This window comes from Ambystoma mexicanum, chromosome 9 (genome assembly GCF_040938575.1).
Source record: "Ambystoma mexicanum isolate Mex_15411 chromosome 9, UKY_AmexF1_1, whole genome shotgun sequence".
In the NCBI taxonomy this organism is placed as follows: domain Eukaryota; kingdom Metazoa; phylum Chordata; class Amphibia; order Caudata; family Ambystomatidae; genus Ambystoma; species Ambystoma mexicanum.
This window is the reverse complement of record NC_090931.1, coordinates 1,531,148,615-1,531,292,793: the sequence shown is the minus strand read 5'-3', so window position 1 is coordinate 1,531,292,793 and position 144,179 is coordinate 1,531,148,615. Positions and strand designations below refer to the sequence as shown.

At 52.7% G+C, this 144,179-nt stretch overlaps 1 protein-coding gene across 1 annotated transcript; it reads left to right on the top strand.

Moving 5' to 3' along the window:
- The first annotated feature begins 34,706 nt into the window (after positions 1–34,706).
- LOC138489448 (zinc finger protein 79-like) lies at positions 34,707–136,469 on the top strand. The gene is made up of 2 exons (XM_069617171.1): positions 34,707–34,853; positions 121,859–136,469. Exon 2 carries the CDS (start codon positions 121,862–121,864, stop codon positions 122,687–122,689), a length of 828 nt encoding a protein of 275 aa, XP_069473272.1. The 5' UTR covers positions 34,707–34,853; positions 121,859–121,861; the 3' UTR covers positions 122,690–136,469.
- Positions 136,470–144,179: the final 7,710 nt, after the last annotated feature.

Here is a 144,179-nt window from a genome sequence, read left to right as displayed (position 1 = left end):
GCATTTGAGTGTGAATTGGGACATGTAGGGCTGGGACATGTAGGGATGGGGTATCTGCTTGTGAGTGGGGGCATGAAGGAACATGAACAGCGGAGCAGCCGGAGAGAGAGCCACGGCCCGACCTCGGTTTCATCCCAGACGTGCACTCACACAGCCCGGGGCATCTCTCGCAGAGAGGTCTGGTGTGCGTGGGCAACCAGGCGCCGGCGAGCGGGGATTCCCTTCCGCCATTGGGGGGAACGCAACCAGCCGATGGATGGGGACACCTGGCAGGGTTGGGTTAACCTGCTGGGGATGTCCCCAACCATGCACCGGAAAGGAAGCCCTGTGCGGCCCCCTCTCGTCACCAAGCAGGCCGCTGCGCTGGCCGGGGCCATGCACTCCACTTTCTGACCCACCAGTGGGTGGGCATTGGTGGGCGCACCCCGGTCAGCAGGGAAGCCCAGAATGGGGGCAGCCGGGTGCCGAGGGAAATCTGACTTCCCTCGAAGGGCGCTTCCCCAGGCAGACAGGGGCCCAGCAAGCCGGGCGCGAGCCCTGAGCCATGGCGCAGCAGGCTTACACAACAGGCATCGAGGTTAAACCACAATGGTCTCGGGTGAGCTGGACAGGGCGTTGGGCTGTCTTGCCACAGACTGCCTCTCCTGCACCTGGCCATGCTGTGTGTGGCTGTCTTTGGTGTCCAGCAACTACCGGCGCAGGATGGCCATGGAACACGGGCCTTGCGACCATGTGGGCTTCGGCCGCAGGTCGGGATAGCGCACACTCTGCTGCGCCAGTGGCACAGGGCTGGGGAATACCCCCCCCATACAGGCCTGAGGCCAGCTGCCCTGAGCTTTGTGCTCCCCCAGACTACGGCCTCAGATCAGATGTGGTGACCCGCTGAATTTATTACTAAGCAGAGGAAAAGAAACTAACCAGGATTCCCTCAGTAACGGCCAGTGAAAAGGGAAGAGCCCAGCACCGAATCCCCATTCAACGGCAGGTGTAGGAAATGTGGCGTACAGAAGATCAACTCCCCGGCATCGCTCAGGGGACTCAAGTCCTTCTGATCGAGTCTCACCCCACGGACGGTGTTAGGCTGACTTTGGCACGCCGGGATCAGGTCTTTTTGGAGTCAGGTTGCTTGGGAATGCATCCCAAAGCCTGTGGTAAACTCTATCTAAGGCTAAAGACATGCGCGAGACAGATGGTTAACAAGACCGCAAGGGAAAGTTGATAAGAACTTTGAAGAGAGAATTCAAGAGGGCGTGAACCGTAGAGGGGTAAACTGGTGCGGTCTGTGCAGTCCACCCACAGTATTCAACATGGCAGGCAGGTCGGTTGCTTGAAATGGTGGATGCCATTGCAGGACTGTGGCCCGGACAGACCTGGCCCCTGCAGAGCGCATTTCCTATGTGGCGGAGCACCGCGGCGGGCTGGAAAGGCCCCAGGGGGAAGGTGGCTGTCTGCTCCGGCAGAGAGTGTTACAGCCCACTGACAGCAGTTTTGCTCTGTCTGTTGGGCCGAGGGAGATTGACCGCTGCCGTGCCCTTCTCCGGCAACCGTCCTGGCCCCTCTTGGGGGTCGCTGGTGCGGCGAGGAGAGACAGGGCTCCCGATGCGACTGTGGTGGACTGTCCTCAGTGCGCCCCGACCACGTTGTGCCGCTGGGTGGGGAGCCCCAGAAAGGGTGCCAGGAGTCTGAGGAGTCTTAACATGTGCACAAGTTGGAGGGGCAAATGAAACCCTGTAGTGCAAAGAAGGTGATGGCCAGCACGTGCCGATTGCAGTGGGCTCCTGTCGCGGTTGGCGCACCACTGACCCGTCTCGCCCGCTCTCAGGGAAATGGAGCATGAGCGTCAGTGATAGGACCCGAAAGATGGTGAACTAGACCTGGCGGAGGTCTGTAGTGGTCCTGATGTGTAAATCGGTCGTCTGACCTGGGTATAGGGGCAAAAGACTAATCAAACCATCTAGTAGCTGGTTCCCTCAGGAGTTTCCCCTCAGGATAGCTGGCACACGGAAACCACAGTTTTATCTGGTTAAGGGAATGATTAGAGCTCCTGGGGCAAAAATGATTTCAACCTAATGTGTACGAAGCCCGTCTCGCTGGCGTGGAGCCAGGCATTGAATGCAAGTGCCCAGTGGGCAACTTTGTTAAGCAGAACTTGTGCTGCAGGATGAACCGAATGCCGAGTTAAGGCGCCCGGTGCCCATACTCATCAGTACCCGGGAAATGTTGTTGTTTGATATATGGAAGTCGGAATCCGGTAAGGGGGGTTCTCTTTTCTTTGTGAAGGGCAGGGCACCCTGGAATGGGTTCGCCCTGAGAGGGGGCCCCGAGCCTTGGAAAGCATCGCGGTTCCGGCGGCGTGCGGTGGGCTCCTGCTGGTCCTTGAAAATCCGGGGGAAATGGTGTAAATCTCGTGCTGGGCGTACCCATATCTGCAGCAGGTCTCCATGGTGAACAGCCTCTGGCATGTTGGAACAATGGAGGTAAGGGAATTCGGCAAGTCAGATCTGTAACTTCGGGATAAGGATTGGCTCTGAGGGCTGGGTCAGTTGGGCTGGGTAGCGGGGCAGACCGTATGCCGCGGCTGGAGGAGGCGTCTCATTCCCCTCCCCCCGGGAGCGGCGCTGACTCTGGTTGTGAGCCAGGCCCTGCCTGTGGATCGCCACAGCTGCAGTGGTTGCCTCTCACCGTTCCCCTCCCAGGGTTCGGGCCTGACGTTCTGCCTAGACTGATGCCTAGCAGCTAACTTAGAACTGGTGTGGACCAGGAGAATCCAACTGTTTATGGAAAATGAAGCATTGCGAAGACCTGAGGTGGGTGTTGACGCAATGTGATGTCTGCCCAGTGCTCTGAATGTCAACGTGAAGAAATTCAATGAAGCGCAGGTAAAGGCGAGAGTAACTATGACTCTCTTAAGGTAGCCAAATGCCTTGTCATCTAATAAGTGACGCGCATGAATGGATGAACTAGATTCCCACTGTCCCTACCTAGAAACCACAGCCAAGGGTCAAGTCCAAGACGGGGTGCCTTTAGCAGGTCCCTTTCCTCCATGTTGGGGTAAATGCACTCACAATTGCTGGCCTTGAGTTTGAAAGTGTTTGTGGGTTAGTCCCGGAGGGAAAGGCTCTAATGGGGTGGGAGAAGCTCAAAGGGGGGGCCTGGCCAGAGCTCCAGGAGAGTGCTGGCCCCTCTGGCCTTGGGCGCCTGTCTCACGGGAGGGTCAACTGTCCATCACCGGAGGGATAAGCTCCAAGGCGGGCAAGAAACCTCTTATGTGGAGGGGGGGCTCTAAGGTGTCCTGACCAGGCCTTGAGGATGACCATTGGTGCTGGCCCATGCCCTTGGGGACCTGCCGATCCTTTGTCAGGCGGGGAGGCCAAAGGCCCTTCCCATCCAGGCCCATTGGAATGCATTGCCCTACCAGATGGCCGCTCTCCTAGCCCGCCCATCTGGTCGTTGGCAATAGAAATGACTGCAAGGGCTGCTCTGGAAGTCCTGATGGAGGTCAATTTAAAAATGTTCTCCAGTTGGGTCTATAAGGAGCCCTGGCGCTTTTGCCGAGAGGTCCCACTCTGTGACTCTGGGTACACAGATTACAAGAAAGCTTAGTCACCTTACTCCGGATTACGAATAGACTGGATCAGGGGGACCTGTCTGTGCTCCTCTTCGTTCTCGCTGCCCGACCCGGGGTCTGTGGCGAAACTACCGCATCTCCAGCAGAAACTGTCCTGCTGGGGGCACTCTTCTGAGCACTCCATTGGATCGATTTTGCGCTCTTGGTCCATCTAGGGTTGGACTGCTTGGCCAGCCTGGGCTGTTTCAAGCAATTCGCTTCCACCTGCCTTGGAACCGTGGCAATGGTATGCCCCCCTCGGAGAGGACCCCCTCGTGTGGGCGGCTCTCACCACTGAGCAGAGTAAAGGCCGAGCAGCCTGGCAGCTCCCCAGTGGCCAGAGCAGCCTGGCATCTCCCAAGTGGTCAGATCAGAGTGGATGGAGTCCCCCTGCAAACCACGACGCGGCCCCTCCTCCACCAAGCATGTTTCTCCAGCAGTTTGGAACACACCTTCCGTGGGGTGCTGACCCCCTCTGTCGCCCAACCCCCTACCGCTTCAAGTTGTGCCTGAGCCTGGCCTCATCCCACCCACCCACCACGTGGCAGAGCAGGCTCCGCCGGCACCCGTGTGACTGACCTGTCCACCCAACCCACACGCGTTGGGGGACGCTCTTTGACGCTCTGTTCCTGCATATAGACCCAGATGGTGCGAAGGTCGGCTCTGAGGCGGGCATGCGCCCCCCCCATTGCCACTCTCCAGCAGGTGCGGCTACCTGGTTGATCCTGCTAGTAGCAAATGCTTGTCTCAAAGATTAAGCCATGCACGTGTAAGTACACATGGCCACTACAGTGAAACTGCGAATGGCTCATTAAATCAGTTATGGTGCCTTTGATCGCCCCATCTGTTACTTGGATAACTGTGGTAATTCTAAAGCTAATACATGCTTACGAGCGCAGACCTTCCATGATGCGTGCATTTATCAGACCGGCTCCCCAACCCCTTTGGTGACGCTAGATAACCTTGGGCTGATCGCACATCCCCATGACGACGATGATGCATTCGGATGTGTGGCCTGTCAACTTTCGATGGTAATTCTGTGCCTACCATGGTGACCACGGGTAATGGGGAATCAGTGTTCGATTCTGGAGAGGGAGCCTGAGAAATGGAAGGCAGCAGGCACGCAAATTACCCACTCTCGACTCCGGGAGGTAGTGACTAAAAATAACAATACAGGACTCTTTCAAGGCACTGTAATTGGAATGAGTACACTTTAAATCCTTTAACGAATACCCATTGGAGGGCAAGTCTGATGCCAGCAGCCATGGTAATTCCAGCTCCAATAGCGTATATTAAAGTTGCTGCAGTTAAAAAACTCCTAGTTGAATCTTGGGATCCAGCTGGCCGTCCGCCGCGAGGTGAGCTACCGCCTGTCCCAGCCCCTGCCCCTTGGCGCCCCCATGAAGCTCTTGCCTGAGTGTCCTGGGGATTCCAAAGCATTAACTTTGAAATAATGTGAGTGTTCAAAGCAGGCTGGTCGCCTGAATACTTCAGCTTGGAATAATGGAATACGACTCTGGTTCTATTTTGTTGGTTTTCAGAACTGGGGCCGTGAGACGGACAGGGGCACTCGTATTGTGCCACTACAGGTGAGATTCTTGCACCGGCGCAAGACGAACCAAAGCGAAAGCATTAACCAAGAATGTTTTCATTAATCAAGAACGAAAGTCTGAGGTTCGAAGATCCATTGTAGCTCCGACCATAAACTATGCAGACTAGCGATCTGGCTGCATTTTTCCCATGACCTGCTGAGCAGCTTCTTTGGGTTCCGGGAGGGTATGGTTGCAAAGCTGAAACTTAAAGGAATTGATGAAAGGTCACCACCAGGAAACCTCACCCGGCCCGGACACGGAAAGGATTGACAGATTGATAGTTCTTTCTCGATTCTGTGGGTGGTGGTGCATGGCCATTCTTAGCTGGTGGAGCGATTTGTCTGGTTAATTCCGATAACGAACGAGACTCCTCCATGCTAACTAGTTATGGGACCCCCCCTACCTCTCCCCCAGCGGTCAGCGTTCAACTTCTTAGAGGGACTGGTGGCGTTTCACACTAGATTGATCAATAACAGGTCTGTGAGGCCCTTAGATGTGCTTAGGCCCTTAGGCTGCACGTGCGCTACACTGAACCGATCATCGTTTGTCTACCCTTCGCAGACAGGTGCAGCTAACCCGCTGAACCCCGTTTGTGATAGGGATTGGGGATTGAAATTATTTCCCATGAACCAGGAATTTCCAGTAAGTGCGGGTCATAAACTTGCGTTAAGTCCCTGCCCTTTGTACACACTGCCCGTCGCTACTACCGATTGGATCGTTTAGTGAGGTCCTTGGATCGTCCCGCCGCGGTCGGCAACGGCCCTGGTGCAGCGGCGAGAAGACTATCAAATTTGACTATCTAGAGGAAATAAAAGTTGTATGGGTTGGGTTAGCCTGCCGAAGACGTCTCCCCACCGGAGAGAGGCAGTCCTTAGCGGCTCCTCACCGAGCTGGCCCCTGAGCCGCAGTGCCAGGCAGGGGCACGCTCCTCCATCCTGAAACACCAGCAGGCGGGCGTTGGTGAGCGCATCCCGGTCGGCAGCAAAGTCAAAAGTGGGAGCAGCCGGGAGCAGAGGGAAGCCAGGCCGTCCTCAAGGGACGCCAACCCAGCTGGACAGGGGCCCGGCACGCCGGGCGAGCCCTGAGCCATGGTGCATGTGGGCGTTGAGGTTCCGGTCCCCCATGTCCGTGGGCAAGCAATGGCCAGGCCCGCCGGCACAGCGGGTGACCTTTCCTGTTGCCCAGGTACCTGGAGATCAGCCACATGCGGCCGGACTGGAGTTTGAAGACTATAGCGATTCCCTACCCCCCACTCCCCTGCATGTGCTGTCTCTGGCCCGCCTCTCCGTCCGGCCCCTGAAAGGGGAGCAGCGGAGGGGGTCGGGGAAGGATGAGCAGGATCGGGCCGGGTGGGCCGGCGGCGGTGCGGCCTGCCTCTGTCCCCATGGGAAGCCGTGTTGCTGCAGGCGGCGGGCAGGCTTCCCGGACTGAGATCTTGGATTTTTTTTTTCTTTTGTTTTCAAAACCCTGATGGTCTCGGCCGACTCTCAAGTGGGAAAGCTAGATGGGGCGCTGAGCTGTCTCGGCGCGGGCAGGACAGCCGGCACTGCCTCCTCCCTGGCCTCTTGTCCTAGCAAATTTTCATCCCATTTTGCTTCTTCAATTTCGTATGAAGTTTTTTTTACATTATTTGTATTGCCATTTTAAAGTTTTTAACATTAACAAACCCCTTCCTGACGAACTCCCTGTCCCCATCCCCCCCTTTCCCTCTAGATCACTGTGCTGCATATCTTCTGAGGCAAATGTACAGGGTATAACGGGCCGTAGTCTATAGTATATCTAATAGTCTTACTCTCTGAGGACACCATTGTTCACGGTAGTCTTTGTGCAGGAAGTTCAGGACAGTGTCCCACTCGTTCTTGAATTTAGCATAATCCCCCTTTCTAGTGTATGTTACCCATTCCAGTGAAGTGTAATGTCACATTTTTGCTATCCATTCCTGTTCGCTGGGGATCGTGGTTTGTTTCCACTTTTGCACAATTAGGGAGAGGGCCACCAGCTAGGACCATATGCTTTCCACTGTGGTTTAGTCAGGAGTGTGTTCAGCACGTCATACGCGCTCAGCATAGCTTCTCCATGTTCTCTCCATATTTGGGGACCAAAGATGGCTTTCATTTCTTTGTTGACCACTTCCCAGAACAGTTTAATGATGGGGCAGGACCACCAGACATGGAGCCACGTGACTACTTCTTTGCAGCCACGACAACACATCTGTGATACTGAGGGGTATATTTTATGTAGCTTCTCTGGTATTAGGTGCCACTGCACCAGTATCCTGGTCTACATTTCACTGATCTGCATCCCTCTCATCAATTTGGGGATTCGCTGCCACACTTCCCACCACTGTCCTTCAGAGATCGGGAGGGGCAGCGTGTCTGCCCATTGTTTCATATAGGGCCACTGGACCTGTGCCTCTGGCATTGTGAATAATTTGTACATTTTACTAACCATTTGTCTATCACCAAAATGTGTTAGCAAGTACCTTTCTAGAGGAGTGAATTCTCTGGTAGTGGATTCTTTCATATCTCGAGAAGAGAGCTAGTGCCGCAGTTGAGCATAGCAGTCCCTATTGTCCCGCAAACACATGGTTTGTTTGCAGAGCTCGAATGACTTAACCTCCTGTCCCTCCATCATGTCCCTTGCGCGAATGCTGCCTGCTTTTTCCCACCTGGCATATGCTCCTTTCTCTAGCCCTGAGGTAAACTGTGGGTTGCGGAATAGGAGAGTGAACGGAGATGGGTAGGACATGATCTTTGCTTTTTTAACCATTGCATCCTATGTATCCCCACCAGGGCTGTAATTCGGCTTTGTACATGTTGGGGGGGGGGGCCTGTCCGCTCTTGGGCACCACAGGACCTCATCTAGCGGCCTTTCCCACCACTGCCCTATCCATCCTTCGCCAGATGCTGTCAGGATTCCCATTGAACCAGTTTCGGATGACCCTCAATTGAGCTGCTCGTTGGTAGTCCATTTGAAAGTTTGGAACTCCCATTTCCCATGTCCCCGTGGGAGTGACCATGACCCTCAAGGCCACCCTCTGTCTTTTGCCAGATGTAGTTGCGTACTAATTTATTTATTCAGGGTTTTGAAGATTTTTTTTGGGGGGACCACCAGGGGGGAGAGCCTGAAAGTAATATAGCGCTCTAGGGAAAATTATAATTTTAATGACATGCGGCCCATACATGATATGTTAAGGAGCCTCCTCTCTCCCAGCCAGGTCTTGATAGTTTGCTTGGTACATATCCTCTAGGGTACTGGTTATTGTCACCCCCAGGTATCGAAGGGATCGCTCTGCTCGTGCAAATTGCCCTGTATCTGATGTTTCTGATGGCGTGCCTTCTTGTAGCACTATTAGTTCAGATATTTGGTTGTTGGTCTTCAGGTCTGCCACTCTGCCAAATTCCCATAGGAGTGCCGTTAACCTCCGGAGGGAAGTGTCCATATCTGTTAGCACGACCAGGAGGTTGTCGGCAAAGGCCATTGCCTTATGTTCTTCCCACCGAACGTAATCCTTTTTATTCCCTCTCCTGTCTAATTCTAGCTAGGAAGGGTTTGAGAACGTTTGCGTACAGGAATGGTAACATGGGCAGCCCTGCTTAGTACCCCTAAGCTTCTTGAATTTCTTCCTGGGGTGCCCCCGGGCTCCCACCGCTCCTGAGCCTCTAAGTACGCTCTAGTCAAATGCTTGGGGTCGGGAGCATGTGCCGCCCACCCCTCCCCCGGTTCCTTCCCTGCCCGTTAGCGGGGGGGGGTGCTGCAGGAGACTTAGTGCTGTCACCCTTCTATTACTGCAGTTTGCCTCTGATGTTGCTGAATGGTATGGGTTTGGGCCTTTGCCTGGGTCCCGGTATGCTTCGGGTTTCCTGCCGTAGGGGGTCCCCTTCCAAATGTAGGTTATGGTGCGCTGGGGCAGATGCTTTCATAAACCTCCATGTCCGTTGTTTGGAGGGGAGCGTCTTGCATGTGCCTGCTTCATGGCTGCCAACTCCCTTAATTATGCCTGCTTACCCTCCGCCAGCTGGGGTGCATCACAGCTCATGGGGACCCTGTGCCGCGTGGCTTGTGGAGGCCCTGTGCCGTGTGGAGCTGGGCTTGCTGTATGGGGCAGAGGCAGGCATAGGATTTCAGGAGAATACTAACCGCTCCCTCGCATTTGTAGCTGGGTGTCCGTGCCACGCCGGCTCTACTGGATTTCCGCACTGCGGTGCTTGCACCATTGCGTCCCGGCGGGCGTGGTGGTCCGGCAGCTTTGTCTCCCCCAGGTCGGCCGCTGGGGATCCGCGGTGGTCCGCTCACACTCCTAGTCTCACCTATGTTGCTGTGACTGAATGGGCACAGTCCCACTCCCTTCCCTAAGGCAGTGGGACTCTTCCTGGAACCGCTGCTCCTTTTTCAGGTGGCCGGGGAGGAGCGCGTTCCTCATGGTGGAGTGGTCACGGGGGCCATCTTGGAATCCTCTTATGAAGCTTTTTGATGCCTTCGTCTGCCCTTTCTTGAGTAATCTTTCTTCTTCCTCACTTCTCAATCAATTTTTTATCCAGGACATGGCACAGAGGGGGTGCTGGTCTCCAACGTTGACGATGTGGCTTGGTTATGATATGATATGATTGTTTATTTATATAGCGCCTATACACAATGTGTTTCAAAGCACTTCAAAGAAAGGGAGGGAACAAGGGAAAATACAACACATTCTTACAGGCCATGAACAGTAAGGATGTGAAATTAACTATCGTACTCGGCCTGACAACATTTCAGATAGTGCAAGACCTAAGACATAGATAAGGAAGGGAGGGGGAGAGTGGGAAGGAAATGGAAACAGACAGACGACTACTGTACTAGGCCTGACAACATTTCTGGTAGAGCCGGAGAAAAACAAAAGGTGAGGGAGAGGGGTGCAGAAAGGGAGGGGAGGAACAAAACAAGCGACTATCATACTAGGCCTGACGACATTTCAGATAGTGCTGGAGGGGTGGTGGGGAGGAAAAAAACAGTAATGGGAGGGTGGAGGAAACAGACGAGGTTGCCATCATATTAGGTCCAGGGACAATTCTGATAGAGTAAGTGCATAGAAGAAAGTAAGGGGAGGAGATAGGAAAAGGGAGAAGGGAAAGGAGGAAAGAAATGAGAGTAAGCAGTCAAAAAGAGTGGAGAAGTAAGAGTGGAGAGTGAATACAATTGCAGAAGTCTGTAGTAACACATAATGTTGCAAGCCAGGATAGAAGATGAAGATGAAGATGGGAACAGCATGATTCAGGGCCACTAGGGCAGCGTCGGAGCTTATTACTTGACTTATCTGCCGCCTTAGATACTGTTGACCATGGTCATCTGGGCCAGCCTTTCTGGTGCTGTTCCATCCCCCCTTTTCACTCTGTGCCGTCTGCCTTGAGATGTGGAGTCCCTCAGGTTTCCTCCATCTTCCAGGTTTTGTTTAACATGTACATGAAACCTCTTACCAAGCTTATCTGCTCGCACGGCTTCCAATGTTATTCTTAACAGATGACACAGATCCTGGTCCATTTAGATCTCTCTTGTCGAGACAGCAACCAGGTTTAGGGCCTGTCTCGAAGCTGTGGGTGCATGGATGTGTAATAGCTGGTTCAGGGGAAACAATTGAGGTGTTGGTGTTGGGCCCTCCTTCCTATGCCTTTTGGACTTCCTCTTTTTGGCCATCTTTAGGAGTAAATATATTGTCTTTTCTGTCTGCGGAATCTCTGATAAGTCCAGTATGTCAAAGAGGCTATCTTCAACTGAAAACCCCATAGAAAGGTTCTTTGTTTACTCCTTTCTCAGTTACGTGCCCCTGTGGTGTCCTTACTTGTTATGTCCTCCATGGACCAATGCAATGCCCTATTTCTGGCACAAACTGTCTACTTCTTATGGCACCTTCAGGTCCTGCAGAACTCTGCAGCCAGAGTAGCCACTTATTTTTGTAACATAAGGGATAGCCTGTGGCCAGGCAGGCTGTGAAGGCTAGAATATTTGTACTACAGTAAATTATTGTAGTGACAATTCTCTTTCATTTCCATCTTAGGTTAACACATCTACACAAGTATGCATTGTTGGAGAAAAGTACACATCCAAGTACTGGAAAAACAATTGAAAATTGAAAGTTGGAGCGACCTTTATTAGTTAGGTCGCATGTTCAGGCATTAGCAATTCAATGTAAATACAGAAAGGAAAATAAATTCAATGTAAATACAAAAGACATTTTTTAAACATAGAAAAATAAAAACATTGAAAAATAGAAAATAAACCTTGTCATCCACTCTCAAAGGAGGACACATGTGTTGCAAATATTTAGTACATATTTCAATAGCATTACATGTCCAGTGGTGACAGGTGATCCCTGAATTTAGCCTGTTTTAGTCCATACAGTGCAGAATTCGAAGGGTGACTTTTTAGAAATGTACCAACAGTTCAATAAAACAGTACATTAGCAAGGTTCGTATAGTGTGTTGCCTTCACACTCCTATACTCATATTGTGTTGTATTGCAGTGTTGCCAAGTATTACATCATATTTGCCAACCTAGTGATGTATTATCACAGTCATAACTGGCATTTACACAGTATTATGCTTTGAAAGAACCTAAAAATAGGGTCTGCTACAAGGCGACGTCAACAAGAAGGTGGTAAAGAAGGTTCGAGTCATCGATCATAAACGTGTAGGGTCAGGGCACGATGACAAAGGAGGTTTCGGCTGTGAAAAAATGGCAGCCTTCTTCTGGGGCCTGGTGAAGCAGGTCTTTCTATGAATAAAAGCAATATGAAAATATATTGAGTATTCCAGGAATGGTAAAAAGCCTGTGAGAGGCTATGTTGAGGGTTGCCCCTCCTCTCCCAGACACTAACCTTGCACTTAGGAGAAAGGGTTCAAGAGCTGACTGTTGGAACCCTCTGGAATAGGTGGTTGGTGTCCTGGTTTCTGATAAATGTAGAATGTTCACTGTGCAGTGATCTGAAATGACAGGACACGCGTGCCAGTTTAGGTCATATGTACTTGGAACGTTTGGTTGTTAATCTGTAATGTCTGAGACAAACTAAGGGTACCTTGTTGATGCAGTAAGGCTGGACGTCGTACTGCAGTGCTCCCGTAGTGAGCGTAGTGTCTCTGTGGCAGGGGATGAGTTGCTGCCTGGAGAAATGGGGGCTCGGAATGTGAATCTGGAGAGCAGGGAGACAAAAAGAGCCAGGACTAGCTGTTAGTCATAAATAGTGGCTTGGAAGGGGTTGTAGAACTGTGTGCAATGGAATTCTTGTCCGGTTCTGAGAACTCACCTTGAGCCACCATGCGTGCTGTTCGTGCTGTAACCGAACTGTGATGGCGTTCGTGTTCATTTGAAAGTGAGCTGTTTAGAATATATGAAGTGCGCGTATGCGTGGGATTAGTATCTCAGCCTCGCGCATGCGCTGGGGCATGGATGCCGGGTCGTCAAGGAGACGAGGACGCGGATGAAAGCGCAATATGGTGAAAGTAGTTCTGGCAGTTATGGCTGTAGTGGAGCCGGTGCCGAGTGTGAAATTGACTCGTGAATTGGTAAAAGAGTGCACCTTTGCAGCCTGGGTGTCTAAGTGGCCACTACCGGTATGGAATGCTGTTAGGAGGGGAAAAATCTGTTAAGGTGTTATCGGCTGGGATTGTTATTAGGTGTTTACTGTTAGGGAGTTGTACAGTAGGTGGGGCTTCAGCAGCCTTGCTGTCTGTGTAACAGGCAGGATGATGTCGATGGCCTCCAAAAAGGGGTTGCTCTAAGTGCTGCAAGAGTGAATGAAAGCCTATGGAACGGAAGCCCTGGGTGGAAGTGGAAGCCGCCCTAAGGGCGTTACCAGTGATGCCAGGGGCATATATTGCCCGGACCAACTGTAACAAGAATTATTTCTTGTAGGGGGTATAATGGTAACCGCTGTTCATTACATTTACAGGTATTCAAATGGAGTGAGCTCGTTAAGCCCCTTCGACGTGGTCTGTAATTTGAATGTCCACCATGCTTCTTTGAAATTCAGGGCACTGGTGGTATTGGAACAGTCTGTTACTTTGTCTACTACCCACCATTTGAAGGAGTCACAGTTGTGTTGGTACTTGAGAAAGTGAGAAACAAGGGGTGCATTATGTGTTTTGCATCTTATTCTAGACTTATGTTCCCCTATCCTTTTGTTAACTGGCCTGGATGTTTGCCCTATGTATCTCAGATGGCAGGGGCATTCAATAAGGTAGATGACATTGGATGTTTTACAATCGGAAAAATGGCGAATTTCCCATTCTTTATCATCTATCAGAAAGGATCGTAGTTTTCTGGTTTGGCTGCAAGCTGAGCAGCTTCCACAAGGATGGTGTCCGTGGATATCTCGCATGTTCCACAGGGTGGATCTTGAGTTCTTGCGTTTGTTTCTAGCATGAGTAAGGAGATCTTTCAGATTTTTAGATCTCTTCAGGGCCATTTTGGGTAAAGGTTCTTCTGGCAAGCTCAGTTGGACGATGGGCGAGAGTTTTTTGATGATCCCTCTTAGTTGTGATGTGTTGGTGTTAAAGGTAGTGACACATGCCAAGGAGTCTTCTGTATTCAGGTTGCGAGTTTTAGGAACCAGTAATACTTCTCTCGGAGTATAAAGTGCTCTTTTCTTGGTATCCTTGAGTAGTTATTTGGGGTATCCTCTGCCTTCAAGTTTGTGCTGTAGTTCTGTAGCATGGGTTTTGAAATCTTTGGTGTCAGTGCAGTTGCGCCTAATTCTTAAGAATTGCCCATATGGCAGATTATCTCAGAGACTTTTTGGGTGGTTACTCCTATAATGTAGTGTGGTGTTGCGGTCTGTCTCCTTTTTGAAGATGGAACATGTCAATTTGGCATCAGAAGCCAATATATTGAGATCTAGGAAATTGATTTTTTCATTGCTGTGGCTCATCGTGAATTGGATTTCTTGAGTTTGGTTGTTAGTCCAGTTTAAGTAGTTGTTCCGTTCTTGTTTGTTTCCATGCCAGATGAAGATAACATCATCGATATAACGGTACCAGAGGCGGATGTTATTGTGGAATGGGTTGGCCTCACTGAGTATGAAGGTTTTTTCATATTCTGCCATGAAGATTATGGCTAGGCTGGGTGTGTACGCCGCACCCATTGCGGTGCCGCAGGTCTGTTGATAAAAAATGTCATTGAATGTAAAGTAGTTATTGGTCAGAGCGAAATCCAGTAGTTCAGATATGAAATTGGCCGGAACTCTTCTCTGAGTCATGTGTAGGGCTAGATGTTGTCTGATGCATTCCACTGCTTGTTCCTGGGGGATGCTGGTGTATAGGCTCTTGATATCCATAGTAACAATTTCTTCATTGGTGGGATCAAAAGGCTGGTTTTCAAAAATGTTGATTGTTGTCATGGTGTCCTTTAGATATGTCGGTGTGTTCTGACATAGTGGTTTCAGAAAGGAGTCAATACATTTGCATAAGGGTTCTAGTATTGAGCCGTAACCTGAAACGATGGGTCTTCCTGGAGGTAAGGTCCTATTCTTGTGAATTTTAGGTAGTGCATAAAACGCCGGGATCCTGCCCTCGGTGGTATTTAGGAATGCTTCTTCTTTATCTGTAATCCAGTTTCTTTCTGCTGCAAATTTCGTCATTTCTTGTATTTTGGATTTCAACATATTGGTAAGATCTTTTTTAAGTTTTTTGTAAATTGTTGTCTTCATTTAATACGGTCATGACCATCAATGTGTATTGTTCTTTGCTTTGTATCACAATACCTCCTCCTTTATTTGCCATTTTGATAACGATGTCCGGGTTGTTGGCCAAGATTTTGGGGCTTTGTGTTCTCCAGTAGTTAAGTTGTAGCCACTTACACACCTAGTTGTGCTCACATTACTCTTTTTGTGCACCATCTTCATTGGCTACCCATGGCCAAGCCCATTTTGGTCAAAGCCTAATGTCTAGTTCATCATGCCTTTTATGGAACGGGGGCAGAGTATCTACAGGCCAAATTCTGTCTGTACATTCCTGCTCGGCCACTCCGCTTGGTAAATGCCTGATGTTAAATACTGACAAAACTGCCTTGTACATATAAATCCATTATACATCCATATAAAAGTGCTGCGTGCAAAATGCATCATAAAGGCAAAGCAGAACCATATTACTTCAAGGCAAACCGTAACTATTAGAAATGCCAGACTAAAGTGCAAAGAGTATAACGGATTCAAAAAGTGCCAGGTGTGCTTGAGAAAAGTGCCAAGTGTTTCTGAGTTCATTCCAGTCTAATCGCATTTTTAATTTGAGGCAGTGCGAGTTGCTTTTCATGTTATTTTAACTCACTGTCCTATAAATCCATATTTTTAGTGCCATTGTTAGCTTGGAAATGTTCTTTCTGAGATCTTTAGTTATCTATAGTTTGCATGTACTTGTTCACACTACAGCACCATTATGAAAAGCAAATAATGTATAGATCGATAATTGCGTCACAAACCTCTGGCACTGTGTATCAGCGTGCCCCTGCTGAAGGTGTGAAGTCGTGATATCTGGTGAGCCCTTACAGGAAATATTGTGACAAAAGATTGTGAACATTTGCAATAATAAAGTTTACTTTTTCTGTTATCCAATTCTTGCATGTGCAGTTATGAGAATTGTTTTTCCATAAATGTTTCACTGTTCGGCTTCGTTTTCTTCCAATCCCCCCAGGTAAAGCAGGTTCACTCCATATGGCTCCACCAATTTGATCTTTGGTTTACACATGTATATGTATTATTTGTTGCTTTATAGTATAAGCACTTGACATAACAAAAACACTTCAATTACCCAATTGTCTATTTATTTCTTTAAGCTAATGTGTTTTGTTTTTAACCCCTTAACTGCCAATGCCCCCCATGCCAAGCCCTTTTTTGGTGGTTTCAGTATGCGCCATTCAATTCCTTGTAACTTTTTATTTTACATGTGATAGATATCTCACCCACATTTGGCCCCCTTTCTTCCCACATGTAGGTGGTTGTAACGCCACCTAGGAATCCTAGTTTGCTGTATGGGGGTGAGAGAAAATAACCAAAAAGGGAGCACATTTTGTGTTTTTTCAGAAAATTCCAATAAAATGATGTACAAAGAAGCCTGTGGTTGTTTCCTTGTAAGAGCTAGGAAGAAATGGTCTGCTGTGCTGAATTTGCCATTTTCCAGGCTTTCAAGAACAGGTTGAGTAGAAACCAAAAAAAAAAACATTTTTATAAAGTTACCATCTGAGAGCTATGCGAGTTTACCCCATTTCCCCACCCACCCCCCAATAGTCCATGTGTGGACGGAATGGAAGAGGAGGTAGGAAAGCTGAAAGGGAAGACCAAGGCATACATTTCTGAAAAGAAGACCACATTCCAAGTTTAGGAAAGGGTGATTTGTGCAGGTCAGGCTACATCTATGTAGGGAAAATGCCCATAGTTTGGGGAAAGATTTAAAAACTAACAGTTAAAAAAAGGTATGTGCTGGACATGGTTGGACCTGTAAGGTAATGGCTTCTGTGAATATTGAGGAAAGCAATGCCCTGCTACATTCCCCTGACTTTTCCAGTTAGGAAATCGCATATTTTTTGTATTGTTTCACAAAACAAGCAATACTACAAGCCACACACTGAGCCATGGTACACAGGAATTTATGCTGATGTCCTAAACAGACATACTTAGCATGTGTAAATAAGGAAAATAAGTGTGAGGAAAGGCAAGCATACCATGTTTGATAGCGCACAGGCAGACCTTATGAAGGGTAGGTGACTTGAGCAGGTTACAGAAGCATACAGTGCCTAAATCAGCAACTACATGTAGTTAACATTTGGGAAATGAAAGGGTTGTGTAACAAAGTGCAGAAGCAAATGTATGAAAATGTTATGAAAACCAAGAGAACACAACAAATGTCCTACATTCCCACATGTGTCCCGATGAAAACTGTACCTCATGTGTGGGTGCACCTACCTGGGTGCAAATGGAAAAGGCTAAACCACTGGTAACCCAAGTGTTCCAGGAGAGCAGACCCCGTAGGAACCCACAGACGTCTGACTTGCGCAAATTGCCCTAGAGTTTATTACCCAAAAGCCTGGCAAAGGCTGACATTTAGGGGGGAAAAACACAATTTTCAGACATTTCCAACCTGGAAACTAATGAAACATACCATCAACAACACATGTCCTACCTTCCCACAGGTGTCTGGATGAAAACAGTACCTCATGTGTGGGTGTACTTATCTGGGTGAAAAAGAAAGTGTTGACCGTCCCCAAGTCCAACGGCAGTATCAAGGAGCACCAGCAGGGTCTTCATCTGTTCCCTGCGGGGGAATTATGTAATGCTGCCTAGCCAGAGCTCCAGGATGGTCGGGGGTGATTGGCCTTGGACGACTCTACCATGTGGGTCCACCATCCCCAAGCGCAGCTGCACTCCCAGGGAGCCCCGGCAGGGTCCCCGACCTTTCCAAAAGACCTTTCCCAAAGGGAGAAGCTGTAACAGGCCAGCCAGAGCTCCAGGGTAGTTGGGGGTAATGTTCCTGGCCTTGGGCAGCTGTCTCCCATATGGAGTGACCATCTCCAAAGTGCAGAGGCTGTCCCAGGGAGCCCTGACAGGGTCCCCTTCCCTAAGTGAGTGGGACTCTTCCTGGAACTGCTGCTGAACTGCCGGACGGTCAGCCCACATGGGAGACAGCCGCCCAAGGCCGGGGACATCACCTCCAACCATCTTGGAGCTCTGGATGGCCTCTGTTACAGCTTTCCCCCACCAGAGAGCCCTGGCAGTGTGCCAATACCTCCATCAAAGGAAAAGCTGTAATGCAGCCCAGCCAAAACTCCAGGACGGCTGCAGGTGATGTCCCCGGCCTTCGGCATATGTCTCCCATGTGAGTCCACCATCCCCAAGTGCAGTGGCAGCCGAAGGGGGCCCGGCAGTGTCCCCTTCATGGAGAGAAATTGTATAATGCAGGTCAAACCATAGCTCAAGGATGGTCAGGGGTGCTGTCCAGGGCTTTGGGTGGCTGTCCCTCGTGTGGTTTGACTGTCCACAAACCCAGCAAGGGTTCCAGGGAGCCTTGGCAGGGTCCACGTCCTTCCCAGAGGGTGCAGCTGTAACAAAACCCAGCCAGAGCTCTAGCACGGTTGGGGGTGCTGTCCCTGGCCTTAGGCATTTGTTTCCCATGTGGGTCTCCGTACTCGAGCACAGTGGCTGTCCCAGGGAGCCCTGGCAGGGTCCCTTTCCTTTCACAGAGGGAGAAGCTGTAATGCAGGCCAGCCAGAGCTCCAGGAAGGTGGGGGTGATGCCCCTGGCCTTGGGTGGCTGTCTCCCATGTGGGTTGACTGTCCCTAAATCCAGCTGTAGTTCTGGGGAGCCCGGCAGGGTCTCCATTCCTCCCCAGAGGTGAAATCTGTAACGCAGCATAGCCAGAGGTGCAGCCTGGGCTTGCAGATAGTCAACCCACATGGGAGACAGCTGCTCCCAGGGAAACACCAATGTTTTGCTGGCATGGGGGGAATTTGTGGCCTGACCCTGCATTTGTGTCCCAGCCCACCAAAATACCTCCCAGACTGCCCAATCCCGTAGAATAAAAAAACTACTCGCATAACGTTGGAGCTCCTTGCGTAAAGAAACCTGCAAACAAAACAAAAAACATTCATTACCTATGTTCAGTCCAGCAAAAACAAATCATAACTATCACGCTCTGATCACCGCCGCCTTTCAAGCCATCCCTGGTGGTCTAGTGACCCTCACACCCCAGTAAAAACACATTTGCCCCTTCCTAGGGGCCGGTTTTTATTAAGACTATTAGTGACCATAACACAATTTAACCGTATAATTATACGTTTATGGATTTTGGTCGACTGTTCCCCACGCCGCCTCCCAACTGGTTGAAAATCCCCTGCCCCTTCCCCTCATTTTCTTTACATTTTTTAAACCACCAAAGGTAGATGGTGGGTTTGGGTCAGGCCATATTGGATTGTGTAAGATGGTGGCAGGGCGACCTACCCCAAAATCTGACATTAAAAAAACTTCGGTACAAAACATTTGGAAAAAATTCAACTAGTTCAGGTTCAATTTGAACACATAGATCCATAATTATGCCAACGGCTATGATCACTTTGGTCCAAGTGGGCTATAATAAATCTTAAACCATGAACTGATAACTCTAGTAATATAATAAATGGAAAATAAGGCCTACTTTAACAATATAAATACTTTCATGGACTATACATGTCTGAAAATATGAAACTGTCAAAAGAATTACATATTGAGTACAACAATGAGCTGAGTGACGGCATTAAAAAAAGGAGAGAACTTTGACCCTGTTTCTAGGTGGACACATGAATGGAGCTACGAGACTGGGGGGGCTGTACCTTCAGAAAGATAATAGCATATAAGGTATTCCCACGGCGTCTACCCTATCCACTTTATCCTTTGCCAGGTACCAGTCTGTAAGTCAAGGCCTGGTAGAGTTTTGAAGAATGAACAACTCTGCATTAGAAGGCCAAAAGATCTGAGGGTATTGTCTTTGATCCCACTAAAAGTACATTTGAATACACAGTCTGCAGGATGGACTGTGGAAAAGACCTACTTGAGCTTGGGTATGCAATGAAGTTGGCAAATGAGGTTCAAGGTTGGCACAGTTATTGTGCAGCTGCCTGCAGGAGGCACCATGGTGGGGGTCAGGCAGCTACCATGACAGCGCTGCTTGACTTCAAGTTGGCAGCTGACAATTTATAACTGATACAAACCGCTAGATCTGAAGATGGTGAGTTACTCAGAAGAGCCAATCACTTTGTCGCGTACACACAAGGACATGGGCACATTCATTAACACGCTTCCTTTTCCAGTATCAAAAGGGGCAGGACTATACAGGGAGGCTTTGGTAGAAGGCCTAGTATGGGAGTGTGCAAACAAGTGTTGCAGTAAAGAGTGGAGTAAAAGAGGAAGAAGGAAGGCGAAGGGGGTGGAAGGAGAGTAAGACTTGAGGTGGATGGGAGAGGAAGGTGAAGATGCGTCAAAAGAAGGGAAAGGGGAAAGCAGTGTGAAGAGGGAAAACTAGCAAGGGGAAAAGGGGAGACGGAAGGTCAGACACAAGAGAAAGGAGGAAATTACTTGGAGAACAGTTTAAAAGGTACAGACAAAATCGGTGTAGGAAGATGAGGGCCACCGATGGAGGAACATTTTGGGAAGGAAAGGAAGGTGGAGGAAGGAAGAAGTGCAGAAGGTGGACCCTGAAAATAAGGTAAATGCTGTGGAAGAAGGCCTGTGTCCATTAAGAAGTATGCTGGCTGGCGCCCGGGTGTACATCTTAACCTAATAACAAGCCCAGCAAAAGTAGAGAGGAGTAGTGGAAAGACTAGGACGAGTGCAGTACCTTGGGTAAACCAACTTGACCATGGTTTAACTCTCAACACCAAGCTGAGTGGGCCTCTTCGGTTTCTGGCCCTGCCAATGCATCACATCATCAGTTTCTGGCCCCTGGAAGGGCCTATCTTTGTCTTCAAGCCCAGGACAGACAAATGGTCTTTCTGGCAATGAGAGCAAACAAATCCTCATGCCTAATAGGGCCAATGCGTCATCAATCCTAGGAGGGTCAACCCATGCTCATGTAGAGCACTAGAGGGGGACTAACTGAACTATTCACACTTGGCAATACAACTCTAGTTGAGTAATATTAGAATACGGAAAGTGGCCATGGGAATAAAGTCCTCTAGAAGAAAGGGGGACTCCTTACGGTGTTAGGAATGTCAGCAGAGGGAATGTTATGGGTGTGGAATGTGAACAGAGAACACTAGTAGAGAATGCAAGGCAAGTAGTACGGTGGTTGGTGTAAGGGTGAGGACAGAGAGAGTTGTTACAGCATAGAGATGAACTTAAAAGAAATTAAGTCACACATACTGGCTGTGTTCTGGTTCACTTCCTTAACTGGTGATGAGTTGCAGCAATGACAAAGAGCCTGCACTTGCCATAGATTGTGGTTGCCCTGGCTGAGCACAGTCGAATAGTGGCCCACTCTTCAGGCATGTATTGGGGAGTATCTGGGCTGTGCGTGAACCTATGAGGACACATGAAGCACCCTAGCAGCATAGCCGTGCATGCACACGACAGAACACGTGATCCAAGGACGCATTGTCCGGTGTTGCAAGTTGTTACCTGGTAATTTTAGATGATAAGGAGTTGACATGTCTGTTGCTTAGCTATGTAACAAGCTGAAGGCCTTCACTGCGGGCCCTGTGCTCCGTGCTGTGCCCGTCCCACATGCAGTGCAGTGACTGAAAGAATTACTTGCACACATAAAGAAGGGAGCATGCCGTAGCACAATTGGCTGTTACTCTGAAAGGTTTTTTTTTTCATTGCACCTTAAAAGGGAGATTACAGACATTTGTCCCTGTGTACAAGGTGACAAATACCAAGAGCACGAAAATAGGGAAGCAACAGAAGCTAATTTAAAGATTATGGCAAATATACCAGGCACTGGGTTATTCCTAGGTTATTAAATGGCAAGAAAGATTCCAGAAGTATATGATGGCAGTATACGGTCCTAATTATTTGAGTAAAAAGAAAGAGGCATTGTTTCATTGTCGAGGTCGGGCTGGACAACAATTTCTTAAAACTAGCTAAATGCATCAAGATGGGCAACCAGTTTTATATATGCATAGCCAAGATGGACAAGCATTACGAGGTGAATGGGAATAACATTTTTGCTTGTTATCAATTTGCCATCAGACAACAGAAATATTGTGAGACCACTGAGGAGTTTATTACAGCACTGTGAGGGTTGGCTATAAAGTGTTGTTTTGAACATTATCAGAAAGAGTACATTCTGCACACGTTGATGATCAACAGGAGATCAAGAGGTCCCCTCGTTTTATGGGAGATAGCCCATTCACACTTAAGCAGCTATTTCCCATTAGAGAAACGGCCCTCCGACCTGGAGAGGCAGAAAAGTCGGAGGGACGTTTCTCTTATAGGAAATAGTTGCTTCAGTGTGAGTGGGCTAGTCCCATTAGACGAGATCACCTTTCTGCCTCTCCAGGTCAGAGAGGACCTTTCTGCCTCTGCAGGTCGGAGGGCCGTTTCTCTAATGGGAAATAGCTGCTTCAGTGTGAATGGGCTAGTTCCCATTAGACGAGAGGACCTTTGTGCCTCTGCAGGTCGGAGGGCCGTTTTTCTAATGGGAAATAGCTGCTTCAGTATGAATGGGCTAGTTCCCATTAGACGAGAGGACCTTTTTGCCTTTCCTGGTCGGAGGGCCGTTTCTTTAATGGGAAATAGCTGCTTCAGTGTGAATGGGCTAGTTCCCATTAGACGAGAGGACCTTTTTGCCTTTCCTGGTCGGAGGGCCGTTTCTCTAATGGGAAATAGCTGCTTCATTGTGAATGGGCTAGTTCCCATTAGACGAGAGGACCTTTCTGCCTCTGCAGGTCGGGGGGCCACTTCTCTAATGGGAAATAGCTGCTTCAGTGTGAATGGGCTAGTTCCCATTAGACGAGAGGACCTTTTTGCTTTTCCAGGTCAGAGGGCCGTTTCTCTAATGGGAAATAGCTGCTTCAGTGTGAATGGGCTAGTTCCCATTAGACGAGAGGACCTTTCTGCCTTTCCAGGTCAGAGGGCCGTTTCCCTAATGGGAAATAGCTGCTTCAGTGTGAATGGGCTAGTTCCCATTAGACGAGAGGACCTTCTGCCTCTGCAGGTCGGGGTGCCGTTTCTCTAATGGGAAAGAGCTGCTTCAGTGTGAATGGGCTAGTTGCCATTAGACGAGAGGACCTTTCTGCCTTTCCAGGTCAGAGGGCTGTTTCTCTAATGGGAAATAGCTGCTTCAGTGTGAATGGGCTAGTTCCCATTAGACAAGAGGACCTTTTTGCCTTTCCTGGTCGGAGGGCCGTTTCTCTAATGGGAAATAGCTGCTTCAGTGTGAATGGGCTAGTTCCCATTAGACGAGAGGACCTTCCTGCCTTTCCAGGTCAGAGGGCCATTTCTCTAATGGGAAATAGCTGCTTAAGTGTGAATGGGCTAGTTCCCATTAGACAAGAGGACCTTTCTGCCTCTGCATGTCGGAGGGTCGCTTCTCTAATGGGAAATAGCTGCTTCAGTGTGAATGGGCTAGTTCCCATTAGACGAGAGGACCTTTTTGCCTTTCCAGGTCGGAGGGCCGTTTCTCTAATGGGAAATAGCTGCTTCAGTGTGAGTGGGCTAGTTCCCATTAGAGAAGAGGACCTTTCTGCCTTTCCAGGTCAGAGGGCCGTTTCTCTAATGGGAAATAGCTGCTTCAGTGTGAATGGGCTAGTTCCCATTAGACGAGAGGACCTTTCTGCCTTTCCAGGTCGGAGGGCCGTTTCTCTAATGGGAAATAGCTGCTTCATTCTGAGTGGGCTAGTTCCCATTAGACGAGAGGACCTTTTTGCCTTTCCAGGTGGGAGGGCCGTTTCTCTAATGGGAAATAGCTGCTTCAGTGTGAATGGGCTAGTTCCCATTAGACGAGAGGACCTTTTTGCCTTTCCAGGTGGGAGGGCTATTTCTCTAATGGGAAATAGCCTTCTCAGTGTGCGTGGGCTAGTTCTCATTATTATGCAGGACTTGGCCACTAGGGGCAAAAAGGGCCATTTCTCTAATGGGAACTAGCCTTCTCTGTTTGAGTGGGCTAGTTCCCATTATTATGCAGGACTTGGCCACTAGGGGAGCAAAAAGGGCCATTTGTCTAATGGGAACTAGCTTTCTCTGTGTGAGTGGGCTAGTTCCCATTATTATGCAGGACTTGGCCACTAGGGGCAAAAAGGTCCATTTGTCTAATGGGAACTAGCCTTCTCATTGTGAGTGGGCTAGTTCCCATTATTATGCAGGACATGGCTACTAGGGGAGCAAAAAGGGCCATTTCTCTAATGGGAACTAGCCTTGTCAGTTTGAGTAGGCTAGTTCCCATTATTATGCAGGACTTGGACACTAGGGTCAACGGGGCCATTTCTCTAATGGGAACTAGCCTTCTCTGTGTGAATGGGCTAGTTCCCATTATTATGCAGGACTTGGCCACTAGGGGGCAAACAAGGGCCATTTCTCTAATGGGAAATAGCTGCTTCAGTGTGAATGAGCTAGTTCCCATTAGACGAGAGGACCTTTTTGCCTTTCCAGGTCGGAGGGCCGTTTCTCTAATGGGAAATAGCTGCTTCAGTGTGAGTGGGCTAGTTCCCATTAGACGAGAGGACCTTTCTGCCTCTGCATGTCGGAGGGACGCTTCTCTAATGGGAAATAGCTGCTTCAATGTGAATGGGCTAGTTCCCATTAGACGAGAGGACCTTTTTGCCTTTCCAGGTCGGAGGGCCGTTTCTCTAATGGGAAATAGCTGCTTCAGTGTGAATGGGCTAGTTCCCATTAGACGAGAGGACCTTTCTGCCTCTGCATGTCGGAGGGCCGCTTCTCTAATGGGAAATAGCTGCTTCAGTGTGAATGGGCTAGTCTCAGATTTAGGGGGTTCTTTGTTAAGGTTAATACCAGGATCCTCCCTCTCTTCCTTCTCACCTGATTCTTGTTCCTCAGATGAGCTCTCAGTAGGTATCGTCCTTCTGTTTCTCCAAGCTCCCTCTTCTCTCTCTTTGTAGGTTTTGGGACGAACTCGTCTGGAGGCCACCTTGCCAGTTCGCAGATTTGCTCGGCAGTGGGACCCTCAGGGAGTCCGCCCCCAATCCCAGGGAAAAAGGCGTATGCCGGAAAAAACCCTGGCGTGATGGTAAACTGCTGCGGGATGGAATGCAGGAGAGCGTAGAACGTGATTCCCAATAGACTCGTTCAAGAACCAAACAAAGCGAAGCGAAGCAAAATCCAGGCACAACAAGGCGGAAGGTGAGTGAATGCAGCTGAGTGGAAGCAGGATTCGTACACGAAGGAAAGCGAGAAACGAGAGCGGGACCAGAGAAGAGAAGCATAGAGCGGGGACGGAAGGCAAACAAGGTAAGCAAGCAAGGTAAGGCGGAGAAATGCGGGAGACAGAGCCCCAGCGGGGGAAACAGCTGGAGGGCAGAGAAATACTCACACGGAGCGCGAAGGAAGGAACTTCAGCGTGTTAACCCGAAGCGGAGACTGAGGGTTGCAACGCATCGGCGTAGCTGTTCGGTGCGTAGATAATGTTGAACCTCAGGGGGCGTGGCACGGCAGTCCGGACACTAGACCGTAGTGTATAGTTCCGTTAGTGTTTCCTCCATCGATTCCACAGTTTCCAGGACGGACGCGTCGTGACAGCTAGTTCCCATTAGACGAGAGGACCTTTCTGCCTCTGCAGGTCGGAGGGCCGCTTCTCTAATGGGAAATAGCTGCTACAGTGTGAATGAGCTAGTTCCCATTAGACGAGAGGACCTTTCTGCCTCTGCAGGTCGGAGGGCGGTTTCTCTAATGGGAAATATCTGCTTCAGTGTGAATGGGCTAGTTCCCATTAGAAGAGAGGACCTTTCTGCCTCTGCATGTCGGGGGACCGCTTCTCTAATGGGAAATAGCTGCTTCAGTGTGAATGGGCTAGTTCCCATTAGACAAGAGGACCTTTCTGCCTCTGCAGGTCGGAGGGCCGTTTCTCTAATGGGAAATAGCTGCTTCAGTGTGAGTGGGCTAGTTCCCATTAGACAAGAGCACCTTTCTGCCTCTGCAGTTCTGAGGGCCGTTTCTCTAATGGGAAATAGCTGCTTCAGTGTGAGTGGGCTAGTTCCCATTAGAGAAGAGGACCTTTCTACCTCTGCAAGTTGGGGGGCCATTTCTCTATTGGGAACTAGCCTTCTCTGTGTGAGTGGGCTAGTTCCCATTATCATGCAGGTCTTGGCCACTAGGGCCAAAAAGGGCAATTTCTCTAATGGGAAATAGCAAGACTTGGCCACTAGGGGGAAAAAGGGCCATTTTCTAATGGGAACTAGCCTTCTCAGTGTGAGTGGGCTAGTTCCCATTATTATGCAGGACTTGGCCACTAGGGGAGCAAAAAGAGCCATTTGTCTAATGGGAACTAGCCTTGTCAGTGTGAGTGGGCTAGTTTCCATTATTATGCAGGACTTGACCACTAGGGGCAAAAAGGGCCATTTGTCTAATGGGAACTAGCCTTCTCATTGTGAGTGGGCTAGTTCCCATTATTATGCAGGACTTGGCCACTAGGGCCGAAAAGGGCCATTTGTCTAATGGGAACTAGCTTTCTCAGTATGAGTGGGCTAGTTCCCATTATTATGCAGGACCTGGCCACTAGGGGAGCAAAAAGGGTCATTCCTCTAATGGGAACTAGCTTTCTCAGTATGAGTGGGCTAGTTATGTTATGTTATTAGCATTTGTAAAGCGCGCGTTCGCCCAAAGGCATCATGGCGCTGGAAGGGAAGCTACCCAGTCGGAGAAGACCAGTGGAGTGGTCAGGCTTAGAACAGGTTGGTTTTCAACGCTCTTCTGAATCCGAGATGGTTAAGAGTGGCCCTAAGAGGTTCAGGGAGGCTCTTCCAAAGTATGGTCATGGCAACAGAGAAGGCTCTACCACCGAGCCTTGCCCGGTTAAACCTGGGGACAGTGAGCAGGTTAGAAGTAGCAGAGCGGAGGTTCCGGTCCGGACAATATCAGGTGAATTTAAGCTGCAAAAATTCAGCACCCTGACCGTGAATAGCTAGGTGAACAATACACGGAGATTTAAACTGAATTTGTTGGTTCACCGGGAGCCAGTGCAGTTGGCGAAGCACTGGTGTAATGTGGGCACCATAAGGGGAGCCAGTAGCCAGCCTAGCAGCCAGGTTCTGCATACGCTGAAGGCGATGGATGAGGCCGATAGGTTGAGACAGATAGAGCGAATTGCAATAGTCCAGTCGTGTGAGGACTAACACGGCTACCACAGGGGGGCGGAGGGCTACCGGGATCAAGGGCATAACCCTATTAAGGATTCTGATCTGGTGGTGGGTGGACTGGCACACGGCCGCAACCTGCTTGGACATTGACAAAGAAGCGGAGAGGATAACTCCTAAATTCTTGACTTTCCCCCACTGGGTTGGGTAGCGGGCCCAAGGCAGCGGGCCAGAAAGCAGGGGTCCACAGGGAGGGGTTGGGGGGGACGCCTACCAACAGTACCTCCATTTTATCACCATTTAACTTTAGCCAATTCTGGTCCATCCAGATCCCGACTGCCCTAAGGCAGTCGTGGAGGCATACAGAGGTCTCTGATTGATCCTGGTCCAGACGGATCAGGATTTGGGTATCATCTCCATATGAGTTAACCCATAGGAGCGGATGAGACAAATCAGGGCCCAAATGTAGATGTTAAACAGGATTGGCGATAGCAAGGATCCCTGAGGGACACCACAAGTGAGAAAGCAAGAGGGGGAGAGAAACGGTGGCATAGCAAGGGTCTGAGTGCGATCCGAAAGAAACGAAGTAAACCAAGCAAGAACAGCACCGGATATCCCAATCTGTGAGAGACGAGAGAGAAGGATGGAGTGGTCTACCGTGTCGAATGCGGCGGAGAGATCTAGCAGGATCAGGGCCCCAACTCCGCCAGCATCGACAAGTCTGGACATGTCGTCCTGCACCAAGACCAGGACACTTTCCGTACCTCTCCCAGGCCTAAAACCCGCCTGGGCATGATTAAATATTTTGGAAGATTCCAAAAAAGAAGACAGAAGCGGTGTGACCAGTGATTCCAGCAGTTTGGACAGAAACGTAAGTAGAGAAATAGGGCGGAAATTAGCTGGGATAGTGGGGTCAAGAGAAGGCTTTTTAAGGAGGGCAATAACCCTAGCAGATTTCAGTTCTGGGGGAACAAATCCCGACTGACAAGAGTTGTTTATTGCCAGTGTGATCTCAGTCAGAATATCAGGAGCAATAACCTTCATAATAGAGGCTGGGATGGGGTCCTCGGGAGATGATGATTTAATCTTCAAAATGGCTGTCAAGACCTCTGCCTCGGTGAATGGAGGGAAAGAGGACCAACTAGCCAAGGTATCAGTAGAGGGCACAAAGCTGGGGGTTTCAGGAGGCAATATTGCAAGAGATTTAGCAATGTTTGCTCGTATAGCATCAATTTTGGTGGTAAAAAAGGAGGCCAGGTCATTGCACGGTTCCTGAGAGGGCTTAACCATAGAGGTCAGGGTCTCCGAAGAGGATAACGAATGCACAATGGAAAAGAGAGTTTTTGGTTTGCATAGAGCGTGTTCAATTTTCTGGGCAAAGAAGGAGGATTTTGCCAGTTGGACGCTTGTCAGGTATGTGGACAGATTGCGTTTATATATATCTCTGAGCTCTGGATTATAACCAGAACGCCATTTCCGTTCAGCTTGTCTAAGATGGAGGCGAGCCGTTTTAAGCTGGTCAGTAAACCAGGGTTGGGAGGGAAGTCTACGGCCTTGAATCAGTTTCAGTGGGGCGAAGAGGTCGGCCACGGTGGTTAAAGAATGGGACAGTGAGGATAAAGATAGTTGCTTCAAGGGGGCACAGTTAGAGATAATCTGATCAGTAAGAGCCTTTAGGTCGACTGAGCACCAGGAGCGCAAAGGCATTTTAGGAGGGCGAGCTTTACAGGAGGAGCCGGTAGGAAAAAAGGAACATGAGACTAGATAGTGATCTGACCACGTCATTGGCTCGATAGGACCAGGACATAGCAGCGAGTCATTCGCAAACACTAATTCCAAGCTATTACCACGTACGTGAGCAGGAGCATGGACTAGTTGATGCAGTTGCAGATCTAACAGACTGTCAGAGAGAGATGTAATTTCAGCCGAACTAGACATATTAGAGTGCAAGTTGAAATCACCCAGGATTACAAGATTGGAAAAACGCAAGTTCAAATTTGCTATAAGATCAGCCAGCCCTTTGACAAAGGATCCTAATGGGCCCGGGGGGCGATAAAGGAGCAGGAGATGAAAAACTCTGGAAGGAGGGATAGAACAACGGATAAAGAGTGCTTCCATACTGAGTGTGTGGGGGCATGGTAATTTAACCACAGTGTATTTCTCATTAAAAATAACAGCGACCCCTCCGCCCCGGTTAGGTGGCGGGCGGTCATGGTGAATAATGAGATGGGTCGGGGAATAGCTTGCACTAAGGCCGGTGCTGAGCACGGCATAAGCCATGTTTCTGTAAGGCACAGCAGGTCCGGTTTCCTGCTAGTAAGCAGATCCCAGATCTCACCAGTATGAGCTGGGAGGGATCTAGTATTTAGTAGGCATAAGGAGGGGGCAGCTAATGTGGGCTGCCCTTGAGGAGCATCAATAGCAGGGGTATGATCAGAAGTCGCCATCGAGTGGTTCCAGCCAGCTGGCCAGATTGTATCAGCAGGCGCTAAGGAAAGCATAAAACCCCTAGCAAGGCTTTCCTTCCGGCCCTTCCCGGCACAGACGGGCACAGATGGGCTTGCCTTAAGCGCGCCTTTGGCGCACTGGCGGCGCGCCCGCTGCGCCCGCCCGCTGCGTGGGCGAACGATCCTGCACATAAGTGCACGGATCAGAGTGGAAATGAGGCAGGGAGGCAGGGCTCACAGGCGTAGAAAGAGGACTGCTGAGTAGTCCTAGCCCAGTCAGCCCGCCTTCCGAATGTCGGAATAAAACAGAACGAAAACGAAAGTATCACACAGTGAGCAGCATACATTCAAGTCTCTTCATTCACACATGGCACAAGTAAATTCAGATAAAACACGTATCTTCTGAAGCAAGTTAAAAATACAAAGCAGTCAGGTAAAAAGAACAGTAAAATCAACTAATTCGCAGCAGACAAAGCAACGGCTGTCCTTAAAGGGAACAGCTTACCTTAGTTCCCATTATTATGCAGGACCTCGCCACTAGGGGAGCAAAAAGGGCCATTTCTCTAATGGGAACTAGCCTTGTCTGTCATGTACCGGCGTGTAAGCAGTGTCAAGAAACGGATGCATAGCCCTTTAAGAACACTACAACCAGGGGCTTGGAAGTTGGCATGGCAACGCTGGCGTCCTCTCAGCGTTTCCCACGGTCGACGCTGGAAGCCGCGGAACGCTGTCATGTGACCTCACCTTTATAGTCTCCGCCTACACTCCAGATCGGTGCTTCTGATTGAGAATTGGTGGCGCCTCGTATCTTGTACCTTGTATCCAGCTTTCCCTATCATCCCGGTTCTGTCCCTTTCCTTTCCCCTTCCTCCAGCATTTCTGATTACCTTGTTGCCTCGACCCGGACCGTTTACCTGGCTTTGGATTTTGGACTGCCTTGTTCTTGTTTGCTGCCCGCATCATTCTTCGACCTCGGACCGCTCACGGATTTCCTAGCCTTCGCCCATTGGTTTTGGTTGCTCTTCGGTTATCTTCTGGATCATCAATCATCTGGACTGCATCTGGGTATTTTGAGGAACTTTGGAACTTTTCTTGAACTTTGGATTGTTGACCTTGGAACTCTTGAACTTTTGGATTATTGCACTTGGAACTTATGAACTTCCAACCTGGGGTTTCCTTGTGACGCACACTATCTAGTGTGTATTTAGGCGTCCTCGTGCCGGCGGGATAGGTGGTTGAGCTTTGCTGATTTTCTGCATTGTGGACTTCGGAGTTCTTCTCTTCCTGGTTCCATCTGGTTCCCCCCGGAGTAACGGTAAGCCTAGGGGTTGTTATCAGAATTGGGTTCATCGTATTGCATTCTTTCTGTTGTGTTCGGGTTTGGTCAGAAGGGCGGTTGTTATATTATCTGTATTGTGTTAACTCCTCACTTACAGATCCAACGCCTGTCCTCGGCTACTCGTACCACCCTGACTCTACATTACAACTCCTGCGTCATCTGGGTCTCATCAGGTATCCGTTCTTTCCTCTGATTGATCGCTCTGGCTGTCCGTTCCTGGGGCCAGAGGGTTCCATCGGGAGGAAGAACTCTTCGGCTACACGACGTGGGCAACTGGATTCTGACATAATCAGAAGCCATTCAATATGGATACCAGTGAGACGCTGTCCACTATTTTACAATTGGTGGCCGATTTACGTAATGATATGACTGCGGCTCATTCAGCCACGCAGCGACGCATTGATGAGTTGCAAGCAGGGTTCCAACCCCTTGGGGCAGCTGCCCCACCTTTGGCCAGTGTCTCTGGGGCAGGTGCTGGTCCATCCCAACAGGGTGCTGGACCAGTTTGTATGACTACCCAGTTCCCTTTGGCTCCACCGGAACGCTTCAGTGGAGACCCCAAGACCTTTAGGACCTTTTTGAACCAATGTAGACTACACTTTCTGTGTCGTCCTGCCTCTTTTCCAGATTCCACTACTAAGGCGGCGTTTCTGTTATCTCATTTAGGGGGTACCGCGGGTGCCTGGGCTACTCCGTTGTTGGAAGAGGGCAGTCATCTTCTTTACAATTGTGACGCCCTAATTGAGGCAATGAGTCGTGTGTTCGACACACGTTATGCCACACAAGCTACGGATTTAGAACTGCTTGGTCTCCAACAAGGCAGTACACCTCTCCTGTCCTATCTAGCCAAGTTCAATCAGCTGGTGGCGGAAACTAATTGGCCCGAAGAGAAGAAGGCCTCTCTCTTCTATAAAGGGCTATCCGACTCCCTAAAAGACACACTGGCTACCGTTCCGGTGATACCTACTGCTTTTTCGGAACTATTGGATTTGGTTCTCCAGATCGATTCCCGACAAGCAGCACGGAGGGGTGAAAAGAGAACGGTTCCTCCTGTTGCTATCTCCGTTCCTTTACCTGCCGCTGGATCCACGGAACCCATGCAGATTGGGGCACTTAGAACCCCTCTCTCGGCTGAAGTTAGGGAACACCGGAGAAAGAATGGATTATGTTTCTATTGCGGAGGTTCAGACCACTTGCTCCGAGAATGTACCAAAAAACCTGCTAAGAAACAGGGAAATGCCAAAACCCGGTGACTGAAGGGGTCCAGATGCCGGGTGTTTCTTCGATAGACCCTACCATATACAGTCCTTATTGTCTATCTGTTTCCCTGTCGTCTCCCGGTTCTGAGAAATGGGCCGTGATGATGGTCCTGGACTCAGGCGCCACAGGGAATTACGTGGATGCCACTTATGCTCAGGAGTTGGGTCTGCCAGTTATGCACAAATCATGTCCTGAAGTGGTAAATTCGGTGGATGGCTCTTCCTTGGTCTCTGGGTTAGTGACGAAGCGGACTACTGACCTCACCATGATCACTGACTGCGGTCATCAAGAGAGCATCTACTTTGATCTCATTGCGGCACCACAGTTTAAATTCATTCTTGGCTTACCTTGGTTAAAATTGCATAATCCTTCTGTGGATTGGCTTTCTGGGGAGGTATGTTTTCCGTCGGATTACTGTGAAAGGAGATGCCTCACTATCAGGTCGAAGATCCCTGTTGCCTCGGTTCGTGGGTCCCTACAGCATTCTGCAGGTTATTAACCCTGCGGCCCTCCGATTGGCTCTTCCTGCAAAATGGAAGGTACACCCGGTATTCCATGTCTCTCTAGTGAAACCATGCCACCCATCTACCAGACTTCCTGCTCAGCCACCACCGATTAGGGTGCGTGGTTTTGATGAATATGAGGTGGGTGCGATCTTGGATACCAAAGTCCGAAGGGGCAGACGCCTCTATCTGGTCGATTGGAAGGGTTATGGTCCCGAAGACCGTACGTGGGAACCTGTGGGAAACATCCATGCTCTGGCCATATTGTCTCGTTTCTGGTCTGCTCGGGGGGTGACACCCCCTTTGAGGGAGGAAACTGTCATGTACCGGCGTGTAAGCAGTGTCAAGAAACGGATGCATAGCCCTTTAAGAACACTACAACCAGGGGCTTGGAAGTTGGCATGGCAACGCTGGCGTCCTCTCAGCGTTTCCCACGGTCGACGCTGGAAGCCGCGGAACGCTGTCATGTGACCTCACCTTTATAGTCTCCGCCTACACTCCAGATCGGTGCTTCTGATTGAGAATTGGTGGCGCCTCGTATCTTGTACCTTGTATCCAGCTTTCCCTATCATCCCGGTTCTGTCCCTTTCCTTTCCCCTTCCCTCCAGCATTTCTGATTACCTCGTTGCCTCGACCCGGACCGTTTACCTGGCTTTGGATTTTGGACTGCCTTGTTCTTGTTTGCTGCCCGCATCATTCTTCGACCTCGGACCGCTCACGGATTTCCTAGCCTTCGCCCATTGGTTTTGGTTGCTCTTCGGTTATCTTCTGGATCATCAATCATCTGGACTGCATCTGGGTATTTTGAGGAACTTTGGAACTTTTCTTGAACTTTGGATTGTTGACCTTGGAACTCTTGAACTTTTGGATTATTGCACTTGGAACTTATGAACTTCCAACCTGGGGTTTCCTTGTGACGCACACTATCTAGTGTGTATTTAGGCGTCCTCGTGCCGGCGGGATAGGTGGTTGAGCTTTGCTGATTTTCTGCATTGTGGACTTCGGAGTTCTTCTCTTCCTGGTTCCATCTGGTTCCCCCCGGAGTAACGGTAAGCCTAGGGGTTGTTATCAGAATTGGGTTCATCGTATTGCATTATTTCTGTTGTGTTCGGGTTTGGTCAGAAGGGCGGTTGTTATATTATCTGTATTGTGTTAACTCCTCACTTACAGATCCAACGCCTGTCCTCGGCTACTCGTACCACCCTGACTCTACATTACAACTCCTGCGTCCTCTGGGTCTCATCAGGTATCCGTTCTTTCCTCTGATTGATAGCTCTGGCTGTCCGTTCCTGGGGCCAGAGGGTTCCATCGGGAGGAAGAACTCTTCGGCTACACGACGTGGGCAACTGGATTCTGACATTGTCAGTGTGCATGGGCTAGATCCCATTATTATGCAGGACTTGGCCACTAGGGGCAAAAAGGGCCATTTGTCTAATGGGAACTAGCTTTCTCAGTATGAGTGGGCTAGTTCCCATTATTATGCAGGACCTGGCTACTAGGGGAGCAAAAAGGGCAATTTCTCTAATGGGAACTAGCTTTCTCAGTATGAGTGGGCTAGTTCCCATTATTATGCAGGACCTGGCCACTAGGGGAGCAAAAAGGGCCATTTCTCTAACGGGAACTAGCTTTCTCAGTATGAGTGGGCTAGTTCCCATTATTATGCAGGACCTGGCCACTAGGGGAGCAAAAAGGGCAATTTCTCTAACGGGAACTAGCCTTCTCAGTGTGAATGGGCTAGTTCCCATTATTATGCAGGACCTGGCCACTAGGGGAGCAAAAAGGGCAATTTCTCTAATGGGAACTAGCCTTCTCAGTGTGAGTAGGCTAGTTCCCATTATTATGCAGGACTTGGCCACTAGGGGAGCAAAAAGGGCAATTTCTCTAATGGGAACTAGCCTTCTCAGTGTGAATGGGCTAGTTCCCATTATTATGCAGGACCTGGCCACTAGGGGAGCAAAAAGGGCCATTTGTCTAATGGGAACTAGCCTTGTCAGTGTGCATGGGCTATTTCCCATTATTATGCAGGACTTGGCTACTAGTGTGCAAAAAAGGGGCATTTCTCTAATGGGAATTAGCCCCCTCACACTGAAGCAGCTATTTCCCATCTGAGAAATGGCCCTAACAACCGAGGGTCCGTTTCTCGGATGGGAACTAGTATCACTGTGTGCACGTGATGAAGGCCTTCCCTGGTGATCTGTGGCCGGTGATCTGGAGAGTAGTGTCTCCTGCTCTGCGCAGCCTCAGTGCAGCGCTGGGGCTTCACCCGTAGGGGACAGGGGCCTGCTCTTTCTGCAGAGAAATCCACCCGCGATCCCAGGTGGGAAATCCACCCAGGATCACTGGGAGGAGAGGCCGGGCCAGGATTCAGAGGTGAGTTGGTTCCTGACTCTTGTGTTTTCTTGAGAGCTGGAGTGATTGCTGCCTCCTGGACCCCTGTACTGACACTCACCTGCAGCAAACCTTTTACCCAACATCCCTCTGTATTCTGGGAGCTGTGGTTTCACTATGGTCCTGTAAGGGCTGTAATTCCCAGCATGCAGCGTGCCTAGGAGCTGCAGGTGAGCTTCATGACGTGCAGCACTTGTGTTGTGTTGTGTCGTGTTGCATGTGTTCAGGGGACAGCTGAGTGCTTCTCATAGGCCATGAGAGGGGATCGCCAGTCACTACCTTACAGGGGCTTACAGTGTAGGATCGTGACTAGAGAGCAGGCGGTGTGGGAGGGGCCTGTGCCAGGGTCATCACGGATTGATTGACAGGGCACCATGCACATTATACTACATTCCAGTGCAGTGGCGGGCGATGGTGGGGCTGGGATGATGCCACCAGACCAATCAAGTCGCCCCCAACTCGCAGGAGTCTCCAGCTAGAAAAGTCTGTCTCCTGCGCCCCACAACTGACTTTAATCCTGACTCAAAACTGGCTACCGAGATCGCTAGACAAAAAGACATGCGTGTGTGTAATTTCTCAAGCCTACATCTTTTGCATCCCGACCCCGTCACCCCTCAATAGACCACTGATCCCAGGCACTGTCACCCCTCAGTGCTCTGCACTCCCAAAACCACGGATCCCAGGCACTGTCACCCCTCAGTGCTCTGCACTCCCAAAACCACGGATCCCAGACACTGTCACCCCTCAATACTGTGCACTCACAACACCACTGATCCCAGGCACTGTCACCCCTCAATACTGCGCACTCCCAAAACCACTGATCCCAGGCACTGTCACCCCTCAGTACTGCGCACTCCCAAACCCACTGATCCCAGGCACTGTCACCCCTCAGTGCTCTGCACTCCCCAACACCACTGATCCCAGGCACTGTCACCCCTCTGTGCTCTGCACTCCCCAACACCACTGATCCCAGTCACTGTCACCCCTCAGTACTCTGCACTCCCCAACACCACTGATCCCAGGCACTGTCACCCCTCAGTGCTCTGCACTCCCCAACACCACTGACCCCAGGCACTGTCACCCCTCAGTACTCTGCACTCCCCAACACCACGGATCCCAGGCACTGTCACCCCTCATTACTCTGCACTCCCAAAACCACTGATGCCAGGCACTGTCACCCCTCAATACTGTGCACTCCCTAACACCACTGATCCCAGGCACTGTCACTCCTCAGTACTACGCACTCCCAAAACCACTGATCCCAGGCACTGTTACCCCTCAGTACTACGCACTCCCAAAACCACTGATTCGAGGCACTTTCACCCCTCAGTAGTCTGCACTCCCCAACACCACTTATCCCAGGCACTGTCACCCCTCAATTCTACGCACTCCCAAAACCACTGATCCCGGGCACTGTCACCCCTCAGTGCTCTGCACTCCCCAACACCACTGATCCCAGGCACTGTCACCCCTCAGTGCTCTGCACTCCCCAACATCACTGATCCCAGGCACTGTCACCCCTCAGTACTACGCACTCCCAAAACCACTGATCCCAGGCACTGTCACCCCTCAGTACTCTGCACTCCCAAAACCACTGATCCCAGGCACTGTCACCCCTCAATACTGTGTTCTCCCCAACAACGCTGATCCCAGATACTGTCACCCCTCAGTGCTCTGCACTCCCCAACACCAGTGATCCCAGGCACTGTCACCCCTCAGTACTACGCACTCCCAAAACCACTGATCCCAGGCACTGTCACCCCTCAGTACTCTGCACTCCCAAAACCACTGATCCCAGGCACTGCCACCCCTCAATACTGTGCACTCACCAACAACACTGATCCCAGGCACTGTCACCCCTCAGTGCTCTGCACTCCCCAACACCAGTGATCCCAGGCACTGTCACCCCTCAGTGCTCTGCACTCCCCTACACCACTGACCCCATGCCCTGTCACCCCTCTGTGCTCTGCATTCCCCAACACCACTGATCCCAGGCACTGTCACCCCTCAATACTGTGCACTCCCCAACACCACTGATCCCAGGCACTGTCACCCCTCAATACTGTGCACTCCCCAACACCACTGATCCCAGGCACTGTCACCCCTCAATACTCTGCACTCCCAATACCACTGATCCCAGGCACTGTCACCCCTCAGTACTCTGCACTTCCAAAACCACTGATGCCAGGCACTGTCGCCCCTCAGTGCTCTGCACTCCCAAAAACCACTGTTCCCAGGCACTGTCAACCATCAGTACTCCACACTCCCCATCACCAATGATCACAGGCACTGACACCCACAATTATCCACACTCCCAAACACCACTGATCCCAGACACTGTCACCCCTCAGTACTCTGCACTCCCCACACCACTGATCCTAGGGACTGTCACCCCTCAGTACTCTGCACTCCCAAAACCACTGATCCCAGGCACTGTCACTCCTCAATACTGTGCATTCCCAACACCACTCATCCCAGGCACTGTCACTTCTCAATACTGTGCACTCCCCAACATCACTGATCCCAGACACTGTCACCCCTCAGTGCTCTGCACTCCCCAACGCCACTGATCCCAGGCACTGTCACCCCTCAGTACTACGCACTCCCAAAACCATTGATCCTAGGCACTGTCACTCCTCAGTACTCTGCACTCCCAAAACCACTGATCCCAGGCACTGTCACTCCTCAGTGCTCTGCACTCCCAAAATCACTGTTCCCAGACACTGTCACCCCTCAGTGCTCTGCACTCCCAACACCACTGATCCCAGGCACTTTCACCCCTCAGTACTCTGCACTCCCCAACACCACTGATACCAGGCACTGTCACCCCTCAGTACTCTGCACTCCCCAACACCACTGATACCAGGCACTGTCACCCCTCAGTACTCTGCACTCCCAAAACCACTGATCCCAGGCACTGTCACCCCTCAATACTGTGCACTCCCAAAACCACTGATCATAGGCACTGTCACCCCTCAATACTGTGCACTCCCCAACACCACTGATCCCAGGCACTGTCACCCCTCAGTACTATGCACTCCCAAAACCATTGATCCTAGGCACTGTCACCACTCAGTAATATGCACTCCCCACACCACTGATTCCAGGCACTGTCACCCTCAGTACTCTGCACTCCCAAAACCACTGATCCCAGGCACTGTCACTCCTCAGTGCTCTGCACTCCCCAACACCACTGATCCCAGGCACTGTCACCTCTCAATACTGTGCACTCCCAACACCACTGATCCCAGGCACTGTCACCCCTCAGTACTATGCACTCCCAAAACCATTGATCCTAGGCACTGTCACCACTCAGTAATATGCACTCCCCACACCACTGATTCCAGGCACTGTCACCCTCAGTACTCTGCACTCCCAAAACCACTGATCCCAGGCACTGTCACTCCTCAGTGCTCTGCACTCCCCAACACCACTGATCCCAGGCACTGTCACCTCTCAATACTGTGCACTCCCAACACCACTGATCCCAGGCACTGTCACCCCTCAGTACTCCACACTCCCCAGCACCACTGATCCTAGGCACTGTCACCCCTCAGTGCTCTGCACGACCCAACACCACTGATCCCAGGCACTGTCACCCCTCAATACTGTGCAGTCCCCAACACCACTGATCCCAGGCACTGTCACCCCTCAGTACTCCACACTCCCCAACACCACTGATCCTAGGCACTGTCACCCCTTAGCGCTCTGCACTCCCCAACACCACTGATCCCGGGCACTGTCACCCCTCAGTAGTCTGCACTCCCAACACCACTGATCCCAGGCACTGTTACCCCTCAGTACTCTGCACTCCCAAAACCACTGATCCCAGGCACTGTCACCCCTCAGCGCTGTGCACTCCCCAACACCACTGATCCCAGGCACTGTCACCCCTCAGTTTTCTGCACTCCCAACACCACTGATCGCAGGCACTGTCACCCCTCAACACTGTGCACTCCCAACACCACTCATCACAGGCACCGTCACCCCTCAGTGCTCTGCACTCCCCAACACCACTGATCCCAGGCACTGTCACCCCTCAGTTCTACGCACTCCCAAAACCATTGATCCTAGGCACTGTCAGCCCTCAGTACTCTGCACTCCCCACACCACTGATCCCAGGCACTGTCACCCCTCAGTTTTCTGCACTCCCAACACCACTGATCGCAGGCACTGTCACCCCTCAACACTGTGCACTCCCAACACCACTCATCACAGGCACTGTCACCCCTCAGTGCTCTGCACTCCCCAACACCACTGATCCCAGGCACTGTCACCCCTCAGTTCTACGCACTCCCAAAACCATTGATCCTAGGCACTGTCAGCCCTCAGTACTCTGCACTCCCCACACCACTGATCCCAGGCGCTGTCACCCCTCAGTACTCTGCACTCCCAAAACCACTGATCCCAGGCACTGTCACTCCTCAGTGCTCTGCACTCCCCAACACCAGTGATCCCAGGCACTGTCACCCCTCAATACTGTGCACTCCCCAACAACACTGATCCCAGGCACTGTCACCCCTCAGTGCTCTGCACTCCCCAACACCAGTGACCCCAGGCACTGTCACCCCTCAGTACTACGCACTCCCCAACACCACTGATCCCAGGCACTGTCACCCCTCAATACTGTGCACTCCCCAACACCACTGATCCCAGGCACTGTCACCCCTCAGTACTCGGCACTCCCCAACACCACTGACCTCAGGCACTGTCACCCTTCAGTGCTCTGCACTCCCCAACACCACTGATCCCAGGCACTGTCACCCCTCAGTGCTCTGCACTCCCCAACATCACTGATCCCAGGCACTGTCACCCCTCAGTACTACGCACTCCCAAAACCACTGATCCCAGGCACTGTCACCCCTCAGTACTCTGCACTCCCAAAACCACTGATCCCAGGCACTGTCACCCCTCAATACTGTGTTCTCCCCAACAACGCTGATCCCAGATACTGTCACCCCTCAGTGCTCTGCACTCCCCAACACCAGTGATCCCAGGCACTGTCACCCCTCAGTACTACGCACTCCCAAAACCACTGATCCCAGGCACTGTCACCCCTCAGTACTCTGCACTCCCAAAACCACTGATCCCAGGCACTGCCACCCCTCAATACTGTGCACTCACCAACAACACTGATCCCAGGCACTGTCACCCCTCAGTGCTCTGCACTCCCCAACACCAGTGATCCCAGGCACTGTCACCCCTCAGTGCTCTGCACTCCCCTACACCACTGACCCCATGCCCTGTCACCCCTCTGTGCTCTGCATTCCCCAACACCACTGATCCCAGGCACTGTCACCCCTCAGAGCTCTGCACTCCTCAACATCACTGATCCCAGGCACTGTCACCCCTCAATACTGTGCACTCCCCAACACCACTGATCCCAGGCACTGTCACCCCTCAATACTCTGCACTCCCAATACCACTGATCCCAGGCACTGTCACCCCTCAGTACTCTGCACTTCCAAAACCACTGATGCCAGGCACTGTCGCCCCTCAGTGCTCTGCACTCCCAAAAACCACTGTTCCCAGGCACTGTCAACCATCAGTACTCCACACTCCCCATCACCAATGATCACAGGCACTGACACCCACAATTATCCACACTCCCCAACACCACTGATCCCAGACACTGTCACCCCTCAGTACTCTGCACTCCCCACACCACTGATCCTAGGGACTGTCACCCCTCAGTACTCTGCACTCCCAAAACCACTGATCCCAGGCACTGTCACTCCTCAATACTGTGCATTCCCAACACCACTCATCCCAGGCACTGTCACTTCTCAATACTGTGCACTCCCCAACATCACTGATCCCAGACACTGTCACCCCTCAGTGCTCTGCACTCCCCAACGCCACTGATCCCAGGCACTGTCACCCCTCAGTACTACGCACTCCCAAAACCATTGATCCTAGGCACTGTCACTCCTCAGTACTCTGCACTCCCAAAACCACTGATCCCAGGCACTGTCACTCCTCAGTGCTCTGCACTCCCAAAATCACTGTTCCCAGACACTGTCACCCCTCAGTGCTCTGCACTCCCAACACCACTGATCCCAGGCACTTTCACCCCTCAGTACTCTGCACTCCCCAACACCACTGATACCAGGCACTGTCACCCCTCAGTACTCTGCACTCCCCAACACCACTGATACCAGGCACTGTCACCCCTCAGTACTCTGCACTCCCAAAACCACTGATCCCAGGCACTGTCACCCCTCAATACTGTGCACTCCCAAAACCACTGATCATAGGCACTGTCACCCCTCAATACTGTGCACTCCCCAACACCACTGATCCCAGGCACTGTCACCCCTCAGTACTATGCACTCCCAAAACCATTGATCCTAGGCACTGTCACCACTCAGTAATATGCACTCCCCACACCACTGATTCCAGGCACTGTCACCCTCAGTACTCTGCACTCCCAAAACCACTGATCCCAGGCACTGTCACTCCTCAGTGCTCTGCACTCCCCAACACCACTGATCCCAGGCACTGTCACCTCTCAATACTGTGCACTCCCAAAACCACTGATCCCAGGTACTGTCACCCCTCAGTACTCTGCACTCCCAACACCACTGATCCCAGGCACTGTCACCCCTCAGTACTCCACACTCCCCAGCACCACTGATCCTAGGCACTGTCACCCCTCAGTGCTCTGCACGACCCAACACCACTGATCCCAGGCACTGTCACCCCTCAATACTGTGCAGTCCCCAACACCACTGATCCCAGGCACTGTCACCCCTCAGTACTCCACACTCCCCAACACCACTGATCCTAGGCACTGTCACCCCTTAGCGCTCTGCACTCCCCAACACCACTGATCCCGGGCACTGTCACCCCTCAGTAGTCTGCACTCCCAACACCACTGATCCCAGGCACTGTTACCCCTCAGTACTCTGCACTCCCAAAACCACTGATCCCAGGCACTGTCACCCCTCAGCGCTGTGCACTCCCCAACACCACTGATCCCAGGCACTGTCACCCCTCAGTTTTCTGCACTCCCAACACCACTGATCGCAGGCACTGTCACCCCTCAACACTGTGCACTCCCAACACCACTCATCACAGGCACCGTCACCCCTCAGTGCTCTGCACTCCCCAACACCACTGATCCCAGGCACTGTCACCCCTCAGTTCTACGCACTCCCAAAACCATTGATCCTAGGCACTGTCACCCCTCAGTAGTCTACACTCCCAACACCACTGATCCCAGGCACTGTTACCCCTCAGTACTCTGCACTCCCAAAACCACTGATCCCAGGCACTGTCACCCCTCAGCGCTTTGCACTCCCCAACACCACTGATCCCAGGCACTGTCACCCCTCAGTTTTCTGCACTCCCAACACCACTGATCGCAGGCACTGTCACCCCTCAACACTGTGCACTCCCAACACCACTCATCACAGGCACTGTCACCCCTCAGTGCTCTGCACTCCCCAACACCACTGATCCCAGGCACTGTCACCCCTCAGTTCTACGCACTCCCAAAACCATTGATCCTAGGCACTGTCAGCCCTCAGTACTCTGCACTCCCCACACCACTGATCCCAGGCGCTGTCACCCCTCAGTACTCTGCACTCCCAAAACCACTGATCCCAGGCACTGTCACTCCTCAGTGCTCTGCACTCCCCAACACCAGTGATCCCAGGCACTGTCACCCCTCAATACTGTGCACTCCCCAACAACACTGATCCCAGGCACTGTCACCCCTCAGTGCTCTGCACTCCCCAACACCAGTGACCCCAGGCACTGTCACCCCTCAGTACTACGCACTCCCCAACACCACTGATCCCAGGCACTGTCACCCCTCAATACTGTGCACTCCCCAACACCACTGATCCCAGGCACTGTCACCCCTCAGTACTCGGCACTCCCCAACACCACTGACCTCAGGCACTGTCACCCTTCAGTGCTCTGCACTCCCCAACACCACTGATCCCAGGCACTGTCACCCCTCAGTGCTCTGCACTCCCCAACATCACTGATCCCAGGCACTGTCACCCCTCAGTACTACGCACTCCCAAAACCACTGATCCCAGGCACTGTCACCCCTCAGTACTCTGCACTCCCAAAACCACTGATCCCAGGCACTGTCACCCCTCAATACTGTGTTCTCCCCAACAACGCTGATCCCAGATACTGTCACCCCTCAGTGCTCTGCACTCCCCAACACCAGTGATCCCAGGCACTGTCACCCCTCAGTACTACGCACTCCCAAAACCACTGATCCCAGGCACTGTCACCCCTCAGTACTCTGCACTCCCAAAACCACTGATCCCAGGCACTGCCACCCCTCAATACTGTGCACTCACCAACAACACAGATCCCAGGCACTGTCACCCCTCAGTGCTCTGCACTCCCCAACACCAGTGATCCCAGGCACTGTCACCCCTCAGTGCTCTGCACTCCCCTACACCACTGACCCCATGCCCTGTCACCCCTCTGTGCTCTGCATTCCCCAACACCACTGATCCCAGGCACTGTCACCCCTCAGAGCTCTGCACTCCTCAACATCACTGATCCCAGGCACTGTCACCCCTCAATACTGTGCACTCCCCAACACCACTGATCCCAGGCACTGTCACCCCTCAATACTCTGCACTCCCAATACCACTGATCCCAGGCACTGTCACCCCTCAGTACTCAGCACTTCCAAAACCACTGATGCCAGGCACTGTCGCCCCTCAGTGCTCTGCACTCCCAAAAACCACTGTTCCCAGGCACTGTCAACCATCAGTACTCCACACTCCCCATCACCAATGATCACAGGCACTGACACCCACAATTATCCACACTCCCCAACACAACTGATCCCAGACACTGTCACCCCTCAGTACTCTGCACTCCCCACACCACTGATCCTAGGGACTGTCACCCCTCAGTACTCTGCACTCCCAAAACCACTGATCCCAGGCACTGTCACTCCTCAATACTGTGCATTCCCAACACCACTCATCCCAGGCACTGTCACTTCTCAATACTGTGCACTCCCCAACATCACTGATCCCAGACACTGTCACCCCTCAGTGCTCTGCACTCCCCAACGCCACTGATCCCAGGCACTGTCACCCCTCAGTACTACGCACTCCCAAAACCATTGATCCTAGGCACTGTCACTCCTCAGTACTCTGCACTCCCAAAACCACTGATCCCAGGCACTGTCACTCCTCAGTGCTCTGCACTCCCAAAATCACTGTTCCCAGACACTGTCACCCCTCAGTGCTCTGCACTCCCAACACCACTGATCCCAGGCACTTTCACCCCTCAGTACTCTGCACTCCCCAACACCACTGATACCAGGCACTGTCACCCCTCAGTACTCTGCACTCCCCAACACCACTGATACCAGGCACTGTCACCCCTCAGTACTCTGCACTCCCAAAACCACTGATCCCAGGCACTGTCACCCCTCAATACTGTGCACTCCCAAAACCACTGATCATAGGCACTGTCACCCCTCAATACTGTGCACTCCCCAACACCACTGATCCCAGGCACTGTCACCCCTCAGTACTATGCACTCCCAAAACCATTGATCCTAGGCACTGTCACCACTCAGTAATATGCACTCCCCACACCACTGATTCCAGGCACTGTCACCCTCAGTACTCTGCACTCCCAAAACCACTGATCCCAGGCACTGTCACTCCTCAGTGCTCTGGACTCCCCAACACCACTGATCCCAGGCACTGTCACCTCTCAATACTGTGCACTCCCAAAACCACTGATCCCAGGTACTGTCACCCCTCAGTACTCTGCACTCCCAACACCACTGATCCCAGGTACTGTCACCCCTCAGTACTCCACACTCCCCAGCACCACTGATCCTAGGCACTGTCACCCCTCAGTGCTCTGCACGACCCAACACCACTGATCCCAGGCACTGTCACCCCTCAATACTGTGCAGTCCCCAACACCACTGATCCCAGGCACTGTCACCCCTCAGTACTCCACACTCCCCAACACCACTGATCCTAGGCACTGTCACCCCTTAGCGCTCTGCACTCCCCAACACCACTGATCCCGGGCACTGTCACCCCTCAGTAGTCTGCACTCCCAACACCACTGATCCCAGGCACTGTTACCCCTCAGTACTCTGCACTCCCAAAACCACTGATCCCAGGCACTGTCACCCCTCAGCGCTGTGCACTCCCCAACACCACTGATCCCAGGCACTGTCACCCCTCAGTTTTCTGCACTCCCAACACCACTGATCGCAGGCACTGTCACCCCTCAACACTGTGCACTCCCAACACCACTCATCACAGGCACCGTCACCCCTCAGTGCTCTGCGCTCCCCAACACCACTGATCCCAGGCACTGTCACCCCTCAGTTCTACGCACTCCCAAAACCATTGATCCTAGGCACTGTCAGCCCTCAGTACTCTGCACTCCCCACACCACTGATCCCAGGCACTGTCACCCCTCAGTACTCTGCACTCCCAAAACCACTGATCCCAGGCACTGCCACTCCTCAGTGCTCTGCACTCCCCAACAACACTAATCCCAGGCACTGTCACCCCTCAATACTGTGCACTCCCCAACAACACTGATCCCAGGCACTGTCACCCCTCAGTGCTCTGCACTCCCCAACACCAGTGATCCCAGGCACTGTCACCCCTCAGTACTACGCACTCCCCAACACCACTGATCCCAGGCACTTTCACCCCTCAATACTGTGCACTCCCCAACACCACTGATCCCAGGCACTGTCACCCCTCAGTACTCTGCACTCCCCAACACCACTGACCTCAGGCACTGTCACCCCTCAGTGCTCTGCGCTCCCCAACACCACTGATCCCAGGCACTCTCACCCCTCAGTGCTCTGCACTCCCCAACATCACTGATCCCAGGCACTGTCACCCCTCAATACTGTGCACTCCCCAACAACACTGATCCCAGACACTGTCACCCCTCAGTGCTCTGCACTCCCCAACACCAGTGATCCCAGGCACTGTCACCCCTCAGTACTACGCACTCCCAAAACCACTGATCCCAGGCACTGTCACCCCTCAATACTGTGTTCTCTCCAACAACACTGATCCCAGACACTGTCACCCCTCAGTGCTCTGCACTCCCCAACACCAGTGAGCCCAGGCACTGTCACCCCTCAGTACTACGCACTCCCAAAACCACTGATCCCAGGCACTGTCACCCCTCAGTACTCTGCACTCCCAAAACCACTGATCCCAGGCACTGTCACCCCTCAATACTGTGCTCTCACCAACAACACTGATCCCAGGCACTGTCACCCCTCAGTGCTCTGCACTCCCCAACACCAGTGATCCCAGTCACTGTCACCCCTCAGTGCTCTGCACTCCCCTACACCACTGACCCCAGGCACTGTCACCCCTCTGTGCTCTGCACTCCCCAACACCACTGATCCCAGGCACTGTCACCCCTCAGAGCTCTGCACTCCTCAGCATCACTGATCCCAAGCACTGTCACCTCTCAATACTGTGCACTCCCCAACACCAGTGATCCCAGGCACTGTCACCCCTCAATACTCTGCACTCCCAATACCACTGATCCCAGGCACTGTCACCCCTCAGTACTCTGCACTTCCAGACCCACTGATGCCAGGCACTGTCACCCCTCAGTGCTCTGCACTCCCCAACACCACTGATCCCAGGCACTGTCACCCCTCAGTACTACGCACTCCCAAAACCACTGATCCCGGGCACTGTCACCCCTCAGTACTATGCACTCCCAAAACCACTGATCCCAGGCACTGTTGCCCCTCAGTAGTCTGCACTCCCAAAACCACTGATCCCAGGCACTGTCACCCCTCAAAACTCTGCACTCCCAAAACCACTGATCCCAGGCACTGTCACTCCTCAATACTGTACACTCACCAACACCACTGATCCCAGGCACTGTCACCCCTCAGTACTACGTACTCCCCAACACCACTGATCCCAGGCACTGTCACCCCTCAGTACTCTGCACTTCAAAAACCACTGATCCCAGGCACTGTCACCCCTCAGTACTACGCACTCCCAAATCCACTGATCCCAGGCACTGTCGCCCCTCAGTAATATGCACTCCCCAACACCACTGATCCCAGGCACTGTCACCCCTCAGTACTACGCACTCCCAAAACCACTGATCCCGGGCACTGTCACCCCTCAGTACTACGCACTCCCAAATCCACTGATCCCAGGCACTGTCGCCCCTCAGTAATATGCACTCCCCACACCACTGATTCCAGGCACTGTCACCCCTCAGTACTCTGCACTCCCAAAACCACTGATCCCAGGCACTGTCACTCCTCAGTGCTCTGCACTCCCCAACACCACTGATCCCAGGCACTGTCACCCCTCAGTACTCCACACTCCCCAACACCACTGATCCTAGGCACTGTCACCCCTTAGCGCTCTGCACTCCCCAACACAACTGATCCCGGGCACTGTCACCCCTCAGTAGTCTACACTCCCAACACCACTGATCCCAGGCACTGTTACCCCTCAGTACTCTGCACTCCCAAAACCACTGATCCCAGGCACTGTCACCCCTCAGCGCTTTGCACTCCCCAACACCACTGATCCCAGGCACTGTCACCCCTCAGTTTTCTGCACTCCCAACACCACTGATCGCAGGCACTGTCACCCCTCAACACTGTGCACTCCCAACACCACTCATCACAGGCACTGTCACCCCTCAGTGCTCTGCACTCCCCAACACCACTGATCCCAGGCACTGTCACCCCTCAGTTCTACGCACTCCCAAAACCATTGATCCTAGGCACTGTCAGCCCTCAGTACTCTGCACTCCCCACACCACTGATCCCAGGCGCTGTCACCCCTCAGTACTCTGCACTCCCAAAACCACTGATCCCAGGCACTGTCACTCCTCAGTGCTCTGCACTCCCCAACACCACTGATCCCAGGCACTGTCACCCCTCAATACTGTGCACTCCCCAACAACACTGATCCCAGGCACTGTCACCCCTCAGTGCTCTGCACTCCCCAACACCAGTGACCCCAGGCACTGTCACCCCTCAGTACTACGCACTCCCCAACACCACTGATCCCAGGCACTGTCACCCCTCAATACTGTGCACTCCCCAACACCACTGATCCCAGGCACTGTCACCCCTCAGTACTCGGCACTCCCCAACACCACTGACCTCAGGCACTGTCACCCTTCAGTGCTCTGCACTCCCCAACACCACTGATCCCAGGCACTGTCACCCCTCAGTGCTCTGCACTCCCCAACATCACTGATCCCAGGCACTGTCACCCCTCAATACTGTGCACTCCCCAATAACACTGATCCCAGACACTGTCACCCCTCAGTGCTCTGCACTCCCCAACACCAGTGATCCCAAGCACTGTCACCCCTCAGTACTACGCACTCCCAAAACCACTGATCCCAGGCACTGTCACCCCTCAGTACTCTGCACTCCCAAAACCACTGATCCCAGGCACTGTCACCCCTCAATACTGTGTTCTCCCCAACAACGCTGATCCCAGATACTGTCACCCCTCAGTGCTCTGCACTCCCCAACACCAGTGATCCCAGGCACTGTCACCCCTCAGTACTACGCACTCCCAAAACCACTGATCCCAGGCACTGTCACCCCTCAGTACTCTGCACTCCCAAAACCACTGATCCCAGGCACTGCCACCCCTCAATACTGTGCACTCACCAACAACACTGATCCCAGGCACTGTCACCCCTCAGTACTACGCACTCCCAAAACCACTGATCCCAGGCACTGTCACCCCTCAGTACTCTGCACTCCCAAAACCACTGATCCCAGGCACTGCCACCCCTCAATACTGTGCACTCACCAACAACACTGATCCCAGGCACTGTCACCCCTCAGTGCTCTGCACTCCCCAACACCAGTGATCCCAGGCACTGTCACCCCTCAGTGCTCTGCACTCCCCTACACCACTGATCCCAGGCACTGTCACCCCTCAGAGCTCTGCACTCCTCAACATCACTGATCCCAGGCACTGTCACCCCTCAATACTGTGCACTCCCCAACACCACTGATCCCAGGCACTGTCACCCCTCAATACTCTGCACTCCCAATACCACTGATCCCAGGCACTGTCACCCCTCAGTACTCTGCACTTCCAAAACCACTGATGCCAGGCACTGTCGCCCCTCAGTGCTCTGCACTCCCAAAAACCACTGTTCCCAGGCACTGTCAACCATCAGTACTCCACACTCCCCATCACCACTGATCACAGGCACTGACACCCACAATTATCCACACTCCCCAACACCACTGATCCCAGACACTGTCACCCCTCAGTACTCTGCACTCCCCACACCACTGATCCTAGGGACTGTCACCCCTCAGTACTCTGCACTCCCAAAACCACTGATCCCAGGCACTGTCACTCCTCAATACTGTGCATTCCCAACACCACTCATCCCAGGCACTGTCACTTCTCAATACTGTGCACTCCCCAACATCACTGATCCCAGACACTGTCACCCCTCAGTGCTCTGCACTCCCCAACGCCACTGATCCCAGGCACTGTCACCCCTCAGTACTACGCACTCCCAAAACCATTGATCCTAGGCACTGTCACTCCTCAGTACTCTGCACTCCCAAAACCACTGATCCCAGGCACTGTCACTCCTCAGTGCTCTGCACTCCCAAAATCACTGTTCCCAGACACTGTCACCCCTCAGTGCTCTGCACTCCCAACACCACTGATCCCAGGCACTTTCACCCCTCAGTACTCTGCACTCCCCAACACCACTGATACCAGGCACTGTCACCCCTCAGTACTCTGCACTCCCCAACACCACTGATACCAGGCACTGTCACCCCTCAGTACTCTGCACTCCCAAAACCACTGATCCCAGGCACTGTCACCCCTCAATACTGTGCACTCCCAAAACCACTGATCATAGGCACTGTCACCCCTCAATACTGTGCACTCCCCAACACCACTGATCCCAGGCACTGTCACCCCTCAGTACTATGCACTCCCAAAACCATTGATCCTAGGCACTGTCACCACTCAGTAATATGCACTCCCCACACCACTGATTCCAGGCACTGTCACCCTCAGTACTCTGCACTCCCAAAACCACTGATCCCAGGCACTGTCACTCCTCAGTGCTCTGCACTCCCCAACACCACTGATCCCAGGCACTGTCACCTCTCAATACTGTGCACTCCCAAAACCACTGATCCCAGGTACTGTCACCCCTCAGTACTCTGCACTCCCAACACCACTGATCCCAGGCACTGTCACCCCTCAGTACTCCACACTCCCCAGCACCACTGATCCTAGGCACTGTCACCCCTCAGTGCTCTGCACGACCCAACACCACTGATCCCAGGCACTGTCACCCCTCAATACTGTGCAGTCCCCAACACCACTGATCCCAGGCACTGTCACCCCTCAGTACTTCACACTCCCCAACACCACTGATCCTAGGCACTGTCACCCCTTAGCGCTCTGCACTCCCCAACACCACTGATCCCGGGCACTGTCACCCCTCAGTAGTCTGCACTCCCAACACCACTGATCCCAGGCACTGTTACCCCTCAGTACTCTGCACTCCCAAAACCACTGATCCCAGGCACTGTCACCCCTCAGCGCTCTGCACTCCCCAACACCACTGATCCCAGGCACTGTCACCCCTCAGTTTTCTGCACTCCCAACACCACTGATCGCAGGCACTGTCACCCCTCAACACTGTGCACTCCCAACACCACTCATCACAGGCACCGTCACCCCTCAGTGCTCTGCACTCCCCAACACCACTGATCCCAGGCACTGTCACCCCTCAGTTCTACGCACTCCCAAAACCATTGATCCTAGGCACTGTCAGCCCTCAGTACTCTGCACTCCCCACACCACTGATCCCAGGCACTGTCACCCCTCAGTACTCTGCACTCCCAAAACCACTGATCCCAGGCACTGCCACTCGTCAGTGCTCTGCACTCCCCAACAACACTAATCCCAGGCACTGTCACCCCTCAATACTGTGCACTCCCCAACAACACTGATCCCAGGCACTGTCACCCCTCAGTGCTCTGCACTCCCCAACACCAGTGATCCCAGGCACTGTCACCCCTCAGTACTACGCACTCCCCAACACCACTGATCCCAGGCACTTTCACCCCTCAATACTGTGCACTCCCCAACACCACTGATCCCAGGCACTGTCACCCCTCAGTACTCTGCACTCCCCAACACCACTGACCTCGGGCACTGTCACCCCTCAGTGCTCTGCACTCCCCAACACCACTGATCCCAGGCACTGTCACCCCTCAGTGCTCTGCACTCCCCAACATCACTGATCCCAGGCACTGTCACCCCTCAATACTGTGCACTCCCCAACAACACTGATCCCAGACACTGTCACCCCTCAGTGCTCTGCACTCCCCAACACCAGTGATCCCAGGCACTGTCACCCCTCAGTACTACGCACTCCCAAAACCACTGATCCCAGGCACTGTCACCCCTCAATACTGTGTTCTCTCCAACAACACTGATCCCAGACACTGTCACCCCTCAGTGCTCTGCACTCCCCAACACCAGTGATCCCAGGCACTGTCACCCCTCAGTACTACGCACTCCCAAAACCACTGATCCCAGGCACTGTCACCCCTCAGTACTCTGCACTCCCAAAACCACTGATCCCAGGCACTGTCACCCCTCAATACTGTGCTCTCACCAACAACACTGATCCCAGGCACTGTCACCCCTCAGTGCTCTGCACTCCCCAACACCAGTGATCCCAGGCACTGTCACCCCTCAGTGCTCTGCACTCCCCTACACCACTGACCCCAGGCACTGTCACCCCTCTGTGCTCTGCACTCCCCAACACCACTGATCCCAGGCACTGTCACCCCTCAGAGCTCTGCACTCCTCAACATCACTGATCCCAGGCACTGTCACCTCTCAATACTGTGCACTCCCCAACACCACTGATCCCATGCACTGTCACCCCTCAATACTCTGCACTCCCAATACCACTGATCCAAGGCACTGTCACCCCTCAGTACTCTGCACTTCCAAACCCACTGATGCCAGGCACTGTCACCCCTCAGTGCTCTGCACTCCCCCACACCACTGATCCCAGGCACTGTCACCCCTCAGTACTACGCACTCCCAAAACCACTGATCCCGGGCACCTTCACCCCTCAGTACTATGCACTCCCAAAACCACTGATCCCAGGCACTGTTGCCCCTCAGTAGTCTGCACTCCCAAAACCACTGATCCCAGGCACTGTCACCCCTCAAAACTCTGCACTCCCAAAACCACTGATCCCAGGCACTGTCACTCCTCAATACTGTACACTCACCAACACCACTGATCCCAGGCACTGTCACCCCTCAGTACTACGCACTCCCCAACACCACTGATCCCAGGCACTGTCACCCCTCAGTACTCTGCACTTCAAAAATCACTGATCCCAGGCACTGTCACCCCTCAGTACTACGCACTCCCAAATCCACTGATCCCAGGCACTGTCGCCCCTCAGTAATATGCACTCCCCAACACCACTGATCCCAGGCACTGTCACCCCTCAGTACTACGCACTCCCAAAACCACTGATCCCGGGCACTGTCACCCCTCAGTACTACGCACTCCCAAATCCACTGATCCCAGGCACTGTCGCCCCTCAGTAATATGCACTCCCCACACCACTGATTCCAGGCACTGTCACCCCTCAGTACTCTGCACTCCCAAAACCACTGATCCCAGGCACTGTCACTCCTCAATGCTCTGCACTCCCCAACACCACTGATCCCAGGCACTGTCACCCCTCAATACTGTGCACTCCCAAAACCACTGATCCCAGGTACTGTCACCCCTCAGTACTCTGCACTCCCAACACCACTGATCCCAGGCACTGTCACCCCTCAGTACTCCACACTCCCCAGCACCACTGATCCTAGGCACTGTCACCCCTCAGTGCTCTGCACGACCCAACACCACTGATCCCAGGCACTGTCACCCCTCAATACTGTGTAGTCCCCAACACCACTGATCCCAGGCACTGTCACCCCTCAGTACTCCACACTCCCCAGCACCACTGATCCTAGGCACTGTCACCCCTCAGTGCTCTGCACGACCCAACACCACTGATCCCAGGCACTGTCACCCCTCAATACTGTGCAGTCCCCAACACCACTGATCCCAGGCACTGTCACCCCTCAGTACTCCACACTCCCCAACACCACTGATCCTAGGCACTGTCACCCCTTAGCGCTCTGCACTCCCCAACACCACTGATCCCGGGCACTGTCACCCCTCAGTAGTCTGCACTCCCAACACCACTGATCCCAGGCACTGTTACCCCTCAGTACTCTGCACTCCCAAAACCACTGATCCCAGGCACTGTCACCCCTCAGCGCTCTGCACTCCCCAACACCACTGATCCCAGGCACTGTCACCCCTCAGTTTTCTGCACTCCCAACACCACTGATCGCAGGCACTGTCACCCCTCAACACTGTGCACTCCCAACACCACTCATCACAGGCACCGTCACCCCTCAGTGCTCTGCACTCCCCAACACCACTGATCCCAGGCACTGTCACCCCTCAGTTCTACGCACTCCCAAAACCATTGATCCTAGGCACTGTCAGCCCTCAGTACTCTGCACTCCCCACACCACTGATCCCAGGCACTGTCACCCCTCAGTACTCTGCACTCCCAAAACCACTGATCCCAGGCACTGCCACTCCTCAGTGCTCTACACTCCCCAACAACACTAATCCCAGGCACTGTCACCCCTCAATACTGTGCACTCCCCAACAACACTGATCCCAGGCACTGTCACCCCTCAGTGCTCTGCACTCCCCAACACCAGTGATCCCAGGCACTGTCACCCCTCAGTACTACGCACTCCCCAACACCACTGATCCCAGGCACTTTCACCCCTCAATACTGTGCACTCCCCAACACCACTGATCCCAGGCACTGTCACCCCTCAGTACTCTGCACTCCCCAACACCACTGACCTCGGGCACTGTCACCCCTCAGTGCTCTGCACTCCCCAACACCACTGATCCCAGGCACTGTCACCCCTCAGTGCTCTGCACTCCCCAACATCACTGATCCCAGGCACTGTCACCCCTCAATACTGTGCACTCCCCAACAACACTGATCCCAGACACTGTCACCCCTCAGTGCTCTGCACTCCCCAACACCAGTGATCCCAGGCACGGTCACCCCTCAGTACTACACACTCCCAAAACCACTGATCCCAGACACTGTCACCCCTCAGTGCTCTGCACTCTCCAACACCAGTGATCCCAGGCACTGTCACCCCTCAGTACTACGCACTCCCAGAACCACTGATCCCAGGCACTGTCACCCCTCAGTACTCTGCACTCCCAAAACCACTGATCCCAGGCACTGTCACCCCTCAATACTGTGCTCTCACCAACAACACTGATCCCAGGCACTGTCACCCCTCAGTGCTCTGCACTCCCCAACACCAGTGATCCCAGGCACTGTCACCCCTCAGTGCTCTGCACTCCCCTACACCACTGACCCCAGGCACTGTCACCCCTCTGTGCTCTGCACTCCCCAACACCACTGATCCCAGGCACTGTCACCCCTCAGAGCTCTGCACTCCTCAACATCACTGATCCCAGGCATTGTCACCTCTCAATACTGTGCACTCCCCAACACCACTGATCCCAGGCACTGTCACCCCTCAATACTCTGCACTCCCAATACCACTGATCCCAGGCACTGTCACCCCTCAGTACTCTGCACTTCCAAACCCACTGATGCCAGGCACTGTCACCCCTCAGTGCTCTGCACTCCCCAACACCACTGATCCCAGGCACTGTCACCCCTCAGTACTACGCACTCCCAAAACCACTGATCCCGGGCACTGTCACCCCTCAGTACTATGCACTCCCAAAACCACTGATCCCAGGCACTGTTGCCCCTCAGTAGTCTGCACTCCCAAAACCACTGATCCCAGGCACTGTCACCCCTCAAAACTCTGCACTCCCAAAACCACTGATCCTAGGCACTGTCACTCCTCAATACTGTACACTCACCAACACCACTGATCCCAGGCACTGTCACCCCTCAGTACTACGCACTCCCCAACACCACTGATCCCAGGCACTGTCACCCCTCAGTACTCTGCACTTCAAAAACCACTGATCCCAGGCACTGTCACCCCTCAGTACTACGCACTCCCAAATCCACTGATCCCAGGCACTGTCGCCCCTCAGTAATATGCACTCCCCAACACCACTGATCCCAGGCACTGTCACCCCTCAGTACTACGCACTCCCAAAACCACTGATCCCGGGCACTGTCACCCCTCAGTACTACGCACTCCCAAATCCACTGATCCCAGGCACTGTCGCCCCTCAGTAATATGCACTCCCCACACCACTGATTCCAGGCACTGTCACCCCTCAGTACTCTGCACTCCCAAAACCACTGATCCCAGGCACTGTCACTCCTCAGTGCTCTGCACTCCCCAACACCACTGATCCCAGGCACTGTCACCCCTCAATACTGTGCACTCCCAAAACCACTGATCCCAGGTACTGTCACCCCTCAGTACTCTGCACTCCCAACACCACTGATCCCAGGCACTGTCACCCCTCAGTACTCCACACTCCCCAGCACCACTGATCCTAGGCACTGTCACCCCTCAGTGCTCTGCACGACCCAACACCACTGATCCCAGGCACTGTCACCCCTCAATACTGTGTAGTCCCCAACACCACTGATCCCAGGCACTGTCACCCCTCAGTACTCCACACTCCCCAGCACCACTGATCCTAGGCACTGTCACCCCTCAGTGCTCTGCACGACCCAACACCACTGATCCCAGGCACTGTCACCCCTCAATACTGTGTAGTCCCCAACACCACTGATCCCAGGCACTGTCACCCCTCAGTACTCCACACTCCCCAGCACCACTGATCCTAGGCACTGTCACCCCTCAGTGCTCTGCACGACCCAACACCACTGATCCCAGGCACTGTCACCCCTCAATACTGTGCAGTCCCCAACACCACTGATCCCAGGCACTGTCACCCCTCAGTACTCCACACTCCCCAACACCACTGATCCTAGGCACTGTCACCCCTTAGCGCTCTGCACTCCCCAACACCACTGATCCCGGGCACTGTCACCCCTCAGTAGTCTGCACTCCCAACACCACTGATCCCAGGCACTGTTACCCCTCAGTACTCTGCACTCCCAAAACCACTGATCCCAGGCACTGTCACCCCTCAGCGTTCTGCACTCCCCAACACCACTGATCCCAGGCACTGTCACCCCTCAGTTTTCTGCACTCCCAACACCACTGATCGCAGGCACTGTCACCCCTCAACACTGTGCACTCCCAACACCACTCATCACAGGCACCGTCACCCCTCAGTGCTCTGCACTCCCCAACACCACTGATCCCAGGCACTGTCACCCCTCAGTTCTACGCACTCCCAAAACCATTGATCCTAGGCACTGTCAGCCCTCAGTACTCTGCACTCCCCACACCACTGATCCCAGGCACTGTCACCCCTCAGTACTCTGCACTCCCAAAACCACTGATCCCAGGCACTGCCACTCGTCAGTGCTCTGCACTCCCCAACAACACTAATCCCAGGCACTGTCACCCCTCAATACTGTGCACTCCCCAACAACACTGATCCCAGGCACTGTCACCCCTCAGTGCTCTGCACTCCCCAACACCAGTGATCCCAGGCACTGTCACCCCTCAGTACTACGCACTCCCCAACACCACTGATCCCAGGCACTTTCACCCCTCAATACTGTGCACTCCTCAACACCACTGATCCCAGGCACTGTCACCCCTCAGTACTCTGCACTCCCCAACACCACTGACCTCGGGCACTGTCACCCCTCAGTGCTCTGCACTCCCCAACACCACTGATCCCAGGCACTGTCACCCCTCAGTGCTCTGCACTCCCCAACATCACTGATCCCAGGCACTGTCACCCCTCAATACTGTGCACTCCCCAACAACACTGATCCCAGACACTGTCACCCCTCAGTGCTCTGCACTCCCCAACACCAGTGATCCCAGGCACTGTCACCCCTCAGTACTACGCACTCCCAAAACCACTGATCCCAGGCACTGTCACCCCTCAATACTGTGTTCTCTCCAACAACACTGATCCCAGACACTGTCACCCCTCAGTGCTCTGCACTCCCCAACACCAGTGATCCCAGGCACTGTCACCCCTCAGTACTACGCACTCCCAAAACCACTGATCCCAGGCACTGTCACCCCTCAGTACTCTGCACTCCCAAAACCACTGATCCCAGGCACTGTCACCCCTCAATACTGTGCTCTCACCAACAACACTGATCCCAGGCACTGTCACCCCTCAGTGCTCTGCACTCCCCAACACCAGTGATCCCAGGCACTGTCACCCCTCAGTGCTCTGCACTCCCCTACACCACTGACCCCAGGCACTGTCACCCCTCTGTGCTCTGCACTCCCCAACACCACTGATCCCAGGCACTGTCACCCCTCAGAGCTCTGCACTCCTCAACATCACTGATCCCAGGCACTGTCACCTCTCAATACTGTGCACTCCCCAACACCACTGATCCCAGGCACTGTCACCCCTCAATACTCTGCACTCCCAATACCACTGATCCAAGGCACTGTCACCCCTCAGTACTCTGCACTTCCAAACCCACTGATGCCAGGCACTGTCACCCCTCAGTGCTCTGCACTCCCCAACACCACTGATCCCAGGCACTGTCACCCCTCAGTACTACGCACTCCCAAAACCACTGATCCCGGGCACCTTCACCCCTCAGTACTATGCACTCCCAAAACCACTGATCCCAGGCACTGTTGCCCCTCAGTAGTCTGCACTCCCAAAACCACTGATCCCAGGCACTGTCACCCCTCAAAACTCTGCACTCCCAAAACCACTGATCCCAGGCACTGTCACTCCTCAATACTGTACACTCACCAACACCACTGATCCCAGGCACTGTCACCCCTCAGTACTACGCACTCCCCAACACCACTGATCCCAGGCACTGTCACCCCTCAGTACTCTGCACTTCAAAAATCACTGATCCCAGGCACTGTCACCCCTCAGTACTACGCACTCCCAAATCCACTGATCCCAGGCACTGTCGCCCCTCAGTAATATGCACTCCCCAACACCACTGATCCCAGGCACTGTCACCCCTCAGTACTACGCACTCCCAAAACCACTGATCCCGGGCACTGTCACCCCTCAGTACTACGCACTCCCAAATCCACTGATCCCAGGCACTGTTACCCCTCAGTAATATGCACTCCCCACACCACTGATTCCAGGCACTGTCACCCCTCAGTACTCTGCACTCCCAAAACCACTGATCCCAGGCACTGTCACTCCTCAGTGCTCTGCACTCCCCAACACCACTGATCCCAGGCACTGTCACCCCTCAATACTGTGCACTCCCAAAACCACTGATCCCAGGTACTGTCACCCCTCAGTACTCTGCACTCCCAACACCACTGATCCCAGGCACTGTCACCCCTCAGTACTCCACACTCCCCAGCACCACTGATCCTAGGCACTGTCACCCCTCAGTGCTCTGCACGACCCAACACCACTGATCCCAGGCACTGTCACCCCTCAATACTGTGTAGTCCCCAACACCACTGATCCCAGGCACTGTCACCCCTCAGTACTCCACACTCCCCAGCACCACTGATCCTAGGCACTGTCACCCCTCAGTGCTCTGCACGACCCAACACCACTGATCCCAGGCACTGTCACCCCTCAATACTGTGCAGTCCCCAACACCACTGATCCCAGGCACTGTCACCCCTCAGTACTCCACACTCCCCAACACCACTGATCCTAGGCACTGTCACCCCTTAGCGCTCTGCACTCCCCAACACCACTGATCCCGGGCACTGTCACCCCTCAGTAGTCTGCACTCCCAACACCACTGATCCCAGGCACTGTTACCCCTCAGTACTCTGCACTCCCAAAACCACTGATCCCAGGCACTGTCACCCCTCAGCGCTCTGCACTTTCCAACACCACTGATCCCAGGCACTGTCACCCCTCAGTTTTCTGCACTCCCAACACCACTGATCGCAGGCACTGTCACCCCTCAACACTGTGCACTCCCAACACCACTCATCACAGGCACCGCCACCCCTCAGTGCTCTGCACTCCCCAACACCACTGATCCCAGGCACTGTCACCCCTCAGTTCTACGCACTCCCAAAACCATTGATCCTAGGCACTGTCAGCCCTCAGTACTCTGCACTCCCCACACCACTGATCCCAGGCACTGTCACCCCTCAGTACTCTGCACTCCCAAAACCACTGATCCCAGGCACTGCCACTCCTCAGTGCTCTGCACTCCCCAACAACACTAATCCCAGGCACTGTCACCCCTCAATACTGTGCACTCCCCAACAACACTGATCCCAGGCACTGTCACCCCTCAGTGCTCTGCACTCCCCAACACCAGTGATCCCAGGCACTGTCACCCCTCAGTACTACGCACTCCCCAACACCACTGATCCCAGGCACTTTCACCCCTCAATACTGTGCACTCCCCAACACCACTGATCCCAGGCACTGTCACCCCTCAGTACTCTGCACTCCCCAACACCACTGACCTCGGGCACTGTCACCCCTCAGTGCTCTGCACTCCCCAACACCACTGATCCCAGGCACTGTCACCCCTCAGTGCTCTGCACTCCCCAACATCACTGATCCCAGGCACTGTCACCCCTCAATACTGTGCACTCCCCAACAACACTGATCCCAGACACTGTCACCCCTCAGTGCTCTGCACTCCCCAACACCAGTGATCCCAGGCACGGTCACCCCTCAGTACTACACACTCCCAAAACCACTGATCCCAGACACTGTCACCCCTCAGTGCTCTGCACTCTCCAACACCAGTGATCCCAGGCACTGTCACCCCTCAGTACTACGCACTCCCAGAACCACTGATCCCAGGCACTGTCACCCCTCAGTACTCTGCACTCCCAAAACCACTGATCCCAGGCACTGTCACCCCTCAATACTGTGCTCTCACCAACAACACTGATCCCAGGCACTGTCACCCCTCAGTGCTCTGCACTCCCCAACAACAGTGATCCCAGGCACTGTCACCCCTCAGTGCTCTGCACTCCCCTACACCACTGACCCCAGGCACTGTCACCCCTCTGTGCTCTGCACTCCCCAACACCACTGATCCCAGGCACTGTCACCCCTCAGAGCTCTGCACTCCTCAACATCACTGATCCCAGGCATTGTCACCTCTCAATACTGTGCACTCCCCAACACCACTGATCCCAGGCACTGTCACCCCTCAATACTCTGCACTCCCAATACCACTGATCCCAGGCACTGTCACCCCTCAGTACTCTGCACTTCCAAACCCACTGATGCCAGGCACTGTCACCCCTCAGTGCTCTGCACTCCCCAACACCACTGATCCCAGGCACTGTCACCCCTCAGTACTACGCACTCCCAAAACCACTGATCCCGGGCACTGTCACCCCTCAGTACTATGCACTCCCAAAACCACTGATCCCAGGCACTGTTGCCCCTCAGTAGTCTGCACTCCCAAAACCACTGATCCCAGGCACTGTCACCCCTCAAAACTCTGCACTCCCAAAACCACTGATCCTAGGCACTGTCACTCCTCAATACTGTACACTCACCAACACCACTGATCCCAGGCACTGTCACCCCTCAGTACTACGCACTCCCCAACACCACTGATCCCAGGCACTGTCACCCCTCAGTACTCTGCACTTCAAAAACCACTGATCCCAGGCACTGTCACCCCTCAGTACTACGCACTCCCAAATCCACTGATCCCAGGCACTGTCGCCCCTCAGTAATATGCACTCCCCAACACCACTGATCCCAGGCACTGTCACCCCTCAGTACTACGCACTCCCAAAACCACTGATCCCGGGCACTGTCACCCCTCAGTACTACGCACTCCCAAATCCACTGATCCCAGGCACTGTCGCCCCTCAGTAATATGCACTCCCCACACCACTGATTCCAGGCACTGTCACCCCTCAGTACTCTGCACTCCCAAAACCACTGATCCCAGGCACTGTCACTCCTCAGTGCTCTGCACTCCCCAACACCACTGATCCCAGGCACTGTCACCCCTCAATACTGTGCACTCCCAAAACCACTGATCCCAGGTACTGTCACCCCTCAGTACTCTGCACTCCCAACACCACTGATCCCAGGCACTGTCACCCCTCAGTACTCCACACTCCCCAGCACCACTGATCCTAGGCACTGTCACCCCTCAGTGCTCTGCACGACCCAACACCACTGATCCCAGGCACTGTCACCCCTCAATACTGTGTAGTCCCCAACACCACTGATCCCAGGCACTGTCACCCCTCAGTACTCCACACTCCCCAGCACGACTGATCCTAGGCACTGTCACCCCTCAGTGCTCTGCACGACCCAACACCACTGATCCCAGGCACTGTCACCCCTCAATACTGTGTAGTCCCCAACACCACTGATCCCAGGCACTGTCACCCCTCAGTACTCCACACTCCCCAGCACCACTGATCCTAGGCACTGTCACCCCTCAGTGCTCTGCACGACCCAACACCACTGATCCCAGGCACTGTCACCCCTCAATACTGTGCAGTCCCCAACACCACTGATCCCAGGCACTGTCACCCCTCAGTACTCCACACTCCCCAACACCACTGATCCTAGGCACTGTCACCCCTTAGCGCTCTGCACTCCCCAACACCACTGATCCCGGGCACTGTCACCCCTCAGTAGTCTGCACTCCCAACACCACTGATCCCAGGCACTGTTACCCCTCAGTACTCTGCACTCCCAAAACCACTGATCCCAGGCACTGTCACCCCTCAGCGTTCTGCACTCCCCAACACCACTGATCCCAGGCACTGTCACCCCTCAGTTTTCTGCACTCCCAACACCACTGATCGCAGGCACTGTCACCCCTCAACACTGTGCACTCCCAACACCACTCATCACAGGCACCGTCACCCCTCAGTGCTCTGCACTCCCCAACACCACTGATCCCAGGCACTGTCACCCCTCAGTTCTACGCACTCCCAAAACCATTGATCCTAGGCACTGTCAGCCCTCAGTACTCTGCACTCCCCACACCACTGATCCCAGGCACTGTCACCCCTCAGTACTCTGCACTCCCAAAACCACTGATCCCAGGCACTGCCACTCCTCAGTGCTCTGCACTCCCCAACAACACTAATCCCAGGCACTGTCACCCCTCAATACTGTGCACTCCCCAACAACACTGATCCCAGGCACTGTCACCCCTCAGTGCTCTGCACTCCCCAACACCAGTGATCCCAGGCACTGTCACCCCTCAGTACTACGCACTCCCCAACACCACTGATCCCAGGCACTTTCACCCCTCAATACTGTGCACTCCCCAACACCACTGATCCCAGGCACTGTCACCCCTCAGTACTCTGCACTCCCCAACACCACTGACCTCGGGCACTGTCACCCCTCAGTGCTCTGCACTCCCCAACACCACTGATCCCAGGCACTGTCACCCCTCAGTGCTCTGCACTCCCCAACATCACTGATCCCAGGCACTGTCACCCCTCAATACTGTGCACTCCCCAACAACACTGATCCCAGACACTGTCACCCCTCAGTGCTCTGCACTCCCCAACACCAGTGATCCCAGGCACGGTCACCCCTCAGTACTACACACTCCCAAAACCACTGATCCCAGGCACTGTCACCCCTCAATACTGTGTTCTCTCCAACAACACTGATCCCAGACACTGTCACCCCTCAGTGCTCTGCACTCCCCAACACCAGTGATCCCAGGCACTGTCACCCCTCAGTACTACGCACTCCCAGAACCACTGATCCCAGGCACTGTCACCCCTCAGTACTCTGCACTCCCAAAACCACTGATCCCAGGCACTGTCACCCCTCAATACTGTGCTCTCACCAACAACACTGATCCCAGGCACTGTCACCCCTCAGTGCTCTGCACTCCCCAACACCAGTGATCCCAGGCACTGTCACCCCTCAGTGCTCTGCACTCCCCTACACCACTGACCCCAGGCACTGTCACCCCTCAGTGCTCTGCACTCCCCAACACCAGTGATCCCAGGCACTGTCACCCCTCAGTGCTCTGCACTCCCCAACACCACTGATCCCAGGCACTGTCACCCCTCAGAGCTCTGCACTCCTCAACATCACTGATCCCAGGCACTGTCACCTCTCAATACTGTGCACTCCCCAACACCACTGATCCCAGGCACTGTCACCCCTCAATACTCTGCACTCCCAATACCACTGATCCCAGGCACTGTCACCCCTCAGTACTCTGCACTTCCAAACCCACTGATGCCAGGCACTGTCACCCCTCAGTGCTCTGCACTCCCCAACACCACTGATCCCAGGCACTGTCACCCCTCAGTACTACGCACTCCCAAAACCACTGATCCCGGGCACTGTCACCCCTCAGTACTATGCACTCCCAAAACCACTGATCCCAGGCACTGTTGCCCCTCAGTAGTCTGCACTCCCAAAACCACTGATCCCAGGCACTGTCACCCCTCAAAACTCTGCACTCCCAAAACCACTGATCCCAGGCACTGTCACTCCTCAATACTGTACACTCACCAACACCACTGATCCCAGGCACTGTCACCCCTCAGTACTACGCACTCCCCAACACCACTGATCCCAGGCACTGTCACCCCTCAGTACTCTGCACTTCAAAAACCACTGATCCCAGGCACTGTCACCCCTCAGTACTACGCACTCCCAAATCCACTGATCCCAGGCACTGTCGCCCCTCAGTAATATGCACTCCCCAACACCACTGATCCCAGGCACTGTCACCCCTCAGTACTACGCACTCCCAAAACCACTGATCCCGGGCACTGTCACCCCTCAGTACTACGCACTCCCTAATCCACTGATCCCAGGCACTGTCGCCCCTCAGTAATATGCACTCCCCACACCACTGATTCCAGGCACTGTCACCCCTCAGTACTCTGCACTCCCAAAACCACTGATCCCAGGCACTGTCACTCCTCAGTGCTCTGCACTCCCCAACACCACTGATCCCAGGCACTGTCACCCCTCAATACTGTGCACTCCCAAAACCACTGATCCCAGGTACTGTCACCCCTCAGTACTCTGCACTCCCAACACCACTGATCCCGGGCACTGTCACCCCTCAGTACTACGCACTCCCTAATCCACTGATCCCAGGCACTGTCGCCCCTCAGTAATATGCACTCCCCACACCACTGATTCCAGGCACTGTCACCCCTCAGTACTCTGCACTCCCAAAACCACTGATCCCAGGCACTGTCACTCCTCAGTGCTCTGCACTCCCCAACACCACTGATCCCAGGCACTGTCACCCCTCAATACTGTGCACTCCCAAAACCACTGATCCCAGGTACTGTCACCCCTCAGTACTCTGCACTCCCAACACCACTGATCCCAGGCACTGTCACCCCTCAGTACTCCACACTCCCCAGCACCACTGATCCTAGGCACTGTCACCCCTCAGTGCTCTGCACGACCCAACACCACTGATCCCAGGCACTGTAACCCCTCAATACTGTGCAGTCCCCAACACCACTGATCCCAGGCACTGTCACCCCTCAGTACTCCACACTCCCCAACACCACTGATCCTAGGCACTGTCACCCCTTAGCGCTCTGCACTCCCCAACACCACTGATCCCGGGCACTGTCACCCCTCAGTAGTCTGCACTCCCAACACCACTGATCCCAGGCACTGTTACCCCTCAGTACTCTGCACTCCCAAAACCACTGATCCCAGGCACTGTCACCCCTCAGCGCTCTGCACTCCCCAACACCACTGATCCCAGGCACTGTCACCCCTCAGTTTTCTGCACTCCCAACACCACTGATCGCAGGCACTGTCACCCCTCAACACTTTGCACTCCCAACACCACTCATCACAGGCACCGTCACCCCTCAGTGCTCTGCACTCCCCAACACCACTGATCCCAGGCACTGTCACCCCTCAGTTCTACGCACTCCCAAAACCATTGATCCTAGGCACTGTCAGCCCTCAGTACTCTGCACTCCCCACACCACTGATCCCAGGCACTGTCACTCCTCAGTACTCTGCACTCCCAAAACCACTGATCCCAGGCACTGCCACTCCTCAGTGCTCTGCACTCCCCAACAACACTAATCCCAGGCACTGTCACCCCTCAATACTGTGCACTCCCCAACAACACTGATCCCAGGCACTGTCACCCCTCAGTGCTCTGCACTCCCCAACACCAGTGATCCCAGGCACTGTCACCCCTCAGTACTACGCACTCCCCAACACCACTGATCCCAGGCACTTTCACCCCTCAATACTGTGCACTCCCCAACACCACTGATCCCAGGCACTGTCACCCCTCAGTACTCTGCACTCCCCAACACCACTGACCTCAGGCACTGTCACCCCTCAGTGCTCTGCACTCCCCAACACCACTGATCCCAGGCACTGTCACCCCTCAGTGCTCTGCACTCCCCAACATCACTGATCCCAGGCACTGTCACCCCTCAATACTGTGCACTCCCCAACAACACTGATCCCAGACACTGTCACCCCTCAGTGCTCTGCACTCCCCAACACCAGTGATCCCAGGCACTGTCACCCCTCAGTACTACGCACTCCCAAAACCACTGATCCCAGGCACTGTCACCCCTCAATACTGTGTTCTCTCCAACAACACTGATCCCAGACACTGTCACCCCTCAGTGCTCTGCACTCCCCAACACCAGTGATCCCAGGCACTGTCACCCCTCAGTACTACGCACTCCCAAAACCACTGATCCCAGGCACTGTCACCCCTCAGTACTCTGCACTCCCAAAACCACTGATCCCAGGCACTGTCACCCCTCAATACTGTGCTCTCACCAACAACACTGATCCCAGGCACTGTCACCCCTCAGTGCTCTGCACTCCCCAACACCAGTGATCCCAGGCACTGTCACCCCTCAGTGCTCTGCACTCCCCTACACCACTGACCCCAGGCACTGTCACCCCTCTGTGCTCTGCACTCCCAAACACCACTGATCCCAGGCACTGTCACCCCTCAGAGCTCTGCACTCCTCAACATCACTGATCCCAGGCACTGTCACCTCTCAATACTGTGCACTCCCCAACACCACTGATCCCAGGCACTGTCACCCCTCAATACTCTGCACTCCCAATACCACTGATCCCAGGCACTGTCACCCCTCAGTACTCTGCACTTCCAAACCCACTGATGCCAGGCACTGTCACCCCTCAGTGCTCTGCACTCCCCAACACCACTGATCCCAGGCACTGTCACCCCTCAGTACTACGCACTCCCAAAACCACTGATCCCGGGCACTGTCACCCCTCAGTACTATGCACTCCCAAAACCACTGATCCCAGGCACTGTTGCCCCTCAGTAGTCTGCACTCCCAAAACCACTGATCCCAGGCACTGTCACCCCTCAAAACTCTGCACTCCCAAAACCACTGATCCCAGGCACTGTCACTCCTCAATACTGTACACTCACCAACACCACTGATCCCAGGCACTGTCACCCCTCAGTACTACGCACTCCCCAACACCACTGATCCCAGGCACTGTCACCCCTCAGTACTCTGCACTTCAAAAACCACTGATCCCAGGCACTGTCACCCCTCAGTACTACGCACTCCCAAATCCACTGATCCCAGGCACTGTCGCCCCTCAGTAATATGCACTCCCCAACACCACTGATCCCAGGCACTGTCACCCCTCAGTACTACGCACTCCCAAATCCACTGATCCCAGGCACTGTCGCCCCTCAGTAATATGCACTCCCCACACCACTGATTCCAGGCACTGTCACCCCTCAGTACTCTGCACTCCCAAAACCACTGATCCCAGGCACTGTCACTCCTCAGTGCTCTGCACTCCCCAACACCACTGATCCCAGGCACTGTCACCCCTCAATACTGTGCACTCCCAAAACCACTGATCCCAGGTACTGTCACCCCTCAGTACTCTGCACTCCCAACACCACTGATCCCAGGCACTGTCACCCCTCAGTACTCCACACTCCCCAGCACCACTGATCCTAGGCACTGTCACCCCTCAGTGCTCTGCACGACCCAACACCACTGATCCCAGGCACTGTCACCCCTCAATACTGTGTAGTCCCCAACACCACTGATCCCAGGCACTGTCACCCCTCAGTACTCCACACTCCCCAACACCACTGATCCTAGGCACTGTCACCCCTTAGCGCTCTGCACTCCCCAACACCACTGATTCCGGGCACTGTCACCCCTCAGTAGTCTGCACTCCCAACACCACTGATCCCAGGCACTGTTACCGCTCAGTACTCTGCACTCCCAAAACCACTGATCCCAGGCACTGTCACCCCTCAGCGCTCTGCACTCCCCAACACCACTCATCCCAGGCACTGTCACCCCTCAGTTTTCTGCACTCCCAACACCACTGATCGCAGGCACTGTCACCCCTCAACACTGTGCACTCCCAACACCACTCATCACAGGCACTGTCTCCCCTCAGTGCTCTGCACTCCCCAACACCACTGATCCCAGGCACTGTCACCCTCAGTTCTACGCACTCCCAAAACCATTGATCCTAGGCACTGTCAGCCCTCAGTACTCTGCACTCCCCACACCACTGATCCCAGGCACTGTCACCCCTCAGTACTCTGCACTCCAAAAACCACTGATCCCAGGCACTGTCACTCCTCAGTGCTCTGCACTCCCCAACACCACTGATCCAGGCTCTCAATACTGTGCACTCCCCAACAACACTGATCCCAGGCACTGTCACCCCTCAGTGCTCTGCACTCCCCAACACCAGTGATCCCAGGCATTGTCACCCCTCAGTACTACGCACTCCCCAACACCACTGATCCCAGGCACTGTCACCCCTCAGTACTCTGCACTTCAAAAACCACTTATCCCAGGCACTGTCACCCCTCAGTACTACGCACTCCCAAATCCACTGATCCCAGGCACTGTCGCCCCTCAGTAATATGCACTCCCCAACACCACTGATCCCAGGCACTGTCACCCCTCAGTACTACACACTCCCAAAACCACTGATCCCGGGCACTGTCACCCCTCAGTACTTCGCACTCCAAAATCCACTAATCCCAGGCACTGTCGCCCCTCAGTAATATGCACTCCCCACACCACTGATTCCAGGCACTGTCACCCCTCAGTACTCTGCACTCCCAAAACTACTGATCCCATGCACTGTCACTCCTCAGTGCTCTGCACTCCCCAACACCACTGATCCCAGGCACTGTCACCCCTCAATACTGTGCACTCCCAAAACCACTGATCCCAGGTACTGTCACCCCTCAGTACTCTGCACTCCCAACACCACTGATCCCAGGCACTGTCACCCCTCAGTACTCCACACTCCCCAGCACCACTGATCCTAGGCACTGTCACCCCTCAGTGCTCTGCACGACCCAACACCACTGATCCCAGGCACTGTCACCCCTCAATACTGTGTAGTCCCCAACACCACTGATCCCAGGCACTGTCACCCCTCAGTACTCCACACTCCCCAACACCACTGATCCTAGGCACTGTCACCCCTTAGCGCTCTGCACTCCCCAACACCACTGATCCCGGGCACTGTCACCCCTCAGTAGTCTGAACTCCCAACACCACTGATCCCAGGCACTGTTACCCCTCAGTACTCTGCACTCCCAAAACCACTGATCCCAGGCACTGTCACCCCTCAGCGCTCTGCACTCCCCAACAACACTGATCCCAGGCACTGTCACCCCTCAGTTTTCTGCACTCCCAACACCACTGATCGCAGGCACTGTCACCCCTCAACACTGTGCACTCCCAACACCACTCATCACAGGCACTGTCACCCCTCAGTTTTCTGCACTCCCCAACACCACTGATCCCAGGCACTGTCACCCCTCAGTTCTACGCACTCCCAAAATCATTGATCCTAGGCACTGTCAGCCCTCAGTACTCTGCACTCCCCACACCACTGATCCCAGGCACTGTCACCCCTCAGTACTCTGCACTGCCAAAACCACTGATCCCAGGCACTGTCACTCCTCAGTGCTCTGCACTCCCCAACACCACTGATCCCAGGCACTGTCACCCCTCAATACTGTGCACTCCCCAACAACACTGATCCCAGGCACTGTCACCCCTCAGTGCTCTGCACTCCCCAACACCAGTGATCCCAGGCACTGTCACCCCTCAGTACTACGCACTCCCCAACACCACTGATCCCAGGCACTGTCACCCCTCAATACTGTGCACTCCCCAACACCACTGATCCCAGGCACTGTCACCCCTCAGTACTCTGCACTCCCCAACACCACTGACCTCAGGCACTGTCACCCCTCAGTGCTCTGCACTCCCCAACACCACTGATCCCAGGCACTGTCACCCCTCAGTGCTCTGCACTCCCCAACATCACTGATCCCAGGCACTGTCACCCCTCAATACTGTGCACTCCCCAACAACACTGATCCCAGACACTGTTACCCCTCAGTGCTCTGCACTCCCCAACACCAGTGATCCCAGGCACTGTCACCCCTCAGTACTACCCACTCCCAAAACCACTGATCCCAGGCACTGTCACCCCTCAGTACTCTGCACTCCCAAAACCACTGATCCCAGGCACTGTCACCCCTCAATACTGTGTTCTCCCCAACAACACTGATCCCAGACACTGTCACCCCTCAGTGCTCTGCACTCCCCAACACCAGTGATCCCAGGCACTGTCACCCCTCAGTACTACGCACTCCCAAAACCACTGATCCGAGGCACTGTCACCCCTCAGCACTACGCACTCCCCAACACCACTGATCCCAGGCACTGTCACCCCTCAATACTGTGCACTCCCCAACACCACTGATCCCAGGAACTTTCACCCCTCAGTGCTCTGCACTCCCAAAACCACTGATCCCAGGCACTCTCACCCCTCAATACTGTGCACTCCCAACACCACTGATCCCAGGCACTGTCACCCCTCAATACTGTGCACTCCCAAAACCACTGATCCCAGGCACTGTCACCCCTCAATACTGTGCACTCCCAAAACCACTGATCCCAGGCACTGTCACCCCTCAGTGCTCTGCACTCCCAAAAACCACTGTTCCCAGGCACTGTCAACCATCAGTACTCCACACTCCCCATCACCACTGATCACAGGCCCTGACACCCCACAATTATCCACACTCCCCAACACCACTGATCCCAGACACTGTCACCCCTCAGTACTCTGCACTCCCCACACCACTGATCCCAGGCACTGTCACCCCTCAGTACTCTGCACTCCCAAAACCACTGATCCCAGGCACTGTCACTCCTCAATACTGTGCATTCCCAACACCACTGATCCCATGCACTGTCACTCCTCAGTGCTCTGCACTCGCAAAATCACTGATCCCAGACACTGTCACCCCTCAGTGCTCTGCACTCCCCAACACCACTGATCCCAGGCACTGTCACCCCTCAGTACTAAGCACTCCCAAAACCATTGATCCTAGGCACTGTCACTCCTCAGTACTATGCACTCCCAAAACCACTGATCCCAGGCACTGTCACTCCTCAGTGCTCTGCACTCCCAAAATCACTGTTCCCAGACACTGTCACCCCTCAGTGCTCTGCACTCCCAACACCACTGATCCCAGGCACTGTCAACCCTCAGTACTCTGCACTCCCCAACACCACTGATACCAGGCACTGTCACCCCTCAGTACTCTGCACTCCCCAACACCACTGATACCAGGCACTGTCACCCCTCAGTACTCTGCACTCCCCAACACCACGGATCCCAGGCACTGTCACCCCTCAGTACTCTGCACTCCCAACACCACTGATCCCAGGCACTGTCACCCCTCAATACTGTGCACTCCCAAAACCACTGATCATAGGCACTGTCACCCCTTAATACTGTGCACTCCCCAACACCACTGATCCCAGGCACTGTCACCCCTCAGTACTACGCACTCCCAAAACCATTGATCCTAGGCACTGTCAACACTCAGTAATATGCACTCCCCACACCACTGATTCCAGGCACTGTCACCCCTCAGTACTCTGCACTCGCAACACCACTGATCCCAGGCACTGTCACCCCTCAATACTGTGCACTCCCAAAACCACTGATCCCAGGTACTGCCACCCCTCAGTACTCTGCACTCCCAACACAACTGATCCCAGGCACTGTCACCCCTCAGTACTCCACACTCCCCAGCACCACTGATCCTAGGCACTGTCACCCCTGAGTGCTCTGCACTACCCAACACCACTGATCCCAGGCACTGTCACCCCTCAATACTGTGCAGTCCCCAACACCACTGATCCCAGGCACTGTCACCCCTCAGTACTCCACACTCCCCAACACCACTGATCCTAGGCACTGTCACCCCTTAGCGCTCTGCACTCCCCAACACCACTGATCCCGGGCACTGTCACCCCTCAGTAGTCTGCACTCCCAACACCACTGATCCCAGGCACTGTTACCCCTCAGTACTCTGCACTCCCAAAACCACTGATCCCAGGCACTGTCACCCCTCAGCGCTCTGCACTCCCCAACACCACTGATCCCAGGCACTGTCACCCCTCAGTTTTCTGCACTCCCAACACCACTGATCGCAGGCACTGTCACCCCTCAACACTGTGCACTCCCAACACCACTGATCCCAGGCACTGTCACCCCTCAGTTCTACACACTCCCAAAACCATTGATCCTAGGCACTGTCAGCCCTCAGTACTCTGCACTCCCCACACCACTGATCCCAGGCACTGTCACCCCTCAGTACTCTGCACTCCCAAAACCACTGATCCCAGGCACTGTCACTCCTCAATGCTCTGCACTCCCCAACACCACTGATCCCAGGCACTGTCACCCCTCAATACTGTGCACTCCCCAACAACACTGATCCCAGGCACTGTCACCCCTCAGTGCTCTGCACTCCCCAACACCAGTGATCCCAGGCACTGTCAGCCCTCAGTACTACGCACTCCCCAACACCACTGATCCCAGGCACTGTCACCCCTCAGTACTCTGCACTCCCCAACACCACTGACCTCAGGCACTGTCACCCCTCAGTGCTCTGCACTCCCCAACACCACTGATCCCAGGCACTGTCACCCCTCAGTGCTCTGCACTCCCCAACATCACTGATCCCAGGCACTGTCACCCCTCAATACTGTGCACTCCCCAACACCACTGATCTCAGGCACTGTCACCCCTCAATACTGTGTTCTCCCCAACAACACTGATCCCAGACACTGTCACCCCTCAGTGCACTGCACTCCCCAAAACCACTGATCCCAGGCACTGTCACCCCTCAGTACTACGCACTCCCAAAACCACTGATCCCAGGCACTGTCACCCCTCAGTACTCTGCACTCCCAAAACCACTGATCCCAGGCACTGTCACCCCTCAATACTGTGTTCTCCCCAACAACACTGATCCCAGACACTGTCACCCCTCAGTGCTCTGCATTCCCCAACACCAGTGATACCAGGCACTGTCACCCCTCAGTACTACGCACTCCCAAAACCACTGATCCCAGGCACTGTCACCCCTCAGTACTCTGCACTCCCAAAACCACTGATCCCAGGCACTGTCACCCCTCAATACTGTGCACTCACCAACAACACTGATCCCAGGCACTGTCACCCCTCAGTGCTCTGCACTCCCCTACACCACTGACCCCAGGCACTGTCACCCCTCTGTCCTCTGCACTCCCCAACACCACTGATCCCAGGCACTGTCACCCCTCAGAGCTCTGCACTCCTCAACATCACTGATCCCAGGCACTGTCACCCCTCAATACTGTGCACTCCCCAACACCACTGATCCCAGGCACTGTCACCCCTCAGTACTCTGCACTCCCAATACCACTGATCCCAGGCACTGTCACCCCTCAGTACTCTGCACTTCCAAAACAACTGATGCCAGGCACTGTCACCCCTCAGTGCTCTGCACTCCCCAACACCACTGATCCCAGGCACTGTCACCCCTCAGTACTATGCACTCCCAAAACCACTGATTCCGGGCACTGTCACCCCTCAGTACTACGCACTCCCAAAACCACTGATCCCAGGCACTGTCGCCCCTCAATACTCTGCACTCCCAAAACCACTGATCCCAGGCACTGTCACTCCTCAATACTGTGCACTCACCAACACCACTGATCCCAGGCACTGTCACCCCTCAGTACTACGCACTCCCAAAAGCACTGATTTGAGGCACTGTCACCCCTCAGTAGTCTGCACTCCCCAACACCACTTATCCCAGGCACTGTCACCCCTCAATTCTACGCACTCCCCAACACCACTTATCCCAGGCACTGTCACCCCTCAATACTGTGCACTCCCCAACACCACTGATCCTAAGCGCTGTCACCCATCAGTGCTCTGCACTCCCCAACACCACTCATCCCAGTCACTGTCACCCCTCAATACTCTGCACTCCCAACACCACTGATCCCAGGCACTGTCACCCCTCAGTACTCTGCAGTCCCCAACACCACTGATCCCAGGCACTCCCCAACACCACTGATCCCAGGCACGGTCACCCCTCAGTACTACGCACTCCCCAACACCACTGATCCCAGGCACTGTCACCCCTCAATACTGTGCATTCCCCAACACCACTGTTCCCGGGCACTGTCACCCCTCAGTACTCTGCACTCCCCAACACCACTGATCCCAGGCACTGTCACCCCTCAATACTGTGCACTCCCAAAACCACTGATCCCAGGCACTGTCACCCCTAAATACTGTGCACTCCCCAACACCACTGATCCCAGGCACTGTCACTCCTCAGTACTACGCACTTCCAAAACCACTGATCCCAGGCACTGTCACCCCCTCAGTACTACGCACTCCCCAACACCACTGATCCCAGGCACTGTCACCCCTCAATACTCTGCACTCCCAACACCACTGATCCCAGGCACTGTCACCCCTCAGTACTCTGCAGTCCCCAACACCACTGATCCCAGGCACTCCCCAACACCACTGATCCCAGGCACGGTCACCCCTCAGTACTACGCACTCCCCAACACCACTGATCCCAGGCACTGTCACCCCTCAATACTGTGCATTCCCCAACACCACTGTTCCCGGGCACTGTCACCCCTCAGTACTCTGCACTCCCCAACACCACTGATCCCAGGCACTGTCACCCCTAAATACTGTGCACTCCCCAACACCACTGATCCCAGGCACTGTCACTCCTCAGTACTACGCACTTCCAAAACCACTGATCCCAGGCACTGTCACCCCTCAGTACTACGCACTCCCCAACACCACTGATCCCAGGCACTGTCACCCCTCAGTACTCCACACTCCCCAACACCTCTGATCCTAGGCACTGTCACACCTCAGCGCTCTGCACTCCCAAAACCACTGATGCCAGGCACTGTCACCCCTCAATACTGTGCACTCCCTAACACCACTGATCCCAAGTACTGTCGCTCCTCAGTACTACGCACTCCCAAAACCACTGATCCCAGGCACTGTCACCCCTCAGTACTACGCACTCCCCAACACCACTGATCCCAGGCACTGTCACCCCTCAGTACTACGCACTCCCCAACACCACTGATCCCAGGCACTGTCACCCCTCAATACTGTGCACTCCCCAACACCACTGATCCCAGGCACTGTCACCCCTCAGTACTACACTCTCCCAAAACCATTGATCCTAGGCACTGTCACCCCTCAGTACTACACTCTCCCAAAACCACTGATCCCAGGCACTGTCACCCCTTAATACTGTGCACTCCCCAACACCACTGATCCCAGGCACTGTCACCCCTCAGTACTACGCACTCCCCAACACCACTGATCCCAGGCACTGTCACCCCTCAATACTGTGCACTCCCCAACACCACTAATCCCAGGCACTTTCACCCCTCAGTACTACACTCTCCCAAAACCATTGATCCTAGGCACTGTCACCCCTCAGTACTCTGCACTCCTAACACCACAGATCCCAGGCACTGTCACCCCTCAGTACTCCACACTCCCCACCACCACTGATCCTAGGTACTGTCACCCATCAGCGCTCTGTACTCCCAAAACCACTGATCCCAGGCACTGTCACTCCTCAGTACAATGCACTCCCAAAACCACTGATCCCAGGCACTATCACACCTCAGTGCTCTGCGCTCCCCATCACCGCTGATCCCAGGCACTGTCACCCCTCAGTGCTCTGCACTCCCAAAACCACTGATCCCAGGCCCTGTCACCCCTCAATACTGTGCACTCCCAACACCACTGATCCCAGGCACTGTCACCCCTCAATACTGTGCACTCCCAAAACCACTAATCCCAGGCACTGTCGCCCCTCAATACTGTGCACTCCCAAAACCACTGATCCCAGGCACTATCACCCCTCAGTGCTCTGCACTCCCAAAAAACACTGTTCCCAGGCACTGTCAACCATCAGTACTCCACACTCCCCATAACCACTGATCACGGGCTCTGACACCCCACAATTATCCGCACTCCCCAACAACACTGATCCCAGACACTGTCACCCCTCAGTACTCTGCACTCCCAAAACCACTGATCCCAGGCACTGTCACCCCTCAGTGCTCTGCACTCCCAAAACCACTGATCCCAGGCACTCTCACCCCTCAATACTGTGCACTGATCCCAGGCACTATCACCCCTCAGTGCTCTGCACTCCCAATAAACACTGTTCCCAGGCACTGTCAACCATCAGTACTCCACACTCCCCATCACCACTGATCACAGGCTCTGACACCCCACAATTATCCGCACCACTGATCCCAGGCACTATCACACCTCAGTGCTCTGCGCTTCCCATCACCGCTGATCCCAGGCACTGTCACCCCTCAGTGCTCTGCACTCCCCAACACCACTGATCCCAGACACTGTCACCCCTCAGTACTCTGCACTCCCCACACCACTGATCCCAGGCACTCCCCACACCACTGATCCCAGGCACTGTCACCCCTCAGTACTCTGCACTCCCAAAACCACTGATCCCAGGCACTGTCACCCCTCAGTGCTCTGCACTCCCAAAACCACTGATCCCAGGCACTCTCACCCCTCAATACTGTGCACTCCCAACACCACTGATCCCAGGCACTGTCACCCCTCAATACTGTGCACTCCCAAAACCACTGATCCCAGGCACTGTCACCCCTCAATACTGTGCACTCCCAAAAACCACTGATCCCAGGCACTGTCACCCCTCAGTGCTCTGCACTCCCAAAACCCACTGTTCCCAGGCACTGTCAACCATCAGTACTCCACACTCCCCAACACCACTGATCCCAGACATTGTCACCTCTCAGTACTCTGCACTCCCCCCACCACTGACCCCAGGCACTGTCACCTCTCAGTACTCTGCACTCCCAAAACCACTGATCCCAGGCACTGTCACTCCTCAATACTGTGCATTCCCAACACCACTGATCCCAGGCACTGTCACTTATCAATACTGTGCACTCCCCAACATCACTGATCCCAGGGACTGTCACCCCTCAGTACTACACACTCCCAAAACCATTGATCCTAGGCACTGTCACCCCTCAGTGCCCTGCACTCCCCAACATCACTGATCCACAGGCACTGTCACTCCTCAGTACTCTGCACTCCCAAAACCACTGATCCCAGGCACTGTCACTCCTCAATACTGTGCATTCCCAACACCACTGATCCCAGGCACTGTCACTTCTCAATACTGTGCACTCCCCAACATCACTGATCCCAGCCACTGTCACCCTTCAGTGCTCTGCACTCCCCAACACCACTGATCCCAGGCATTGTCACCCCTCAGTACTACGCACTCCCAAAACCATTGATCCTAGGCACTGTCATCCCTCAGTGCTCTGCACTCCCCAACATCACTGATCCACAGGCACTGTCACTCCTCAGTACTCTGCACTCCCAAAACCACTGATCCCAGGCACTGTCACTCCTCAGTGCTCTGCACTCCCAAAATCACTGTTCCCAGACACTGTCACCCCTCAGTGCTCTGCACTCCCAACACCACTGATCCCAGGCACTGTCACCCCTCAGTACTCTGCACTCGCCAACACCACTGATCCCAGGCACTGTCACCCCTCAGTACTCTGCACTCCCAAAACCACTGATCCCAGGCACTGTCACCCCTCAGTGCTCTGCACTCCCAAAACCACTGATCCCAGGCACTCTCACCCCTCAATACTGTGCACTCCCAACACCACTGATCCCAGGCACTGTCACCCCTCAATACTGTGCACTCCCAAAACCACTGATCCCAGGCACTGTCACCCCTCAATACTGTGCACTCCCAAAAACCACTGATCCCAGGCACTGTCACCCCTCAGTGCTCTGCACTCCCAAAACCCACTGTTCCCAGGCACTGTCAACCATCAGTACTCCACACTCCCCATCACCACTGATCACAGGGACTGACACCCAACAATTATCCACACTCCCCAACACCACTGATCCCAGACACTGTCACCCCTCAGTACTCTGCACTCCCCCCACCACTGACCCCAGGCACTGTCACCTCTCAGTACTCTGCACTCCCAAAACCACTGATCCCAGGCACTGTCACTCCTCAATACTGTGCATTCCCAACACCACTGATCCCAGGCACTGTCACTTCTCAATACTGTGCACTCCCCAACATCACTGATCCCAGGGACTGTCACCCCTCAGTACTACACACTCCCAAAACCATTGATCCTAGGCACTGTCACCCCTCAGTGCCCTGCACTCCCCAACATCACTGATCCACAGGCACTGTCACTCCTCAGTACTCTGCACTCCCAAAACCACTGATCCCAGGCACTGTCACTCCACAATACTGTGCATTCCCAACACCACTGATCCCAGGCACTGTCACGTCTCAATACTGTGCACTCCCCAACATCACTGATCCCAGCCACTGTCACCCTTCAGTGCTCTGCACTCCCCAACACCACTGATCCCAGGCATTGTCACCCCTCAGTACTACGCACTCCCAAAACCATTGATCCTAGGCACTGTCATCCCTCAGTGCTCTGCACTCCCCAACATCACTGATCCACAGGCACTGTCACTCCTCAGTACTCTGCACTCCCAAAACCACTGATCCCAGGCACTGTCACTCCTCAGTGCTCTGCACTCCCAAAATCACTGTTCCCAGACACTGTCACCCCTCAGTGCTCTGCACTCCCAACACCACCGATCCCAGGCACTGTCACCCCTCAGTACTCTGCACTCGCCAACACCACTGATAACAGGCACTGTCACCCCTCAGTACTCTGCACTCCCCAACACCACTGTTACCAGGCACTGTCACCCCTCAGTACTACGCACTCCCAAAACCATTGATCCTAGGCACTGTCACCAATCAGTAATATGCACTCCCCACACCACTGATTCCAGGCACTGTCACCCCTCAGTACTCTGCACTCCCAAAACCACTGATCCCAGGCACTGTCACTCCTCAGTACTCTGCACTCCCCAACACCACTGATACCAGGCACTGTCACCCCTCAGTACTCTGCACTGCCCAACACCACGGATCCCAGGCACTGTCACCCCTCAGTACTACGCAGTCCCCAACACCACTGATCCCAGGCACTCCCCAACACCACTGATCCCAGGCACGGTCACCCCTCAGTACTACGCACTCCCCAACACCACTGATCCCAGGCACTGTCACCCCTCAATACAGTGCATTCCCCAACACCACTGTTCCCGGGCACTGTCACCCCTCAGTACTCTGCACTCCCCAACACCACTGATCCCAGGCACTGTCACCCCTCAATACTGTGCACTCCCAAAACCACTGATCCCAGGCACTGTCACCCCTAAATACTGTGCACTCCCCAACACCACTGATCCCAGGCACTGTCACTCCTCAGTACTACGCACTTCCAAAACCACTGATCCCAGGCACTGTCACCCCTCAGTACTACGCACTCCCCAACACCACTGATCCCAGGCACTGTCACCCCTCAGTACTCCACACTCCCCAACACCTCTGATCCTAGGCACTGTCACACCTCAGCGCTCTGCACTCCCAAAACCACTGATGCCAGGCACTGTCACCCCTCAATACTGTGCACTCCCTAACACCACTGATCCCAAGCACTGTCGCTCCTCAGTACTACGCACTCCCAAAACCACTGATCCCAGGCACTGTCACCCCTCAGTACTACGCACTCCCCAACACCACTGATCCCAGGCACTGTCACCCCTCAGTACTATGCACTCCCCAACACCACTGATCCCAGGCACTGTCACCCCTCAATACTGTGCACTCCCCAACACCACTGATCCCAGGCACTGTCACCCCTCAGTACTACACTCTCCCAAAACCATTGATCCTAGGCACTGTCACCCCTCAGTACTACACTCTCCCAAAACCACTGATCCCAGGCACTGTCACCCCTTAATACTGTGCACTCCCCAACACCACTGATCCCAGGCACTGTCACCCCTCAGTACTACGCACTCCCCAACACCACTGATCCCAGGCACTGTCACCCCTCAATACTGTGCACTCCCCAACACCACTAATCCCAGGCACTTTCACCCCTCAGTACTACACTCTCCCAAAACCATTGATCCTAGGCACTGTCACCCCTCAGTACTCTGCACTCCTAACACCACAGATCCCAGGCACTGTCACCCCTCAGTACTCCACACTCCCCACCACCACTGATCCTAGGTACTGTCACCCATCAGCGCTCTGTACTCCCAAAACCACTGATCCCAGGCACTGTCACTCCTCAGTACAATGCACTCCCAAAACCACTGATCCCAGGCACTATCACACCTCAGTGCTCTGCGCTCCCCATCACCGCTGATCCCAGGCACTGTCACCCCTCAGTGCTCTGCACTCCCAAAACCACTGATCCCAGGCCCTGTCACCCCTCAATACTGTGCACTCCCAACACCACTGATCCCAGGCACTGTCACCCCTCAATACTGTGCACTCCCAAAACCACTAATCCCAGGCACTGTCACCCCTCAATACTGTGCACTCCCAAAACCACTGATCCCAGGCACTATCACCCCTCAGTGCTCTGCACTCCCATAAAACACTGTTCCCAGGCACTGTCAACCATCAGTACTCCACACTCCCCATAACCACTGATCACGGGCTCTGACACCCCACAATTATCCGCACTCCCCAACAACACTGATCCCAGACACTGTCACCCCTCAGTACTCTGCACTCCCAAAACCACTGATCCCAGGCACTGTCACCCCTCAGTGCTCTGCACTCCCAAAACCACTGATCCCAGGCACTCTCACCCCTCAATACTGTGCACTCCCAACACCACTGATCCCAGGCACCGTCACCCCTCAGTACTGTGCACTCCCAAAACCACTGATCCCAGGCACTGTCACCCCTCAATACTGTGCACTCCCAAAACCACTGATCCCAGGCACTGTCACCCCTCAGTGCTCTGCACTCCCAAAACCACTGATCCCAGGCACTGTCACCCCTCAATACTGTGCACTCCCAACACCACTGATCCCAGGCACTGTCACCCCTCAATACTGTGCACTCCCAAAACCACTAATCCCAGGCACTGTCACCCCTCAATACTGTGCACTCCTAAAACCACTGATCCCAGGCACAATCACCCCTCAGTGCTCTGCACTCCCAATAAACACTGTTCCCAGGCACTGTCAACCATCAGTACTCCACACTCCCCATCACCACTGATCACAGGCTCTGACACCCCACAATTATCCGCACTCCCCAACACCACTGATCCCAGACACTGTCACCCCTCAGTACTCTGCACTCCCCACACCACTGATCCCAGGCACTGTCACCCCTCAGTACTCTGCACTCCCAAAACCACTGATCCCAGGCACTGTCACCCCTCAGTGCTCTGCACTCCCAAAACCACTGATCCCAGGCACTCTCACCCCTCAATACTGTGCACTCCCAACACCACTGATCCCAGGCACTGTCACCCCTCAATACTGTGCACTCCCAAAACCACTGATCCCAGGCACTGTCACCCCTCAATACTGTGCACTCCCAAAAACCACTGATCCCAGGCACTGTCACCCCTCAGTGCTCTGCACTCCCAAAAACCACTGTTCCCAGGCACTGTCAACCATCAGTACTCCACACTCCCCATCACCACTGATCACAGGCACTGACACCCAACAATTATCCACACTCCCCAACACCACTGATCCCAGACACTGTCACCCCTCAGTACTCTGCACTCCCCCCACCACTGACCCCAGGCACTGTCACCCCTCAGTACTCTGCACTCCCAACACCACTGATCCCAGGCACTGTCACTTCTCAATACTGTGCACTCCCCAACATCACTGATCCCAGGGACTGTCACCCCTCAGTACTACACACTCCCAAAACCATTGATCCTAGGCACTGTCACCCCTCAGTGCCCTGCACTCCCCAACATCACTGATCCACAGGCACTGTCACTCCTCAGTACTCTGCACTCCCAAAACCACTGATCCCAGGCACTGTCACTCCTCAATACTGTGCATTCCCAACACCACTGATCCCAGGCACTGTCACTTCTCAATACTGTGCACTCCCCAACATCACTGATCCCAGCCACTGTCACCCTTCAGTGCTCTGCACTCCCCAACACCACTGATCCCAGGCATTGTCACCCCTCAGTACTACGCACTCCCAAAACCATTGATCCTAGGCACTGTCATCCCTCAGTGCTCTGCACTCCCCAACATCACTGATCCACAGGCACTGTCACTCCTCAGTGCTCTGCACTCCCAAAATCACTGTTCCCAGACACTGTCACCCCTCAGTGCTCTGCACTCCCAACACCACTGATCCCAGGCACTGTCACCCCTCAGTACTCTGCACTCGCCAACACCACTGATAACAGGCACTGTCACCCCTCAGTACTCTGCACTCCCCAACACCACTGATACCAGGCACTGTCACCCCTCAGTACTACGCACTCCCAAAACCATTGATCCTAGGCACTGTCACCCCTCAATACTGTGCACTCCCCAACACCACTGATCCCAGGCACTATCACCCCTCAGTACTACGCACTCCCAAAACCATTGATCCTAGGCACTGTCACCAATCAGTAATATGCACTCCCCACACCACTAATTCCAGGCACTGTCACCCCTCAGTACTCTGCACTCCCAAAACCACTGATCCCAGGCACTGTCACTCCTCAGTACTCTGCACTCCCCAACACCACTGATACCAGACACTGTCACCCCTCAGTACTCTGCACTCCCCAACACCACGGATCCCAGGCACTGTCACCCCTCAGTACTACGCACTCCAAAAACCATTGATCCTAGGCACTGTCACCCCTCAATACTGTGCACTCCCCAACACCACTGATCCCAGGCACTGTCACCCCTCAGTACTACGCACTCCCAAAACCATTGATCCTAGGCACTGTCACCAATCAGTAATATGCAGTCCCCACACCACTGATTCCAGGCACTGTCACCCCACAGTACTCTGCACTCCCAAAACCACTGATCACAGGCACTGTCACCCCTCAGTACTCCACACTCCCCACCACCACTGATCCTAGGTACTGTCACCCATCAGCGCTCTGCACTCCCAAAACCACTGATCCCAGGCACTGTCACTCCTCAGTACAATGCACTCCCAAAACCACTGATCCCAGGCACTATCACCCCTCTGTGCTCTGCGCTCCCCATCACCGCTGATCCCAGGCACTGTCACCCCTTAGTGCTCTGCACTCCCAAAACCACTGATCCCAGGCACTGTCACCCCTCAATACTGTGCACTCCCAACACCACTGATCCCAGGCACTGTCACCCCTCAATACTGTGCACTCCCAAAACCACTAATCCCAGGCACTGTCACCCCTCAATACTGTGCACTCCCAAAACCACTGATCCCAGGCACTATCACCCCTCAGTGCACTGCACTCCCAAAAAACACTGTTCCCAGGCACTGTCAACCATCAGTACTCCACACTCCCCATCACCACTGATCACAGACTCTGACACCCCACAATTATCCGCACTACTGATCCCAGACACTGTCACCCCTCAGTACTCTGCACTCCCCACACCACTGATCCCAGGCACTGTCACCCCTCAGTGCTCTGCACTCCCCATCACCACTGATCCCAGGCACTGTCACCCCTAAGTGCTCTGCACTCCCAAAACCACTGATCCCAGGCACTGTCACCCCTCAATACTGTGCACTCCCAAAACCACTGATCCCAGGCACTGTAACCCTTCAATACTGTGCACCCCCAAAACCACTGATCCCAGGCACTGTCACCCCTCAGTGCTCTGCACTCCCAAAAACCACTGTTCCCAGGCACTGTCAACCATCAGTACTCCACACTCCCCATCACCACTGATCACAGGCACTGACACCCCACAATTATCCGCACTCCCCAACACCACTGATCCCAGACACTGTCACCCCTCAGTACTCTGTACTCCCCACACCACTGATCCCAGGCACTGTCACCCCTCAGTGCTCTGCACTCCCAGAACCACTGATCCCAGGCACTGTCACCCCTCAGTGCTCTGCACTCCCCATCACCACTGATCCCAGGCACTGTCACCCCTAAGTGCTCTGCACTCCCAAAACCACTGATCCCAGGCACTGTCACCCCTCAGTACTGTGCACTCCCAAAACCACTGATCCCAGGCACTGTAACCCTTCAATACTGTGCACCCCCAAAACCACTGATCCCAGGCACTGTCACCCGTCAGTGCTCTGCACTCCCAAAAACCACTGTTCCCAGGCACTGTCAACCATCAGTACTCCACACTCCCCATCACCACTGATCACAGGCACTGACACCCCACAATTATCCGCACTCCCCAACACCACTGATCCCAGACTCTGTCACCCCTCAGTACTCTGTACTCCCCACACCACTGATCCCAGGCACTGTCACCCCTCAGTGCTCTGCACTCCCACAACCACTGATCCCAGGCACTGTCACCCCTCAGTGCTCTTCACTCCCCATCACCACTGATCCCAGGCACTGTCACCCCTAAGTGCTCTGCACTCCCAAAACCACTGATCCCAGGCACTGTCAACCCTCAGTACTACGCACTCCCAAAACCACTGATCCTAGGCACTGTCACCCCTCAGTGCTCTGCACGACCCAACACCACTGATCCCAGGCACTGTCACCCCTCAATACTGTGTAGTCCCCAACACCACTGATCCCAGGCACTGTCACCCCTCAGTACTCCACACTCCCCAACACCACTGATCCTAGGCACTGTCACCCCTTAGCGCTCTGCACTCCCCAACACCACTGATTCCGGGCACTGTCACCCCTCAGTAGTCTGCACTCCCAACACCACTGATCCCAGGCACTGTTACCGCTCAGTACTCTGCACTCCCAAAACCACTGATCCCAGGCACTGTCACCCCTCAGCGCTCTGCACTCCCCAACACCACTCATCCCAGGCACTGTCACCCCTCAGTTTTCTGCACTCCCAACACCACTGATCGCAGGCACTGTCACCCCTCAACACTGTGCACTCCCAACACCACTCATCACAGGCACTGTCTCCCCTCAGTGCTCTGCACTCCCCAACACCACTGATCCCAGGCACTGTCACCCTCAGTTCTACGCACTCCCAAAACCATTGATCCTAGGCACTGTCAGCCCTCAGTACTCTGCACTCCCCACACCACTGATCCCAGGCACTGTCACCCCTCAGTACTCTGCACTCCAAAAACCACTGATCCCAGGCACTGTCACTCCTCAGTGCTCTGCACTCCCCAACACCACTGATCCAGGCTCTCAATACTGTGCACTCCCCAACAACACTGATCCCAGGCACTGTCACCCCTCAGTGCTCTGCACTCCCCAACACCAGTGATCCCAGGCATTGTCACCCCTCAGTACTACGCACTCCCCAACACCACTGATCCCAGGCACTGTCACCCCTCAGTACTCTGCACTTCAAAAACCACTTATCCCAGGCACTGTCACCCCTCAGTACTACGCACTCCCAAAACCACTGATCCCGGGCACTGTCACCCCTCAGTACTACGCACTCCCAAATCCACTGATCCCAGGCACTGTCGCCCCTCAGTAATATGCACTCCCCAACACCACTGATCCCAGGCACTGTCACCCCTCAGTACTACACACTCCCAAAACCACTGATCCCGGGCACTGTCACCCCTCAGTACTTCGCACTCCAAAATCCACTAATCCCAGGCACTGTCGCCCCTCAGTAATATGCACTCCCCACACCACTGATTCCAGGCACTGTCACCCCTCAGTACTCTGCACTCCCAAAACTACTGATCCCAGGCACTGTCACTCCTCAGTGCTCTGCACTCCCCAACACCACTGATCCCAGGCACTGTCACCCCTCAATACTGTGCACTCCCAAAACCACTGATCCCAGGTACTGTCACCCCTCAGTACTCTGCACTCCCAACACCACTGATCCCAGGCACTGTCACCCCTCAGTACTCCACACTCCCCAGCACCACTGATCCTAGGCACTGTCACCCCTCAGTGCTCTGCACGACCCAACACCACTGATCCCAGGCACTGTCACCCCTCAATACTGTGTAGTCCCCAACACCACTGATCCCAGGCACTGTCACCCCTCAGTACTCCACACTCCCCAACACCACTGATCCTAGGCACTGTCACCCCTTAGCGCTCTGCACTCCCCAACACCACTGATTCCGGGCACTGTCACCCCTCAGTAGTCTGCACTCCCAACACCACTGATCCCAGGCACTGTTACCGCTCAGTACTCTGCACTCCCAAAAACACTGATCCCAGGCACTGTCACCCCTCAGCGCTCTGCACTCCCCAACACCACTCATCCCAGGCACTGTCACCCCTCAGTTTTCTGCACTCCCAACACCACTGATCGCAGGCACTGTCACCCCTCAACACTGTGCACTCCCAACACCACTCATCACAGGCACTGTCTCCCCTCAGTGCTCTGCACTCCCCAACACCACTGATCCCAGGCACTGTCACCCTCAGTTCTACGCACTCCCAAAACCATTGATCCTAGGCACTGTCAGCCCTCAGTACTCTGCACTCCCCACACCACTGATCCCAGGCACTGTCACCCCTCAGTACTCTGCACTCCAAAAACCACTGATCCCAGGCACTGTCACTCCTCAGTGCTCTGCACTCCCCAACACCACTGATCCAGGCTCTCAATACTGTGCACTCCCCAACAACACTGATCCCAGGCACTGTCACCCCTCAGTGCTCTGCACTCCCCAACACCAGTGATCCCAGGCATTGTCACCCCTCAGTACTACGCACTCCCCAACACCACTGATCCCAGGCACTGTCACCCCTCAGTACTCTGCACTTCAAAAACCACTTATCCCAGGCACTGTCACCCCTCAGTACTACGCACTCCCAAAACCACTGATCCCGGGCACTGTCACCCCTCAGTACTACGCACTCCCAAATCCACTGATCCCAGGCACTGTCGCCCCTCAGTAATATGCACTCCCCAACACCACTGATCCCAGGCACTGTCACCCCTCAGTACTACACACTCCCAAAACCACTGATCCCGGGCACTGTCACCCCTCAGTACTTCGCACTCCAAAATCCACTAATCCCAGGCACTGTCGCCCCTCAGTAATATGCACTCCCCACACCACTGATTCCAGGCACTGTCACCCCTCAGTACTCTGCACTCCCAAAACTACTGATCCCAGGCACTGTCACTCCTCAGTGCTCTGCACTCCCCAACACCACTGATCCCAGGCACTGTCACCCCTCAATACTGTGCACTCCCAAAACCACTGATCCCAGGTACTGTCACCCCTCAGTACTCTGCACTCCCAACACCACTGATCCCAGGCACTGTCACCCCTCAGTACTCCACACTCCCCAGCACCACTGATCCTAGGCACTGTCACCCCTCAGTGCTCTGCACGACCCAACACCACTGATCCCAGGCACTGTCACCCCTCAATACTGTGTAGTCCCCAACACCACTGATCCCAGGCACTGTCACCCCTCAGTACTCCACACTCCCCAACACCACTGATCCTAGGCACTGTCACCCCTTAGCGCTCTGCACTCCCCAACACCACTGATCCCGGGCACTGTCACCCCTCAGTAGTCTGAACTCCCAACACCACTGATCCCAGGCACTGTTACCCCTCAGTACTCTGCACTCCCAAAACCACTGATCCCAGGCACTGTCACCCCTCAGCGCTCTGCACTCCCCAACAACACTGATCCCAGGCACTGTCACCCCTCAGTTTTCTGCACTCCCAACACCACTGATCGCAGGCACTGTCACCCCTCAACACTGTGCACTCCCAACACCACTCATCGCAGGCACTGTCACCCCTCAGTTTTCTGCACTCCCCAACACCACTGATCCCAGGCACTGTCACCCCTCAGTTCTACGCACTCCCAAAATCATTGATCCTAGGCACTGTCAGCCCTCAGTACTCTGCACTCCCCACACCACTGATCCCAGGCACTGTCACCCCTCAGTACTCTGCACTGCCAAAACCACTGATCCCAGGCACTGTCACTCCTCAGTGCTCTGCACTCCCCAACACCACTGATCCCAGGCACTGTCACCCCTCAATACTGTGCACTCCCCAACAACACTGATCCCAGGCACTGTCACCCCTCAGTGCTCTGCACTCCCCAACACCAGTGATCCCAGGCACTGTCACCCCTCAGTACTACGCACTCCCCAACACCACTGATCCCAGGCACTGTCACCCCTCAATACTGTGCACTCCCCAACACCACTGATCCCAGGCACTGTCACCCCTCAGTACTCTGCACTCCCCAACACCACTGACCTCAGGCACTGTCACCCCTCAGTGCTCTGCACTCCCCAACACCACTGATCCCAGGCACTGTCACCCCTCAGTGCTCTGCACTCCCCAACATCACTGATCCCAGACACTGTTACCCCTCAGTGCTCTGCACTCCCCAACACCAGTGATCCCAGGCACTGTCACCCCTCAGTACTACCCACTCCCAAAACCACTGATCCCAGGCACTGTCACCCCTCAGTACTCTGCACTCCCAAAACCACTGATCCCAGGCACTGTCACCCCTCAATACTGTGTTCTCCCCAACAACACTGATCCCAGACACTGTCACCCCTCAGTGCTCTGCACTCCCCAACACCAGTGATCCCAGGCACTGTCACCCCTCAGTACTACGCACTCCCAAAACCACTGATCCGAGGCACTGTCACCCCTCAGCACTACGCACTCCCCAACACCACTGATCCCAGGCACTGTCACCCCTCAATACTGTGCACTCCCCAACACCACTGATCCCAGGAACTTTCACCCCTCAGTGCTCTGCACTCCCAAAACCACTGATCCCAGGCACTCTCACCCCTCAATACTGTGCACTCCCAACACCACTGATCCCAGGCACTGTCACCCCTCAATACTGTGTACTCCCAAAACCACTGATCCCAGGCACTGTCACCCCTCAATACTGTGCACTCCCAAAACCACTGATCCCAGGCACTGTCACCCCTCAGTGCTCTGCACTCCCAAAAACCACTGTTCCCAGGCACTGTCAACCATCAGTACTCCACACTCCCCATCACCACTGATCACAGGCCCTGACACCCCACAATTATCCACACTCCCCAACACCACTGATCCCAGACACTGTCACCCCTCAGTACTCTGCACTCCCCACACCACTGATCCCAGGCACTGTCACCCCTCAGTACTCTGCACTCCCAAAACCACTGATCCCAGGCACTGTCACTCCTCAATACTGTGCATTCCCAACACCACTGATCCCATGCACTGTCACTCCTCAGTGCTCTGCACTCGCAAAATCACTGATCCCAGACACTGTCACCCCTCAGTGCTCTGCACTCCCCAACACCACTGATCCCAGGCACTGTCACCCCTCAGTACTAAGCACTCCCAAAACCATTGATCCTAGGCACTGTCACTCCTCAGTACTCTGCACTCCCAAAACCACTGATCCCAGGCACTGTCACTCCTCAGTGCTCTGCACTCCCAAAATCACTGTTCCCAGACACTGTCACCCCTCAGTGCTCTGCACTCCCAACACCACTGATCCCAGGCACTGTCAACCCTCAGTACTCTGCACTCCCCAACACCACTGATACCAGGCACTGTCACCCCTCAGTACTCTGCACTCCCCAACACCACTGATACCAGGCACTGTCACCCCTCAGTACTCTGCACTCCCCAACACCACGGATCCCAGGCACTGTCACCCCTCAGTACTCTGCACTCCCAACACCACTGATCCCAGGCACTGTCACCCCTCAATACTGTGCACTCCCAAAACCACTGATCATAGGCACTGTCACCCCTTAATACTGTGCACTCCCCAACACCACTGATCCCAGGCACTGTCACCCCTCAGTACTACGCACTCCCAAAACCATTGATCCTAGGCACTGTCAACACTCAGTAATATGCACTCCCCACACCACTGATTCCAGGCACTGTCACCCCTCAGTACTCTGCACTCGCAACACCACTGATCCCAGGCACTGTCACCCCTCAATACTGTGCACTCCCAAAACCACTGATCCCAGGTACTGCCACCCCTCAGTACTCTGCACTCCCAACACAACTGATCCCAGGCAATGTCACCTCTCAGTACTCCACACTCCCCAGCACCACTGATCCTAGGCACTGTCACCCCTGAGTGCTCTGCACTACCCAACACCACTGATCCCAGGCACTGTCACCCCTCAATACTGTGCAGTCCCCAACACCACTGATCCCAGGCACTGTCACCCCTCAGTACTCCACACTCCCCAACACCACTGATCCTAGGCACTGTCACCCCTTAGCGCTCTGCACTCCCCAACACCACTGATCCCGGGCACTGTCACCCCTCAGTAGTCTGCACTCCCAACACCACTGATCCCAGGCACTGTTACCCCTCAGTACTCTGCACTCCCGAAACCACTGATCCCAGGCACTGTCACCCCTCAGCGCTCTGCACTCCCCAACACCACTGATCCCAGGCACTGTCACCCCTCAGTTTTCTGCACTCCCAACACCACTGATCGCAGGCACTGTCACCCCTCAACACTGTGCACTCCCAACACCACTCATCACAGGCACTGTCACCCCTCAGTGCTCTGCACTCCCCAACACCACTGATCCCAGGCACTGTCACCCCTCAGTTCTACGCACTCCCAAAACCATTGATCCTAGGCACTGTCAGCCCTCAGTACTCTGCACTCCCCACACCACTGATCCCAGGCACTGTCACCCCTCAGTACTCTGCACTCCCAAAACCACTGATCCCAGGCAATGTCACTCCTCAATGCTCTGCTCTCCCCAACACCACTGATCCCAGGCACTGTCACCCCTCAATACTGTGCACTCCCCAACACCACTGATCCTAAGCGCTGTCACCCATCAGTGCTCTGCACTCCCCAACACCACTCATCCCAGTCACTGTCACCCCTCAATACTCTGCACTCCCAACACCACTGATCCCAGGCACTGTCACCCCTCAGTACTCTGCAGTCCCCAACACCACTGATCCCAGGCACTCCCCAACACCACTGATCCCAGGCACGGTCACCCCTCAGTACTACACACTCCCCAACACCACTGATCCCAGGCACTGTCACCCCTCAATACTGTGCATTCCCCAACACCACTGTTCCCGGGCACTGTCACCCCTCAGTACTCTGCACTCCCCAACACCACTGATCCCAGGCACTGTCACCCCTCAATACTGTGCACTCCCAAAACCACTGATCCCAGGCACTGTCACCCCTAAATACTGTGCACTCCCCAACACCACTGATCCCAGGCACTGTCACTCCTCAGTACTACGCACTTCCAAAACCACTGATCCCAGGCACTGTCACCCCCTCAGTACTACGCACTCCCCAACACCACTGATCCCAGGCACTGTCACCCCTCAATACTCTGCACTCCCAACACCACTGATCCCAGGCACTGTCACCCCTCAGTACTCTGCAGTCCCCAACACCACTGACCCCAGGCACTCCCCAACACCACTGATCCCAGGCACGGTCACCCCTCAGTACTACGCACTCCCCAACACCACTGATCCCAGGCACTGTCACCCCTCAATACTGTGCATTCCCCAACACCACTGTTCCCGGGCACTGTCACCCCTCAGTACTCTGCACTCCCCAACACCACTGATCCCAGGCACTGTCACCCCTAAATACTGTGCACTCCCCAACACCACTGATCCCAGGCACTGTCACTCCTCAGTACTACGCACTTCCAAAACCACTGATCCCAGGCACTGTCACCCCTCAGTACTACGCACTCCCCAACACCACTGATCCCAGGCACTGTCACCCCTCAGTACTCCACACTCCCCAACACCTCTGATCCTAGGCACTGTCACACCTCAGCGCTCTGCACTCCCAAAACCACTGATGCCAGGCACTGTCACCCCTCAATACTGTGCACTCCCTAACACCACTGATCCCAAGTACTGTCGCTCCTCAGTACTACGCACTCCCAAAACCACTGATCCCAGGCACTGTCACCCCTCAGTACTACGCACTCCCCAACACCACTGATCCCAGGCACTGTCACCCCTCAGTACTACGCACTCCCCAACACCACTGATCCCAGGCACTGTCACCCCTCAATACTGTGCACTCCCCAACACCACTGATCCCAGGCACTGTCACCCCTCAGTACTACACTCTCCCAAAACCATTGATCCTAGGCACTGTCACCCCTCAGTACTACACTCTCCCAAAACCACTGATCCCAGGCACTGTCACCCCTTAATACTGTGCACTCCCCAACACCACTGATCCCAGGCACTGTCACCCCTCAGTACTACGCACTCCCCAACACCACTGATCCCAGGCACTGTCACCCCTCAATACTGTGCACTCCCCAACACCACTAATCCCAGGCACTTTCACCCCTCAGTACTACACTCTCCCAAAACCATTGATCCTAGGCACTGTCACCCCTCAGTACTCTGCACTCCTAACACCACAGATCCCAGGCACTGTCACCCCTCAGTACTCCACACTCCCCACCACCACTGATCCTAGGTACTGTCACCCATCAGCGCTCTGTACTCCCAAAACCACTGATCCCAGGCACTGTCACTCCTCAGTACAATGCACTCCCAAAACCACTGATCCCAGGCACTATCACACCTCAGTGCTCTGCGCTCCCCATCACCGCTGATCCCAGGCACTGTCACCCCTCAGTGCTCTGCACTCCCAAAACCACTGATCCCAGGCCCTGTCACCCCTCAATACTGTGCACTCCCAACACCACTGATCCCAGGCACTGTCACCCCTCAATACTGTGCACTCCCAAAACCACTAATCCCAGGCACTGTCGCCCCTCAATACTGTGCACTCCCAAAACCACTGATCCCAGGCACTATCACCCCTCAGTGCTCTGCACTCCCAAAAAACACTGTTCCCAGGCACTGTCAACCATCAGTACTCCACACTCCCCATAACCACTGATCACGGGCTCTGACACCCCACAATTATCCGCACTCCCCAACAACACTGATCCCAGACACTGTCACCCCTCAGTACTCTGCACTCCCAAAACCACTGATCCCAGGCACTGTCACCCCTCAGTGCTCTGCACTCCCAAAACCACTGATCCCAGGCACTCTGACCCCTCAATACTGTGCACTGATCCCAGGCACTATCACCCCTCAGTGCTCTGCACTCCCAATAAACACTGTTCCCAGGCACTGTCAACCATCAGTACTCCACACTCCCCATCACCACTGATCACAGGCTCTGACACCCCACAATTATCCGCACCACTGATCCCAGGCACTATCACACCTCAGTGCTCTGCGCTTCCCATCACCGCTGATCCCAGGCACTGTCACCCCTCAGTGCTCTGCACTCCCCAACACCACTGATCCCAGACACTGTCACCCCTCAGTACTCTGCACTCCCCACACCACTGATCCCAGGCACTCCCCACACCACTGATCCCAGGCACTGTCACCCCTCAGTACTCTGCACTCCCAAAACCACTGATCCCAGGCACTGTCACCCCTCAGTGCTCTGCACTCCCAAAACCACTGATCCCAGGCACTCTCACCCCTCAATACTGTGCACTCCCAACACCACTGATCCCAGGCACTGTCACCCCTCAATACTGTGCACTCCCAAAACCACTGATCCCAGGCACTGTCACCCCTCAATACTGTGCACTCCCAAAAACCACTGATCCCAGGCACTGTCACCCCTCAGTGCTCTGCACTCCCAAAACCCACTGTTCCCAGGCACTGTCAACCATCAGTACTCCACACTCCCCAACACCACTGATCCCAGACATTGTCACCCCTCAGTACTCTGCACTCCCCCCACCACTGACCCCAGGCACTGTCACCTCTCAGTACTCTGCACTCCCAAAACCACTGATCCCAGGCACTGTCACTCCTCAATACTGTGCATTCCCAACACCACTGATCCCAGGCACTGTCACTTCTCAATACTGTGCACTCCCCAACATCACTGATCCCAGGGACTGTCACCCCTCAGTACTACACACTCCCAAAACCATTGATCCTAGGCACTGTCACCCCTCAGTGCCCTGCACTCCCCAACATCACTGATCCACAGGCACTGTCACTCCTCAGTACTCTGCACTCCCAAAACCACTGATCCCAGGCACTGTCACTCCTCAATACTGTGCATTCCCAACACCACTGATCCCAGGCACTGTCACTTCTCAATACTGTGCACTCCCCAACATCACTGATCCCAGCCACTGTCACCCTTCAGTGCTCTGCACTCCCCAACACCACTGATCCCAGGCATTGTCACCCCTCAGTACTACGCACTCCCAAAACCATTGATCCTAGGCACTGTCATCCCTCAGTGCTCTGCACTCCCCAACATCACTGATCCACAGGCACTGTCACTCCTCAGTACTCTGCACTCCCAAAACCACTGATCCCAGGCACTGTCACTCCTCAGTGCTCTGCACTCCCAAAATCACTGTTCCCAGACACTGTCACCCCTCAGTGCTCTGCACTCCCAACACCACTGATCCCAGGCACTGTCACCCCTCAGTACTCTGCACTCGCCAACACCACTGATCCCAGGCACTGTCACCCCTCAGTACTCTGCACTCCCAAAACCACTGATCCCAGGCACTCTCACCCCTCAATACTGTGCACTCCCAACACCACTGATCCCAGGCACTGTCACCCCTCAATACTGTGCACTCCCAAAACCACTGATCCCAGGCACTGTCACCCCTCAATACTGTGCACTCCCAAAAACCACTGATCCCAGGCACTGTCACCCCTCAGTGCTCTGCACTCCCAAAACCCACTGTTCCCAGGCACTGTCAACCATCAGTACTCCACACTCCCCATCACCACTGATCACAGGCACTGACACCCAACAATTATCCACACTCCCCAACACCACTGATCCCAGACACTGTCACCCCTCAGTACTCTGCACTCCCCCCACCACTGACCCCAGGCACTGTCACCTCTCAGTACTCTGCACTCCCAAAACCACTGATCCCAGGCACTGTCACTCCTCAATACTGTGCATTCCCAACACCACTGATCCCAGGCACTGTCACTTCTCAATACTGTGCACTCCCCAACATCACTGATCCCAGGGACTGTCACCCCTCAGTACTACACACTCCCAAAACCATTGATCCTAGGCACTGTCACCCCTCAGTGCCCTGCACTCCCCAACATCACTGATCCACAGGCACTGTCACTCCTCAGTACTCTGCACTCCCAAAACCACTGATCCCAGGCACTGTCACTCCTCAATACTGTGCATTCCCAACACCACTGATCCCAGGCACTGTCACTTCTCAATACTGTGCACTCCCCAACATCACTGATCCCAGCCACTGTCACCCTTCAGTGCTCTGCACTCCCCAACACCACTGATCCCAGGCATTGTCACCCCTCAGTACTACGCACTCCCAAAACCATTGATCCTAGGCACTGTCATCCCTCAGTGCTCTGCACTCCCCAACATCACTGATCCACAGGCACTGTCACTCCTCAGTACCCTGCACTCCCAAAACCACTGATCCCAGGCACTGTCACTCCTCAGTGCTCTGCACTCCCAAAATCACTGTTCCCAGACACTGTCACCCCTCAGTGCTCTGCACTCCCAACACCACTGATCCCAGGCACTGTCACCCCTCAGTACTCTGCACTCGCCAACACCACTGATAACAGGCACTGTCACCCCTCAGTACTCTGCACTCCCCAACACCACTGATACCAGGCACTGTCACCCCTCAGTACTACGCACTCCCAAAACCATTGATCCTAGGCACTGTCACCCCTCAATACTGTGCACTCCCCAACACCACTGATCCCAGGCACTGTCACCCCTCAGTACTACGCACTCCCAAAACCATTGATCCTAGGCACTGTCACCAATCAGTAATATGCACTCCCCACACCACTGATTCCAGGCACTGTCACCCCTCAGTACTCTGCACTCCCAAAACCACTGATCCCAGGCACTGTCACTCCTCAGTACTCTGCACTCCCCAACACCACTGATACCAGGCACTGTCACCCCTCAGTACTCTGCACTGCCCAACACCACGGATCCCAGGCACTGTCACCCCTCAGTACTACGCAGTCCCCAACACCACTGATCCCAGGCACTCCCCAACACCACTGATCCCAGGCACGGTCACCCCTCAGTACTACGCACTCCCCAACACCACTGATCCCAGGCACTGTCACCCCTCAATACTGTGCATTCCCCAACACCACTGTTCCCGGGCACTGTCACCCCTCAGTACTCTGCACTCCCCAACACCACTGATCCCAGGCACTGTCACCCCTCAATACTGTGCACTCCCAAAACCACTGATCCCAGGCACTGTCACCCCTAAATACTGTGCACTCCCCAACACCACTGATCCCAGGCACTGTCACTCCTCAGTACTACGCACTTCCAAAACCACTGATCCCAGGCACTGTCACCCCTCAGTACTACGCACTCCCCAACACCACTGATCCCAGGCACTGTCACCCCTCAGTACTCCACACTCCCCAACACCTCTGATCCTAGGCACTGTCACACCTCAGCGCTCTGCACTCCCAAAACCACTGATGCCAGGCACTGTCACACCTCAATACTGTGCACTCCCTAACACCACTGATCCCAAGCACTGTCGCTCCTCAATACTACGCACTCCCAAAACCACTGATCCCAGGCACTGTCACCCCTCAGTACTACGCACTCCCCAACACCACTGATCCCAGGCACTGTCACCCCTCAGTACTATGCACTCCCCAACACCACTGATCCCAGGCACTGTCACCCCTCAATACTGTGCACTCCCCAACACCACTGATCCCAGGCACTGTCACCCCTCAGTACTACACTCTCCCAAAACCATTGATCCTAGGCACTGTCACCCCTCAGTACTACACTCTCCCAAAACCACTGATCCCAGGCACTGTCACCCCTTAATACTGTGCACTCCCCAACACCACTGATCCCAGGCACTGTCACCCCTCAGTACTACGCACTCCCCAACACCACTGATCCCAGGCACTGTCACCCCTCAATACTGTGCACTCCCCAACACCACTAATCCCAGGCACTTTCACCCCTCAGTACTACACTCTCCCAAAACCATTGATCCTAGGCACTGTCACCCCTCAGTACTCTGCACTCCTAACACCACAGATCCCAGGCACTGTCACCCCTCAGTACTCCACACTCCCCACCACCACTGATCCTAGGTACTGTCACCCATCAGCGCTCTGTACTCCCAAAACCACTGATCCCAGGCACTGTCACTCCTCAGTACAATGCACTCCCAAAACCACTGATCCCAGGCACTATCACACCTCAGTGCTCTGCGCTCCCCATCACCGCTGATCCCAGGCACTGTCACCCCTCAGTGCTCTGCACTCCCAAAACCACTGATCCCAGGCCCTGTCACCCCTCAATACTGTGCACTCCCAACACCACTGATCCCAGGCACTGTCACCCCTCAATACTGTGCACTCCCAAAACCACTAATCCCAGGCACTGTCACCCCTCAATACTGTGCACTCCCAAAACCACTGATCCCAGGCACTATCACCCCTCAGTGCTCTGCACTCCCATAAAACACTGTTCCCAGGCACTGTCAACCATCAGTACTCCACACTCCCCATAACCACTGATCACGGGCTCTGACACCCCACAATTATCCGCACTCCCCAACAACACTGATCCCAGACACTGTCACCCCTCAGTACTCTGCACTCCCAAAACCACTGATCCCAGGCACTGTCACCCCTCAGTGCTCTGCACTCCCAAAACCACTGATCCCAGGCACTCTCACCCCTCAATACTGTGCACTCCCAACACCACTGATCCCAGGCACCGTCACCCCTCAGTACTGTGCACTCCCAAAACCACTGATCCCAGGCACTGTCACCCCTCAATACTGTGCACTCCCAAAACCACTGATCCCAGGCACTGTCACCCCTCAGTGCTCTGCACTCCCAAAACCACTGATCCCAGGCACTGTCACCCCTCAATACTGTGCACTCCCAACACCACTGATCCCAGGCACTGTCACCCCTCAATACTGTGCACTCCCAAAACCACTAATCCCAGGCACTGTCACCCCTCAATACTGTGCACTCCTAAAACCACTGATCCCAGGCACAATCACCCCTCAGTGCTCTGCACTCCCAATAAACACTGTTCCCAGGCACTGTCAACCATCAGTACTCCACACTCCCCATCACCACTGATCACAGGCTCTGACACCCCACAATTATCCGCACTCCCCAACACCACTGATCCCAGGCACTGTCACCCCTCAATACTGTGCACTCCCAAAACCACTGATCCCAGGCACTGTCACCCCTAAATACTGTGCACTCCCCAACACCACTGATCCCAGGCACTGTCACTCCTCAGTACTACGCACTTCCAAAACCACTGATCCCAGGCACTGTCACCCCCTCAGTACTACGCACTCCCCAACACCACTGATCCCAGGCACTGTCACCCCTCAATACTCTGCACTCCCAACACCACTGATCCCAGGCACTGTCACCCCTCAGTACTCTGCAGTCCCCAACACCACTGACCCCAGGCACTCCCCAACACCACTGATCCCAGGCACGGTCACCCCTCAGTACTACGCACTCCCCAACACCACTGATCCCAGGCACTGTCACCCCTCAATACTGTGCATTCCCCAACACCACTGTTCCCGGGCACTGTCACCCCTCAGTACTCTGCACTCCCCAACACCACTGATCCCAGGCACTGTCACCCCTAAATACTGTGCACTCCCCAACACCACTGATCCCAGGCACTGTCACTCCTCAGTACTACGCACTTCCAAAACCACTGATCCCAGGCACTGTCACCCCTCAGTACTACGCACTCCCCAACACCACTGATCCCAGGCACTGTCACCCCTCAGTACTCCACACTCCCCAACACCTCTGATCCTAGGCACTGTCACACCTCAGCGCTCTGCACTCCCAAAACCACTGATGCCAGGCACTGTCACCCCTCAATACTGTGCACTCCCTAACACCACTGATCCCAAGTACTGTCGCTCCTCAGTACTACGCACTCCCAAAACCACTGATCCCAGGCACTGTCACCCCTCAGTACTACGCACTCCCCAACACCACTGATCCCAGGCACTGTCACCCCTCAGTACTACGCACTCCCCAACACCACTGATCCCAGGCACTGTCACCCCTCAATACTGTGCACTCCCCAACACCACTGATCCCAGGCACTGTCACCCCTCAGTACTACACTCTCCCAAAACCATTGATCCTAGGCACTGTCACCCCTCAGTACTACACTCTCCCAAAACCACTGATCCCAGGCACTGTCACCCCTTAATACTGTGCACTCCCCAACACCACTGATCCCAGGCACTGTCACCCCTCAGTACTACGCACTCCCCAACACCACTGATCCCAGGCACTGTCACCCCTCAATACTGTGCACTCCCCAACACCACTAATCCCAGGCACTTTCACCCCTCAGTACTACACTCTCCCAAAACCATTGATCCTAGGCACTGTCACCCCTCAGTACTCTGCACTCCTAACACCACAGATCCCAGGCACTGTCACCCCTCAGTACTCCACACTCCCCACCACCACTGATCCTAGGTACTGTCACCCATCAGCGCTCTGTACTCCCAAAACCACTGATCCCAGGCACTGTCACTCCTCAGTACAATGCACTCCCAAAACCACTGATCCCAGGCACTATCACACCTCAGTGCTCTGCGCTCCCCATCACCGCTGATCCCAGGCACTGTCACCCCTCAGTGCTCTGCACTCCCAAAACCACTGATCCCAGGCCCTGTCACCCCTCAATACTGTGCACTCCCAACACCACTGATCCCAGGCACTGTCACCCCTCAATACTGTGCACTCCCAAAACCACTAATCCCAGGCACTGTCGCCCCTCAATACTGTGCACTCCCAAAACCACTGATCCCAGGCACTATCACCCCTCAGTGCTCTGCACTCCCAAAAAACACTGTTCCCAGGCACTGTCAACCATCAGTACTCCACACTCCCCATAACCACTGATCACGGGCTCTGACACCCCACAATTATCCGCACTCCCCAACAACACTGATCCCAGACACTGTCACCCCTCAGTACTCTGCACTCCCAAAACCACTGATCCCAGGCACTGTCACCCCTCAGTGCTCTGCACTCCCAAAACCACTGATCCCAGGCACTCTGACCCCTCAATACTGTGCACTGATCCCAGGCACTATCACCCCTCAGTGCTCTGCACTCCCAATAAACACTGTTCCCAGGCACTGTCAACCATCAGTACTCCACACTCCCCATCACCACTGATCACAGGCTCTGACACCCCACAATTATCCGCACCACTGATCCCAGGCACTATCACACCTCAGTGCTCTGCGCTTCCCATCACCGCTGATCCCAGGCACTGTCACCCCTCAGTGCTCTGCACTCCCCAACACCACTGATCCCAGACACTGTCACCCCTCAGTACTCTGCACTCCCCACACCACTGATCCCAGGCACTCCCCACACCACTGATCCCAGGCACTGTCACCCCTCAGTACTCTGCACTCCCAAAACCACTGATCCCAGGCACTGTCACCCCTCAGTGCTCTGCACTCCCAAAACCACTGATCCCAGGCACTCTCACCCCTCAATACTGTGCACTCCCAACACCACTGATCCCAGGCACTGTCACCCCTCAATACTGTGCACTCCCAAAACCACTGATCCCAGGCACTGTCACCCCTCAATACTGTGCACTCCCAAAAACCACTGATCCCAGGCACTGTCACCCCTCAGTGCTCTGCACTCCCAAAACCCACTGTTCCCAGGCACTGTCAACCATCAGTACTCCACACTCCCCAACACCACTGATCCCAGACATTGTCACCCCTCAGTACTCTGCACTCCCCCCACCACTGACCCCAGGCACTGTCACCTCTCAGTACTCTGCACTCCCAAAACCACTGATCCCAGGCACTGTCACTCCTCAATACTGTGCATTCCCAACACCACTGATCCCAGGCACTGTCACTTCTCAATACTGTGCACTCCCCAACATCACTGATCCCAGGGACTGTCACCCCTCAGTACTACACACTCCCAAAACCATTGATCCTAGGCACTGTCACCCCTCAGTGCCCTGCACTCCCCAACATCACTGATCCACAGGCACTGTCACTCCTCAGTACTCTGCACTCCCAAAACCACTGATCCCAGGCACTGTCACTCCTCAATACTGTGCATTCCCAACACCACTGATCCCAGGCACTGTCACTTCTCAATACTGTGCACTCCCCAACATCACTGATCCCAGCCACTGTCACCCTTCAGTGCTCTGCACTCCCCAACACCACTGATCCCAGGCATTGTCACCCCTCAGTACTACGCACTCCCAAAACCATTGATCCTAGGCACTGTCATCCCTCAGTGCTCTGCACTCCCCAACATCACTGATCCACAGGCACTGTCACTCCTCAGTACTCTGCACTCCCAAAACCACTGATCCCAGGCACTGTCACTCCTCAGTGCTCTGCACTCCCAAAATCACTGTTCCCAGACACTGTCACCCCTCAGTGCTCTGCACTCCCAACACCACTGATCCCAGGCACTGTCACCCCTCAGTACTCTGCACTCGCCAACACCACTGATCCCAGGCACTGTCACCCCTCAGTACTCTGCACTCCCAAAACCACTGATCCCAGGCACTGTCACCCCTCAGTGCTCTGCACTCCCAAAACCACTGATCCCAGGCACTCTCACCCCTCAATACTGTGCACTCCCAACACCACTGATCCCAGGCACTGTCACCCCTCAATACTGTGCACTCCCAAAACCACTGATCCCAGGCACTGTCACCCCTCAATACTGTGCACTCCCAAAAACCACTGATCCCAGGCACTGTCACCCCTCAGTGCTCTGCACTCCCAAAACCCACTGTTCCCAGGCACTGTCAACCATCAGTACTCCACACTCCCCATCACCACTGATCACAGGCACTGACACCCAACAATTATCCACACTCCCCAACACCACTGATCCCAGACACTGTCACCCCTCAGTACTCTGCACTCCCCCCACCACTGACCCCAGGCACTGTCACCTCTCAGTACTCTGCACTCCCAAAACCACTGATCCCAGGCACTGTCACTCCTCAATACTGTGCATTCCCAACACCACTGATCCCAGGCACTGTCACTTCTCAATACTGTGCACTCCCCAACATCACTGATCCCAGGGACTGTCACCCCTCAGTACTACACACTCCCAAAACCATTGATCCTAGGCACTGTCACCCCTCAGTGCCCTGCACTCCCCAACATCACTGATCCACAGGCACTGTCACTCCTCAGTACTCTGCACTCCCAAAACCACTGATCCCAGGCACTGTCACTCCTCAATACTGTGCATTCCCAACACCACTGATCCCAGGCACTGTCACTTCTCAATACTGTGCACTCCCCAACATCACTGATCCCAGCCACTGTCACCCTTCAGTGCTCTGCACTCCCCAACACCACTGATCCCAGGCATTGTCACCCCTCAGTACTACGCACTCCCAAAACCATTGATCCTAGGCACTGTCATCCCTCAGTGCTCTGCACTCCCCAACATCACTGATCCACAGGCACTGTCACTCCTCAGTACCCTGCACTCCCAAAACCACTGATCCCAGGCACTGTCACTCCTCAGTGCTCTGCACTCCCAAAATCACTGTTCCCAGACACTGTCACCCCTCAGTGCTCTGCACTCCCAACACCACTGATCCCAGGCACTGTCACCCCTCAGTACTCTGCACTCGCCAACACCACTGATAACAGGCACTGTCACCCCTCAGTACTCTGCACTCCCCAACACCACTGATACCAGGCACTGTCACCCCTCAGTACTACGCACTCCCAAAACCATTGATCCTAGGCACTGTCACCCCTCAATACTGTGCACTCCCCAACACCACTGATCCCAGGCACTGTCACCCCTCAGTACTACGCACTCCCAAAACCATTGATCCTAGGCACTGTCACCAATCAGTAATATGCACTCCCCACACCACTGATTCCAGGCACTGTCACCCCTCAGTACTCTGCACTCCCAAAACCACTGATCCCAGGCACTGTCACTCCTCAGTACTCTGCACTCCCCAACACCACTGATACCAGGCACTGTCACCCCTCAGTACTCTGCACTGCCCAACACCACGGATCCCAGGCACTGTCACCCCTCAGTACTACGCAGTCCCCAACACCACTGATCCCAGGCACTCCCCAACACCACTGATCCCAGGCACGGTCACCCCTCAGTACTACGCACTCCCCAACACCACTGATCCCAGGCACTGTCACCCCTCAATACTGTGCATTCCCCAACACCACTGTTCCCGGGCACTGTCACCCCTCAGTACTCTGCACTCCCCAACACCACTGATCCCAGGCACTGTCACCCCTCAATACTGTGCACTCCCAAAACCACTGATCCCAGGCACTGTCACCCCTAAATACTGTGCACTCCCCAACACCACTGATCCCAGGCACTGTCACTCCTCAGTACTACGCACTTCCAAAACCACTGATCCCAGGCACTGTCACCCCTCAGTACTACGCACTCCCCAACACCACTGATCCCAGGCACTGTCACCCCTCAGTACTCCACACTCCCCAACACCTCTGATCCTAGGCACTGTCACACCTCAGCGCTCTGCACTCCCAAAACCACTGATGCCAGGCACTGTCACCCCTCAATACTGTGCACTCCCTAACACCACTGATCCCAAGCACTGTCGCTCCTCAATACTACGCACTCCCAAAACCACTGATCCCAGGCACTGTCACCCCTCAGTACTACGCACTCCCCAACACCACTGATCCCAGGCACTGTCACCCCTCAGTACTATGCACTCCCCAACACCACTGATCCCAGGCACTGTCACCCCTCAATACTGTGCACTCCCCAACACCACTGATCCCAGGCACTGTCACCCCTCAGTACTACACTCTCCCAAAACCATTGATCCTAGGCACTGTCACCCCTCAGTACTACACTCTCCCAAAACCACTGATCCCAGGCACTGTCACCCCTTAATACTGTGCACTCCCCAACACCACTGATCCCAGGCACTGTCACCCCTCAGTACTACGCACTCCCCAACACCACTGATCCCAGGCACTGTCACCCCTCAATACTGTGCACTCCCCAACACCACTAATCCCAGGCACTTTCACCCCTCAGTACTACACTCTCCCAAAACCATTGATCCTAGGCACTGTCACCCCTCAGTACTCTGCACTCCTAACACCACAGATCCCAGGCACTGTCACCCCTCAGTACTCCACACTCCCCACCACCACTGATCCTAGGTACTGTCACCCATCAGCGCTCTGTACTCCCAAAACCACTGATCCCAGGCACTGTCACTCCTCAGTACAATGCACTCCCAAAACCACTGATCCCAGGCACTATCACACCTCAGTGCTCTGCGCTCCCCATCACCGCTGATCCCAGGCACTGTCACCCCTCAGTGCTCTGCACTCCCAAAACCACTGATCCCAGGCCCTGTCACCCCTCAATACTGTGCACTCCCAACACCACTGATCCCAGGCACTGTCACCCCTCAATACTGTGCACTCCCAAAACCACTAATCCCAGGCACTGTCACCCCTCAATACTGTGCACTCCCAAAACCACTGATCCCAGGCACTATCACCCCTCAGTGCTCTGCACTCCCAAAAAACACTGTTCCCAGGCACTGTCAACCATCAGTACTCCACACTCCCCATAACCACTGATCACGGGCTCTGACACCCCACAATTATCCGCACTCCCCAACAACACTGATCCCAGACACTGTCACCCCTCAGTACTCTGCACTCCCAAAACCACTGATCCCAGGCACTGTCACCCCTCAGTGCTCTGCACTCCCAAAACCACTGATCCCAGGCACTCTCACCCCTCAATACTGTGCACTCCCAACACCACTGATCCCAGGCACCGTCACCCCTCAGTACTGTGCACTCCCAAAACCACTGATCCCAGGCACTGTCACCCCTCAATACTGTGCACTCCCAAAACCACTGATCCCAGGCACTGTCACCCCTCAGTGCTCTGCACTCCCAAAACCACTGATCCCAGGCACTGTCACCCCTCAATACTGTGCACTCCCAACACCACTGATCCCAGGCACTGTCACCCCTCAATACTGTGCACTCCCAAAACCACTAATCCCAGGCACTGTCACCCCTCAATACTGTGCACTCCTAAAACCACTGATCCCAGGCACAATCACCCCTCAGTGCTCTGCACTCCCAATAAACACTGTTCCCAGGCACTGTCAACCATCAGTACTCCACACTCCCCATCACCACTGATCACAGGCTCTGACACCCCACAATTATCCGCACTCCCCAACACCACTGATCCCAGACACTGTCACCCCTCAGTACTCTGCACTCCCCACACCACTGATCCCAGGCACTGTCACCCCTCAGTACTCTGCACTCCCAAAACCACTGATCCCAGGCACTGTCACCCCTCAGTGCTCTGCACTCCCAAAACCACTGATCCCAGGCACTCTCACCCCTCAATACTGTGCACTCCCAACACCACTGATCCCAGGCACTGTCACCCCTCAATACTGTGCACTCCCAAAACCACTGATCCCAGGCACTGTCACCCCTCAATACTGTGCACTCCCAAAAACCACTGATCCCAGGCACTGTCACCCCTCAGTGCTCTGCACTCCCAAAAACCACTGTTCCCAGGCACTGTCAACCATCAGTACTCCACACTCCCCATCACCACTGATCACAGGCACTGACACCCAACAATTATCCACACTCCCCAACACCACTGATCCCAGACACTGTCACCCCTCAGTACTCTGCACTCCCCCCACCACTGACCCCAGGCACTGTCACCCCTCAGTACTCTGCACTCCCAAAACCACTGATCCCAGGCACTGTCACTCCTCAATACTGTGCATTCCCAACACCACTGATCCCAGGCACTGTCACTTCTCAATACTGTGCACTCCCCAACATCACTGATCCCAGGGACTGTCACCCCTCAGTACTACACACTCCCAAAACCATTGATCCTAGGCACTGTCACCCCTCAGTGCCCTGCACTCCCCAACATCACTGATCCACAGGCACTGTCACTCCTCAGTACTCTGCACTCCCAAAACCACTGATCCCAGGCACTGTCACTCCTCAATACTGTGCATTCCCAACACCACTGATCCCAGGCACTGTCACTTCTCAATACTGTGCACTCCCCAACATCACTGATCCCAGCCACTGTCACCCTTCAGTGCTCTGCACTCCCCAACACCACTGATCCCAGGCATTGTCACCCCTCAGTACTACGCACTCCCAAAACCATTGATCCTAGGCACTGTCATCCCTCAGTGCTCTGCACTCCCCAACATCACTGATCCACAGGCACTGTCACTCCTCAGTACTCTGCACTCCCAAAACCACTGATCCCAGGCACTGTCACTCCTCAGTGCTCTGCACTCCCAAAATCACTGTTCCCAGACACTGTCACCCCTCAGTGCTCTGCACTCCCAACACCACTGATCCCAGGCACTGTCACCCCTCAGTACTCTGCACTCGCCAACACCACTGATAACAGGCACTGTCACCCCTCAGTACTCTGCACTCCCCAACACCACTGATACCAGGCACTGTCACCCCTCAGTACTACGCACTCCCAAAACCATTGATCCTAGGCACTGTCACCCCTCAATACTGTGCACTCCCCAACACCACTGATCCCAGGCACTATCACCCCTCAGTACTACGCACTCCCAAAACCATTGATCCTAGGCACTGTCACCAATCAGTAATATGCACTCCCCACACCACTGATTCCAGGCACTGTCACCCCTCAGTACTCTGCACTCCCAAAACCACTGATCCCAGGCACTGTCACTCCTCAGTACTCTGCACTCCCCAACACCACTGATACCAGACACTGTCACCCCTCAGTACTCTGCACTCCCCAACACCACGGATCCCAGGCACTGTCACCCCTCAGTACTACGCACTCCCAAAACCATTGATCCTAGGCACTGTCACCCCTCAATACTGTGCACTCCCCAACACCACTGATCCCAGGCACTGTCACCCCTCAGTACTACGCACTCCCAAAACCATTGATCCTAGGCACTGTCACCAATCAGTAATATGCACTCCCCACACCACTGATTCCAGGCACTGTCACCCCACAGTACTCTGCACTCCCAAAACCACTGATCCCAGGCACTGTCACCCCTCAGTACTCCACACTCCCCACCACCACTGATCCTAGGTACTGTCACCCATCAGCGCTCTGCACTCCCAAAACCACTGATCCCAGGCACTGTCACTCCTCAGTACAATGCACTCCCAAAACCACTGATCCCAGGCACTATCACCCCTCTGTGCTCTGCGCTCCCCATCACCGCTGATCCCAGGCACTGTCACCCCTTAGTGCTCTGCACTCCCAAAACCACTGATCCCAGGCACTGTCACCCCTCAATACTGTGCACTCCCAACACCACTGATCCCAGGCACTGTCACCCCTCAATACTGTGCACTCCCAAAACCACTAATCCCAGGCACTGTCACCCCTCAATACTGTGCACTCCCAAAACCACTGATCCCAGGCACTATCACCCCTCAGTGCACTGCACTCCCAAAAAACACTGTTCCCAGGCACTGTCAACCATCAGTACTCCACACTCCCCATCACCACTGATCACAGACTCTGACACCCCACAATTATCCGCACTACTGATCCCAGACACTGTCACCCCTCAGTACTCTGCACTCCCCACACCACTGATCCCAGGCACTGTCACCCCTCAGTGCTCTGCACTCCCCATCACCACTGATCCCAGGCACTGTCACCCCTAAGTGCTCTGCACTCCCAAAACCACTGATCCCAGGCACTGTCACCCCTCAATACTGTGCACTCCCAAAACCACTGATCCCAGGCACTGTAACCCTTCAATACTGTGCACCCCCAAAACCACTGATCCCAGGCACTGTCACCCCTCAGTGCTCTTCACTCCCAAAAACCACTGTTCCCAGGCACTGTCAACCATCAGTACTCCACACTCCCCATCACCACTGATCACAGGCACTGACACCCCACAATTATCCGCACTCCCCAACACCACTGATCCCAGACACTGTCACCCCTCAGTACTCTGTACTCCCCACACCACTGATCCCAGACACTGTCACCCCTCAGTGCTCTGCACTCCCAGAACCACTGATCCCAGGCACTGTCACCCCTCAGTGCTCTGCACTCCCCATCACCACTGATCCCAGGCACTGTCACCCCTAAGTGCTCTGCACTCCCAAAACCACTGATCCCAGGCACTGTCACCCCTCAGTACTGTGCACTCCCAAAACCACTGATCCCAGGCACTGTAACCCTTCAATACTGTGCACCCCCAAAACCACTGATCCTAGGCACTGTCACCCGTCAGTGCTCTGCACTCCCAAAAACCACTGTTCCCAGGCACTGTCAACCATCAGTACTCCACACTCCCCATCACCACTGATCACAGGCACTGACACCCCACAATTATCCGCACTCCCCAACACCACTGATCCCAGACTCTGTCACCCCTCAGTACTCTGTACTCCCCACACCACTGATCCCAGGCACTGTCACCCCTCAGTGCTCTGCACTCCCACAACCACTGATCCCAGGCACTGTCACCCCTCAGTGCTCTTCACTCCCCATCACCACTGATCCCAGGCACTGTCACCCCTAAGTGCTCTGCACTCCCAAAACCACTGATCCCAGGCACTGTCAACCCTCAGTACTACGCACTCCCAAAACCACTGATCCTAGGCACTGTCACCCCTCAGTGCTCTGCACTCCCAAAACCACTGATCCCAGGCACTGTCACCCCTCAGTGCTCTGCACTCCCCATCACCACTGATCCCAGGCACTGTCACCCCTAAGTGCTCTGCACTCCCAAAACCACTGATCCCAGGCACTGTCAACCCTCAGTACTACGCACTCCCAAAACCACTGATCCCAGGCACTGTCACCCCTCAGTGCTCTGCTATCCCAAAACCACTGTTCCCAGGCACTGTCAACCATCAGTACTCCACACTCCCTAACACCACTGATCACAGGCACTGACACCCCACAATTATCCGCACTCCCCAACACCACTGATCCCAGACACTGTCACCCCTCAGTACTCTGCACCCCCCCAATCACTGTTCCCAGGCACTGTCACCCCTCAGTGCTCTGCACTCCCAAAACCACTGATCCTAGGCACTGTCACCCCTCAGTGCTCTGCACTCCTAAAACCACTGATCCCAGGCAGTCACTCCTCAATACTGTGCACTCCCAAAACCACTGATCCTAAGCACTGTCACCCTCAGTACTCTGCACTCCCCAACACCACTGATCCCAGGCACTGTCACCCCTCAATACTGTGCACTCCCCAACACCACTGATCCCAGGCACTGTCACCCCTCAGTACTACACACTCCCAAAACCACTGATCCTAGGCACTGTCACCCCTCAGTACTCTGCACTCTCCAACACCACTGATCCCAGTCAGTGTCACCCTTCAATACTCTGCACTCCCTAACACCACTCACCACACTTCCCCAGACACTGACACTCTCAGTACTCTGTAATCCCTAAAGGTACCCACTTTCCATAGATACTGCCTCTCCTCACCAAATTGTGGTCTGCAAATCACCCACTGACTCAGAGCAGGGTTATTTCATAGTAGTCCCCAGTCACTACACTGGCCATTGTCACCAGGCATTGCCACATTTCACAAATCTGCAGTCTGGAAAACTAGCCACATCGCCCAGGCACTGCCACCCATCAATACAATGATGTATGTACTAGGAACTGCCCCTAAGTACTGTCATCCCTCAGTAGTCTGGACATTACCCACTGTCTCCGGGCACTGCCATGCCTCAGCGCTGTGCAGTCTGTAAACTACCTATGCATTATCCCCCTCAGTATATGCAGTGTGTAAACTAGCCACGCTCCCCAGACACTGTCATGCCTCAGTGCTCTGTAGTCTGTAAACTACATAGGCATTATCCCCCTCAGTATATGCAGTGTGTAAACTAGCCACTCTCCCCAGACACTGCCATGCCTAGTGGTCTGCATTCTGTAAACTACCTAGGCATTGTCTCCCTCAGTATATGCAGTGTGCAAACTATCCACTCTCCCCAGACACTGTCATGCCTCAGTGCTCTGCAGTCTGTAAACTACCTAGGCATTATCCCCCTCAGTATATGCAGTGTGTAAACTAGCCACTCTCCCCAGATACTGCCATACTCTGTGTTCTTTGTTCCGTAAACTACTCATTTCTCCTGACACTGTCACCCCTCAGTGCTCTGTAGTCTGTAAACTACCTAGGCATTATCCCTCTCAGTATATGCAGTGTGTAATCTAGCCACTCTCACCAGACACTGCCATGCCTCAGTGCTCTGTAGTCTGTAAACTACCTAAGCATTATCCCTATCAGTATATGCAGTGTGTAATCTATCCACTCTCCCCAGACATGCCATGCCTCAGTTCTCTGCCATCTGTAAACTACCTAGGCATTGTCTCACTCCGTATATGCAGTGTGTAAACTAGCCACTCTCCCCAGACACTGCCATACCTAGTGGTCTGCATTCTGTAAACTGCCTAGGCATTATCACCCTCAGTACATGCAGTGTGTAATCTAGCCACTCTCCCCAGACACTGCCATGTCTTAGTGCTCTGCAGTCTGTAAACTACCTAGGCATTGTCCCCTCAGTATATACAGTGTGTAAACTAGCCACTCTCCCCTGACGCTGCCATGCCTCAGTGTTCTGCAGTCTGTAAACTACCTAGGCATTGTCTCCCTCAGTATATGCAGTGTGTAAACTAGCCACTCTCCCCAGACACTGCCATACCTAGTGGTCTGCATTATGTAAACTGCCTAGGCATTGTCACCCTCTGTATATGCAGTGTGCAAACTAGCCACTCTCCCCAGACACTGCCATGCTTCAATGCTCTGCAGTCTGTAAGCTACCTAGGCATTGTCTCCCTCTGTATATGCTTTGTGAAAACTAGCCACTCTCCCCAGACACTGCCATGCCTCAGTGCTCTGCAGTCGGTACACTACCTAGGCATTGTCTCCCTCATTATATGCAGTGTGCAAACTAGCCACTCTCCCCAGACACTGCTATGCCTCAGTGCTCTGCAGTCGGTAAAGTACCTAGGCATTCACACCCTCAGTATATGCAGTGTGTAAACTAGCCACTCTCCCCAGACACTGCCATACCTCAGTGCTCTGTAATCTGTAAACTACCTAGGCATTATCCCCTTCAGTATATGCAGTGTATAATCTAGCCACTCTCACCAGACACTGCCATGCCTCAGTGCTCTGCAGTCGGTAAACTACCTAGGCATTCACACACTCAGTATATGCAGTGTATCACCTAGCCACTCTCCCCAGACACTGGTATACCTCAGTGCTCTATAGTCTGTAAACTACCTAGGCATTATCCCGCTCAGTATATGCAGTGTGTAATCTAGCCACTCTCACCAGACACTCCCATGCCTCAGTGTTCTGTAGTCTGTAAACTACCTAGGCATTATCCCTCTCAGTATATGCAGTGTTTAATCTAGCCACTCTCCCCAGACACTGCCATTCCTCAGTGCTATGTAGTCCGTAAACTACCTAGGCATTATCCCTCTCAGTATATGCAGTGTGTAATCTAGCCACTCTCCCCAGACACTGCCATGCGTCAGTGCTCTGTAGTCTGTAAACTACTAGGCATTATCCCTCTCAGTATAGGCAGTGTGTAATCTAGCTACTCTCCCCAGACACTGCCATGCCTCAGTGCTCTGTAGTCTGTAAACTACCTAGGCATTATCCCTCTCAGTATATGCAGTGTATAATCTAGCGACTCCCCCCAGACACTGCCATGCCTCAATGCTCTGTAGTCTGTAAACTACCTAGGCATTAGCCCCCTCAGTATATGCAGTGTGTAAACTAGCCACTCCCCCCAGACACTGCCATGCCTAGTGGTCTGCATTCTGTAAACTACCTAGGCATTGTCTCCCTCAGTATATGCAGTGTGCAAACTATCCACTCTCCCCAGACACTGTAATGTCTCAGTGCTCTGCAGTCTGTAAACTACCTAGGCATTATCCCCCTCAGTTTATGCAGTGTGTAAACTAGCCACTCCCCCCAGACACTGCCATGCCTCAGTGCTCTGCATTCTGTAAACTACCTAGGCATTGTAACCCTCAGTATATGCAGTGTGTAAACTAGCCACTCTCCCCGGGCACTGCCATGCCTCAGTGCTCTGCAGTCTGTAAACTACCTAGGCATTATCCCCCCTCAGTATATGCAGTGTGTAAACTAGCCACTCTCCCCAGACACTGCCATGCCTCAGTTCTCTGCCGTCTGTAAACTACCTAGGCATTGTCTCACTCAGTATATGCAGTGTGTAAACTAGCCACTCTCCCCAGACACTGCCATACCCAGTGGTCTGCATTCTGTAAACTACCTAGACATTGTCTCCCTCAGTATATGCAGTGCGCAAACTATCCACTCTCCCCAGACACTGTCATGTCTCAGTGCTCTGCAGTCTGTAAACTACCTAGGAATTGTCCCCTCAGTATATACAGTGTGTAAACTAGCCACTCTCCCCTGACGCTGCCATGCCTCAGTGTTCTGCAGTCTGTAAACTACCTAGGCATTGTCTCCCTCAGTATATGCAGTGTGTAAACTAGCCACTCTCCCCAGACACTGCCATACCTAGTGGTCTGCATTATGTAAACTGCCTAGGCATTGTCACCCTCTGTATATGCAGTGTGCAAACTAGCCACTCTCCCCAGACACTGCCATGCTTCAGTGCTCTGCAGTCTGTAAGCTACCTAGGCATTGTCTCCCTCTGTATATGCTTTGTGTAAACTAGCCACTCACCCCAGACACTGCCATGCCTCAGTGCTCTGCAGTCGGTACACTACCTAGGCATTGTCTCCCTCAGTATATGCAGTGTGCAAACTAGCCACTCTCCCCAGACACTGCTATGCCTCAGTGCTCTGCAGTCGGTAAACTACCTAGGCATTCACACCCTCAGTATATGCAGTGTGTAAACTAGCCACTCTCCCCAGACACTGCCATACCTCAGTGCTCTGTAATCTGTAAACTACCTAGGCATTATCCCCTTCAGTATATGCAGTGTATAATCTAGCCACTCTCACCAGACACTGCCATGCCTCAGTGCTCTGCAGTCGGTAAACTACCTAGGCATTCACACACTCAGTATATGCAGTGTATCACCTAGCCACTCTCCCCAGACACTGGTATACCTCAGTGCTCTATAGTCTGTAAACTACCTAGGCATTATCCCGCTCAGTATATGCAGTGTGTAATCTAGCCACTCTCACCAGACACTCCCATGCCTCAGTGTTCTGTAGTCTGTAAACTACCTAGGCATTATCCCTCTCAGTATATGCAGTGTTTAATCTAGCCACTCTCCCCAGACACTGCCATTCCTCAGTGCTATGTAGTCCGTAAACTACCTAGGCATTATCCCTCTCAGTATATGCAGTGTGTAATCTAGCCACTCTCCCCAGACACTGCCATGCCTCAGTGCTCTGTAGTCTGTAAACTACTAGGCATTATCCCTCACAGTATAGGCAGTGTGTAATCTAGCTACTCTCCCCAGACACTGCCATGCCTCAGTGCTCTGTAGTCTGTAAACTACCAGGCATTATCCCTCTCAGTATATGCAGTGTATAATCTAGCGACTCCCCCCAGACACTGCCATGCCTCAATGCTCTGTAGTCTGTAAACTACCTAGGCATTAGCCCCCTCAGTATATGCAGTGTGTAAACTAGCCACTCCCCCCAGACACTGCCATGCCTAGTGGTCTGCATTCTGTAAACTACCTAGGCATTGTCTCCCTCAGTATATGCAGTGTGCAAACTATCCACTCTCCCCAGACACTGTAATGTCTCAGTGCTCTGCAGTCTGTAAACTACCTAGGCATTATCCCCCTCAGTTTATGCAGTGTGTAAACTAGCCACTCTCCCCGGGCACTGCCATGCCTCAGTGCTCTGCAGTCTGTAAACTACCTAGGCATTATCCCCCCTCAGTATGTGCAGTGTGTAAACTAGCCACTCTCCCCAGACACTGCCATGCCTCAGTTCTCTGCCGTCTGTAAACTACCTAGGCATTGCCTCACTCAGTATATGCAGTGTGTAAACTAGCCACTCTCCCCAGACACTGCCATACCCAGTGGTCTGCATTCTGTAAACTACCTAGACATTGTCTCCCTCAGTATATGCAGTGTGCAAACTATCCACTCTCCCCAGACACTGTCATGTCTCAGTACTCTGCAGTCTGTAAACTACCTAGGCATTATCCCCCTCAGTATATGCAGTGTGTAAACTAGCCACTCTCCCCACACACTGCCATGCTTCAGTGCTCTGCAGTCTGTAAGCTACCTAGGCATTGTCTCCCTCTGTATATGCTTTGTGTAAACTAGCCACTCTCCCCAGACACTGCCATGCCTCAGTGCTCTGCATTCGGTACACTACTTAGGCATTGTCTCCCTCAGTATATGCAGTGTGCAAACTAGCCACTCTCCTCAGACACTGCTATGCCCCAGTGCTCTGCAGTTGGTAAACTACCTAGGTATTCACACCCTCAGTATATGCAGTGTGTAAACTAGCCACTCTCCCCAGACACTGCCATACCTCAGTGCTCTGTAATCTGTAAACTACATAGGCATTATCCCCCTCAGTATATGCAGTGTGTAAACTAGCCACTCTCATCAGACACTGCCACCCCTCTGTGTTCTTTGTTCCGTAAACTACTCATTTCTCCTGACACTGTCACCCTCAGTGCTCTGTAGTCTGTAAACACCTAGGCATTATCCCTCTCAGTATATGCAGTGTTTAAACTAGCCACTCTCCCCAGACACTGCCATGCCTCAGTGCTCTGCAGTCGGTACACTACCTAGGCATTGTCTCCCTCAGTATATGCAGTGTGCAAACTAGCCACTCTCCTCAGACACTGCTATGCTTCAGTGCTCTGCAGTCGGTAAACTACCTAGGCATTCACACCCTCAGTATATGCAGTGTGTAAACTAGCCACTCTCCCCAGACACTGCCATACCTCAGTGCTCTGTAATCTGTAAACTACCTAGGCATTATCCCCTTCAGTATATGCAGTTTATAATCTAGCCACTCTCACCAGACAATGCCATGCCTCAGTGCTCTGCAGTCGGTAAACTACCTAGGCATTCACACACTCAGTATATACAGTGTATCACCTAGCCACTCTCCCCAGACACTGCCATACCTCAGTGCTCTATAGTCTGTAAACTACCTAGGCATAAACCCTCTCAGTATATGCAGTGTGTAACTAGCCACTCTCATCAGACACTGCCACCCCTCTGTGTTCTTTGTTCTGTAAACTACTCATTTCTCCTGACACTGTCACCCCTCAGTGCTCTGTAGTCTTTAAACTACCTAGGCATTATCCCTCTCAGTATATGCAGTGTGTAATCTAGCCACTCTCACCAGACACTGCCATGCCTCAGTGCTCTGTAGTCTGTAAACTACCTAGGCATTGTCTCACTCAGTATATGCAGTGTGTAAACTAGACACTTTTCCCAGACACTGCCATGCCTCAGTTCTCTGCCGTCTGTAAACTACCTAGGCATTGTCTCACTCAGTATATGCAGTGTGTAAACTAGCCACTCTCCCCGGGCACTGCCATGCCTCAGTGCTCTGCAGTCTGTAAACTACCTAGGCATTATCCCCCCTCAGTATGTGCAGTGTGTAAACTAGCCACTCTCCCCAGACACTGCCATGCCTCAGTTCTCTGCCGTCTGTAAACTACCTAGGCATTGCCTCACTCAGTATATGCAGTGTGTAAACTAGCCACTCTCCCCAGACACTGCCATACCCAGTGGTCTGCATTCTGTAAACTACCTAGACATTGTCTCCCTCAGTATATGCAGTGTGCAAACTATCCACTCTCCCCAGACACTGTCATGTCTCAGTACTCTGCAGTCTGTAAACTACCTAGGCATTATCCCCCTCAGTATATGCAGTGTGTAAACTAGCCACTCTCCCCACACACTGCCATGCTTCAGTGCTCTGCAGTCTGTAAGCTACCTAGGCATTGTCTCCCTCTGTATATGCTTTGTGTAAACTAGCCACTCTCCCCAGACACTGCCATGCCTCAGTGCTCTGCATTCGGTACACTACTTAGGCATTGTCTCCCTCAGTATATGCAGTGTGCAAACTAGCCACTCTCCTCAGACACTGCTATGCCCCAGTGCTCTGCAGTTGGTAAACTACCTAGGTATTCACACCCTCAGTATATGCAGTGTGTAAACTAGCCACTCTCCCCAGACACTGCCATACCTCAGTGCTCTGTAATCTGTAAACTACCTAGGCATTATCCCCCTCAGTATATGCAGTGTGTAAACTAGCCACTCTCATCAGACACTGCCACCCCTCTGTGTTCTTTGTTCCGTAAACTACTCATTTCTCCTGACACTGTCACCCTCAGTGCTCTGTAGTCTGTAAACACCTAGGCATTATCCCTCTCAGTATATGCAGTGTTTAAACTAGCCACTCTCCCCAGACACTGCCATGCCTCAGTGCTCTGCAGTCGGTACACTACCTAGGCATTGTCTCCCTCAGTATATGCAGTGTGCAAACTAGCCACTCTCCTCAGACACTGCTATGCTTCAGTGCTCTGCAGTCGGTAAACTACCTAGGCATTCACACCCTCAGTATATGCAGTGTGTAAACTAGCCACTCTCCCCAGACACTGCCATACCTCAGTGCTCTGTAATCTGTAAACTACCTAGGCATTATCCCCTTCAGTATATGCAGTTTATAATCTAGCCACTCTCACCAGACAATGCCATGCCTCAGTGCTCTGCAGTCGGTAAACTACCTAGGCATTCACACACTCAGTATATACAGTGTATCACCTAGCCACTCTCCCCAGACACTGCCATACCTCAGTGCTCTATAGTCTGTAAACTACCTAGGCATAAACCCTCTCAGTATATGCAGTGTGTAACTAGCCACTCTCATCAGACACTGCCACCCCTCTGTGTTCTTTGTTCTGTAAACTACTCATTTCTCCTGACACTGTCACCCCTCAGTGCTCTGTAGTCTTTAAACTACCTAGGCATTATCCCTCTCAGTATATGCAGTGTGTAATCTAGCCACTCTCACCAGACACTGCCATGCCTCAGTGCTCTGTAGTCTGTAAACTACCTAGGCATTGTCTCACTCAGTATATGCAGTGTGTAAACTAGACACTTTTCCCAGACACTGCCATGCCTCAGTTCTCTGCCGTCTGTAAACTACCTAGGCATTGTCTCACTCAGTATATACAGTGTGTAAACTAGCCACTCTCCCCAGACACTGCCATTCCTCAGTGTTCTGCAGTCTGTAAACTACCTAGGCATTGTCTCCCTCAGTATATGCAGTGTGTAAACTAGCCACTCTCCCATGACACTGCCATACCTAGTGGTCTGCATTATGTAAACTTCCTAGGCATTGTCACCCTCTGTATATGCAGTGTGCAAACTAGCCACTCTCCCCAGACACTGCCATGCTTCAGTGCTCTGCAGTCTGTAAGCTACCTAGGCATTGTCTCCCTCTGTATATGCTTTGTGTAAACTAGCCACTCTCCCCAGACACTGCCATGCCTCAGTGCTCTGCAGTCGGTACACTACCTAGGCATTGTCTCCCTCAGTATATGCAGTGTGCAAACTAGCCACTCTCCCCAGACACTGCTATGCCTCAGTGCTCTGCAGTCGGTAAACTACCTAGGCATTCACACCCTCAGTATATGCAGTGTGTAAACTAGCCACTCTCCCCAGACACTGCCATACCTCAGTGCTCTGTAATCTGTAAACTACCTAGGCATTATCCCCTTCAGTATATGCAGTGTATAATCTAGCCACTCTCACCAGACACTGCCATGCCTCAGTGCTCTGCAGTCAGTAAACTACCTAGGCATTCACACACTCAGTATATGCAGTGTATCACCTAGCCACTCTCCCCAGACACTGGTATACCTCAGTGCTCTGTAATCTGTAAACTACCTAGGCATAAACCCTCTCAGTATATGCAGTTTATAATCTAGCCACTCTCACCAGACAATGCCATGCCTCAGTGCTCTGCAGTCGGTAAACTACCTAGGCATTCACACACTCAGTATATGCAGTGTATCACCTAGCCACTCTCCCCAGACACTGCCATACCTCCGTGCTCTATAGTCTGTAAATTACCTAGGCATAAACCCTCTCAGCATATGCAGTCTGTAACTAGCCACTCTCATCAGACACTGCCACCCCTCTGTGTTCTTTGTTCTGTAAACTACTCATTTCTCCTGACACTGTCACCCCTCAGTGCTCTGTAGTCTTTAAACTACCTAGGCATTATCCCTCTCAGTATATGCAGTGTGTAATCTAGCCACTCTCACCAGACACTGCCATGCCTCAGTGCTCTGTAGTCTGTAAACTACCTAGGCATTGTCTCCCTCAGTATATGCAGTGTGTAAACTAGACACTTTCCCCAGACACTGCCATGCCTCAGTTCTCTGCCGTCTGTAAACTACCTAGGCATTGTCTCACTCAGTATATACAGTGTGTAAACTAGCCACTCTCCCCAGACACTGCCATGCTTCAGTGCTCTTCATTCTGTAAACTACCTAGGCATTGTAACCCTCAGTATATGCAGTGTATAAACTAGCCACTCTCCCCGGGCACTGCCATGCCTCAGTGCTCTGCAGTCTGTAAACTACCTAGGCATTATCCCCCCTCAGTATATGCAGTGTGTAAACCAGCCACTCTCCCGAGACACTGCCATACCTAGTGGTCTGCATTCTGTAAACTACCTAGGCATTGTCTCCCTCAGTATATGCAGTGTGCAAACTATCCACTCTCCCCAGACACTGTCATGTCTCAGTGCTCTGCAATCTGTAAACTACCTAGGCATTATCCCCCTCAGTATATGCAGTGTGTAAACTAGCCACTCTCCTCAGACACTGCCATGCTTCAGTGCTCTGCAGTCTGTAAGCTACCTAGGCATTGTCTCCCTCTGTATACGCTTTGTGTAAACTAGCCACTCTCCCCAGACACTGCCATGCCTCAGTGCTCTGCAGTCGGTACACTACCTAAGCATTGTCTCCCTCAGTATATGCAGTGTGCAAACTAGCCACTCTCCTCAGACACTGCTATGCCTCAGTGCTCTGCAGTCTGTAAACTACCTAGGCATTCACACCCTCAGTATATGCAGTGTGTAAACTAGCCACTCTCCCCAGACACTGCCATACCTCAGTGCTCTGTAATCTGTAAACTACCTAGGCATTATCCCCCTCAGTATATGCAGTGTATAATGTAGCCACTCTCACCAGACACTGCCATGCCTCAGTGCTCTGCAGTCGGTAAACTACCTAGGCATTCACACACTCAGTATATGCAGTGTATCACCTAGCCACTCTCCCCAGACACTGCCATACCTCAGTGCTCTATAGTCTGTAAACTACCTAGGCATAAACCCTCTCAGTATATGCAGTGTGTAAACTAGCCACTCTCATCAGACACTGCCACCCCTCTGTGTTCTTTGTTCCGTAAACTACTCATTTCTCCTGACACTGTCACCCCTCAGTGCTCTGTAGTCTGTAAACTACCTAGGCATTATCCCTCTCAGTATATGCAGTGTGTAATCTAGCCACTCACACCAGACACTGCCATGCCTCAGTGCTCTGTAGTCTGTAAACTACCTAGGCATTATCCCTCTCAGTATATGCAGTGTGTAATCTAGCCACTCTCCCCAGACACTGCCTTGCCTCAGTGCTCTGTAGTCTGTAAACCACCTAGGCATTATCCCTCTCAGTATATGCAGTGTGTAATCTAGCCACTCTCCCCAGACACTGCCATGCCTCAGTGCACTGTAGTCTGTAAACTACTAGGCATTATCCCTCTCAGTATATGCACTGTGTAATCTAGCCCCTCTCACCAGACACTGCCATGCCTCAGTGCTCTGTAGGCTGTAAACTACCTAGGCATTATCCCCCTCAGTATATGCAGTGTGTAAACTAGCCACTCTCATCAGACACTGCCATGCCTCAGTGCTCTGTAGTCTGTAAACTACCTAGGCATTATCCCTCTCAGTATATGCAGTGTGTAATCTAGCCACTCTCCCCAGACACTGCCATGCCTCAGTGCTCTATAGTCTGTAAACTACCTATGCATTATCCCTTTCAGTATATGAAATGTGTAATCTCGCCACTCTCACCAGACACTGCCACCCCTCTGTGTTCTTTCTTCCGTAAACTACTCATTTCTCCTGACACTGTCACCCCCTCAGTACTCTACTGCCTCTAGGGCTACCCTGTCTCCCTAGACATAGTCACACCTCTTTCTGGTTAACTACCCCCTGTTCCAAGACACTACCACCCTCAGTACTCTGCACTATGAACACTACACACTGTCCCAGAATGCTGTCTCCCCTCAGTTGTATTCTGTACCTTACTCATGTCTAAGGGTCTGGCTTTCAGTAAACTGCAGTCTCTAAAACTATGCAATGCCCCTAAGCACAGTTACTCCTCAGTACCCTTTATTCTATAAACAACCCATTGTCCCAGGACACTGCTACCCCTTAGTACTCAGTGGTGTTAAAACTACCCATTTTCCTTGTCACTGTCAGCTCTCTGCTATCTCTACCTCGCTACTCCACCTCTCTTCTCTGTGGCCTGTTAACTACATACTGTCCTCAGTAGTCTGCAGCCTCTGAAGTAAAGCTACCCACAATGTGTAATCTCTGTGACCACTCAATACTCTGCAGGTTCTGAGGCTAAACACTCTCCACTGGCATTTCTAGTCTGCATCACTCTGTGGTCTGTAAACAATCCACGGTCCAGGCACACACTGCATACATTCTTTAAACGGGTGGGATGACCCCTGTGTCAGGTGGAGCTGCAGGTCACCGGGTTGGGCTGCTGCGATCTGAGCGTGATCTGCAGATCGCAGGTACGAATCCCGGCAAGGCCAACTCAGCCTTTCATCCTTCCGAGGTCGATAAATGAGTACCAATTTCGGTTGGGTGATATTGTATGTAAATATGTGCTCTGTAAAGCGCTTTGGATAAAGGCGCTATATAAATAACACATCATTATCATTATTATCATTTGTTACCAGGGAGAGCATTACTCAGGCCTGGCTGCAGGATTGTATATAGACGGGTATGATATGATAGTTTATTTATATAGCGCCTATACACAATGTGTTTCAAAGTGCTTCAAGGCAAGGGAGGGAACAAGGGAAAATACAATGACATTCTTACAGGCCATGAACAGTAAGGATGTGAAATTAACTATCGTGGTCGGCCTGATGACATTTCAGATAGTGCAAGAGCTAAGACATAGATAAGGAAGGGAGGGTGAGAGTGGGAAGCAAATGGAAATAGACAGGCGACTACCGTTCTAGGCCTGATGACATTTCTGGTAGAGCCAGAGAAAACAAAAGATGAGGGAGAGGGGTGCAGAAAGGGAGGGGAGGAACCAAACAAGTGACTATCGTACTAGGCCTGACAACATTTCAGATAGTGCTGGAGGGTGGGGGGGGGGCAGTTAATGGGAGGAGGAGGAGACAGGCGAGGTTGCTATCATACTAGGCCCAGGGACAATTCTGATAGAGTAAGTGTATAGCTCCGCTGGGCAAGAGGAGGCATATTGAAGATGTACAGCAGGTAATGCTACCAACTAAACCAAACCTTTGGGCAGATTTAGGGTTTTAGGGGTCTCTCCATCAGGTATTTAGAGGTGACACTCAATGGGAAATTAATAAGGAATGATTTGTGACTTTGTGTTTATAGAGTGCACATATTGTCTATTGGCATCAGGGCGCTATAGTATCAGGTAAAACAGAGACACAAAGGGCAGGATTATTTCCCAAGCAGCCAAGTCTTGAGGGATTTCTGGAAAGTCAAGAGATTTCTTTCAGATCACGACTGCAGTGGTAGTGGATTCCAAGTGATCGAGTCCTGGTTTGAGAACAAGATGGTCTGCGACAAAGAGGGTGATAATAGCAACCTATTTGATGTTACAGGAATGGGGTACCACAAAAGATGGGACCTTTTTATGAAAATGGAAACTACATGTTGGAATGCGATCCTGCCCCCATAATGACACCGTAATGGAATGCCTCTGCTGCAGAACAGGAGTGTAACATGGGTGCTTCTCTGGGTCTCTGGTTCAATAGCCAGAGATAAGGGGGGATAGAATGGAATGGCATGGACTAGAGTACTGCTATTACAAGCAGAACGTGGCTCCGTTTCAGTGGAAGGGATCTCTTTGCATGTTTAATATGAGGTGGCAATATGGATGTGTAGGACATTGCAAGCAATTATTCAATGAAGAAATGTTTGTAAGAATAAAATATTAATAATTGAATGTAAAAAAACACGCTGGTCCTCTGCTTCTTTCAACAGAGAATGAGCCGCCATCAGAGGATCCAGACTGAGGAGAAGTCCTACCAGTGCACGGAATGTTATAAGCACTTCAATTGGCTGTCGCACCTGAGGATACATGAGCGCTCCCACACAGGAGAAAGGCCATTCCAGTGCTCAGAGTGTGAGAAAAGCTTCACTATTAGCTCAACTCTATACCAACATCTGAAGATCCATACTGGAGAGAAGCCCTATGAATGCACAGAGTGCAAAAAAAGGTTCAGTCGTACCTCAGCTCTGAATCAACATCGGAAGACCCATACAGGGGAAAAACACTATGAGTGCACAGAGTGCAGGAAGCTCTTCATTCAGCCCTCTGCTCTAATTGAACATCAAAGAATTCATACAGGGGAGAAACCACATCAGTGCACAGAGTGCAAGAAAAGCTTCAGTCGTGCACCGACTCTGAAACGCCATCAAAGGACCCATACTGGGGAGAAGCCGTATGGATGCACAGAGTGCAAGAAAAGCTTCAGTGATTGCTCACGACTGAAGAGGCATCAGAGGATTCATACAGGGGAGAAACCATATGAGTGCACAGAGTGCAGGAAACACTTCGTTAATTCCTCAGATCTGATCAAGCATAGAAGAATTCATACTGGGGAGAAACTGTATGGATGCCCAGAGTGCAAGAAACACTTCAGTGAGTCCTCAAGCCTGAAGCGGCATCAGAGGATCCATACAGGGGTGAAACCATATGAATGCACAGAGTGCGCGATAAGCTTCAGTCGGGCCTCGGCTCAAAGGCGCCATCGAAGAAGGTTCCATACTGGGCAAATGCTGTGTGTCATTAACAGTGAAACACTTCAGTAACTCCTCTGATCACCCATCACACAATCCATGCAGGGGAAGCTGTGCGGTTGCATGGAGAGTGGTAAGCACGTCAATCTTATATAATTCTTGAGCCATCAACAGAGATCACAAACAAGGGGTCTGGTCCAAGGTGCTGCATCTTCAGAAATTAACAATGTACCTGCTCTGGGATTAGTCTTCCGTGAACCAACAATAACAGCCAGCATACGAGAGACATCTGCTTTCGATAGCTGCAAAAGCTGAAGGAGCGGACACTGCAGAGAGTACAGGGAGGTTAAAAGAAGCTGATGGGCTGCTACCTTTAATGCAGAGCATTAACCCACCGGCCTACGTGTAGAGCTCAGGGTACTTTCTGTTTGCATGGATCAAAACAACAGCAAAGCTATCTTACATGTTCACTCTCATCTCATTAACATTTACTCACCCCCCCCTCCCTTTCGTATGATCCACAATACCTGCAGGCCTTGCGGGGTGTAAGTCCCGGTAACATAACGTTTGTCCCTAATTTGAGGTTCCTTCCTACCATGGAAGATTGTAAAACATGCCCCGAAAGAGGAAATGCTCCCCCCAGGAGAACAATGAAAAAAATAAAATAAAGAATAAAACTGCAGACAAACCAAAAAACTAGAGAAAAGACAATAAGCAAGTCCATGAGTACATTGCAATATGCATCAATCTACTAACGAAACAGCAGCTGATGAGTAATTAGTACATGACCGGTAGCAAACGTGAAAACTGAAACCTACAAATGAGATTAATGATGACGTGAAAGGATGGTGAACAAGGCACAGAGAGAAGGGGAAATCAGATATTGCAAGTTCTGCCAATTTCATGTCAGTAAATAGAGAGCTATCTATGCATAGAACATACATAAGAGTAACAACAGAGCTGGAGACCAAACCCGTCATTAAACCTTTTGCGAAAAAAATTGGAAATACCACATGTATAGTCATTCCAATTCCTCATGAGGTATTGTAGGGTCATGGACCGCTTCTAGAATGATCAAAAGGTGCACAATTGATACAAATAAATCACTGCCCATTGGAAAAACTATGACCTCTAATGAAGTCACTTGTGACAGGCTGGGATAGGGCAAATTAGGGACTCTGCGGGCTGGGGATCACTATTGCTACATGATGTTGGCCCTGGAGGTGGTAAATGGGGGTTTCCCCTGAGCCCCTCGCTCCTCCCAAGCTTGCCCCAAATCCATAGAGTCCAGGGGAGAAAAAAGGGGTAGCCCGTACCCAAAAAACAAACGAGAGTCATCCCGCAGAGCAGGCCTGCAAGCGTACAGAAGTTCATAGCCAAGAGAATAGACATGAAAGCGCAATCCGTGAACAGGCAGGCAGCATTGCCCAACCACTCTCTCCATGATGACGTAGAATGTGTACAAAAGTGAAAACTGAAACCAACCAATGAGATCAATGATAGCATGGAAGGGTGATGTACATGGCAGAGAGAGTGGAAAATCAGACAGAGAAAATGGAAAATCAGACATTGAACATTCTGTTATCCCATGTCATGATAGCAGGGAAGGGTGATGAACAAGGCAGAGAGAATGGAAAATCAGACATTGAACATTCTGTTAGTCCCATGTCATGATAGCAGGGAAGGGTGATGAACAAGGCAGAGATAATGGAAAATGAGACATTGAACATTCTGTTAGTCCCATGTCATGATAGCAGGGAAGGGTGATGAACAAGGCAGAGATAATGGAAAATGAGACATTGAACATTCTGTTAGTCCCATGTCATGATAGCAGGGAAGGGTGATGAACAAGGCAGAGAGAATGGAAAATCAGACATTGAACATTCTGTTAGTCCCATGTCATGATATCAGGGAAGGGTAATAAACTGGGTGGTGATAAACTAGGCAGAGAGAATGGAAAATCAGCCATTGAACATTCTGTTAGTCCCATGTCATGATAGCAGGGAACGGTGATGAACATGGCAGAGAGAATGGACAATCAGACATTGAACATTCTGTTAGTCCCATGTCATGATAGCAGGGAAGGGTGATGAACAATGCAGAGACAATGGAAAATCAGACATTGAACATTCTGTTAGTCCCATGTCATGATAGCAGGGAAAGGTGATGAACAACGCAGAGAGAATGGAAAATCAGACATTGAACATTGTTAGTCCCATGCCATGATAGCAGGGAAAGGTGATGAATAAGGCAGAGAGAACGGTAAATCAGACATTGAACATTCTGTTAGTCCCATGTCATGATGGCAGGGAAGGGTGATGAACAAGGCAGAGAGAACGGAAAATCAGACATTGAACATTCTGTTAGACCCATGTCATGATAGCAGGGAAGGGTGATGAGGAAAATGAGACATTGAACATTCTGTTAGACCCATGTCATGATAGCAGGGAAGGGTGATGAACAAGGCAGAGAGAACGGAAAATCAGACATTGAACATTCTGTTAGTCCCACGTCATGATAGCAGGGAAGGGTGATGAACAAGGCAGAGAGAACGGAAAATCAGATATTGAACATTCTGTTAGTCACACGTCATGATAGCAGGGAAGGGTGATGAACAAGGCAGAGAGAACGGAAAATCAGACATTGAACATTCTGTTAGTCCCACGTCATGGTAGCAGGGAAGGGTGATGAACAAGGCAGTGAGAACGGAAAATCAGACATTGAACATTCTGTTAGTCCCACGTCATGATAGCAGGGAAGGGTGATGAGCAAGGCAGAGAGAACGGAAAATGAGACATTGAACATTCTGTTAGTCCATGTCATGATAGCAAGGAAGGGTGATGAACAAGGCAGAGAGAACGGAAAATCAGACATTGAACATTCTGTGAGTCCCACGTCATGATAGCAGGGAAGGGTGATGAACGAGGCAGAGAGAATGGAAAATCAGACATTGAACATTCTGTTAGTCCATGTCATGATAGCAAGGACGGGTGATGAACGAGGCAGAGAGAACGGAAAATCAGACATTGAACATTCCGTTAGCCCCACGTCATGATAGCAGGGAAGGGTGATGAACGAGGCAGAGAGAATGGAAAATGAGACATTGAACATTCTGTTAGTCCATGTCATGATAGCAGGGAAGGGTGATGAACGAGGTAGAGAGAATGGAATTCTGTTAGTCTCATGTCAGTAAGGAGATAGCTATGAATGCATTATACATATTCCACAGGAGGTATTTGAGGGCCCAGGAGTCCATGCAAGTATACTTATGCTAGTGTGGTACATGCATTGCAATCACATTACCACATGCAGTAAAACTGTTTACCATTGACCGAGACACATGAGACAGGCTAATAAAGAGGACATTAGGGGTTCTGTGGACTGGCGACCACCGCCTTCACCATGATGTTGTCTCCAGAGTTGGTATTCAGGGGTATTCAGAGCCCCTCTTCCCTGCCCGCCTGCTCTTTTTGCTCAAATCCATATGGTCCAGGAGAGAAAGAAGAGTTATCCCAGACTCTAGACAGTGTCAAGAATAGATGTAGTCCATAGAGCGGGGCTTACACGCATGCATACATTCACACCTAAGAAGACCGACACGAGTGCACGATCTACAAGCAGGCCACCGGGTCACTCAAACACTTGCAGCATTAGCAGAGGTGCCAGGCAAAAGGGAGAACCCACGCCCATGCTGCTGAATGAATAACAATGTTGAGAAAGGGGAACAGACTGAGGCAAATGAGGGGAGCCATGCCAGAGTCAGGCAGCTGTCATTACGGCGCTGCCTGACTCCATAATGATGAGGGTCCTTTCGGTGCAGTCGGCCTGTGGAGCTGTGGACCAGATAACAACAGTAAATGAATCATGCATTTCACCTAGGGAGGAGGTCCCAGCCATACGTAAGCAATCATATGTGAATACCACCAACGGCCTGATGTTCCTTCCAATAGCCACGCTAGTGCCTCATTTGTCTCACTTCCCAGAGGGCAAAACAGGGCTGACGTTAGATCTAGGTGAGGGAATTTGGCAGGTGTTTGGACACAAAGTTGTTTAAAGCGAGCAAAGCAACCCAAGAGTGGAAAAAAAGAAGTGGGAAGGAGAAAGAGTGGAGAAGAGGAGTGGTGCAAGACCATTAGGGAAAGGTTCTAGTTGGAGGAGGGAGAGAAATGGGCAGGTGGATGCCTCCTAGAACAGCAGGGAAAGGCTGGAGTTGAATAAGGGAGAGGAATGAGCCAGCAGGTGATAACAAGAACACCAGGGAAAGGCTGGAGTTGAATAAGGGAGAGGAATGAGCCAGCAGGTGATAACAAGAACACCAGGGAAAGGTTGGAGTTGGAGGAGGCCAAGAGGCAGAACAAGGATGACAGAGAAGAGGGAAGAAACATCAGAGAAGGTTTTGAGGGTGAGGAGAGCAAGAGAGGAGGATGAAGGTGAGGCAAAAAAGAACTGCAGGGAATGGCTGGAGTTGGAAGAGAGAGAAACATGATGACAGAAAAGGGAGAAGGTGCATCAGAGAAAGGTTGGAGGGAGAGGGCAGAGAGGTGGAGAAAGATAAAGTGAGAGATTGGAACAGTGCTGAAAAGTTGGGGACAGTGAAAGAAGGGCCCTGGATCCCTGGGAACTTCCAGAAACTTTGTGACTGCATGAATCATGCAGGGTGGTACAACCCCCACTGTGAACTGTTATAGACGAGGGGCCTTGATATGTTTGCCTGGGCCCTACATAAGGCTATGGTGTAATCAACTGTCCAAGTGATCGTGTTGCCCCTGGACCTCTGCTCTGTTATATTGGAGACCCATCTGTCTTTTGTTGACGTGTCTCCCTGTTGCACCAGTAGGGCTTACTTCAACCTCTGGGTTTGACCTCATTGGCCCTGTGCTGTTTACTACCTATGTGACTGTGAGCCGCCTACCAGAAGCAGCGCGCCCTCAGTAGATGTTCAGCAGGCACGTTTCCTCTTCCTCTGCGTCGAGCACTTGACTCTTGCACTTCTCGTGGCGCTTCAAGCTACTGTACAGAATAGCGCTTTTCACCAGGAGTCGGGATCAACTCCGCATAAACCGAGCCACCTACCAGAATCAGCGTCCCCTCAGTCGACGTTCAGCAGCACAGCTTCCTCTGCTTGAGCGTTGAGCACTTGACTCTTGCACTTCTCATGGCGCTTTATGCTGCTGCGCAGAATAGCGCTTCTCATCAGGAGTCAGGTTCAACACTTGGCATAAACTGAGGCTAACAGAAGCAGCGTCCCCTCAGTCGACGTTCAGCAGCCCAGCTTCCTCTGCTCGAGCGTTGAGCACTTGACTCTTGCACTTCTCGTGGCGCTTCATGCTACTGCACAGAATAGCGCTTTTCACCAGGAGTCGGGGTCAACTCCGCATAAACCGAGCCGCCTACCAGAAGCAGCGTCCCCTCAGTCGACGTTCAGCAGCACAGCTTCCTCTGCTTGAGCGTAGAGCACTTGACTCTTGCACTTCTCGTGGGGCTTCATGCTACTGCACAGAATAGCGCTTTTCACCAGGGGTCGGGGTCAACTCCGCATAAACCGAACCGCCTACCAGAAGCAGCGTCCCCTCAGTCGACGTTCAGCAGCACAGCTTCCTCTGCTTGAGCGTTGAGCACTTGACTCTTGCACTTCTCGTGGCGCTTCATGCTACTGCACAGAATAGCGCTTTTCACCAGGGGTCGGGGTCAACTCCGCATAAACCGAGCCGCCTACCAGAAGCAGCGTCCCCTCAGTCGACGTTCAGCAGCCCAGCTTCCTCTGCTTGAGCGTTGAGCACTTGACTCTTGCACTTCTCATGGCGCTTTATGCTGCTGCGCAGAATAGCGCTTCTCATCAGGAGTCAGGTTCAACACTTGGCATAAACTGAGGCTAACAGAAGCAGCGTCCCCTCAGTCGACGTTCAGCAGCCCAGCTTCCTCTGCTCGAGCGTTGAGCACTTGACTCTTGCACTTCTCGTGGTGCTTTATGCTGCTGCGCAGAATAGCGCTTCTCACCAGGAGTCAGGTTCAACACTTGGCATAAACTGAGGCTAACAGAAGGAGCGCCCCCTCAGTAGACGTTCAACAGCCCAGCTTCCTCTGCTCGAGCGTAGAGCACTTGACTATTGCACTTCATGTGCAAGGTACCTGGCTGCCATATTAGACTCACTGCAGCTTTATTATACCACACCAGTCACCACCATACTGGTCTCACAGCACTGAGGCTTCTGCAATGAGGGGGCCTATTGTACCCTGGCCAGGGGTATCCAGGCTTTGGGTTCTGAGAGAATAGAAAAGTCCAGCAGAGGAGATTATAGGGAAAACTTAAAGAATGGTTGGAATGGGTGGTGGCTTTCATGACTGTAAAGTCAGTGTAGAAAGATCAGAGTATATCGATTATCAGAAAGGGAAATGCTTAATGATCCAGTGACCGACAATATAACTGCGTGCTTTAGCCCTTCAGCACTTGCAGAGGAGCGCTGAACTTAGATGCTGATGGGCTGGACACGCACCCTGGCGTGCCCTTGAAGCATGGAGGATTGTCTGTGCATTTGGCATCCAGTGACCTGCCAAACCCACAGAGAGATACATCTGAGATTACCCAGAAGACTGTCAGAACTGTCAACTGCCAGGCCTGAGTGCCTGCAGGCGGAATGAGGTGGACCCACAGGGGAGTGGAAATCAAGTTTGTGTAACAGTCTTTCAGAGCATTATCCTTGTAGGGCCGCGTACTGAAGGACTGGTGCTGTGGGTGACAACAGCTTACTATTGGGATAATGTATTGCAGGATACTATCTCAGAGTGTTGTTGCTGCCCAGGTTGTGGCTCCTGTACAGGGAGCTGTGTGTGTTACATGGCTGCCACTATTATGGCATGCTTGAGACGCTTGTTGCTTGCATATAATTTTATGGAAGAATTAGGCCTCATAGAACTGAGATGGGGAGAAGAGAGTCTTTGGGGGTGCAGGTCAATAATAAAAGCCCCAGTGCACTGAATGGGTTGCACTGAAAGGCCCCTCAGCCATGAAACTGCCAGTTGATAGACGGGATAAGTGGGAGAACCCTGTCATGTCAGGGTAACCCTCCGCAGGCAGGTTCCCTGCTGAAAATACCCTTTCATGTCAGGGTAACCCTACGCAGGCAGGTTCCCCGCTGAAAATACCCTTTCATGTCAGGGTAACCCTACGCAGGCAGGTTCCCCGCTGAAAATACCCTTTCATGTCAGGGTAACCCTACGCAGGCAGGTTCCCCGCTGAAAATACCCTTTCATGTCAGGTTAACCCTCCGCAGGTAGGTTCCCCGCTGAGAATACCCTTTCATGTCAGGGTAACCCTCCGCAGGCAGGTTCCCCGATGAGAATACCCTTTCATGTCAGGGTAACCCTCCGCAGGTAGGTTCCCCGCTGAGAATACCGTTTCATGTCAGGGTAATCCCCCGCAGGTAGGTTCCCTGCTGAGAATACCCCTTCATGTCAGGGTAACCCCGCGCAGGCAGGTTCCCTGCTGAAAATACCCTTTCATGTCAGGGTAACCCTACGCAGGCAGGTTCCCCGCTGAAAATACCCTTTCATGTCAGGGTAACCCTACGCAGGCAGGTTCCCCGCTGAAAATACCCTTTCATGTCAGGGTAACCCTACGCTTGCAGGTTCCCCGCTGAAAATACCCTTTCATGTCAGGTTAACCCTCCGCAGGTAGGTTCCCCGCTGAGAATACCCTTTCATGTCAGGGTAACCCTCCGCAGGCAGGTTCCCCGATGAGAATACCCTTTCATGTCAGGGTAACCCTCTGCAGGTAGGTTCCCCGCTGAGAATACCGTTTCATGTCAGGGTAATCCCCCGCAGGTAGGTTCCCTGCTGAGAATACCCCTTCATGTCAGGGTAACCCTGCGCAGGTAGGTTCCCTGCTGAAAATACCCTTTCTTGTCAGGGTAACCCTCCGCAGGTAGGTTCCCCGCTGAGAATACCCTTTTGTGTCAGGGTAACCCTCTGCAGGTAGGTTCCCTGCTGAGAATACCCTTTCACGTCAGGATAACCCTCTGCAGGTAGGTTCCCCGCTGAGAATACCCTTTCATGTCAGGGTAATCCCCCGCAGGTAGGTTCCCTGCTGAGAATACCCCTTCATGTCAGGGTAACCCTGTGCAGGTAGGTTCCCTGCTGAGAATACCCTTTCTTGTCAGGATAACCCTCCGCAGATACGTTCCCCGCTGAGAATATCCTGCTGAGAATACCCTTTCAGGTCAGGGTAACCCTCTGCAGGTAGGTTCACTGCTGAGAATACCCTTTAGTGTCAGGGTAACCCTCTGCAGGTAGGTTCCCTGCTGAGAATACCCTTTCACGTCAGGATAACCCTCTGCAGGTAGGTTCCCCGCTGAGAATACCCTTTCATGTCAGGGTAACCCTCCGCAGGCAGGTTCCCTGCTGAGAATACCCTTTCATGTCAGGGTAATCCCCCGCAGGTAGGTTCCCTGCTGAGAATACCCCTTCATGTCAGGGTAACCCTGTGCAGGCAGGTTCCCCGCTGAAAATACCCTTTCATGTCAGGGTAATCCCCCGCAGATAGGTTCCCTGCTGAGAATACCCCTTCATGTCAGGGTAACCCTGCACAGGTAGGTTTCCTGCTGAGAATACCCTTTCTTGTCAGGGTAACCCTCCGCAGGTAGGTTCCCCGCTGAAAATACCCTGCTGAGAATACTCTTTCATGTCAGGGTAACCCTCTGCAGGTAGGTTCACCGCTGAGAATACCCTTTTGTGTCAGGGTAACCCTCTGCAGGTAGGTTCCCTGCTGAGAATACCCTTTCACGTCAGGATAACCCTCTGCAGGTAGGTTCCCCGCTGAGAATACCCTTTCATGTCAGGGTAATCCCCCGCAGGTAGGTTCCCTGCTGAGAATACCCCTTCATGTCAGCGTAACCCTGTGCAGGTAGGTTCCCTGCTGAGAATACCCTTTCTTGTCAGGATAACCCTCCGCAGATAGGTTCCCCGCTGAGAATATCCTGCTGAGAATACCCTTTCAGGTCAGGGTAACCCTCTGCAGGTAGGTTCACTGCTGAGAATACCCTTTTGTGTCAGGGTAACCCTCTGCAGGTAGGTTCCCTGCTGAGAATACCCTTTCACGTCAGGATAACCCTCTGCAGGTAGGTTCCCCGCTGAGAATACCCTTTCATGTCAGGGTAACCCTCCGCAGGCAGGTTCCCTGCTGAGAATACCCTTTCATGTCAGGGTAATCCCCCGCAGGTAGGTTCCCTGCTGAGAATACCCCTTCATGTCAGGGTAACCCTGCGCAGGTAGGTTCCCTGCTGAGAATACCCTTTCATGTCATGGTAACCCTCTGCAGGTAGGTTCCCCGCTGAGAATACCCTTTTGTGTCAGGGTAACCCTCTGCAGGTAGGTTCCCCGCTGAGAATACCCTTTTGTGTCAGGGTAACCCTCCGCAGGTAGGTTCCACGCTGAGAATACCCTTTTATGTCAGGGTAACCCTCCACAGGTAGGTTCCCCGCTGAGAATACCCTTTCGTTTCAGGGTATCCCTCCTCAGTTAGGTTCCCCGCTGAGAATACCCTTTCACATCATGATAACCCTCAGCAGGTAGGTTCCTTGCTGAGAATACTCGTTCACGTCAGGGTAACCATCCGCAGGTTGTTTCCCCACTGAGAATACCCTTTCTTGTCAGGGTAACCCTCCGCAGGTAGGTTCCCCGCTGAGAATACCCTGCTGAGAATACCTTTTCATGTCAGGGTAACCCTCGACAGGTAGGTATCCGGCTAAGAATACCCTTTTGTGTCAGGGTAGCCCTACGCAGGTAGGTTCCCCGCTGAGAATACCCTTTCACGTCATGATAACCCTCAGCAGGTAGGTTCCTTGCTTAGAATACTCTTTCACATCAGGATAACCCTCCGCAGGCAGGTTCCTCGCTGAGAATACCCTTTCATGTTAGGGTAACCCTCCGCAGGTAGGTTCCCCACTGAGAATACCCTTTCACATCAGGATAACCCTCCGCAGGTAGGTTCCCTGCTGAGAATAACCCTTCATGTCAGGGTAATCCCCCGCAGGTAGGTTCCCTGCTGAGAATACCCTTTCTTGTCAGGGTAACCCTCCGCAGGTAGGTTCCTCGCTGAGAATACCCTGCTGAGAATACCCTTTCATGTCAGGGTAACCCTCTGCAGGTAGGTTCCCCGCTGAGAATACCCCTTTGTGTCAGGGTAACCCTCCGCAGGTAGGTTCCCCGCTGAGAATACCGTTTCACATCAGGATAATCCTCCGCAGGTAGGTTCCCCACTGAGAATACCCTGTCGTGTCAGGGTAACCCTCTGTAGGCAGGTTCCCCGCTGAGAATAACCTTTCATGTCAGGGTAATCCCCCGCAGGTAGGTTCCCTGCTGAGAATACCCCTTCATGTCATGGTAACCCTGCGCAGGTAGGTTCCCTGCTGACAATACCCTTTCTTGTCAGGGTAACCCTCCGCATGTAGGTTCCCCGCTGAGAATACCCTGCTGAGAATACCCTTTCATGTCAGGGTAACCCTCCGCAGGTAGGTTACCCACTGAGGATACCCTTTTGTGTCAGAGTAACCCTCCCAGGTAGGTTCCCCGCTGAGAATACATTTTCGTTTCAGGGTAACCCTCCGCAGGTAGGTTCCCCGCTGAGAATACCCTTTCATGTCAGGGTAACCCTCCGCAGGTAGGTTCATTGCTGAGAATACTCTTTCACGTCAGGGTAACCATCCGCAGGTTGGTTCCCCGCTGACAATACCCTTTTGTGTCAGGGTAACCCTCCGCAGGTAGGTTCCCCGCTGAGAATACCCTTTTGTGTCAGGGTAACCCTCTGAAGGTAGGTTCCCCACTGAGAATACCCTTTTGTGTCAGGGTAACACTCCACAGGTAGGTTACCCGCTGAGAATACTCTTTCATGTCAGGGTAACCCTCCGCAGGTAGGTTCCCCGCTGAGAATACCCTTTCGTGTCAGGGTATCCCTCCTCAGGCAGGTTCCCCACTGAGAATACCCTGTCAAATAGGGTAACCCTCCGCAGGTAGGTTCCCCGCTGAGAATACCCTTTCACGTCAGGGTACCCATCTGCAGGTAGGTTCCCTGCTGAGAATACCCTTTCGTGTCAGGATAACCCTCCGCAGGTAGGTTTCCCGCTGAGAATACCCTTTTGTGTCAAGGTAACTCTCCGCAGGTAGGTTCCCCGCTGAGAATACCCTTTCGTGTCAGGGTATCCCTCCGCAGGCAGGTTCCCTGCTGAGAGTCCCCTTTTGTGTCAGGGTATCCCTCCGCAGGCAGGTTTCCCGCTGAGAATACCCTTTCATATTACCCTCCGTAAGTAGGTTCCCTGCTGAGAATACCCTTTCATGTCAGGGTAATCCAGTGTAGGTAGGTTCCCTGCTGACAAATATCCTTTCATGTCATGGTAACCCTCCGCAGGTAGGTTCCCTGCTGAGAATACCCTTTCATGTCAGGGTAACCCTCCGCAAGTAGGTTCCATGCTGAGAATACCCTTTCATGTCAGGGTAACCCTCCGCAGGTAGGTTCCCTGCTGTGAATACCCTTTCATGTCAGGGTAATCCTCTGCAGGTAGGTTCCCTGCTGAGAATACCCTTTCTTGTCAGGGTAATCCTGTGTTGGTAGGTTCCCTGCTGAGAATACCCTTTCATGTCACCCTCCGTAAGTAGGTTCCCTGCTAAGAATACCCTTTCATGTCAGGGTAACCCTGTGTTGGTAGGTTCCCTGCTGAGAATACCCTTTCATGTCAGGGTAACCCTCCGCAAGTAGGTTCCCTGCTGAGAATAACCTTTCATGTCAGGGTAATCCTCCGCAGGTAGGTTCCCTGATGAGAATACCATTTCATGTCAGGTTAACCCTCTGTAGATAGGTTCCCTGCTGAGAATACCCTTTCATGTCAGGGTAACCCTCCGCAAGTAGGTTCCCTACTGAGAATACCCTTTCATGTCAGGGTAATCCTCTGCAGGTAGGTTCCCTGCTGAGAATACCCTTTCTTGTCAGGGTAATCCTCTGCAGGTAGGTTCCATGCTGCAAATACCCTTTCATGTCACCCTCCGTAAGTAGGTTCCCTCCTGAGAATACCATTTCATGTCAGGGTAACCCTATGTAGGTAGGTTCCCTGCTGAGAATCTACTTTCATATCAGGTTAAGCCTCCGCAGGTAGGTTCCCCACAGAGAATACCCTGTCATGTCAGGGTAATCCTCCACAAGTAGGTTCCTTGCTGAGAATACCCTTTCACGTCAGGGTAACCCTCCGGAGGTAGGTTTCCTGCTGAGAATACCCTTTCATATTAGTGTAACCCTCCACAGGTAGGTTCCCTGCTGAGAATACAGGTCATGTTTAAATGTAAGGGTAACAGTTCTTCAGATATAAATGGAATAATCAAAGTGGTGCTACTGTTGCAGGCAGGTAGGTGGTAAGATGCTTCAAACAGAAATGAGATCAGGTGAGCAAAACCTCTGAGGGCCCGCTGGCAATATATGTGGGACGGATTCATGATGCAACAGAACCAATCACGGGCTCTTCGGGCTGAGAGCCCGGCCGCTCTGCCCCCAGCCTAAGAAGAAGACACTGTGATGGACCTCTCTGTGCAAGGTCACTCCAAGGTTAGACATTGCCTACATCAATTCTCATTTCATAAACTGGGGGATTGACATCATTATTCTTACACATTCCCTGCATGGTCTTCTCCCACTCTTCCTACATTACTCGAGAATCACATTTCTTTCAAATAAATGACTTACGGGCATTGTAATTCGCCCTCTATCACTGCATTCGCTGAAATGTTTATATTCAAATCGTTGCATATTGTTATTGGGATGTATTTCTTACATTCAAGGTAAAGTATGCTGCAACTACTAATGACGTGTGTCTGAGGTTATACGTGCCCCTATGTTATGTTATGATATGCTATGCTGTTTTATGTTGTGTTATGTTATTATGATGTATATGCTGATAGTTTCCACAGAGGAATACAAGGCACTTACAAGGCATTTTCAGAAACCAAATCATTCAGCTACACATTCCACTCAGACACCTAGCAGACACCTCACAGTCACCTTGCAGACACCTCGCAGACACCTCACACACCCTGCAGACAACTCGTAGATACCTTGCCAACACCTCACCGACACCTCAGACACCTCGTAGACACCTCACAGACACCTTGTAGACACCGCACAGACACCTCGCTGACACCCCGCAGACACCTCAGACACCTCGCAGACACCTCACCAACACCTCACCGACACCTCGCTGACACCTCCGACACCTCAGACACCTCGTAGACACCTCACAGACACCTCGTAGACACTGCACAGACACCTCAGACACCTCGCCAAAACACCTAGCTGACACCTCACAGACACCTCGCTGACACCTCACCGACACCTCGCTGACACCTCGCAGACACCTCAGACACCTCGCATAATTAAGCTTCAGTTATAATAATGAGAGTGTATGTTTCATTGTAGGTGAACATGTGAGACTTCCCAGAATCATCTCATACAAATTAATCAACCCTGATAAAGACTGGGGAAATGATCTACTCCTTCAGTCGAAACATGTGAATTCTTGGTAGTGTATATATACGCAAGCACAGAATTGAACATGAAATTAGACTGCACCTGTTGTTAGAGCAAAGGCATTCATTTGCAAAAGCATTGAACTCTTCCGTAGAGGTTGTGTACATGGAATGTACGCGGTGTACCTGAATCCCTGTTTTCTTGTGTAGACATCTTGTATGGTGTACTAAGTATTCATCTTTGTCGCATTGTTAGCATCATATGTTGATATCATGTCACAATCAGGTTCGACTCTTGACTGTTTTAATAAATATTGTAACTATAAATAAATCACAATGTGTGATGACATTCTTTTAAATTTCCGTGCCTATTTGCAATAGTTGCAATGACATTTGTTTGGTGTGTTTGTTTGTTTATTTATTTATATAGCAGCCAAAACCGTGAATGGGGTGGTGGGTGCACACACCTATATCCACATACTTTCAGGTGCACTCAGGTTACTGTAGGGAAGGCATGGTTTCACAAGTATGACACTGATACAATGGATACAATTTGTAAAACCTTTATTGGAAATGTTGGGGTCGGAGAAACTCCTATGTTGCCCTATAACTAAGATGGGAGTAGACCCGACCATCAAACGATAAACAAAACAGTCCTAGTGGAATCCGTCAAATCAAAATGGCCTATGATAACAAAACCTAATACCTGCCCTATCTCTTGTACAAAAAGTGTAAAAAGGAGAAATGTCTGCAAAGGAAAAATCAGTGTTCAAATGAATAAAGGTAGTTGAACCAGCTCTCATCCTCGCGGTAAACCTCACAGAGTATGGCTGTCCTTGTAGGCAGTATGATGCACTCTAAGCAGTTCCAAACCGTGAGTTGAGCCCCGCCTGGCCTTCCACTTTAAAGTCTACTTCTTGACTTTCAAAATTGTATTCCAATGTAAAGTTTACAAATGTCCCCCTCTGCTGGGCTCAGACCTTGCAGCACAAAGAATACGTAGACCTCTCACGTCACAGTTCAACACAAACTTGCCAGGGGGTTCCCTTCCGCAAGCTTATTGTACTTTGGGTCTCCCTCAATCGGGCACGGACCCCTTTCAGATGTCGAAGACTTTCGAATGTGCATAGCTCTCGATACAGATCACCGCAGGACCACTTCGACGTTTACTCTCGCTTAATTCACTTTTGCTGTTTGTTCGCTGAATAGCTTCAATTAATGTATCTTTTACAGAGACTTTCGAATGGGGTACATCTTTTTGCCAGACCACTCCATTACTTAGTATCGCTGATCTCACAGCTGCCTTTTACTTCAAAGTTCATTCACAGGTCTGCCTTTCTTCATATCTCATCCACACGCGTGCAACCTTCACCTGTGATATAATGTTGCTACTTCATTTGCTTTAACACAAACCAGTCTCTCGGATCGCTTGGCAAATCACCGGCTGTGTGCGCTTTTTTCATGTTTTGCTATTTCCAATTCACGAGTCAAGGTTAGTACCACAGGCTTGGCCTCGCCTCCCCAACTCTGTCATTCACCCGGGAGGTCGCTGGCATCCTTGAAACACAATGCAATCTTCACTTGTCAGATCTGGCCTTCTCCACGTGTCTTGCACAGTCTGGGGTTTTCGGCCCGCTGCTCTCGTCCCTTGGTCTGTTGCTCTGCTCCAGTAGGTGTGGCTTTGTCCCGGACGTTCTACTTGTACTCATGTTCCGCCTTGCTCAGAGTGTGTCTTTAGGTGTTGACTTTTATTATTGTGAGGAGAGCTAACTGGTATCAGGTGTATGCACTTCGTACAAAGTGCCTGACTTTGCCTGACCCGATTAACGGGACATGTCTCGTGCGATGTGAGAGAGTTAGTCTGCTTACTCTCAGTCACGATCTGCCTCGGCCAAGTGTTTGTGTAAAAAGAGGGGGAAGAGTTTGGACTTCGAAAAATCCTACAAAATAGGATGGAATAGCATGTCTCATTATCAGCGGTATCACCCCCACTCCTCGAAGACCCCTCACCCAGGTGATCTTCCCACACTAGTCCAACCCCAGGGTCTGGATCCAAAGTTGATGGCTGTGCCCTGGCCACCTGATAGAGAGAGAGGATCCCAGGGACTAGTCTGTGATTCCATGAATCAATCATAGCATTTAAAATCCATTAGCACCCTGGTGGCGGGAGCCAGCTAATCACGTGGCTAGGCATGCGGTCTGAAACCAGCGATTTAAGCCTGCGCTCCAAGCTCCCTGATGGCCGGTTCCCCAGGCCGCCATAATCCCCCCATCCCTGGAACCCTTTTTATATGATCCCCCTCCCCATGTGCCTACTCACCTCCTTATGGCGGCAGAGGCACGCGCAGCCGCCCCTGCTTCCTTCTTCCTCTTCTTCTGAGTGAGGCCGCAATGGAAAGGGAAGATGGGCTCCATAAGGAGCCCTGCTTTTCCTTTCCATGGCAGCCATCTTGGAACTGTCTTTTTGTTGTGTGAATGGGATGCCGCGAGGCGACCCGTTCACGGACCAAAAACACTTTCAATTAATCCCGTCCTAGCACATGAGACGTGTGGTAATGGTGATAAGCACCCGTTCCATGGGCTGGTGGTAACGGCCAGAGGCCCTTGTTAAAAGCCCTTGCATCACTCAGGCCTCAATATGGGCTGCCAGGCTGTTACCACCCGTTCCAGCCCTTAGAATGTGTGCTTAGTGCCACATTAGTAGGGTGTACATATACAGCATCGTAGGCACGACCATTATTAGCACCATGCTTGACCATGTTTTGGTTCTATCGACATGAACCAACAAAGGAAAGTGTGAGGGACACTCGATTTTACTGTCTATCTGTGGTGGCAATATCATCTATGGCACAATCAACACACATTATTTATAATATTCAACAGATTCACAAATAGAAACAAAAGTCTGTTACGAGTTCTGCAGGACGCGACGCCATGCACGTGATGACAACACACGCAGGAGCTGCCATATTTGCCGACATTGCAGATGATTTACCCATTTAAAAAGGGAAAACGAAAGCGCCAAGTTTTGTTTTTCTTGCTCAAGAAGCCATACACATTTTGGACGTGTTTTAAAGTTGAAAGGTAAGACTACCTTAATGGCACTACATAGGACTTACAATCCCATATTTTTTTACTTGTAGCTATAACATCATTCTGTGTGCATTATTCCAGGCAGCTTTTTTCATACTTCAGCTACAGATAATGTAGCTTTCACGCCCCAGCTGGTGGGGGGAAGGGGCAGACATGGCGTTTACCGGCCCAGCTCGGGCTGCAGGCCATTAAACACCATGTCCGCACCCTAGCCAGGGTGTGAAAGCTATTTGCACCCCTGGATATCCCAGGTTGCGAATAGTTTTCATTTGTTTTTCATTACAACGGTAGATGTGCTCAGCACAAGCACATTTCCCATTGGAATTTTAAAAAGTGACAAAAAATGGCTACCGCCATTAAAATAAAAAAGAGACTAAGTTCCTTTTCGGATGATGGCAGCCATGGTAAACAGGTTCGAAAATGGCCACCATCATCCGAAAAAGGACCTAGTCCCTTTTCTATTTTCATGGCGGCAGACATTTTTGTTGACTTTTTTTTTCCACCGCAGGCAGTGAATTCACAATCGTGCCCGAAAAAAAGGCAGATTTTGATTGGTCAATCTGCCTTTCCCGGGTGCGAATACAGGATCTGCTCCTAGGCAAGACCTTATTATCTAGATACATATTTACTACGAATGTGAAAAATCTAGTTCACATTTAAACTTGTGATCTAAATTGACTTACTAATTTCAGGCATATTTTAAATATCTCAGCTGAGCTACAGACAAGTGAGTTCTAGGGACCATACTTGTCCTAATCTGGTAGGGAAGTTTTGGAAGAACAAAATCAACTTTCATGTGAGTGGTATGATGCTGGCAGAGTGTATTTATTGATTCACTTTTCAGCCCATTCCCCTACATTCCTTTTTTTGGTCTTTAGATTTGATTTGGTTTCTAACACTACCCTTGGGGCACCAAGTGTGTCAGACCCACAGAGAAAAGACACAACTTCACCCTGACCACGGGAGCCAAATGGAAGTCGATCCTAGATTGGCACGGATGCCTGGTTTTAGGAAATACAGGTCACGATGTGGCAGCCATTTGGTGAAAGAGGGTTAGGGAGAAGCTGTGGATAGGTAGAGGGAATGAGGGAAACCGGAAAGTGGTTTAGGAACTGTGATTGGATAGGGATGGGGAAATAGGGAAGGCACATAACACATGAATTCACAGTAGTTCATGAGTATCTTGTAGTCGACTGGCCATGAAACCTGATTGCCCTTCCCTAATCAAGAGCCCTAGTACTTACACCCCCTGACCTTCTGTCTCAACATGTTCCTATAATCATGACCCAGTTAGCAGCAGATGGTTGCCAGACGATGCACAAGCACAGATAAGCACATACAATGATGTCCGTAAGGACTGAGAAGCAAGCAACCTCATGCATTTAGACAAACAGCAAAAGGCGTGACATGAGTAGCGTTGTGAATGAAGTAGCAGTGCCCCACTGAGTTGAGCCCTTGTCCGACACGACTTCCCCGCTTGCTCTTGGGAGGAGCCATGTCCCTTAAATCATGCCGTAACTGCTGGCGTGAGTTTATGCCTTTGCCCCCCACAGTTTTGCCTTGCCTGCCTTAAGAATGCAATGTGGTACTTATCTTTCACCTACGGACCCGTCCGTGGTTCCCCAGGAACAGTAGAACCAGTGAATATGCTACAGTAGTAGTGGATCAACCCGCAGACTCCGGGTGCCTCTGCTGGCAGTGGGCGCGGCTTAGTTCGGTTTTCCGCATTCTCAATGAGGGGACTGGCACATTGCGTGCCCGGAATGCTTGCCGCTGCCTCACCACATACGCTCACCCACAACCTGGCATCCACACCTGCCCTCACCTCGGCCCGTGCCTGCGTAATTCCAAAATCACCAGCAAGCAGCACGTGCCGGGGCAGGACTAAATAGGCCATCAAGGCAGTCCTCCATCACGTAGCTGAACACGTGATGCAGCCGAGCCTACTTGGAGGTGTGGTTTTTATCTCCAACAGCAGTTTCCCCAGAATCTATGAGCCCTGACATCATGACTCCGGCCACAAACGAGCACCCCAATTCCCAGTCCTCACATAGAGAAAGACAGGTAGGATGAGTATGTATTCATTCATAGTTTTTGTTTTTGGAAGTGCTATTTTGAGTTGTCAGCCCAATACCCCAGGATCTGTTTTTGAGTATCGTTCATGTTATGTATTTTTGTAGCGTCAAACCTGAAGATGGACCTTTCAGTCCAAAATGCATCGCCAGTGGCCTCTGCTGCTTTTTGGTGAGAATCACACAGCTGCACCATTAAGAAGATGAATTTGTAGAAGATTTGAAGTTGATGTTTATGCTCCAGTATTGAGTATATCCAATGGGCAGTAGTAGTTCTGCTGATTATTGGGCTCTATGGTCATGATTGAGTGTTCGTCAGGTTTCTGGAGGGTGCCTAGGGGTTTAGGATTAATACTAGTACGTATTGTGTTAAAAGAGTGGTGCCCACTCAGTCCCCTTGGTTACACACGTTCCTTCCCATCGATTGGACAGTGGATGGCAGGATGCAACTTAATGCTATTGAAAGAAAAAGCTGGAAATATTATGTTAAATCGCTGAGACTTTTTGCCATTCATAAAATAGCCCAAATCAAGATAATTACAATACATTCAAGTGAAAGAACATTTTAAAATTAGTATTCAAAAGATCTAGGAGAAGCATAGCCCACACAATTAGAACAGCAATAAAGATTACATCACTACATACAGAAATGAAAATACTTCAATTTCAATAGAAGATGTTGACCGCACTCGAGTCGTCTTTCTCCGGCAGACCAACAGAGACGCCTGTAAAGCAACCATGTCAACCATTGTATGAATCGCCATGCCGCTTTTAGCGACATGGCTACCTCCATACCGGGTACCTGGTCCAGGTTCCTGGAATGGGGAATTACTGGGCCATTCCGACCTTGGAGGGCCCGATAATTCCCTTTCCTGGGACCCGGACCCGGTACATCCCCATTCACATTTGAGCCCCCATAGGGCTCAATGGTAATGGGGAGGATGCTAACAACGGGACCGTTAATGACGGTCCTGTTGTTAGCATCCTGGTCTGCTTGCGGGACCCGCTAAGGACGCCTGGTCTGACCAGGCGTTCCAGAGCGGGACTCGCTGCAGACCTTGTAATAGGCCGGCCCGGAATGAACGGTGCTGGTCCCTTACCGGCACCGTTCATTCCATGGCCACCTTCCTCGTAATGAGGCCCTCTGTCTTGTTGAGTTACTCAGGGCTATATCCTCTGCCCATTGTTTTTCCGGCTACACCGCTGCCACTGGCAGGGCTTGTGTAGTGTGCAGGACTTCTTTATGTATTTGGACGATACCAAGATCCTACTCAAGCCTGGGGAGTTTGGGCGCAAAAGCGTTGGACTGTGTTGCCTTTCAAGATTGAGGGTTGTGAGCTGGATGAACACCAGCCAAGACTGGCATCCTCACATTCATCCTCAGATCCTCATCCTGGGATTCAGCCATCTGACCTAGGATTCCTGGTGTGTCTCCTACGCGTGACCCTGCGGTACGCAACCCCAGCCTGCACATCGATTCTGATCTGTCTGTACACATCACACTGTAGCTAGGAACACCTGCTCTTTCTGAATCACATGCTGGCCTGGCATTTGGTTTGTGGAACAATGAATCACACTCGTGAGTGCCTTTCTTTCTTCCAGGGTTTACTATAGAGACAGATCTTACTTTGGCCTTCTAACAACACACCGCATACGTCTTCTCTACCATGTTTCATCTTTAATATGAATGGGGGTGAACTTGTTACAGCTGTATTAGGGTAACCCCATGATCCATCCATCTCCAAGTCATATTGATTCACCAATAAATTACTATGACAAACTCTGGCTTCTTACTCATGCCTCACACATACTACTGGTTACTACTAGTTCCTTAAATTAACTACTTTGTGAACCAAAGGCTCCTCTCTGGAGTTACTCATAATCACCCCTTTGTGATTTGGCCTCATAGAGTTTGACCCTCTTCCATGAATCTGTGCATCTACATCACAAGCCTATGGATGCACCCCTCTTTTCTAAGGCTCATCTCCTCAACCCCTTTTTGGGTTTCTTGTATCCTCTCCTCCTTACGCCCGGTCCTCTTTTCCTTCTCTCTCATATTCCTTTTGTTTCCCTCGTTGTCTTTGTTTCACACGGGTGCAGTGTCAGCGGCACTCTCATGATTTCCTTACTGTTGTTTCACACAGGTGCGGTATCACCAGATTTCCTTCCCGTCTTTCCCAGGACCTGGTGCTTCATCCCTGCAACCACCCCCCCCCCATCACTCTATTGATACTTCTCTTTTCCTTGTTGTAGATGTTCTAATGGTGGCACTTCCTACAACACATGTTCGTTGATACTGGAAAATTATTCTGGGCAGGGTGAGGAATCTTAAAGTATTGGATGCAGGAGTCTGGCACCAACACTATCTGGAACTGTGGCTTGCCCATCTAATCCCACACCGCGCCCTCTAGCGCTTAACCTTGCCAGCAGCATATGACGGAAGCATGGCTGATCGAATGAGTTTGGTATTTGAGGAATGGACCAGATCATGGCGTCAGTGGCTTACGGTGTTCCAAACATTCATGAAAGTCATGGCGCAAAATATATGGCACCAAGGAAAAACACAATATTTGAAAACATGTGACAGAAGGGCTAACTGGGACGTCAAGCATCATGGGTTTTGGTTGATGTATTGCGACAATTGCACCTAACGGAAAAACAACTTACTTTTCGCTCAAGTGCACGCAAGACAGCCTCACGTATTGATTGATTCCGAGCCTCGAGAAGCATTTTTAGAGACATTATATCAATGGGGTTGGGGGAGTGATATCTGACCATGCTAATATAATGTTATTCTTAAAACACTTCATCAGGAGGTAGGAAGGAGAGGAGAAATTGACGTATTGGGTATGCATCTTGTATCGGACCTAGAGAGTTTGACCGCGTAAATATCTTAA

What these genes read in the sequence shown, in the direction of transcription:
- LOC138489448 (XM_069617171.1), top strand. Translation starts at nt 121,862, where the DNA reads ATGAGCCGCCATCAGAGGATCCAGACTGAGGAGAAGTCCTACCAGTGC.